This window comes from Urocitellus parryii, chromosome 14, assembly GCF_045843805.1.
Source record: "Urocitellus parryii isolate mUroPar1 chromosome 14, mUroPar1.hap1, whole genome shotgun sequence".
Taxonomy (NCBI): Eukaryota; Metazoa; Chordata; class Mammalia; order Rodentia; family Sciuridae; genus Urocitellus; species Urocitellus parryii.
Window position 1 is genome coordinate 24,199,650 of NC_135544.1, and position 127,527 is coordinate 24,327,176.

Here is a 127,527-nt window from a genome sequence, read left to right on the forward strand (position 1 = left end):
CTGTTTAGCAGCATTTCTGGCAACTGTCCACTGAATGCCACTGACATCTCCATCCCTGTCTTCCTAATTGTATCAACCAAAGATGAATGCTGGTGTTGCCAAGTGTCCCTGGGGGGTCAAAACTGCCTTCAGTTGAGGGAAAGAGAAGTTACTGGGGAATGACATTGATCGAATTACATTGATTGAATTTTTGATAAAATATGATCAAGGGCTGGGGGTTGTAGCTCAGAGGTGGAGCACTTGTCTAGCATGTGTGAGGCACTGGGTTTGATTCTCAGCACTGCATGTAAATAAATAAATAAATAAAGTCCATCAACAACTAAAAACAGTATTTTAAAAAGTATGATCTAAATGGATCTCTTTTCTCTGGTTTTTAGATTCTTAAAACATTATTTCCACATGAAATATCATCCAATTAATTAGAAAACACATGATGATACATACTGTTATGATATAATCTCAAACTATAGTGCCCAGGGTTGTTAGTCCTTCTGACAAAATTTTGGACTGTAGCTGAAAATTTTAAAATATATATTTGAACCAGGGACTATGGAATGCACCTGTAGTCCTAGTCATAAGGAGGATGAGGCAGGAGGATTGCTTGAGCCCAGGAGTTGGAGGTCAGCCTGGGCAACATAGTAAAACCCTGTCTCAAAAACTTTTTTAAAAATATGTGTGTGTGTGTGTGTGTGTGTGTGTGTGTGTTTATGAAGATAAATACACATGCATATATGTACTTTGTCAAAAAATGTATTTGCACTTTTAAATTTAAAATTTGACCTTGTTTTTCAAGATAAATTTTCTAAATAGAGAGCTGGTAATGTGGCTCAATGGAAGAGTGCTTACCTAACATGCACAAGGCCCTGAATTCAATCTCAGGGAAAGGAGGGAGGAAGGAGGAGAGAGAGAGAGGAAAGAGAGAGAGAGAGAGAGAGAGAGAGAGAGAGAGAGAGAGAGAGAAACCCTAAATATCATTTTCTTTTTTTTTTTTTTTAAATATCATTTTCGATGAAACAGTTTCTTGCTTTCACTTTGAAATAGCTGTATGTTATGTTGAGAACAAAGAAGTTTAATGTTCACAATTATATACACATTTTGATTAATTTATTGATTGTCCTACATATAGTTCATTTCAAACAACTTATTTTTCTACATGTGTATTAGAGGTAAGAACCTAGCATATTGAGCTTTTTAAATTCTCATTTAAAATTTTTATATTTGCACTAGGATGATTTTACCAATAACTAGAAATCTCTCAGGATTCAAGGCAAAGGTATTTGCTCATATGTGCATGGCAAAAATAGTCGTCAAAGTAATTGATTCCTCTAAGACTGATACATTTTTTCATGCTCTCTCTTTAGAGTCATTAAGGGAAAATTCTAGAACTTTTAGAATAGACATTTTATGCTTGCCACCAGCCATCAAAGATTTGGAAATATTGAGGTCCAATCTCACAGTTATTTATTTATATGGTGTGGGTTTTTTGTTGTTGTTGTTGCTGCTGCTGTTGTTGTTTTGTTTTGCCATCTGCAAAGAAAAAAGACAAAAATGATAGAATTTGTGAGAGGATTTTTTTATTTGTTCTAATTTGCAAGGACATGCAACTAAATCAATCAGGGTCACTCTGAATAAATTTGGGCTGACTAAATAAAGACACAGACACAGAAAGTACCTTTTTCTTTGGGTTCAGTGACTGCTCCTCAGCCACAGCTCCCATAAGCTGATCAAGGCAGGCAAGAAAGAGGAGGAGTATGCCCCGAACTCACGTTTTATTAATGGGGGGAGCTAATCCATGGAACATTCTTTCTAAAAAAGGACAAAGGGTAGGGTTACAACAAACAAGTGGGTGTAACTCAACCCCATCGGGTGACACCCATTCCTGGAGCTGCACCTTTCTTATCCAAGTGGAGGTAAGGTTCAATTACATTGCAACGGGTGCAATAACAGTTCAATACCTCTTTACTCAGCACTTAAAAGTGTGTACATAGCTCCTTCCAGAATGGCTCCAGATGCTAATTAGTTATACATGACAGCAGAATGCATTTCAATTCATGTACACAAATGGAGCACAACTTTTCATTTCTCTGATTGTGCACAATGTAGAGTCAGTCACACCATACATCTACCTAGGGTAGTGATGTTCATTTCATTCCACCATCTTTCCTACCCCCTTGACCCTCCCCTCCCTCTGCCAATCAAAGTTCCTCCGTTCTCCCCCTCCCCCATTATGGATCATCATCATCATCCACTTATCAGAAAGAACATTTAGCCTTTAGTTTTTTGGGATTGGCTTACTTTGCTTAGCATGATATTCCCCAACTCCCATCAATTTACCTGCAAATGCCACAATTTTATGCCTCTTTTAATGCTAGGTAATATTCCATTGTGTATATATACCACAGTTTCTTTATCCATTCATCTGTTGAAGGGCATCTGGGTTGGTTCCACAGTTTAGCTATTGTAAATTGAGCTGCAAAAAACATTGATGTGGCTGCATTACTATAGCATATTGATTTTATGTCTTTTGGGTATAGACCAAAGAGTGGGATAGCTGGGTCAAATGGTGGTTCCATTCCAAGTTTTCCAAGGAATATTCATACTGTTTTCCATAGTAGTTGCATCAATTTGCAGTGCCACCAGCAATATATGAGTGTACCTTTCCCCACACATCCTTGCCAACACTTATTAGTGCTTATTGTTTACATTCTTTTTTTTTTTTTTTTTTTTTTTGGTGGTGCTGGGGATTGAACCAGGACCTTGCTACATGCTAGGCAGGCACTCTACCAACTGAGCTAAAACCCCCGTCCTTTATTGCTTGTATTCTTGATAATTGCCATTCTGACTGGAGTGAGATGAAATCTTAGAGTAGTTTTGATTTGCAATTCTCTAATTACTAGAGATATTGAACATTTTTTCATATATTTATTGATCAAATGTATATCTTCTTCTGAGAAGTGCCTGCTCAGCTCCTTAGCCCATTTATTTTTTGTTGAAGGGATATTGTAGTAAGAGAATCAATGACTGAGTAGAGTATTCTCCCATGTATTTGCTTTTCCTCTATCACAAATCTCTGCAGCATGCACCGGAAAGCCTCTCCTCACTAAAGGGAGATTGGGGTCATATTGTTGTTATTTGCATATCCATAGGAAGCAGCACATACAGACTATACAATAGGAGCTAAGAGATATTTATTTTTCATTACATAATAACATTTCCTATCAGTAATAGCATTTAAGGACTCAAACTTAGTAACCTGATCCAAATTGATAATGAATGTGAACTGCTCACTACAAAGCCTGATACACAGAATAAATGTAATAAAGTTTCATTTTCTTTTCTATCGAAACAAGGTTGGGACTGTTTAACTTCATATATAGTGAGCAAGACAGCCATATATACATACAGAAAATAAAAAGAACTAGAATTATCTGTGAGATGAGAAAGCTCTGAGTCCTGATGAACATAATATAATCCTCTGAAAATCACTTTACTAACATTTTCAAATTCGTTCACATTTTGGCACAGGAATTTTACATTCCAATAAAGAAAGTTGAGAGAAATTTCTGGTTTAATCTGTAATGAAAGATCTTGTAGCAGAAAAAAGAATAGTGTTACCTTAGATTAGGTAGAGAGAAGTGATAGGAGGAGAGGAGAGGGGATGGGGAGATAGGAAGAATAGTAGAATCAAACAGACATTATTATTACTGTGTGTATATATGTGACTGCATGACCAATGTGATTCTGCAACCTGTATACTTAGAAAAATGAGAAAGTATATCCCATCTGATTCAAATGTATGATATGTCAAGGTCTTTGTACTGTCATGTGTGACTAATTAAAACAAACAAACAAACAAAAAATGGCACCAAGAAAAAGTTGAAGACTGGGTTGGGGGAAGCTGAGTGACAGAACAGGTGCTCAGTACACATGAGGCCCTTGTTTGAGCCCCAGCATAACCAATAAATGAATAAGTAAATAACTAAACAAATGAATAAAAAGGAATGAAGTACAAACCATCAATGAGTTACTAAGGAGTCAGGGTTTGAGGGACCAGGTTGTCAAGCAAAGAAAAAAGCTCATTTAGGTATTTAATAATTAAGCTGCACAAGACACTGAGGCAAATTTTAATTTGCTATAACACAGCAAATTAAAAGCAGAGTGGAGTTTCAGCAGCCCTTAGTGGTGAGGAGAAAGAAATCATCATTTCTTTCTTTCTTTGAAGAACCTTCAAGGAGGAGGAATTCTATGAGATACCTCAGGTTGTCTGGACAACTATAGGACCACATTTAGGATAAATGTTATACATCAGAAGTAAAGTCAGTATTGCAAAGACAACAAATCAGACACAATAAATTCACTATTGCCTAAATTAGCCCGTCAGTAACCAACCAAGAATTTCAACTGATATGTTGATGTTATTATTTTCCTGCTACTCTTCATCTCCCAGATTTCTCTCCTACTCTGGCCTGTATCTATTTTTTTTTTTTTTAGTCAATGACACAGATATATGTAGCTTTTGAAATGGACTTACATGTAGACAAAATGCAGCTATAATTTTAGATATAGACAAAGGAGTAGAAGTAGACATAGCAGATCTCTCTAGCCAGCTATTTGAGGAGTAGGATTCAGAAACAGTGGAAGTGAAGAACAGTGACATAACTTGACAGCTCTTCTGCTGTTTTCAAACATCTCTCTTGAAAAGATCCTTTTTTAGACTACTCAATCTAATATAGCACCAACAGGTATGGACAAAGACTTAGACATAAAAGGCACAACTTGTATCCAGAACATGGCATATACCCAGTTTGGCAAAAGGATGTAGTATATTTAGATGTAAAAATCCAAGGCCTAGCATCAGAAAGCCTTGGATAATGTCTGAACTCAACCTCATTTAAACTGGGGTTCTCCCAAAGCACATGAGATGAAGATATGGATGCAAGTAGTTTATTTGAGAGAAATTCCATGAAGCATACATCAGAGAGTAGAAAAAGTAGATGGAATGAAGAAGTAAATTTATAAAGGGTGTCAATTGAGTTGGGTGTAACTGCAGACAATGTGGCCTCACCCTCTCACCCTATTAGTACCTACAAGAGAGCCCCCATCACAATTGCCCCATGTAGTAAAAGACCTGATTATACTTATTCACCAATGCCAGCCCTTATCGCTGGAGTGTTGCTTCTATGGGTATTGATTCCTCCTGTTTTAACCTAAACAAAGTACCTGTCCTCCAAATCCCAACCCAGTTCTTCTCTAGAATTGTTCCTTTGGTTCTCATCCTCCCCACCTTTTTTGATACTGGGGATTAAACCCAGGGGGGCTTTAACACTGAGCTATATCCTTTGTCCTTTCTTACTTTTTGTTTTGAGACAGGAGCTCTCCAAATTACTGAGGCTGACCTTGAACTTTGAACTCTTCTTCTGCCTCAGCCTCCAGAGTTGTTGGGATTACAGGTAGGTGCCACCACTCCCAGTTTGTTTACTTTGTCAACATTACTTTCATTATGTCATCCTCTTTTTCTATGGTCTTGCCCTCTTTCCTTCTATTAGGCAAGTTCAACTCTTCTAAATTGTAGAAAATCAAAACCTCCCTTAATCCTGCCTCTAACTACCTTCCTATTTCTCTTTCTTTTTCAATTAATCTTTGTAAAAAGGACAATCTACACTCACTGACTCCACAGTGACTCTTCACATGAACTCCTTAACCAAAGGCAATGACTTTTGCTCTATGCACTTTACAATAACTCCTTCCAAGGAGACCTCAAGTCTAATCATGCAGTTTCTTATTAATTTCTCACATTAAGCCTTCTCATCAAAACTTATTCTAATATAAGTTTTCATAAAACTCGTCTGCATTTGTTTTCCATTCTGTTAAAAAAAAACCCAAGATTGAGTAATTTTTAACCAAGAGAGGTTTATTTTTCTAATTTTCCTCCCAGTTTGGGAGACTGATAGTCCCAAAAGCATGGCACCAGCTCTGGGGAGGGCCCTCTTTGGGCTGCGTCAGAAACAGAGAGTGGAAGAAAGAGGCAGAGTGGAAGCCCAAGGCAATGGTGACTGAGGATAACATGAACTTGGAGTGTAATATTATGAAGAATCCCTCTCTCCATGTCAACCCAATCCTGTTCAACTCCCCTACCCAAAACACGCACACATCCTCCATGAGAAGCTTTTATAGACAAGAATAAGAATCACTGCTGCAGAGGGTAATGATGGTCCCAGACCATGTGAGAATGTTTCAAATAATAACAAGAAGGTGGAATGGAAGGGAGGAAATATATCAAACAAACAAAAAATGACACCCATCTAAAGTACTGGCCACAGTCTTTAATTCCTCTCTGCTATGATTTAGACTAAAGACTGGCCCCAATAACTGAGTTAGCTGTCCCCTACTCTATTCTTGAATACCAGGTGAGGAGATGTCAGGGAAATGGAGATGTTTCTTCTCACTGTATCTGCTAATCAGGATAGTTGAGGACTTTATGCAATTAGTTTGAACATTCAAAGAGGACGTCTGTGAAGAAGCCACTATGAATTATTTGAGGGTCTTCACTTGGTATCAAAGCCAGGCAGATTTAGGTTTTTCCTTGGGAACTATCTGCAGCGGCCCTGTGCACATTAGATTGCCCAAGGCACATGACCTCAACCTCTGCTTTACTAGGAAGACCCCTCTTGTAGCTCCGAAGTTGGGCATAACCAGTTGGGAACTGAACAGCCCACCTCCTACCTTATTTGGCAAAGAATATTCCATGGAAAATCTCTGATATTCCCTGATATGAATAAAGTAAGTGAGGGCTCCATTTTGCTTTTTTCAGTGTGGAAACTCGATCCCTAAAATTGTCTAGCCCATCCCACCCCCACTTTCTAAAAATATTTCCTGTGTTCTGTGGTTTTTTCTCCACTCTATTTTTTTTTTAGCCTTTATTTTGCAGTCAGCCTATTCCACCAAGAGGAACCCCATTTTCACTGCCCACGAAGGATGTGGGTGAAAGACAACCATTTCTTCGAACTCCATCTGGGAGTCACACAAAGTGTAGCAGTGGATAAACAGTGCTCATTTTAATACTAAGTATTGGGGTCCATAGCCAGCATCTCATTGGGGGGGTTCTTTCTTCCTGTCCAGGAAAATCCAAGCCACCCTAAACTTAAAATCTCAAATAATTAGTGAATTTAAAAACACAAATATTCAGAAATATATTTACAAAGGCGAATCCCCTCTCCGCCCATAGGTCTAGTCCACATTGGTTCTGGAATTAGACAAAGAAAGAACCACCTAAGGGTGGTTTGTTTAAGGGGGTACATCAAAGGCAGAGATAAGGTTTCTTGCTTCCTGATGTCTTGCAGTGAGCAGGTTGATTGATATCTTGGCAGGTCACACCCATCTCTGGTGCTATGTGGGCCACAGCAGAGCAGGACAGAAATTCACATTGTCCCTGGGCAATTGACCAGAGAAAATGTCCACTGGTCGGTCATTCCCAGGAACCAAATGTCTCTATCCACTAGGCATTCATGCATGGTGACCCACATGCAACCCGTGGACAGCTCCTGACAAGTAGGTCTGGCTGGAAAGGGCTAAGAGCAAGCTCAAGAAAGCAAAATTTTCTGTTAAGGAAGAATGGAGTTTCTACAGGTAATACAAGAGAAAGAGGTGAAAACGGGAGGTGTGAATGAGACATGAATGGGGAATAGGGCCTGAAGAAAGAATCCCTAAAGATAACAAGGAACTGAGCAAGAGAGAGGAGCCAGTGAGAAGTTCTAGGCTATCGTCAAAGATCTTTAAAGCACAGGAATGCTGAATAGTCAGTTTTTAGATGTTTACTGAAGGTTAATTCCTCTCTCTCTTTCCTTACCTTCCACTGTTAATTTTAAATCTTCAGTGAATATGCATCCTATCAAGATGCCTTGTGTCCATGGTATTTTGAGAAAATAATGGGAAAGAGGCTTTGTTTTGCTTTGGGAATGATCTACAATGGAGAAAAAAATATAGCCAAAAAGAGACTAGATGAGAAAAATCACAGAAATTCAGTATGAAACCAGAAATGATAGAAAAACATAAACTCCAAGGATCTTAGAAGACATCAGCCAGTCAAGTTAGGTTTCTTTCTGTATATATAATGGAGATATGCATACCCTGGCAACTTTGAGGGCTTGCAAACATTCAGGTATCTGACATTTGAAATGTATCAATAAAGTAACTCTCTCTCTCCTTCCTTCCTTCCTTCCTTCCATCCTTCCTTCCTTCCTTCTTTCTTTCCTTCCTTCCTTCCTTCTTCCTTCCTTCCTTCCTAGAGTGACAAGCATGAGATTTTTTATAAGGGATATGAAAAGGGAAAGGAGACACTATCAAAGGAGGGAGTGAGAGCTAGTAGGTAGTTTCTTGTGCCATAAATTTACATGTTCCCTAAAGGCTCCATTCTACAGGCTTGGAGAAACTTAATCTCACTTACTTCAGTATTATATCCGATAATTCAGTCTCTCTCCAATCAGGGGATTGCATGTGATTTCTGAGGATGGGGTGAGGTTTGCATAGTGCCACCATGAGCATCTATGCCTGCTACAGGTAAGGAGATCTGTTTTTAATCCACACAGATCACTTCTTCCTTTTCAGAGCTGCAAGTGAAAACATCCAATTATTTTAATTTACCCCCAGTGCTTCCTCTTTCCACCCCAGCAAATCATGAGGAGGGGGATCTGCTCTGATTTTCACCTTATCTTTTTTCAACGTTTGCAATTTTATATTTTGCTTTTGGTACATCTGGATGTGACAATTCTTTGCAGAGGAAACCTATTCTTACATCTAGTCTGGAGAGGAGATAACAAAATATATAAGAAAATATATGGTACAAACTAATACCTATAAATATTGTCCAGTTACATTTATGTTCCACATCAAATAAATACTCTGCAAAGTAATTAAACTATATTTTCTTCCATTGCTAATTTCTACTTTGATCTAACATTAATTATCTAAGAACTAAAAGTGTTTAGTGTTCTATGTCATAGGTCAGCAATCTTATCTCCTGTGGGCTAAATTGTAACCACTGCCTGCTTTTATATTTTTAAATGGTTTAAAATAATAAAAAGAAGATTAATATTTGGTGATATATGAAAATCATATAAAATCTATATTTCAGTGTTTGTAAATAGAGTGGTTGGGGGACATAGACATGCACATCCTTTACATTTGCCAGTGGCTGCTCTCATTCTACAACCACAGAATTGATTATGGCCCACAATGTGGACAATATTTAACATCAGAACTTTTACAGAAAACATTTGTTAACCCTTGCCTTATACCACTCTGTTTTACCTATTGTCAGGGTTTTCCTTGTTTCCTTCTCTGGATCAGGGGTAGATCCTTCATAGTCCACCCTACCACCCATTATCCCCAGTTTTTGAGCCTGAAAAATTATTTAGTTATCTGCTGTTAAAGAGAGCACATGCTAATCTTTCTCACCTGGCTAACTGGAGTTCATGCATGCTTTGCCAATTCTTCTCTGACTTTAGAATCTTTATCATGGAAGGAGAAATGCAGCATGGGAAGCCTTTTTATGGTAAAAGAGAGGCGAGGGGGGGGGACCCCACAGCATATTCAGTTGTAGCTTCCCTAAATAGTGAGTGAATTTAATGTGCATGAGTGTAACGCCAATTGTGTTGGACCCTCATTAGCCCACACTTATTTGTAGGCGTGTATCAAAGCAGCAGATCTTATTTTTTTGAGGGGAAAAAACACTTTTCCGGGTGAAATTTAATGCTTTATAAAGTCACTTTAGATTACTCTCTTATAACCATGGCAACTGTGAGTCATTACTTCATACAATTTTGTTTTCCATAAAGGGTTTTTAAAATTTATTTTTTAGTTGTAGGTGGACACACAATTTTTATTTCATTTTTATGTAGTGCTCAGGATTGAACCCAGTGCCTCATGTGTGGTAGGTTAGCACGCTACCACTGAGCCACAACTCTAGACCCTCCATAAGGGGTTTTAAAGTAAAAGTTGTGGTTTGATTTTTATTCCTTTCTCATATTTTTCTTATGAATTAGAAAATAAAAGCCCATAATTTAATATTTTTGAAACTCTTTCATCAAATTACCTGATTTCTCTAATTAACAACCTATATCTGGTTATATTTAATAGTTTTATTCTGTAGGGATGAAAGAAGGTTAAGAAAAATATATTTTTATTGTAGACTTTTTATTTACTGTTACTCATAATGCCTCCAACTTGCTATGTCCTACAGAGGATATATAAAGACATATAAACCCCCAAGAATATATGCAAAAGAAATATAAGAAGTGTGTCATAATTATAGCTTTGTAGAATTAAAGCCATCAAGACTGGTGAAATACAAATATGGATGAAGTTACCAGAATTACAAGAATTGCATTTGTTGAGTGAATGCTTTGTGAAAGAAAAGAACATAAATTGTTTATGAAGAAAGAGACAGTTCAGATTGGTGTAGACACTAAATGCTGTATATTGAAAACAGCAATTAGGTATTTTTCTATTTAGTAATGAAGATCTGAACTAGGCAGTAATGAGAGATGTCATGGTAACCAGAGATAGGAAAATGGGGGAAAGCAATAAGAGCCTTGAAACATTACTTATACGTGTGAATTTGATATAATTAGCTGATATGATTATACAATTGATTTCATTGTGTATGTTAACTTCAAGTTTTTGAGCAAAAGAGTTATAAAAAAAATCATAATTAATGTAGTTTTCTTAATGCAAAGATCAGATCAGTGTTTCTCAAGTAGGAATGATTTTTCTCTCTTCCCTGCAACTCCAAGGAACACTTGACAACCAATGCCAGGAGACATTTCTTGGCTTTCTTAACTGGGAATGGGGGTTGCTAGAGGAATCTAGTGGGTAAAGGCCAGGGACACTGCTAAATAACTTGCAATGCACAGGACAATCCCCAAGAAGAAGAATCATCCTTCCCCAAATGCCAATATTGTCAAGGCCAGATAAAAGAAGAGAAGTAATAATGCTTAAATTTAACCAAACGATATACAAGCTAGGCTAAAGGTCTTCAACTAGTCCCTTCTTTGGCATGACCAACTCTTTTTTTCATTAAGTTACCCACTCAATTTTAAGTTAAAATCCTGTTACATTCTTTTAGATATATCTCAAAATATATAAATATGTTCCCATCCATCAACATGGATGAATCTCAGAAAGATATTTTGGACAAAAGTAGTCATATAAAAATATATCCAGTATGATACCATTTACATAAAGTTTAAAAACAAGAAAAATAAGCAATATTTTGGTGAACTTCCATAGTTATATGAGGAAAATGAGAGAATGATAACATTGAATTCAGGTTAGTACTTTTTTATGTCTACAGAGAAATGAGTTTGGAGAAAAGAATGAGAAGTCCCTTAACATATTAAATTCTATGTGTTAGGTGAGCTGATGGGTTCTTCAGTGTTATTATTATTTTACCTTATAATTTACAAATTTGTCATATATTTTGGGGGGTATCAAAAATCACATAAAAAACAATGATATAATTTAATATAGTCACTGAAAATTTTTCCTTTAAGTTCTATCACCACCTGCAGGTTGAAAACAGGAATTGCATAAAACTGTTTGTTTCAAAGCCCAAATTAATGAAAATCAAAATAAAAGAACTGTATAAGGCCTGGGGATATGAAGAAGTACGAAGGCATGGTTTCTGCTAAAGCCATGATTACAGCCTGTGAATAAAGAACATTACAAAATATAACAACATAAAAATAAACAACGTAATACAAAATGTTATAAGAACCACCTGATCAGTGTCCTACTAAATATCAACAGAAACAAATGGTATTTTATGCATGACAACAATATTGTTTATGTTAAAAAAATCCAAATTCCTTGTTTAATTTCTCCTGTTATTACCTAATGCCAAGCCTTTCTTACTTCATACCTGCTCCCTTTTGTCTCTACCTTTTCTTTTCTTTCTGGTCTGGGCTAAACGTTGCTACTAGATTGAAGTCTTAACCATTTCATTACATCATTTCCTTCTTTCCAAAATCTTTAGTGGTTTCACACTGACTGCAAAACAAAACCCAAACTCTCCAGAGCAGTAGTTCAGGTTTTCTATAGTCTGGCTCCAACCTCTTCATCAATCTTGCCTTCTCCTACATCCCCATCCTTCATTCCACACGAATGCTTTTCTTCACTTAGTCTGGTTCCTGTGTTGTCTAGTGCTCATTTTTGATGTGTTATCTGAGTTTGTGGAGTGTCATGTTTCCTTGAACCTCAATCTGTCATTTATACCCTGCATCTTAACACATGTTAAACTGTCTAAATGAGGACAATTGAAATGTGGTTTCAACATATATATATATCTCTTAGAGGCAACTCTTCTATTTCCGAGAGATATTTTCACATATTTCTGTCCCTAATTTCATCTATATAGAAATTTTGGAGCTATCATAATTTCTGAGACAATATATCCCTATTTTATTCTGAATTACTAAAGCACTTTCTGCCTATAACATTAATTTGACATAGTCATGCACAACTGATACAAAATTGATTCATTACCATAGGGTTTGCTTTTTAGATTAAACATTAAACTTTTGGAAGTTACTGTTAATTTTATAGTTTCTCTGATTTTTCTTTACTTTTTCCTCTATAAATTTCAGTAATGCCCATATTTGAGTTTAAGAACCCTTTCCTTTTTTTTTTTTTTTTTTTTTTTTGTGATACTGAGAATAGAACCTAGGGCCTTGCACATGGTAGGCAAGCAATCTATAGCTGAGCTACATCCCCAACCCTTTTTAAAATTTTTATTTGAGGCAAGCCTTGCTATATCACACCAGCTGGTCTTCAACTTGAGTTCCTCCTGCCTCAATTTCCTGAGTAGCTAGCATTGCAGATGTTTAACACTGTGCCTGCCTAAGGATCTGTTTTTTGTTTGTTTGTATTTTTAATATTTATTTTTTAGTTGTAGTTGGACACAATACATAATAAATATTCTATTTATTTTTTATGTGGTGCTGAGGATAGAACCCAGGGCCTCACATGTGCTAGGCAAGTGCTCTACCACTGAGCCACCACCGCAGCCCAAGGATTTGTTTTTAATTTAAGAAATTTCAAATTCTTCCCACCACTAACAGTATAGTATTGACAATCCATAAATTTAAAAATCTTAGTGGCAATAGTTTCTACATACATTTAAAAATTATATATATAGGTGGAAACTTAACAGGGGTGGGGTGTTGGAGGGGGTGAGGACTCTGACTCTGATTTTCCTTATCTGCCAAAGTTCCCCTGCCTGCCAAAAGTATCTGACAAACTCCTTCCCTAAGGTGGCCCTGCTAAGCCCTATAAAATTCAGACTCTTGTTGTAGTCAGTCCCCATTTTCCTCTTGAAAATATGCCCCTCTGCTGCTTAATAAAGCATTGCTGATCTCTTGAGGTCTGTCTCCATTTCTTTTTCTTTTCATTTGCTTTGGTAACATATATAACAAAATGATGATGATAGTAATGTTTGAGGGCTTTGCCATGTGTTAATACTTTTTTTAATCCGCCCTCCCTTTTTTGGTACTGGGGATTCAACCCAGGGGCATTTAACCCACAGAGCCACATTCCCAGCCCTTTTTATTTTTATTTTGAGAGGGTCTAAGTTACTAGGCCCTCACTAAGTTGCTGAGGCTGGCCTCAAATTTGCAATCCTCCTGCTTTAGCCTCCCAAGCTACTGGGATTGGAGACCTGTGCCACCACACCTAGCTGGCTGCCTTTTCTGTCTTAACAACAATAAGTTCCTCCAAGGAGTCAGTTATACCTCAGTTTAAATCTAGTTTATACTACATGGTTCTGTCAGAACTTTATTTTACTTCTTATTTGTAAAATGGGTCCTATGCAAAACCAACCTCTTCAGGGATTTTGTGAGAATTAAGAAAATCATAGTAATGAATTAAGAAAATCACTGCCTGGTATAAAATAAACACTAAGAATAAAAGTGTTTAAATCCTTCGAAATAGGCAATATTATTCCCTTTCCCTCATTTCATAGATGGAGCAATTGAGGCTTATAAAGGCTAAGTAACTTGCCCAAGATCTCAGAGCGATAAAAGTAGGATACAGCCATACTAGTGACTGTTGTATTCTGCTACCTTTCCTATCCTCTACTATCCCCCTCCCCCCCCCCATCTTCAACCGATGTGATTCTGCAATCTGTATTTGGGGTAAAAATGGGAGTTCATAACTCACTTGAAACTAATGTTTGAAATATGATATGTCAAGAGCTTTGTAAGGTTTTGAACAACCAATAAAAAAAAAAAAAAGTAGGATACAGCATTCTGCACTCCAATAAACACCTAGACAATTGATTGCTTTCTGTCCTGCGCTCTCACAGCACTTTTCTTACAACACAAATTACCTACATTATGAAAGGGTAAAGTTTCTAAGCTGCAAAGCCTGAATTAAAATGTAAAAGACTAGGTATTGTTAAGTTCCTCTGCTACCCCCAGAACCTGAAATTCCTGAGATAGTTAAGACAACGCCCTACTGGCCATTTAGCCTAGGGCCCTGTGCAGTTTGTCACAGGGCCCGAACCAATCAGTTTGAATGTGTACCCCGCTTGGGAGTGACCAATCACCCCTCCCACCTGTTCCCACCAATGAATGTGCTAATCATGTCTCAGAGTTGTTGTTCAAATTCCCCCCCCCCCCATGATGGTTTGTTCTGATGTATGCACCCTCCCCCCCCCCAAAAAAAAAGTGTACTTAAGCTCTGCTTGACCTCTGCTCTGGGCTCTGGGCTGCTCTCTCTTCCTGAGTGAACCTTGGGCCTCAGCGCGCTGAATTAGGATCCTCCTCAATAAACTCCCTCCTGCTCATTGCATGAAGCTGGTCTCTTGTGGTCTCTTCCTCCCACACTTCAACGGACCCTTACAATTAAACTCCATCATTTCCCCATCCTTCAATAAAATATTAGTTCAACACCAGTTTTTTTTTTTAATCTCTGTACTTAGCAATATTAGAAACAACAACAAAATGTTTTTAAAGTAAGATAAATGCATAGCATCAGTGATCATTCTGGCCCTGATGACTGAACTCAGATGCAGTAGCAAATCGCAGTGGCTTGGAAGAGCTTTTTTTGAATTGTGTTCTGAGATGTAGTTCTACTAATTGGTTTTGAAAAAATTTCTGTAGGTCACTGAGAACAAATTATTGTTGGAAACCGGAAGCCCATTCTTACTTTTATTTTGCATTAAAAAAAAAAGTTATCCCATAATATAAACTGTCTAAAGCTAGAATGCCTTTGCACTCAACTAAAATTGACAATTGTTTTTAACTTAAGGAGTTCTCCTCCTTTATCGAATTTGTTTTTAAAGAGATAATCCGTCAATTTGTTAATCTTAATAGAGCTGTTAACAGAAGGGTACAAATAAAAGGAATTCAAAGGCTACAGGTTATGAGAAAGTTTCCAGAGATTAAACTCTAATGATTAAAGATATCTTTTTCTTCTAAGGAAAAAGCAGGACGTGATTCTAAAATAGTATTCATTATTAACAATATTTATGATTCTCCCACCGACTAGGTATATATAAGGTGTGGCAAACTAATTTCCGAGGATTTATTTCCTCACGTTAAAATTAGGGGGTTAGATAAGATCGTCAGGGCTGTTTTGTTTCCTTCCTTCGCGACCAGTTTCTGGGTAAGAAAGAAAGTGCGACCTCAGTCTTTCTTCCTCCTTGGGGCACCACCTGGAGCTGACACCCCCACAGAAAACTAGCCCCGCCCCACGCTCTATCTCCAGGGTCCGGAGGGGCCAATCCACTTCCGCACAGGCCTCCGTCCTGGAAGCGCACAGACTGCTGGGATTTGTAGTCTCTCTCCCTAAAGCGGAAGGGAATTTATAACCCGAGACCGAGTTTGCATTCTGGGCTACGTAGTCTCTGGTTGTTCGTTTGTGTAATCCGTTCTGACTAAAAGGCAAGAGGACAGGGTAGACGCTGGCGGGTCACGTGACTCGAGTCTAGCGCTTACTGAGATCGCATTGCGGCTCCCGCCCCGGCGAGTTCTCGCCCCCGCGCGGCCGTTTCCGAGGTGACGGCGCATGTCTCGCCTCGCGTTGCCCCCTCTGCAGTCCCCCCGCCCCGCTTCTCCCACCACAATGAGGTCCTAAGATGGCGGTGGCTGCGGCGGTTGGCGCCGAGTACCTAAAGTAGAAAGGCGGCCATTGAGCTCTAGGCAGTCAGGGAACTTGTGGCCCTCCCTGCTGTGGTCTCTAAGGGAGGAACGCTGCCAGTGGCGGGTCGTGGGGGCTGACCGCCGCTGCGCCCTTGGCAGGAGCGGCTGCTTCGTTTACAGGTAAAGCCTCCGCGTTCCCGGTCCCTGGCAACCGAGGACAGCGCGCCACAGGGGCGGGAGAGCAACGGCTCTGGGACGCTTGACCCTGTTGGGCCTGACCTGGGACCCACGCCTCCTCGGTGTCTCCTGAGACTTTTTGCTGCCTCTTTTTCGTCCCCTAGGCAGACAGTCCGCCCCTCCCCCGGACCGATCGACGCGATCTCCGAGGTGAGCTTCTGGGGACGCGTTGGCGACTGCAGACTCCCCGTCTCTCTTGTCGTAGACTTGGGGAGGATGTCACCCTGCTTCTGGGGTGCTCCAGGAATGCCCCCTTACGGGTGGAGACAGAAAGAGCGAGGGCTGTCGTTTGGGTGTCGGAGTCGAGCTCTCAAAGGAAGGCCTTGGTGGCTGGAGGCCCCTTCATCGTGCTTCCTCCTACCCCACCCCCCAAATTCCATTCTGTGGGGCTATGGACGTCCAGACTCCTGGGTGGAGAAGGGCAGACGAGGAGCGTCGTGACCCTTACAGGGTTGGGTTGGCCTGTGAGCAGCCGGATTTCTGCTCTCTAGTATTCTGAAAGTAACCGAGCGAGGGTCGGCATTCCTGACTTTGGACCAGAGGTGGTTTATTACTTGCGAAGGGAATGTTGATTTAATAGCGCTCTCTCCCTCCCACTCCTCCTGTTGCCCCTGTTTTCCATCCCTTTTGCAGATCTAGTTAGGGTCAAGAATTTGGGGAAATGAAATGCTGAGTGGGATTTGGGAAACGTTGCTTACTTTGCAGAAACTGGCGTTTAGGGATTAGGTATTTGGCCCCATTGGTGGGGGGACAGTAGAGCTCACTTTTCATCCCGTGGCTCAACATCCCACAGCTCACCTTGTTAGGATTTTTTTTTTTTTTTTCCTGGACGGTTTGAGGTTTGGGTCGGTTGAACTATGGGAATCTTGTTTTGGCTTTGGAAAGCGGGCTTTCTGGGCGCCCACTTCATCTCCGCCCCTTAACTGCTTTCCAGACCCCGCCTTCTGGTATTCTCTGGTTACCCGAGTGGGTGTTGCACCTGCTCCTTTCTCTCCCTATCACCTTCCTGGTGAGGGCAACTGGATGCCGTTATAATACTGAATTTTTAAACTGAAGGTACACTTTGTGTTTACATAGAGACAGGATTACTTTGTTATGAAGGAGCTAGCCTTGCATTTTTCATCATCGTATGACCAAAGTTCTTGAATAGTGATAGAAAGTTAATGACTTGATCAATCAGAATCAACTTTCTCACGGATTTTTCAATGATAATAGGAGTTAGCTGTTTTCATTACTATTACAAAATAGATGTTAAGATATCATTTTGCAGTTTGGTAGGGTGTTAGAGGTTTGGGGAATTTTAACATTTAAATGCACCGTTTTCCAAAAGAGTTAAGGTAACTTAAGCTTAAAAATACTGATAAATTATATTTTTATTCTTTATTGATTTCCTAAATATATTTTAGACCACAAATGTAATATTTATTATTCTGTACTTCACAGTGTTAAGAATTTACTGAAGTGATTTTTTTATCATATGCAGACAACAACTTTAAAGTGTGAAGCAGAAAAGGAGCTGTTTCTGAGCTGCAAAACTTGTTTCTAAATAGGTAATTTGACATTATATTATTTTCCTTTGTATTGTAGCTGAACACTTTATGATGGAGACTGGTATCCAGTGTATGATTGAGGGCTGTACAAATATTCTGGGTCTGCTGCCTTGTTTGCTCTGCTTTTTGGCATATTATTTTGGCCAGCCTTCCATGCTATTCCTAATAACTAAATAACTAGAATGGTTTGTGAAGTATCTTTTCAAATATGCCTTCACAGAATTTCCTCAGACCATGTGAGTTCAAATTTATTGTATGACAACTATTAGTATAACCTCTTTCAAAATCCATTTAATCTGAAATGTCCTTCCACAGTCTGCTAATTGGTTTTATCTTTTATTCATAAAACTGTTTTTTAAGTTTGTTATACTTGTTATTGAAATTCTTTTAGTTGTTTAAAATTACTTTTAACATGAATTTTTTGTGCCTAGTGCATTGAAACATGTTAAGTCATTACTAGGGAAAGTTCATTCAGGGAAAGTTAAGGGCACTTTGGAATTTAAATGACTAAAGGTTGAAGATCAGAAGAAATTATGTCAAAACCACTTTAGAAATAATTGGTCTTTAAAAATATCTCAGAATATGAATTTAATTCTACTGTTAAGATTTTAAGAAAGCCTATTTTCAAAATTTGTTTACTATATTCTTGCTTTCTATGAAAGCAACAGATTTTCAGCTTCCCTATGAGGACCTGCAATGAGACTGCTGTGTAGAAATACAAATTGGTAGTTGATTTATATCTTCATTATAATTCTCAGAGTGTGTATTTGTTTTGTTTCGCTTTTTTCCTGGAAGACTATAACAGAATAGGACAAGAAAAATGGTTAGATGTGAGTGTGTCACAGGTTTTAACAGATGCTTGCTATGTAATAGGCATTTAGTGAAATAAAAAGAATTATAAAATTAATTTTCCTTTTAGCACATTAGGGAAGATAGATAAAAGAAATAAAAATAATGATAATAATCAAGTTAATTCACATTGGAAGACTTTCGTTTTCTCTTTTTTATATACCTTTAATTAATTAATTAATTTCATGTGTTGCGCTCATGTGGTAGGCGAGTGCTCTACCTCTGACCCCAACTTTCATTTTCTTAATAGGGGATGTAGCCTTTTGAAGTAAATGGTTTTCAGACTTGAAAAAATCAAAGGGTTTAGAATGATTACACTAGTGAATTTTGTGTGAATCTAAACAGGAGAAACATAGTACTACATTTATTTTATAAATCTAGTTGAATGCTCTGGTGTACTATGTAATGACCATAAAATACTGGAGATAAGACAGTGTACAAAACAGTCAAAGTGCTTTACCTCATGGTAAAGTGTATATGTATAGAATATAGTGTACCTTAATAGTGGGCACAACCAATGTCATCATTATTTCCTCACTGAGAATTTGAGGGTAGAAGCAACAAAGCAGGTAGTGGGCTTATCTAGAGTTATCAAAATGGGAAAATAGAAGAGAAAGTTGATGAAGCTAGCAAGATGTTTTTAGAATGCATTTACTTGCATTTGGGTTTGGGTAAGAAAGCCAGATTAATATATTGAGAGAGAAAAAAAGATCAAGGGACTAGAAAGCATTTGGGGGAGAGCCAAGAGCAAGGTTAACAGAAATGAGGCAGTGAGAAAAAATATAATTCGAGAATTTATGAACAGAAAGGAATTTATTCAGAATTTCTCTGAATAAATTACCAATTCAGGATGAAAAGGTGTTGGAATAGAGAAGATGAGATGGACATTGATATTGAGGCCAGAATCTAGAAAAAGTATTGCAGATGTTCAATTCATGAACACAGGAGAATAAAACTAGGAGCCAGTTGTTATTAAGAAAAGTGCCTTGGGTAAGATAATAGGAAATGGTGTCCAAGACAGGAGGAGAGGTATTTTTTATGAATAATTTTTTAAAAGGAAAAGTTAAGCATTAAATAAGAATGGTCTGCAAACAGTATCCTTCTAGGAGAATAGGAAAAATAGCATCTTTGTTTTGTCTTATTACTGGGATCAGAACAAGGGGCACTTTACCACTGAACTACATCCCCAGTACTTTTTGTTTTTTATTTATAGGCAGGGTCTCATTGAGTTGCTGAGGCTGGCCTCAAGCTTGCAATCGCCTTGCCTCAGTCTCTCAACTTACTGTGATTATTGACATGCTTCACCACACCCAGCAAGTAGCACATTTTTTAAGAAATGATTACTAAAAAATGGTGCTTTTAGGGGCTTTGGGATTTTACTGAAGCCAAAGTAGCAGGAGGAATGTTTGGGAATAGATGGAGGATGTATGGGGAATTTGTAATGGTCCAGTGGAAGAGATAATAGAGTTGTTATTAGTGAGTATAGGATGGAATGGCATTGAAAATAGGGATTTGAGATTGATGGCAGTACCAGGGCTTAGTGATTTTTTCTTAGGGAGGATATGTAATTCATGATAAGGAATTGATAGATTTTAGAGATAGTTGTAGGGAGGAAGAAGTCTTAACAATTAGAATTTTTTATATTGGGAGATTAATTGGCATCGATGGTTCACACTTGCTTTTGTAGAAGGCAAGAGTATATTATACAAATTTTGTTGGCATAAAATAGCCTATATAAATAACTATTAAAAATGTATACCATAAAGCATTGATAATGCTTGAGGAGATATATTTAACCTGATTTAAATATTATGTAATGTGTGTGTGTGTATATATATATATATATATATATAAATATCATGTCACCTTATTAATATGTACAACTTTTTTGTTTTTATGTTATCAGTTAAACTTTTTTAACTAAAAAAATAAATATAGTTATACCATTGGTATAACTATAGACTTAAGATAGACCTAATACAAAGCTTGATATATAGTAAGGTCAAATTTTGGTTGATTCAAATTAAGCAGTATATATTTTTGAAATTTATCCATCTCTTCCCAATTTATTTGCAGTGTTAGGCTTTTTTTTTTTTTTTTTTTTTTTTTTTTTTTAATTTGAAGAGGGTAATTGTAGAGGTATCTTAAGTCCTAGAAATTTATTTAAAAATTGAAAAGTCTCAAATTTAAAAAGCAATGGATGGATCTGGAGACTATCATGCTAAGAGAAATCAGTCCCCGAAAGGTCGAATGGTCTTTCTGATAATGTGGAAGAAAGCTAACCCATAGAAAGGCAATAAAGTGGTGGTGGTGGGGGGGGGGTAGAAGTTCACTAGATTAGACAGTGGGGAATGGAGGGAAAGGAGGGGGGATAGGAAAAGTAAAGACAGTGGAATGAATCTGACATAACTTTCCTATGTACATACGTGAAAACATCACAGGGAATCCCACCATCCTGTACATCCGCAAGAATGGGTTCCTAACTACAATAAGATATATTCTATACTTGTATAATTATGTCAAATGGATTCTACTGTCATGTATAACTAAAAAGTACCAGTAAAAAAATGGAAGTACAGAGAATTGAAGAAATTCCTCAAATGAAAATTTAGTTAAATTACACATAATACTAAATACTTTCACATTTTCTCTCAGTTTTCATTAAAAGTGCTTGGTTATATACTATATTAAATCTTTCAAAACAGGCTGTTTCTTTTTTATAATCAGTAGAGGAAACACCCCGAATAGTCCAACGTTTAGAATATCCATTAGATACATAAAATTCCAACAATTTTTATTTTGTGACTAATATTAAGAGAAAAAACTGTCCTTTCTACATTACTGAGAATTTCTTAAAATCTTGATTTTACCCCATTAGTTGAGAAGTAATGTATTTTCAGAGATGCTTATGAGTAATTAAAAAAAGTTTTTTTAGTTGTAGTTGGACACAATATCTTTATTTTATTTATTTATTTGTTTGTTTGTTTTTATGTGGTGCTGAGGATCAAACCCATTGCCTCATACGTGCTAGTCGAGCGCTTTACCACTGAGCCACAACCCCAGACCGCTTATGAGTAATGTAATGCCATTGAAAAAATAATACCTTAACTTTAAAAATCCAGGGGAATTTTTTAAACTTAATTGCTTGATTATTTAAATCTTTTCTTTACCTTGTGTTTGATTGATTGATTTAGGTACTGGGGATTGAACCCAGAGACACTTTAGCACTGAACCACATTCCCAGTCCTTTTTATTTTTCATATTGAGACAGGGTCTTGCTAAGTTACTTAGAGCCTCACTAAATTGCTGAGGCTAGCCTTGAGTTTGCAATCCTCCTGCCTAGGCTTCGCAAGTAGCTGGGATTATAGGTGTGCACCACCACACCCAGCTCTTTTTTTTTTTTTTTCAGTTTTTGGTGGACACAACATCTTTATTTTATTTTTATGTGGTGCTGAAGATCGAACCCAGAACTCGGCACATGCTAGCTGAGTGCGCTACTGCTTGAGCCACATCCACAGCCCACACACCCAGCTCTTTACTTCATATTCTTATTTCAAAGGCAAACTTCAGTTGTAGGTATTTTCATGGTAGTAAAACTGTGATATTCTACTTGTATATGATGCTTCTCTCTAGTAAGAATTCTGTAATAGGATTTTCCTTAAAAAAAAAAAAAATTGCTGGGCACAATGGTATGCGCCTGTAATCCCAGAGGCTATGGAGGCTGAGACAGGATCTCGAGTTCATAGCCAGCCTCAGCATATGGCAAGGCACTAAACAATTCAGTGAGACCCCATCTGTAAATAAAATACAAAAATTGGGCTGGGATGTGGCTCAGTGGCTGAGTGCCCTTGAGTTCAATCCCTGATTTAAAAAAAAAAAAGAAAAATCATGGCAAGTAGCTTAAAATTGCTATAGTGTATTTACATTTTATATTTTTATTAGCAAGATAAGGAAGCCCAGTAGGACTGTCAAAATTAGATAAGTGAAACTCACAAATTTAACTGTTTCAACTTCCTTTAGTATGAGTAAGAATGCTTCTTTAAAGTAAAAGAATTTTATTCAGATGTTCATTCTTTCATCCATTACCCATACCATTTGTTTTTTAGCAGCTTCAACTTTCTCATCTCATTGTATATTGAACCTGCCTGTCAAGGTCCCAACCTTGGATGAATTCAGTGGAGAATTTATTACAAGGCCTATAAGCATTTTTGGAGAAGAAAAAAAAATGTAATGCATGTTAACAAACTAGTGAATGGTCTCTGGTTTCACCTAAGTACTTAGTGCTGCCTTTAGTCTTTCTGTTCGCCACTCTTTCTTTTCAGATCTCGGCAGCCACTGCATCTCACCCTTTAACCTTTAACATACAGTCTTTCCTACTTCACAGGACTTGTGATCTCTCTCAGTTTCCTAGTACTGAATCTGCTAACCACTGTCCAGTTACATCCTTTCCTTTCAGTGAAAGAGATGTTCCTCTGTCTATCTAAAACTAATCATTCAACTACATGAATGGAATCCTAATTAGAATAAGTTAAGCTCCATGTATGTGTAATATGTCAAAACACATGCTACTGTCATACATAGCTGAAAAGAAATAAAAAATTAAAAGCTAATCATTTTTCTTTTGCCTTGGATCCCAGTTGCTCGTATTTTCTCAGAGACCATATCCAATCTCCTTTCTCCGCTGCATCTTCAATTTTACCCTCCTTAGGCTCTTCCTGACAAATTTTAAACATGCTTAGGATAGTTCCATTTTATTCTTCATGATCATTTCTGCTTGCTTCTCTTCATGAATTAATTTCTTAAGACTGTTGTCTAGTGATTTCCTTTATTTTTTTCTCCTTTCTCTCAATAATGCATCCTAGTTATGGAATTGAACTCATTGCTTTGCTGAAGTTGCTCTTACCAAGGTCAACAGTAACCTTGTTGCTAAATCCAGGTGGACACTTCTCAGTGCTTTTCTTATTTGACAAAGGTAACATTTGGTTTCTCATCACATGCTTGTCCTTGGTAAAACACCCTCCCCTCCTTCTTGGCACACTTCCTGTTTTCTGTCCTAAACTCTGTGCCTTCTTGCTGTCCTTTTCTTCTCTCTCTCTAAATGTGAATGTCCTTTAAGATTTAATCTTTTCTTACTCATCATCTTCTTCCTGAGCCCTCTTGCCCACTTTCAAAGTACTTTTATTTATGACTGGATGACTTACAGATCTATCTCTGTAGCTGAGATTTTTCTTGTGAGAAATGTGTATTTGCTTACTAGATGAATTTAATTGGGTGTAGCATAAGTACCTCAAACCTAATATTTCTAAAATTGAATTCATCATTCTTTTCTCTCAACAATTAAAACTTGTTTCATTTCTAATCACTTTGACATGATTATCATATACCTAGTTGCTTAAGCTAGAAACCTAGGATTCATCCTGTAACTGATTCCTCATCTCCCAATTGTAATAGTCTCCAAGTTGTATTGATTCTACCACAGAAATCTTGCTTGAATTGGTCCCCCTCCCCTGCCCCACTTTACTGGAGATTGAACCCAGAGGCACCCTATCACTGATTTATATCCACAATCCTTTTTATTGTTTTATTTCTATGATCTTGCAAAGTTGTGTAGGCTGGCCTCAAATTGGGATCCTTCTACCTCAGCTTCCCAAGTTGTTGGGGTTACAGGTTTGAGGCATTGTGCACAGCCAGATTTTTTTTTTTTTTTACATTTCTCTTTACATTCCTAGTCTTTTGATTATGGGAATCTTTTTATTATTCTAAATATTAATTTACATTAATAGGTCTATAGATTAAAATTTAGAGGGCAGAGATCCATATTTGTTTTTTAATTTTGTTTTAGTTGTGGATGGACACAATACCTGTATTTATTTTTATGTGGTGCTGAGGATCAAACCCCTTGCCTCACATGTGCTAGGCAAGTGCTGTACCACTGAGCTACGACCCCAGCTGAGATCCCATATTTTTAATGGTGGCTTTGACTTGCTACTCTTTTCTTTCTTTCTTTTAATATTTATTTTTTAGTTGTAGTAGGACACAATATCTTTATTTTATGTATTTATTTCTATGTGGCGTTGAGGATTGAACCCAGGGCCTTGCACTTACTAAGCAACTGCTCTTTTACTGCTGAGCCACTACCCCAGTCCCTTGCTACTGTTTTCTACATTGTATAGGGGAGATATTTACTATCTTTGAGAAATCTGCTGAATGTTCATGTTTTGAGAATTCATCCAAATGATACATTTGGTATCATTATTAAGTTAATATTCTATATGGCAATTGCAGTATAACAGTGGACAAAATTATTTTACTAACAGTAGATAATACTTTAGTAAATAGTCTTTTAAAAGATTTTTAAAAATTCTATAATTTTTTCCCCAAATAATTATAATGTACAATTTTTGAACTGTTTTAGAAACTTACTTAATAGTATTTAGTCATTGATATATAAATTCACCTTTAGAACAAGTTCTTCATTTTAGGTTTTTTTTTTTTTTTTTTTTTTTTTTTTTTTAAATATCATGGATTGAACCGGGGTGATTAACCACTGAGTCACATCCCAGCCCTTTTTTAATTTTTTATTTTGACACAGCATCTTGCTAAGTTGCTTAGGGCTTCACTGAGCTGCTGAGGTTGACTTCAAACTTGAGATACTCCTCCTGCCTCATCCTTTGAGTTTCTGGGATTACAGGTGTGGGCCACCACCGTAGCTGGCTATAGGAAATTTATTGTAATTCAGAAATAGAATGTAAGACCTTCTCCAAATATATTGTTAATTAATTTATCTTAAAGTGAGTTTACTTTATTGTTGTTTTGACAGAAAGTAAAACATGTAGGTTGGGGATGTAGCTCAGGGATAAAATACTTGCCTAGTATGTGTGAGGCCCTGGTTTCAACCTCCAGTACAAAACACACAAAAAAAGAAAGAACAGCATACTGTATTTGAAGAAAAAGCTAGCATATGAGAATTTTTACTTAAATATCATAATTTAATCTTCTAACCTATTTACTTATTTGTGCAGTACTAGGAATTGAACCCAGGGCTTCTTCATGCTGGGCAAGTACTTTAGCACTAAACTATATCCCTAGCTGTCTAATTTGCATTTAAAAACAGTTTCCTTTGGGGGCTGAGGTTTGTGGCTCAGTGATAGAGTGCTCGCCTAGCATGCATGAGGCACTGGGATCAATCCTCAGCATCACATAAAAATAAAGATATTGTGTCCACCTAAAACTAAAAAATAAATATTAAAAAAATACAATTTCCTTTTAATACTTTTTTTTTTTTTTTTGGTCAGACTAGGGATTGAATTTAGGACCCTATATGCCAGGCAAGAACTCTGCCACCAGATGTTTTTAGTACTTTCTAAAAAGTACACTAACACCTCTATTGCATTTGTATTTTTGGAGCTCCTTTAATATTACTGACATTAATATTAATGTCATTACTTCTAGAAAACAGTTGTTGCAGAACATTTTGTTTAAATGAGTTGTTTCAGTTCACTGGAAATAACTCTCTTAGGGTATTAACTATTTTAAAAGGCCCTAAATATACTTCTAGGTTAAAAATAATACAAATGATTGCTTAAATATATATAAATCAGAGAAAAGAGGGAAAAAGTAATCTCATTTCTACCCTGTAACCAATAATTAGTTTAATAAAAGCACTTTAGTATACTTCCTATTTTTTAAAAGTCTGTATACAATTTTCATACTGCTTTTTCCTCTTAATATTATGTGACTTTTTACACTATAAAGATGTTATGTTGTTTAGCCTTTGTAATTATATATTTTAAAGGGGGCTTAGTAGTCTACCTGTGGGTATAGGACAATTTGTCTAATAACATGCATCCTGTCATTTGACATTTAGTAAAATCTTAAATTTAAGGTTGTATTCTTAGGTTGGATATGGAGATTTATAAATTTTAGGTCAGAACTCTGTTTTAGTTCTTGATGAAGTATTGCCAAAATACTTTTCCGAAAGATTATATCAGTTTACGTTCTCATCATAGTATCTGAGTGTTCCATTTTCCCTTTACTCTCAACCAGGATTAGGTAGTATGTAATTTATATGAAATTTAACAAGTTTAATAGAGTCTTATTTTAATTTGGTGCTGTACTTTGTTAATATTTTTTATTATTTTATGTTTACTTTTTTTTGTAATATCCTTAATTCTTCATGTGCTAAAGGTATTAACTAACCTTCATATTTGTTTGATCCTTTTCCCCCAGTTTGTCATTTAGTATTTATTCTCAGAATGCTTAAGATTAACTTTTTTGTTCTTATTGTAGTGGTGCTGGGATTGAGCCAAGGAACACTATACCACTGAGCTACATCCCTACCCCTTTTTTAAATTTTGAGACAGAGTCTCACTAATTTGCCAGGGCTGTTCTTAATCTTGTGATCCTCCTGCCTCAGCCTCCTGAGTATTCAGGATTACAAACTTAGCCATCATGCTTGGCAGGATTCATTTTTATGTGAGTAAAGTCTGTTGAATTTTTTTTCTGTGTGTATGTGTGATTTCTTTTTTGTTTTGTTTTTTGTTTTGGTACCAGAGATTGAACCCAGGGGCACTTAACCACTGAGCTACATCCCAGAACTTTTATTTAGATTTTGAGACAGGATATCATTATGTTGCTTAGGGTCTTTCTGAGTTGCTTATTAGCCTGGCTTTGAACTAGTGATCCTCCTGCCTTAGAATCCTGAGTTTCTGGGATTACAGGAGTGTGCCACCATGCCTTGCTCTGTATTCTAAGTTTAGTAAAGTCTGTATTTTTAAATCCATTCTATTTTCTTATTTGTTTTTTTATCTTATGAATTTTTGTCTTGTCTGTTTTTAATTTATTTACAATATTTGTGGTTTAAGATAGCTTTTCTTAACATTAGGAGGATTAAACTTTAATGCAATAAGACATTTATTATTTACTATGAAATTAACTTCCGTGTAGAATAGTATCAGGATATGTCCATGGGAGAAATGAGAAAATAATGACTGAAGTCATTTTTCTATATTCTGTGTTTGAGATAAAGAATTCCAGTTAAGAAAGATTACCAAGGTTCTTAATAAGTCTTGAAAATTGTTAGCAAATTGTCCTATCAACTGAATAATCCTATGTTGTAGAATTGTGAGGATAAAGTGATATAATGGACGTAAAGTATTCTGTGTGGTGCTGAGTATTTTCTTTCTTGAGCTGGTACTAATTTATATATAGATATTCATGGTTGAATGTCTTAAATTAATTTAATACCCTCCTGACCTCTACTTGCTTTTATTTTCCATATACCAATATTTGTTCTGGCTTATTTATTTTTCCAGATGAATTTTAGAATCATTTTTCAAGTTTCAAGAAGGATCCCGGTGGGATTTTTATTGGAATTACATTAAGCATTTAGAAAAATGATATGATTGCAATATTTGGACTTCCCGTTTAATTACCTATTATATTGTTTTATAGCATGTAATAGTGTTTCTTCACAAGGGGAAAATTATATTATTCTTAGATAATTTGTGTATGTTACTGTAGCATCATTTCCCCTACATACGTAACTATATATTTGTATATTTTTTTGTGGTACTGGGGATTGAACCCAAGGTCCCACACAGATGCCAGGCAAGTGCTGGACCACTGAGCTATGTCTCCAAACTTTTTAAAATTTTATTTTGAAACAGGGTCTTGCTACGTTGCCCAACTTGCCTTAAACTTGGAATCTTCTTGCATTAGCCTTCCAAGTGTCTGGGATTACAGGCATGTGCCACCACGCCTGGCTTCCATTATTTTTTTTTGAGTGGGTATTGGTAATAATTTGAAGTTCTCTAAATTTTTTAATGCATGTTCTTTAAGAATCTCACCTTTTTTCAATATTAATATTCATATTTTTTCTTTCTTTTTTTCATAGAACTTTTGAAACGGTGCTTTACTAAATTGAATGTGGCATTCTTATTTTGGCTTTTGTAGGATTGTCCTTCATGTCTTATTTTATGTATAATGTTGACTGTTGGTTTTAAATATACTTCTTTTCAGCTATTTGGAGAGTTATTAATGTATGCTATTTCAAAGATTACAAACAGTTTTAATAACTAAGGAAAATCTCAGTGTATTTGTTGTTTTTAAGATTTTCAAATATTTGTTGAATTTTATCACATCACTTTATTTTGAGAAGATAAGATTTAACTTGTTATGTAATCTGTTAATGTAATATGTATTCTAATAAACATTCTAGCATTAAAATATCCATGGGATTAATCCTGTTTAGTCATGGATGATGATCTTTTTGCTTTTATGCTGCAGCAAATGGATCTTAGAATTGAAGCAGTTTGGATTTAATCTTTTTTGCCCTTTTAGCACAATGACTATAGTAAAATTATCTAACTCTTTTGAATATTATTACTTTTGTTTGTAGTCTAATGGCTCTCCCTGTCCCTTAAATTTTAGATAAAATTATCTCAACATTTCTTACTCCTACATAATTTTATAACTATTGGAAATCCAGAGTCCTCTACTAGATTATGTAGAAATTTTTTCTCATGACCATTTCTGCTTCTGAACCTTTGCTTCCACCATTGCTGCTTCTGTTTCTAGTCTCTTTAACCCAGGTATGACATTAAGTTCTTGTCCTTATTTTCACATGCCCAAGCAAAAATCTCTGGGGAGCTTGGTAGACTTCAGCAAATAAGGGAAGCTATGGTTACTACATCACTGTTCTTAAAATGTATTTTAGCCATTGCACTCTTGGATTTTATTGGCCCTTCACCCCACCTTGATCTGCTCCTGTCTCCCCACCTTCTTGTCATCTTACTTAACGTTCTGATATATCTTGTTTCTCCTTGTTCCATGCAGAGTAGTTCTAACTTTTTTGGATCTTTGGAATAAAACTAATGCCAGTTTTCTTGTGGTATCACTTTTATGCCAAGTTCATTAACAGTGCACTGGTTCTGTTAAAAAGTTCTTTCCTACCTATTTTCTTTACGTTTTAGGACTGTGTTGAGTAAGTTAAAATAATCTTAAAGCATGCAGTGCACATAATGGATATACAGAGGGTTTCTTTTCCTTCTCTACTCAAGCTACTTAACTCATGATAACATAATATATGATAGCACCTAAGATAAAGTTGATGTTGTCTGTAACATATGGTTGATAGTGCTTCTTTTTATTTTCACAAAATTAGTGTTTCAGAAATTCCTTTATATGCTGAGTTTCATGAAATGATTTAAACATTGAAACTTATTTTTATGTGTTAAAACCCTTAGTTTTTACTTGTCTTTCAGGAAATTAATTGTTAAAGCCAATATGGCCACAGGAGGAGGTCCTTTTGAAGAAGGAATGAATGATCAGGATTTACCAAACTGGAGCAATGAAAGTGTTGATGACCGACTCAACAATATGGTATGATATCTTACTATTGATGGTGTTGTTGATTTCTAATGTTAAAATGCAGCTTTCTCCACATCAAATCTAACTCACTGTTTATTAACATTGCTAGCTAATATATTAAGGTACCCTGGACTATTCATTATTAGTTGAAGACCCTTTGATTATAACTAACAAATCAATTTGACTTAGCTTAAACTAAAAAGGAGATTTGTTATAAGGATATAAAGGTGTTTTATGGAAACTATATGAAGGAATATAGGTGGATTTTAGGGAAGGGACTGGAAAAAGGAACTGGAAAGTTGTCAAGAATCCACTCTATTTCTACTGTGACTCTGCTTCTAAGTACTTTTTTTTTTTTTTTTGTTATCGGTGGGGTTGAGACCAGTGGTGGGTTAATCACTGAGCCACATCCCCAGCCCTTTTTTACTTTCTATTTTGAGATAGGGTCTAGCTAAGTTGCTAAGGCTGACCTCAAACTTGAAATCCTCCTGCCTCAGTCTCCTGAGTCACTGGGATTAAGGCATGCGCCACCATGACCAGTTCAAAGTACTTCTTAACCCAGTTTTCTCTTCACAGACTAGGATTATCTGCTTCTCTGGTCCATGAAGTTATCGTGTAATTGCCCCATCATTTTAAAGTTTTCAGTTATGGCTACAATTATATGCTGATTGGTTATCTCTTATTTCCAAATTGAAAATTTGGGATAAGATTTTCCTAATTTGGATTGCATATGTATTTCTTTTCCCTTCAGCTATGGCCAGGAGAGAGTAGGGTAAGTATAAAGGGTTGACAGGAATACCTATATATGGAAGGGACAGTTCATAGAGAGGCAAGTTTTATTATAAATGAGAAAAGTAACCCAAATGGTTTCATTATAGTAGTAACTAATATGGATAAGGTAGGAATTATAGATGTTTTTGTTGAATGAATTAGGGTATGTGGGTGTAATTAATAAAAATTTTTTATAGCAATAATGTTAAGCATATTTTAATTCTGTGTGTGGTATTATATAATACATCATTGTCTATAAAAATAATAGTTACATTTATTGCTTACTAAATGTGAAGCACTGTATTAGATGTTTATGTATTTCATTTTTAATCCCATTTTAAAGTTTAGGATTTTATGCATTAGGAAGCAGACTATAGTAAGTTAAATAAATTGCCTAGGGTCACCCAGTAGAACATTTCTTTAAAAAACAGTAATTATTTTAGAACCCAGGTTGATTTCAGATCTGTTGTCTTTTTTTATTGTGCATGCTGACTTCAATCTAAAGGAGGCCAGTAAACTTGTCTATAGTTTATTTCACTATTTAATTTATAAATAGAAAAAAAATTTAAAACGCTTTTGAAAATGTTTAGATTCTAAGGTTGAGATTTGGGGATTTGTCAGTGATGTATAATAGGAAAGTAATCTATTTTCTGAAGGATAGGCTGTGATTTAGCATAGATACAATAATGGGGGGAAATGGGTTAATTGACATAAATGTCTCTAAGGTGTATGTTTACACAAAAAGTGTTGTTGCCTTAATCTTAAGACTGATCAAAGATTTTTAAGCTTATCAAATTATTTTCCTGATTTGATAGAGGCCAGATTAACTTATGCTTTTACTTTTTTAAAGGATTGGGGTGGCCAGCAGAAGAAGGCAAATAGATCATCAGAAAAGAATAAGAAAAAGTTTGGTGTAGAAAGCGATAAAAGGGTAACTAATGAGATTTCTCCGGAGTCATCACCAGGAGTTGGAAGGCGAAGAACAAAGACTCCACATACATTTCCACATAGTAGATATATGACTCAGATGTCTGTTCCAGAGCAGGCAGAATTAGAGAAACTTAAACAACGGATAAACTTCAGTGACTTAGATCAGGTTTGTGAATTATTTTAAAAATCAAGTTTTATCTATGGGGAAATAGTTGAAATTGATTTAGTAATTTCTCTTAAGAATAAAAGATTGAGGGTTGTGGCTGTGACTCAGTGGTGGGGTGCTTGCCTAGCATATGTGAGGACCTGGATTGGATCTTCAGCACTACATAAAAATAAATTAAAAAAATAAAGATATTATATCCATATACAACTAAAAAATATTTTTTAAAAAAAGAATTGAGCCTTGTACTTTTTAAAAGGTTTCTGTGCTGTGGAAAAAGAATTTTAATACTCGATGATACTACTATGTCTTTTGGAAGAAACAGGTTTTTTTTCTTTGTTTTTAATTGGTTCTTTTAAGTTGTACATGACAACAGGTTTCATTTTGACATAATTTTAAAAGTATGGAATATAATTTGTTCTAATTCAGTCCCCAGTATGTCCCTTGCCCTCCCCTCCTCCTTCCCCCTGTTCCCTTCCCTCAATTCTACTGATCTTTCATTTACTTATTTTTTTAATTAATGTTTTATGGGTTAACATGATGGTGAGATTCACTGTAGTATTCATATATGAACATAACATAGTTAGGTCAGATTCATTTCTCTTTCCCCATCCTATCCCTCCTTCCTTCACTTCATTCTCCTTTGTCTACTCCACTAATCAATCTACTATTTTTTTTCTTTTAAGTCCCCTCCCCCCCTGCCACCGCCCAACACTTATTTTGGGTTAGCTTCTGCATATCAGAAAAAGTAGTCTGTCTATTTTTGACTTTTGGGGACTGGCTTTTTTCACTTAGCATGTTAGTCTCCAGCTCCATCTATATACCTGCAAATGCCATAATTTCTTTTTTAAGGCTGAGTAATATTCCATCATATGTATATATATATATATATATATATATACACACATTTTCTTTATGTATTCAACTGTTGAAGGGCACCTAGGTTGGCTCCATAGCTTAGCTATTTTGAATTGTGCTGCTATAAACATTGGTGTGGCTACATCACTGAAGTGTTCTGATTTTAAATCCTTTGGGTATATACTGAGGAGTGGAATTGATGGTTATATGGTGGTTCCATTCCTGTTTTTTGAGGAATCTTCATACTGCTTTCTTGAGTGGCTGCACCAATTTGCAGCCCTACCAACAATGTATGGAATGTACCCTTTTCCCCATGTCCTTGCCAGCATTTATTGTTAATTGTATTCTTGATAATTGCCATTCTGACTGGAATGAGATCAAATTTCATTGTAGTTTTCATTTGCATTTCTGTAATTGCTAGAGGTGGGTAACAGTATTATTTCTCAGCTTGCCAAAGACATCTTTCTGGAGTTTATTACTATGCTAATAACTAATTTAAATTATTTCATTATGAAATTAAATTTTGCATGATACTAACTGAACAAAAATTGTTATTAAATAAGTGGAAAGGGAAGGTGCAGTGGTGCATGCCTTTAATCACAGTGGCTTGGGAGGCTGAGGCAGGAGTATTGAGAGTTCAAAGCCAGCCTCGGCAAAAGTGAGACGTTGAGCAATTCAGTGAGACTCTGTCTCTAAATAAAATATAAAACAGGGCTGGAGATGTGGCTCAGTGGTTGAGTGTCCCTGAGTTCAATCCCTGTTGCCAAAAAAAGGAAAAAAAAGTAAGTGGAAGTATCCAGTTTAGCTTTAGCATATTTATTGGTTAAGTGTGGGATGTACAAGATTACCTAAAATACAATTATACCAGTTTGAATTGGATATGTATTTCTTTTCCAGGTCATCTGTGACCAGGAAAGGGTAAAATAAGGTTAGCACGAATATCTACCCATGGATTGAGGTGTAGAGACAATTCATAGAAATATGAGTTTTTAATTATAAAAGAGGAAAGTATCTATGAATGGCTTTGTTGCAACAGTAACTGAATCTCGCAATATGGATAAAATAAGAATTTGTGGATGTTTTTGTTAAATGAATTATGTGGATATGATTAAATAAATAAAAATATTTTATAGTTAAAACTGACTTGTATTTATATAATCACTGAAATAAAGCTTAGATGAATTTTTAATCTAAAAGCCAATAGACATGATAATGAACTCTTGACCAATGTTTTACTGTCACACGTGCTTTAAAGAGAAATGTTTCCACATTTACAGAAAAGGGAAATTATTAGTTAATACTTAATTTATACCAGATACTAAACTGAATACTTTTTTCAAAATAGTGCTGCACATAGGTCTTTATGCTGATGTTAATATTAAATAACATTGATTCGTTGGTTCCAAAGACTATAAAAATTCTGTAAGGAAGTAACAAATAGCAGTATTAATTATAAATATGGCCCACAAGTTCTGATAAGTCACCTAGACTAATTTTGTTCATATTCATCAGTTGTCGGAAGAAAATGAGAACTAGGAAGTGCTAATTAAATTTTGTAGATCTGAAGCTTTTTCATATTTTATTACAAAGCTATGTCTGCTGAATCAATACTTGATGATGAAGCTAAGAACATTTTTAAAAAGTGGTTAAAGATTACTGTTTGTGATTTGATTTCATTTTCATGTATAGAGAAGCATTGGAAGTGATTCTCAAGGTAGAGCCACTGCAGCTAACAACAAACGGCAGCTTAGTGAAAACCGAAAGCCCTTCAACTTTTTGCCTATGCAGATTAACACTAACAAGAGCAAAGATGTGGCTGCAAGTCTTCAAAAAAGAGAAGTGATTGGATCAACACAATGTAAAGAATTGTTTGCTACTGCTTTAAGTAATGACCTTTTGCAAAACTGTCAAGTCTCTGAAGAAGATGGTAGAGGAGAGCCTGCAATGGAGAGCAGCCAGGTGATAAAACTAGTTTATTTTGCTTGTTTTCACAAACCTCAAAGAATAAACATTAATATTTAAAGAACTATATTAGTTATGCACATAGGAATTTTAGTTAGGTGGAATTAAAGTATTTCCCTGACCCTCTTCCTCAATATACCAGATATACTTAAAGTAGAATAAATATTTTTTAAACTAAATGATTGGAAATATGGCATATAGGTTCACTAAGATTTCTTTTATTCACAAAATAATGAATGGCTAATTTTGGTAAAGGGAGATTAGAAACAATGTGATTAATAGATTTTCGCTAATAATTTTTTAATGGTAGTATTTTTAAAAGTACTTTTCAAAGGATAATACTTAGGCATAAAAAACATTAGAAGGAAATTTGTATAAATAATAGTTTCTTTTATAACTAGTATTTATCAAGTTAATATAAGGTAAAATAGTTTTGAAATTTATTTTTAAATTGATAGTGATTTTTAATCTTGCCAATTATATTGATTAAAATCCAAATTTGATTCAGACTTTTTGCATGTATGGATTCATATAATAAATCTAGATGTACCATTATTCTTTTTGAAGTAAAAATCTATAAAATTGTTGCTATTGAGATGGTTATGTTAAGTTTTACATGATGTGTATCATGCTATTTTTCTTTTTAATATTTCCCCTGCAGATTGTAAGTAGACTTGTTCAAATTCGTGACTATATTACTAAAGCTAGCTCCATGCGAGAAGATCTTGTGGAGAAAAATGAAAGATCTGCTAATGTTGAACGCCTTACTCATCTAATAGATCACCTTAAAGAACAAGAAAAGTCATACATGAAATTTCTCCAAAAAATTCTTGTAAGTTTTGTATCTTTTTATAACATCGAGTTATTTTTATAATATATCACTGATGACATTTTGATGCTATCCTAGAGGAGTTAACGTATTTTCAAAAAATCTTGCCACCCATTATAACATTTTACTGCCCTTTTTAATAGTTGTATGATTTATACCACTAAAATATTTCAGGCTAGAGAAAATGAGGAGGAGGATGTTCGGACTATAGACTCAGCTGTGGGATCTGGTTCTGTAGCTGAGAGCACATCGCTAAACATAGATGTGCAGTCTGAGGCTTCAGATACCACGGTAAGCGGCTTTTTGGTAATTAAAGTGCTGGAAATGAAGGTTTAAACTTCCCCCCCATTTTTCACAGTGATATTTTATAGGCGTTCTTTAATGAAAAGTGTATTCCAGGGGAAGAAACCCTCAAACTATTAATGCTGTATGTATGTTTTAATGGATGTTTAAAAATTTTAATTATATTAAAGTACTTTTTAAAAAAAATTTTAATCTTTATTTCGCTTTATTTATTTTTATGTGGTGCTGAGGATCGAACCTAGTGCCTTACATGTGTGAGGCAAGCGCTCTGCCACTGAACCACAACCCCAGCCCACATTAAAGTACTTTTGATGGCTAATTTGAAAATTTAATAATTTCTGAACTTTAGCTTTCAGAAATAGTTTTTCTAATTTGTTTAAGTATAATTTTACTAATTTTAGGAGGCATTGGATGAGTTAAAATTTATTGTGGATGTAAGGGGTATTGTAATCACTAATGATACTCATGATTACTAAGTCTATAATTTATTGGAAAAGTATTCATGTTATTTGCCATTGGGGAGCATTTTAAGAATATTAGGATTTTTAATTTCTCAAGCCCTAGTTTGGTACTGTAGCAAAACCAGATGATTGAAATATTTAGATAGAGTAGTAAATAGGACAGGACAGCATTTTCATTATTATTTTTTTCATAGTGAGAAAAATACTGTATTTTGTGTGTGGGCGTGTGTGGTACTGGGGATTGAACCTAGGGGTGCTCTACCACTGAGCTGTATCCCTAGGACTTTATGTCTTTAATTTTGAGACAGAGTCTTGGTAAGTTGCTGAGACTGTTCTTGAATTTGTGACCCTCATGCCTCAGCCTCCTAAGTTGCTGGAATTACAGGTGTGCATCACAGCTCCTGCCAATACTGTAATTTCTGACTGAAAAGTGAAATTTCTTTTGAAATTTCCAAAGCATGAAACCATGCTTTGGAAAATAATAATTTACAGAACTTTTGAGGAAAGGTTTGTAGAAAAGACTTTACTCACAGATATTAGTGTGCTTTAAAACTAGTATACTTGCAAGCATTTTTATTTTAACAGGTACGCCTATACATTAGTAAACTTTAAAACCTATTACCATAAAGATTTTCTTTTGAAAGGATAACCATATATATATATATCTCCTGTTTTTGAGATTTGTTCCAAAATACCATTCAGCATTAGGAATTTGAGAGTTTGTTTCCTTTTAGTATTCACCTGCATAGTTTCTTATCTGCCTCCTTTCTCTTCCCTGCCCTTCCTAATTTGAAGAGGGAATTTGAATGTTTTTTTTTTTTTTTTCTCTACCTTGCTTTCACCAGGAAATGCTCAGAAGGCTTGATCCAAACAGTTGTTGAAGAATGGATTCTACTATGGGGAAATAGTTTTTCTATGTACAGTGGTGCTGAAAATAATTTCTTCCTTACATACCAGCAGAAATGGAAGGGTTGGGGCAATGTGGATAAAAAAATTTATTGGAGAAGGGTGGGAAATGGTATAGTTGATTATTATAGTTTATATTCTAATTTTTGAAGTGTTCACCATGATGAGAATTTTTTGCATAATAACATAAAGCCATAACATTATGGAAATTGCTTAATAATATGTTGTAGGATAAATGTTAAAATATGCTTTAACAGCTTTGTGTAGCTAGGATATGATATTTATTAATTATAATAAGTAACAATTTAGTCTAAAAAATGTAAAGTTCTGATTGATTTTATTGCCACTTCGGGTGGGGTTGGATTACTTTTTTAAAGATGAACTGGGTAACTTTTGTGTTTATTTAAAAGACTGGCTTATATGTTAAACAGAAGTTTGTATTAAGAAATTAATATGCTACACTATTTAATAAAGGAGGCATCTTTTAGTCTGAGAATTCGGCCGTGCATTGAGGACAAACTAGGGAATTCAGCCTCACGAGAACAGGTTTCAGACATTGACGTTACTACAAGTCCAAAAGGGAAAGGTGACAGACCTCCTCAGAATGACAGGGAACTGAGGCCTAATAGGAAATATAGCCGAAAACGTGGATTTCCCTCAAAGGTATACTTCACAATATTAACTTGGGAAGTCTCTAAGTAGCACCTCTTTTGTTCATATTCCTTTTCCTTATTTGCTTTCTGTTCTTGCTATTACTCTTAAATACATAAATTATTAACATGGTTAATTATTATACTGTAACTTGCTTTGGTAAAATGCTATCCCTTAGCATTTTTATTTCTTTCTGCTTTCTTATATACCTTCCCATGGATTATATGTGGCAGCTGATTTTAATTTACATTAACAAAGTATTTAAAGTGTAATTTGATTTCCTTTTTTTTGTTATCTAGGCTCAAAATACCTAACATTCTTAAATCCAGACTATTAGTCAGTTACCTTTTGTTTCTGATATTAGTGTTTGTGCATTATGATACTTTTCATTTTGTCTTATTTTCTGTGGTAATTCATCAAAGAAAAAGAAAATTGAGGGCTGAGGATGTGGCTTAAGTGGTAACGCACTCGCCTGGTGTGCGCGGGGCATTGTAGATGTTGTGTCCACTGAAAAACTGAAAAATAAATATTAAAAAAATTCTCTCTTTCTCTCTCTCTTTTCTTCCTCCTCTTTCTTTTAAAAAAAAAGAAAAAGAAAATTGAGCAAGCTATTAGCTTTCTTCTCTTTGTAAGAATGATAAGCTTTATAGTTGTTTATATTTTTGTTTTTATTGGAAACCTTTTTTTTAGGAAAAGTAATTATGTAGTAGACTTGTTTATTAATGTTTTTGCTGGGTTTCTTTCAGTGTTTGATTTAAATGTTCTTTCTTTTAATTTTCTATGATTTGCATAAAGGTATTGAACATAAGTTTATGTAGTTCCACCTGAAAGTTTGGATAAAAATAGCATTCATAAAAGTATTTATATCCTTTTGCAAGAGCAAAGTGTTTTAATAATTGAGTATATACAATATTAATTTCATGTTTTATTAATAGCTTATTATCTCCAACTGGATCTTTCTTCTCTATTTTGTAGATATTTATATTTTCTTTTTATGACTGTTGAAAAATCACAAAACTTAATTCTAGATTTTTGGCAGTTTGTGTTTTTTGTTTGGTTTTGTAGAGTTCGAGGACACAGTTTGAAATCAGTTATGGGGATCTTGCAATTTAAAGTGTTAATTAAGTAAATGGTGCCCCAACAGAGGAGTAAAGTGGGTGATTATTTTAAAAACTAGTAGCAGTGAAGAGGAGAAAGTGAACATGAACCACAATAATATCCTTTGGAATTTTTGTCTCCTTTTATCCTGAATAGTAACAAAATTTGAGAGTTGACAGTACAGTCTAGTTTATCTTAGCTCTATTTTTATCCCCATAATGTGTTATTGAAAACTCTTTTCTATTCTTAAGTTTCTTTGAAAATTATTTTTATAAGTGAATTTGGAGTTTATTACAATTTGTCTTTAATCTTGATTCTTAAGGTCATCCTAGTGTGGTTTTATTAGTACTCAGTTCCTGAAATGATTTTAATTTCCTAGGATAAAATTTATTCCCAACATTTGACTTTATTTTTTCCTCTGCTAAACAGAATCTATTATTCTCACCATTCCTTCCCTATTTCCTCCTTTTTAGAATCCTTTCAAAATGTGTTATGTTAGGAAAAAAAGGTTGAAGTCTGAGATTCAGAGTGGAAAACAACCTTATGAGTTGCAGCTTGATATGAAATGAGTAATATTCTGGTAATATTCACCTACAGAAGCAGATTCCATTTTATGAAATATTTTATAGACATGATATTTTGCATAATTTTACAAAAGAAGCCTTCCACAAATACCCATACCCTCATTGTTTTCTTTTGCTATTATTTTTACCGTTTCTAATTATTTTACATGAGGTAGCCTTCTCTCTCCAACCAGCTCTGCCTCTTTAGAAATTGTATTTTATACTTTGTGTTTAGAACCCAAGCATAGTATTTAGGAGCAGACACTATGATGTAAAGAACAGTAAAAAAGAAAGTAGGAACCTGACTTAGCTTAATTGTGCCCTTGGACAAATTACAGCTTTGTCTTCTCTGGGTTCACAGTTCCTCACTTTTCACATGAAAAAATTATAGTAAAAATTGTCTGAAACTGTAAAAATATATTTGGATCTATGAATAATTACCAGAGGTATGCCAGATTAGTGGAAGAAAGGAAGACCTTGGACTTAATGAAATTTGACTCATATATATGCAGTTTGGGATTTTATGACTAAGTTATTTGTTTTTATAATTTATCTGTTAAGTAAAAATGTAGTTTTATTTAAACTCTTTTGAGTTTAAATAAAAGTGGTACATACCTCTAATCCTAGCTACTGAGGCAGGAGGATCTAGGCCAGCCTGTACAACTTAGAGACACCCTTCTCAATGTAAAAAATAAAAATAAGAAAAGGCTGGGGATGTAGCTCAATGGTGGAGTATTTGCCTAGCATGTTCAGGGCCCTCTGTTCAATCCCCAGTACTGCCAAAAAAAAAAGTATACATTTGAAGGATAGATAGATATAATCTTGACTTCCTTTTTGTATTTCTATTCCAAGTACCTTCTGGGCATGTTTTTATTCCGAGGTAATTTTATTTTCATTCTGCCATCCTCACTTTCTTTGCATTTGTTCATAGTCTACACCTCTTCCTTTTACTCAGCTTTTGTAAATATCTGTCTGAAATGTTATTTACATGGGTACAAAAGTTATTAAGTGGTGATAGAACTCCACAAACTTAAAAAATTGTTGGAAGTTCATTTTTGGATTAATGAAAAATATGAAAATCGTTGTAGTTCTCTCATATCTCATTCCAATGAGATAATGTACCTGTTTTGTTCTTTTTTTTTTTACATTTTACCAATGACTTTGTTGAAATTATTGTGAAATGATCTTTTACCAAATCTGAGAGGACTATTGACAATTATTCCTAGTGTTCCAGGTTTTTTCCTAAGACGTAAAGTCTTGAAATATGCCAGAACTAAGAAGATGATTTTTTTAATAGGGATGAATATAAATAACAAATATATATTAAATAAATATATAAATATAAATAACATCCTTCCTCTTGTGTAGGATGGCAGAAAACTGAGTAAACAGTAGTTACTTTGAAAAGGGTTGTAGTTTATTAGGAATTCACAATAGAAAAGCCTTCAGTAAGTAGCAGGCTAACCAAAATTATAGATTACTTCTGTCCTATGTACATAAAGTTTAGAAATTGTCCAGAATAAGTAGATATGGCACTGATCAGGCTCTTCTGATGTGGACATTAAATATTTTTATCATAAGTCTATTTCCTATTTTATTTCTTAGTCACATATGTAAAATGTTTTCACAGTTACGCATTCTTAGTTACAATACTGATGCATTCTATTTGGGGAGTTAAAGAAAAGAGGCATTTACATAGTACTGGGAAGGGATGTCAGCCAGAAAGAAACTTACTTTGAGCCATCTGTTGTTCTCCATTATTTGTCCAGAATTCAGGTGTACATATGGAAAGTAGATCAGTATGTTTTTTCTTGAAATTATTGAGCTTTTTTACTCCCCTTAGTAATTTTATAAAGGGGGCGAGGATCACTTATTTAAAATATACAAAACCTCCAACAAAAATTTGTTAGCAAGACAAATTTAAAATTGCCTAAATAAAACAAAGGTGAATATTTTATGTAAATGTTAGGTAAAATCATAGAATTTTTAAATTAAAAAAATTATGGTAAATCACTGACGAAAAAATACTGATATATATATATATATATTTTTTTTTTAAAGAGAGAGTGAGAGAGGAGAGAGAGAGAGAGAGAGAGAGAGAGAGAATTTTTAATATTTATTTTTTAGTTTTCGGCGGACACAACATCTTTGTTGGTATGTGGTGCTGAGGATCGAACCCGGGCCTCACGCATGCCAGGCGAGCGCGCTACCGCTTGAGCCACATCCCCAGCCCAACTGATATATATTTACTGCATAATTTATGTTAAAAATTATTGTTTTGGGGTTATATTTAAATTCATATCTTTGACTTTTCTTTTTTCTTGTTGGATTACATTTTGTATGATTTTAAAATTAATGTCTAAAAGTTGATTGTTTCTTATCAGTGCTGCTTGTTTAATCTCTTACTTTACTTTTAGGCAGAATGATAACTTCCTAACTATCATTTTGGGGGAATTTGTAAGTATTTACTTCTATTTTATGTCCTCAGACTCAGCTGAATGGGCATAATTTAAAAGTAAAAAAATGTAATAGTATGATATGAAATACACAATTTTCTGCGTTTTATATGCCTAATGTGATGCAGTTACATTCAAGCCTTTTTACATAAAATTATCAAGTAACTTTATTTTTAAAGTTTTGTCCTTGGTTAGAAAGAAATTAGTGGGTTTGTTGTCTGAGTCTTTTTTTTTTTTTTTTTTTTTTTTGTATTGTGTTATTTTGTATGCTTTGGTACTAGGGATGGAAATTGAACCCAGGGGCACTTTACCCCTTTGCTATATCCCCATTCCTTTTATCTTGAGACAGGATCATCTTGCTAAGGTGCTGAGGCTTGCATTGTGTTTCTCATTCTCATTCTCTTGCCAGAGCCTCTGAGTCTTGCATTGTGTTTGTAGCATCACTTCCAAGAGTGGGGCGAAAAGTTTCTTAGTTTGGCCTTTTTACAGAGACTTTTTGGGCATTAACCTAGTCTAAACTGTTCTCAATTTTTTATTGGCTGTGGTTCCCCTCATTCTTCTGTGTGTGTGTGTGCGTATGTAGGTAACTCCTTGCCCTTGTCAATTTTTCTGTTTTATGTTTTGTATGTCTTTTTCCTTTCTTTCCTTTTGTTAATTCCTCTTCATGATAAGCTATTGCTTCTGATCTTATACTATGAAATTACCTAACTCTTTAACATGGCAGGCTATCTGTATGTTATCATTCTATTCTGATTCTTTTTTATTTAGGTCTACTAAAATTGTATATAGGGTTGCATATTTAATACTAATGTATTATTTATGTACATATATTGCCATTTTTGTAGTCAAAAGGGGAAAATGGATTTTAATATAGATATAAGTATTGTTGGTCTTATTTTCCAGGCCAGAGATCCTGAACAGGAGCCTATGGAAGAGATAGAAAATTTGAAGAAACAACATGATTTATTAAAAAGGATGTTACAACAGCAGGAGCAACTGCGAGCTCTGCAGGGACGACAAGCTGCTCTTCTAGCTCTGCAGCATAAAGCAGAGCAAGCTATCGCTGTGATGGACGATTCTGGTATGACAATCTTCAAATGTTTTTATAAGCAAGGCTCAATAAACACTTATATTGCAAGGTTGATGATGTTATTATATAGTCAGGTTGTGATTGTTGACTAGTTTAGAAACCTGCATACGAGGCTTACCCTATCCTGTGCTTTTCTCTGGTTATGCAGAAAAGGTTGCAGGGACAACTCCTGGCCATCATACTGTACGATGCAGACAGACAGCTCGCTCTCCTTTTCATCAGAGAGTACCCTTAAGAGGTAAAAGGGACAGGCTGTAGTTCTGTTTTTGTGCTTCAGATTGATAGGGCTCTTGATGCTTTTATTTCCAGTTTTTGTACTTTATTCAACTAGGATTGCCATTCTTTGTTTGCCTCCTAAGGAAGTATTAAAAACCTTAAGTGAGGTAATAAATAAATTTATAGAGCACTTTACCATTCAATGTTAGTAGTAGCTCAGTTATTTCAATTAGATCTCCAATTTTGTATACTAGTTTTTTTTGAGTATAATTTCATATTAGTTTTCTTGAGACTCAGAAATGTTCATTTCTTCTTTTTCTCATCATAGCTATGTATCATTTAGTTGAAAGTTTTATTGAATTGTTTAGTATTTAGTATTGTAGTTTGTCTCATTACCTTCACCTGAATGTTTTAATTTTTTTTGTTGTTAAATTAAGATAATTACTTAATTAAGTTCAGTTAGGCTATTTTTTTAGTTTTATTTTTAATTGACAAATAATAATTGTGTGTATTTAGGGGGTAAAAAGTGATAGGAGTTTATGACACACTCTTCTAGTGGCTAAATTATGTTTCCTAATAGAGTATTCTATCATTACATTCTAATATTTTTTTTCCTTTGAGCATCTCATTTTTGCTAGTGAACTTACGTCCCGAGACTACTTGTTTTGTGAGTTATTTTATACTGCTCTCCAGATCTAGCCTACCAACTCAGCTGTCTGATCACTGTTGTTATATCTTATTTAATATATGTTGTGTGTATTAATAATTATACTAATTTTTCCTCATAAAATGCAGGGTACCGTTGTATTTATATTTATACTTAGAAAGTACATAATTTTGGAAAATAAATTATTTCAATATGAAGACAATCCTAGTTAAGAAGTAACTCTTTAAATATTTTCAAATTTGAACTATCAGACTTTAAAGATTTCCCGTGATAGTTACATTAATCTTGAATATTTACATCATCTCATTTGATTATGATAGAATTGTAGATTAGTACCTGTTTTAGTTAGCTTTCTTTGCTACTGTTACAAAAGATTTGACAACAGCAATATAGAGAAGGAAAAGTTTGTTTGGGTCTCAGGGTTTCAGAGGTCTCAGTCCATAGATGACTGGCTGATTCCATTTCCTCTGGGCTCAAGGTGAGGCAGGTCATCATGGTGAAAGGGCATGGCAAAGGAAGACAGCTAGGAAAAATGGAACCAAGAAGCAAAAAAAGACTTCTCTACCCACTGAGGAGAAGAAATATATACCCCAAGGGCATATTCACAATTACCCACGTCCTCCACCCAGTTATGACCCAGTTAATCTCTATCAGGGAAATAAGTGCACTGATTAGGTTAAGCTTTTCACAACCCAATTATTCCACCTCCAAAACTTTTTTGAGCTTTTCGGAACACCTCATCCAAACTATAACCATACCTAAAACTTTTATTCTTATTCTTGTTTTATATCAAAGTTTCTTTTTTCCCTAGGCTTATACAGAAAGAGTCAGATTTTTTTGAATTTTAGGCCAGAGGTCTTCTTCATATTTCTAAATATGAACCTTTTTAAGTAAACACACAGTATCTTTTAAAAAATAAACTATCACAAGGCAAGGAACAAGAATAGAATGAATAGGAATTTGGATTTGAATTTATTTTATACAATACTACAAAAAGAATTTTAGTGTAGTATTTTTAAATAGATTTGCTCCCGTATGTATGAGATTTTTCAGAGGGATACTCATCAGAGTTACACTATTTAATCTTCTGGTGTTTAAGAGAAGCAGCACAGTTGTCATGGGAAAGAGTATTTCGCAAGGTATATACTAGTTACGGACCGTAACTTCTTTATTTCTCATATAGAGTTTGGAGTATATATGTGGAATTGTCAGCCCTGAAATTCTTATTTTTCAGGAGACAAAGAAAGTTAGAAGTGGAGATAAGGATGGGTTGTTTGGATAAACCTGCTCCACCCCTAATGCATTGAGTCACAGGTTTTTAATTGGGTTATAACACCATTACTCCTTGTATGTTGGGTCAGAAAAAAAATGAGGCACTATACTATAGTTTTGCAGTTGTCCTTTATTTTTAGAATAGACAGACACTTATAATAAAAGGATTATTTGGCAGATAAATAAGAAGGTTCATTAATTCACATTATTTTAGGTGAATTTTCCCTCACTTTATATTTAGCTTCTCAGAACTTAAAAAATGATTTATTTATATTAATGAATAGTTATTCATTTTTTTTTTTCAGTTGGAGAAACTACAGGTAGCTTATCTGGAGTCAGTATAACATCTGAACTAAATGAAGAATTAAATGATTTAATTCAGCGTTTTCATAATCAGCTTCGTGATTCTCAGGTAACAATTTTTTGCATGGTTGATTTTAAAATCACATTCATTAGAACAGTGGTTTTCTGACTTTAATAAACATAAACATCACATTTGGAGTCCCTTTATCTCCAAAATTATGAATTCATAAGGTTTGAGTGGGCTTTTCTCCACATGATTTTATTGCTGCTGTTCTGGGAGACTATACTTTCAAAAACACCAAATTAGAGCAAAATGTACTTTGAATGAAGTGCTAAGTGAAATTTTCTTTTTCTCTCTTATTAGATAATACTTCCTTCCCCACCCCCTGCCCCAGAAGACTATTGGTCATAACCAATAAGATTTCTGTTAGATTCAAGTCAATGTCCTTGGAGCATTTTAAAATTGCTAACAATTTTGCCACGCCTGGTGACACACACCTATGATCCCAAGGGCTCAGAAGGCTGAGACAGGAGAATCTCAAGTAAAAGTTGCTAACAATTTTAAGAAAGTTCTTAAATTTAATTTGAGAATTAATAGTGTTATAATATGAGAACTTTGTAAATAATGATATAAATGCATATTTTCAATATGTGGGCTTTGGTAATTAGGGTAAATTAATACCTTTCCACTGGAAATATGTGTAATTGAAGGTGCATTGTCTCTTCGGTCTTTTTGCTGATTAATCAAGTGAAAATAAAAGAATATGATTCAACTACTTTGGAGAGTTGCTTAGCAATATTTAGTAATTTTTTTCTAATGACCCTGCCATGATCTACCCTAAAGAATCAGATGTTTACAAGGATGTAAATACAGGAAATGTTTATGGTAGTATTGTACTAATAGCAAAAAACCAGAACCAAAAGAAATGTCTAGGAAAATGAGTTAATAAATAATATATATGTATATATATATAATATATACATTTCATGAAATTCTGCATAGTAATTTGAATAAATGAAATAGAGCTAATGAATGAAAACTGATAAATTTAAGAAGGATACTGCTTATTTAATATTTTAAAATGTGTAAGTTTTTATGGATACATACATAGCTGTTACAAATTTCAGATTGTGGTTACATCTGGAGTGGGTAGTGGGATTGGGGAAGAGTACTTAGAGCTTTAGCTTAGTGTCTTTGATGTTATATTTCTCTTAAAAAGTAAAAAGAATGAGGCTGGATGCAGCGGCCCATGCTTGTAATCCCAGTATCTTGGGAGGCTGAGGCTGGAGGATCTCAAGTTCAAAGCCAGCCTCAGCAACTTAGCAAGGCACTAATGCAATTCAGTGAGACCCTGTCTCTAAATAAAATACAAAATAGGAGTGGAGATGTGATTCCATGTTTGAGTGCCCTTGAGCTCCATCTCTGGTGTGCCCCCCCACCCCAATAAAAAATAAAAAGAATGGATACAAATGTGGGGAAATTTGATGAGGCTCACTGGTAGGTATCTACTGTATGATTCCCTAAGCCTTAGTACATTCTTGATATGTTTCATAATTAAATAAAAAAGTTGGCCAGGCACACGACTGGGCATACCTCTTAGATACTCTGGAGGCTGAGGCAGGAGGATCTCAAGTTCAAGGCCTGTCTCATATTCAAGACCTTATTTCAAATTAAAATTTTTAAAAACAGGGATATGGCTCAGAGGTAGAACACTCCAGGATTCAATTCCCTTTACCACCACCACCACCCCAAAAAAAGTGTAGGAAAATTTGATAGTTAGGAAATTAAAAGCTTGTAATGGTGGTTCTAAGCAGAAATAAGAAAAAGATATTTGAAGGTTTATTCGATGTAAAATATGGCATTGTTAGCAGCATCTATTTAGATATAGACAATAATGATAACCAGTGAACCCAGGACCACCGTATGGTTACATATGTATATGAAATCATTTATGTGTTGTGGTGGCATATCAGAAAATAGTATTTAATTTGGGAGTAGAAATGGAAACCCACTGATACCTCTTATAAAGAATATTTTTTAAGATGAGAATGCAACTTTTAATTGCCTTAATTCTATTTTTTTTTTAATAAGCCTCCAGCTGTTCCAGATAATAGAAGACAGGCAGAAAGTCTTTCTTTAACTAGGGAGGTTTCCCAGAGCAGGAATCCATCAATTTCAGATCATTTGCCTGATGAGAAAGTTCAACTTTTTAGCAAAATGAGAGTGCTGCAGGAAAAGAAACAAAAAATGGACAAGTTACTTGGAGAACTTCATACACTTCGAGATCAGCATCTGAACAATTCATCATGTAAGTAAATCTGGTTTAGCATTACTATATAGAGAACATGTATCTGCTGACACTTAATAGTGTTTGATGAGTAAATGAATACAGTTTCTCAGAAATTTACAATTTTGCTAGGAAGATAAAACTGGAGTGTGAAAAAAAGTTTTTAAGTAATAAGTCAATATATGATAAAAGCCAAATATATGGTGAATCTTCAGAAAAGAAAAAGAAAAAAGTTGGGCCTTGAAAAATAGGTAGAATTTTAATAAGGGAAAGGTAGAAGAAAAGGTAACTATTTGATACTTCAACATGGTACTGCATTTTTTAGCATATACAAGAGTTTTTGTAAGGAATTACTAATCCAATTTGTGCCTTGATTTAAAAATCTTAAAACTATAGGTTGTGGTGTAGCTGTAGAGTGCCTGTGTTACATGGTATGCTTGAAACCCTGGGTTGATCTACAGAACTGCAAAGAATAAAAGTTTGAATTAAATAAAAACTTTGAAACTATTAAGCAGATTTAGTTTTTAAGACACACAAACACACACACAAAGATATGAAAAATTTCTGTAGTATATGATTTAGAGCAGAAAGTCTCCAATTTATAACTACTGTACTTAAGTTCATTTTTTAAAAATATTATAAATAGCCATATCAAAGAGCTGTGACTATAGAAACCATCTTCTCTAATTTTTTTTTCTTTTGGTATTGGAGATTGAATCCAGGGCTTTGTGCATGTAAAGTGCACACTCTACCTATTCTAATTCCAACCTAGTTACTAGTCTTCAGTTGCTGTCCTTAGACCTTTTTAAACCTGGATCCTGCCTCTGGAGACACAGCTAGTAATAAGGGGCAAAGCATTGGAAATTGAAGTCAGTAGGGGACAATCTAACTTGCTCTATTCTTTAATATTCCAGTATATCTAATTAAAGATAAGCAATAAAAACATCTCATCTCTGAAGTCCTTTTCTTTATTCTCCACACGTCTTCTGTTTCTCTGCCACCTCCAAATGAACCTTACTAATTCTGCCCTGAAACATACTCCTTTTCCCTGATCTCTCCTAATCCCCTCTTCCTCTAAGTAGAGTATAATCCCAATCCCTTTCTTATACAAGAAAAGGTGAAAACAGCTAAGAAAAACTTAAAATTTGAAAGTTGTGCTCATGTCATTGTGGTCACTTTTATATATATAAAGAAAGTAGTACTGTGCTTTCTAATGATTTTAAAGGGTCATTTTTTCCCATTGGAAAATAGTGTGAGGGCAGCACCAACAGTTAGAAAGGTTAAGGAATAGAGTAAAAAGACTACTAGAACCCAGCTATAGTAATTGTGTTATTTAAGTGAGTAGTAAACAATGATGGTCCTTTTAAGAGAATTGACAGTAGTTTTGAAGTGATAGAAGTAGAAGCGCAAAGATTATGTCTTCATTAATTGTCCATGGAGGCATAAAATATCTTTGATGTATGTGGACAGAAAATTAATTAGATTAGTTCAAAGACTTTAGAGGATTGATTTTTATCTAGTTAAAAAATGGTGTTTCCAGGTAGCATTTCATGGTATAGATGTATCACAGTCATGTTAGCACTTTTACTTTGTCTCCTGGAATAAAGCTCAATCTTGGTATTCATAAGACCTAATTAGTTAGGGCTACCCTATGATTTGCAGATTATGAATCCACATCATACATAGGGGACCTGTTAACTTAGTCCAGAACCAAGTTTGGCAGAGTACTCTTCTAGTTATTTTCCCAGAATACAACATCATGATTCTTATCAGTGTCTATCTTGTCCACCCCCCCAACCCCAGTTGCCCAGTAACTATAATGTAAAAGACATAAAAATGCATTTTCTTTGTGTATTTTGATGTGTTTGGTTGTGGAGTATATTAATAAGCAAATTACTTGAATATATACTCAAGTTTCAAAAATTTAACTATAAAATTTAAAGTGTTAATGATGTTTACTTTTTGATCTATCTCTAAGCATATTATTAATAAGGGTTGCTTGGTGCCTTGTTTGTTTATGGTAACTGGTAATTTTTTCTTTTTTATAGTTGTGCCTTCTTCAGCCTCTCCACAGAGGAGTGGAGATCAGAGAAGTACAGTTTCAGCCCCCTCTGTTCCTGTAGGCTTGGTACCAGTTGTCAATGGAGAGTCCAACAGCAGCCTTGTATCATCTGTTCCTTATCCTGCCGCTTCTCTAGGTCCTCAGAATGAGAATGAAAATGAAGGCCATCTGAACCCAACTGAAAAACTACAGTAAAATATTTTTTATAATCCTTATTCACATAAATTAGAATTAAATAATGGGGATAAACTTGGCATTTTTTCCCCTTTGTGTTAAAAAATTTTGGAGAAACTAAAGTTATTTAATAAGCATACTAAAGTGTGATGGTAAAAAGGGATTTATTATATGTGCATTTTATGAATAATTGAAGAGAACTATGACATTATAAAATAAGTAACTTCGGTGAGCTGATGTTTTTCTTGTTTTTTAAGAAAGGATCAGAAATAGCTAGGACTGTAGTTAAAATATTTCTATATTCAAATGATCGAGCTCAGGTCTGAAATTATATCATACAAGGTATGTCACTGGACAAATTACTTATCATTACTAAGGCTATTTTCGCATCTGCAAAATAGGGTTAATATTTAATAACACTAAACTTTTTAAAATACAGTTTTTAATTGACACATAGTAATTGTATTTATGGCATACAATATGACATTTCAATTTATAAAGATTTTTAAAAATTAAGAAACCTTGGCATAGTTCCTGGCACTTTGTAAAATTCAACAAATTTAATTTTGGTAAAAATAGCTGCATTTTATAGATCTCTACGTATAGACTAGTTGATAATCTTTTGTAAATGCTCAATAATATCTCTATAGCTGATTTGTCTGAGAAGTAGTATTTAAATTGAGTACTTAATATAATACTTCATCCTTTTGACTCTTATAAAGAAACCTAGTATTTTTGACAATGAGTTTTTGGCTGTCAACATTTATACCTGCTTAAAAGTGAACAATTAAATTGAAATGGATTTTTTATGCATTTGTTCCTAACACAAGAAAATAAAGTCATGAGATTTTTGAGGGAACCATACTTGAGATTAAACTTATTGCTTTATTAAACTCATGAGATTCCCAAGGTATTTGATTAGGTATAAAATGTTTTTGTGCTGACTGCTGTTATATGAAAATAATGTGAGGGCTTTTTGTTTTGTTTTGTTCTGTTAAGATGGGTGTTAATATTATATATTTTTATCAGGAAGTTAAATGAAGTTCGAAAGAGATTGAATGAATTAAGAGAATTAGTCCATTATTATGAACAAACATCAGATATGATGACAGATGCTGTAAATGAAAACACAAAAGATGAAGAAACTGAAGAGTCAGAATACGATTCTGAGCATGAAAATTCTGAACCTGTTACTAACATTCGGTAAGAACTTTATTTAGGTTTGGTTTTCAAACCTAATATTTTCAGTGTGGGGAGAAAATACCTTAATAAATTGCTATTTACCTTTTATTTAAGCTTTTTTTCTTGCAAATCTACTGTTTTGATTAGTATAATCATCCCTGCTCTATAAAGAAAAATAGGGAATTATTTAATAATTTAGTAAATTTGCTGTTAGGTCAAATGCAAGTAATCATAAGAAGTATTTAACTTAGCATTTTCCTACTTTTATATTTTTAGGTGTATTTTGATTTTCGATGTTTTTCTTCACAAATTTCCTAATAACATAGGTGCAAAAAGTTAATGGGAAAGAGAAGCACATTATTTAGTTTGAACTTAAATAAAATAGTTAATTGTGTTCTTAGTTTGCAGCTGTTTTACTAAAAACTTAAATAACTTAAGGTTGTTTTCTTTCTTGCAGAAATCCACAAGTAGCTGCTACCTGGAATGAAGTAAATAGTAATAGTAATACACAGTGTGTTTCTAATAATAGAGATGGGAGATCAGTGAATTCTAATTGTGAAATTAACAACAGATCTGCTGCCAATATTAGAGCTCTAAACATGCCTCCTTTAGGTATGATTGACTGCATTTACAGATAATTTTGCCATATTATTCTGTGAAGAGGATTTTTTTTTAATACTCAAGTTTATTTTAAAATTATTGATTTGAATGATACATGTTTTTAATAGATTGTCGATACAATAGAGAAGAACAGGGAATGCATGTAACACAAGGTGAAGATGATGAGGAAGAGGAGGAGGAAGCAGAAGAGGAGGGGGTCAGTGGAGCTTCATTGTCTAGTCATAGAAGCAGTCTGGTTGATGAGGCTCCAGAAGATGCAGAATTTGAACAGAAGATTAATAGACTTATGGCTGCAAAACAGAAACTTAGACAGCTACAAGATCTTGTTGCTATGGTGCAGGTAAATACTGCATGTTTGCTAAATAGTGCAGTCTTTATAAAGTTTGTGTATGTGTTTAATAATTATGTTGGTATAATTGTACTGGTATGCATTTTTTTCCTCTTTTCTTGTGCTAGAGATCTAACCCAGGGCCTCACAGATGCTAGAAAGCACTGTACCCCTGAGTTATATCCCCCACTGTAATTTTGTTTCTTATATGCAAGGCTTAGTATTTTACCTGATATACCTCAGACATCTGTGAGGGGTATTAGTAGGTATTTCAGTCTTTATAGTGTATACAATCTCTTTCATAACTTTTCAGTGCAAAAGCAGCCTTATGTAAACAAAGAAGCATTGTTGTCTTCTAGTATAGCTTTATTTACAAACCAGACTATTTTGTTTTTGTTTTTGCCTATGACACTAGCCTTATGTAGATTTTATAACATCCAAATGAGATAGGTATTAAAGAGATTGAAGAGGTTTTTTTTCCACAGTTAAAAAGTAATAATAAATTTTATTTAGTCTGGTATATTATCACTTTAACTGTAGTCAGTATTAAAAATTATTAATGAAATATTCCACATTGTTTTTGTGATAAGCCTTCAAAATTGGGCGTGTATATTACATGTGTTACAGCACAATTTGGACTAGCTAAACTCAGTCACCATATGTAAGAGTTCAGGTCAAGACAACCCATGTTGTTTCTGTTCCCACCTAGCATGGGAGACAGAAGCTGTCCTGAATCTTAGTATCTTCCTGGGTATTTTGATCCTCTATGGTCTTGAATTACCTAAATTTTGAGTTTTTAAGTCACTACTGGCAATCACTCCCAAATCCAGCCTACCATTTTCAGGGCATGGGGTCTTTTCCCAAAGACCTTTTGACATACTTTTTTGTTATATGCTATAATTCATTTTCTGAGACATGCTATATATATAACCAAGTGAAAAGAGGATGAGATAAAGGAAGAGCAAAACTCCTCAGTTTTGGAAGATATTTTTTAAGTTCCTACTCTAGACTAGAATTCACATAAATCTATTATAGCCTCTATACCAAAGAAAATTATATTAACTATAACTGGATATTCTAGCTTGCCTGAGAAAACCCCAATTTATCTCTTTTCTGGCATAATTATTATCAAGTTTCTCCTTTCATTTTCAAAACTATCTTGGTTTGGATAGTAAAGGATTAAATCAAGCAATTATAGTCTACACATCATTACATTATTCTTCATATAATTCTATGAAATAAATCGTCTACATTCGTAATAAGGAAATTGAGCATCAGGAAGAATTAAGAACCTAAGCTGAGTGTGGTGGCACATGTATGTAATCCCAGTGGCTCCGGAGACCACAGGAGGATTGTGAACTCAAAGCCAGCCTCAGCAACTTAGCGAGACCCTGGCTCTAATAAAATACAGAAAAGGGCTGGGGATGTGGCTCAGTGGTTAAGTGTCCCTGGGTTCAATTCCCAGTTACCACCACCCCCACAAAAAAGTACTGGCCCATAGTCACAAGTCAATCCAGAGTTAGAGTCCTTGTGAAGAGGTTTTAATTGCACAATGTTGTACAAATTTCAGGACCAGAATTTAGACTTCCTGATACCAGAGCCTGAGATTTCAACACATTTGAGGTAAAGAAGAAAAACCCTTTTATCCTAGTAAGGCCAACTAAAGTTGGATTTTTATTTTTCCCACAGTCAATGCTGGTGGTTGAACCCAGGAATTTTCTGTTAGGAAAGTGCTCTACCACTGAGCTACACCCCCAGCCTATTTTTGTTTTGTTTTGTTTTGTTGGCTTTTTTAGTTTTTGAGACAGGGTTTTGCCTAAGCTATCTTCAAACCACTGACCCCCAATCTCGGCCTCCTGAGTAGGTGGGATTACAGGTGTGCACCACCATGCCGACCACAAAGTTGGAATTACTAATCATAGATTGTAAAAGGTAGTCCATATATACGAATGTGTAATTGTGTAAGTAATAATACTTCTTTATTAAAAAATATGGTCCAAAGATTTATTTGCCTTTTGTAGTTTACTAGAATGGATATAATCTATCTAGAGTGACCAAAATGAGTTGACTTTTAAAATCATTCCTTTTTATCTTTTCCATCTGTTATGTATTGTTAAACTTTTTCTAGTAATCTAATCACTATAGAAATATTTTAGAGACTCTAAAGTGTTATGATTTTTGGCCAAAAAACTTGTTTGTAATATCTATAACTTAGGGTAATATCAGCAGTTTTCACATCTCTGGTAAAATACTGAATGATTTATTTTCATTGAGTTTTAGCTTGAAAGTTATGGAGGATACAACATTAACATTAACCACATTAATAAAGGTATAGAAAAATGGTTTTCATCATGAGTGAAAAACTCATGTTTTATTCTTTTGAAATGCTTCTTTCTTTGAATTTTCAAGTAAAAAGTGGGTATGCTGTCATCATTAAAAGAAAATATACATTATTAGTAAACTCTCTCTTGACTTTCATTCACAAATTCTTTACACAGATTTACAAATTATATATTATGAGGTCTTTTCTTTGCATTTGTATACTTTGGTATGCATCATTCAAAAAAATGCACATCATTTTCTTTTGTTTCTTTGTTACAAATCATAATACACTTAAGCCCGATCCCACAGCGTGTAGATCATAACCAACTTTTTCTTCTATCAGATGCCGTGTCTCTGATTTAATATCAAGCTCCTTGATCCATTTTGAGTTAACTTTTGTGCACGGCGAGAGATAGGGATTCAGATTCATTTTGGTGCAAATGGATTTCCAGTTTTCCCAGCACCATTTGTTGAAGATGCTATCCTTCCTCCATTGCATGCTTTTAGCCCCTTTATCAAAAATAAGATAGTTGTAGTTTTGTGGATTGGTTACTGTGTCCTCTATTCTGTACCATTGGTCCACCCGCCTGTTTTGGTACCAGTACCATGCTGTTTTTGTTACTATTGCTCTGTAGTATAGTTTGAAGTCTGGTATCGCTATACCGCCTGATTCACACTTCCTGCTTAGTATTGTTTTTGCTATTCTGGGTCTTTTATTATTCCATATGAATTTCATGATTCTTTTATCGATTTCTACAAGATATGCTGTTGGGATTTTGATTGGCATTGCATTGAACTTATATAGGACTTTTGGTAATATCGCCATTTTGATGATGTTAGTTCTGCTTATCCATGAGCAGGGTATATTTTTCCATCTTCTAAGGTCTTCTTCTATGTCTTTCTTTAGGGTTCTGTAATTTTCATTGTATAAATCTTTCACCTCTTTTGTTAGGTTAATTCCCAAGTATTTTATTTTTTGGGGGGATATTGTGAATGGAGTAGTTGTCCTCATTTCCGTTTCAGAGGATTTGTCGCTGATATACAGGAATGCCTTTGATTTATGCGTGTTGATCTTATATCCTGCCACTTTGCTGAATTCATTTATTAGCTCTAATAGCTTCTTTGTAGACCCTTTTGGGTCTGCTAGGTATAGAATCATATCATCTGCAAATAGTGATAATTTAAGTTCTTCTTTTCCTATTTTTATGCCTTTAATTTCTTTCGTCTGCCTAATTGCTCTGGCCAGTGTTTCGAGGACTATGTTGAACAGAAGTGGTGAGAGAGGGCATCCCTGTCTTGTACCAGATCTTAGAGGGAATGCCTTCAATTTTTCTCCATTCAGAATGATGCTGGCCTGTGGCTTATCATAGATTGCTTTTACAATGTTGAGGTATGATCCAGTTATCCCTAATTTTTCTAGAGTTTTGAGCATAAAGGGATGCTGTACTTTGTCGAAAGCTTTTTCTGCATCAATCGAGATGATCATATGGTTCTTATTTTTAAGTCTATTGATGTGGTGGATAACATTTATTGATTTCCGTATATTGAACCAACCTTGCATACCAGGGATGAATCCTACTTGATCATGGTGTATAATTTTTTTGATATGTATTTGAATCCGATTCGCCAGAATTTTATTGAGGATTTTTGCATCAAGGTTCATTAGAGATATTGGTCTGTAGTTTTCTTTCTTTGAAGTGTCTTTGTCTGGTTTCGGAATCAGGGTGATGTTGGCCTCGTAGAACGAATTTGGAAGTTCTCCCTCTTTTTCTATTTCCTGAAATAGTTTGAAAAGTATTGGTGTTAGTTCCTCTTTAAAGGTTTTGTAAAACTCTGCTGTATACCCATCCGGTTCTGGGCTTTTCTTAGTTGGTAGTCTTTTGATGGTTTCTTCTATTTCCTCTATTGTTATTGGTCTGTTTAGGTTGTCTATATCCTCCTGGCTCAATCTGGGCAGATCATAAGACTCAAGGAATTTATCTATGCCTTCACTATCTTCTATTTTATTGGAGTATAAGGATTCAAAGTAATTTCTGATTATCTTCTATATTTCTGAAGTGTCTGTTGTGATATTGCCTTTTTCATCCCGTATGCTAGTAATTTGGGTTCTCTCTCTTCTTCTCTTCGTTAGCATGGCTAAGGGTCTGTCAATTTTATTTATTTTTTCAAAGAACCAGCTTTTAGTTTTGTCAACTTTTTCAATTGTTTCTTTTGTTTCAATTTCATTAATTTCAGCTCTGATTTTAATTATTTCTTGCCTTCTACTTCTTTTGCTGTTGTTTTGCTCTTCTTTTTCTAGGATTTTGAGATGAAGTATGAGATCATTTATTTGTTGGTTTTTTCTTTTTTTGAGGAATGAACTCCAAGCAATGAATTTTCCTCTTAGAACTGCTTTCAATGTGTCCCATAGATTCCGATATGTTGTGTCTGTGTTTTCATTTAACTCTAGGAATTTTTTAATTTCCTCCTTGATGTCTTCTAAAACCCATTGATCACTCAGCAACCTATTGTTCATTCTCCAGGTGATGTTTGATTTTTCCTTTCTTCTTTTATCATTGATTTTCAGTTTCATTCCATTATGATCTGACAAGATGCATGGTATTATCTCTACCTCTTTGTATTGTCTAAGAGTTGCCCTGTGACATAGTATATGGTCTATTTTTGAGAAGGTTCCATGTGCTGCTGAGAAAAAAGTGTAGCTACTTGATGTTGGGTGGTATAGTCTATATATGTCAATTAAGTCTAGGTTGTTAATTGTGTTATTGAGTTCTATAGTTTCCTTATTCAACTTTTGTTTGGAAGATCTGTCCAGTGGTGAGAGAGGTGTGTTGAAGTCTCCCATGATTACTGTATGGTGGTCTATTAGACTCTTGAACTTGAGAAGAGTTTGCTTGATGAACACGGCTGCACCATTATTTGGGGCATATATATTTATGATTGTTATGTCTTGTTGGTGTATGGTTCCCTTGAGCAGTATGAAGTGTCCTTCTTTATCCCTTTTGATTAGCTTTGGCTTGAAATCTATTTTATTAGATATGAGTATGGACACTCCTGCTTGTTTCCGTGGTCCATATGAGTGATATGATTTTTCCCAACCTTTCACCTTCAGTCTATGTACATCTTTTCCTATCAAATGCGTCTCCTGTAGACAGCATATTGTTGGGTCTTGTTTTGTGATCCATTCTACTAGCCTGTGTCTCTTAATTGGTGAGTTTAAGCCATTAACATTTAGGGTTATTATTGAGATATGGTTTGTTCTTCTATCCATATTTGTTTATTGATGTTACTAAACCTGATTTGTTATCCTCTTTGACTACTTTCCCCCCTTTACTGTCCTACCTCCCATTGTTGGTTATCAATGTTATTTTCCATTTCCTCTTCCTGTAATGTTTTGCCAAGGATTTTTTGAAGAGATGGTTTTCTAGCTGCGAATTCTTTTAACTTTTGTTTATCGTGGAAGGTTTTAATTTCATCTTCTAACCTGAAGCTTAATTTCGCCGGATACAAGATTCTTGGTTGGAATCCATTTTCTTTAAGCGTTTGAAATATGTTATTCCAGGATCTTCTAGCTTTTAGAGTCTGTGTTGAGAGATCAGCTGTTATTCTGATTGGTTTACCCCTAAATGTAATCTGCTTCCTTTCCCTTGTAGCTTTTAAAATTCTCTCCTTATTCTGTATGTTGGACATCTTCATTATAATGTGTCTAGGTGTGGATCTCTTATGATTTTGCACATTCGGCGTCCTGTAGGCTTCTAGGATTTGGGATTCTGTCTCATTCTTCAAGTCTGGGAAGTTTTCTTGTATTATTTCACTGAATAGATTGCTTAATCCTTTGGTTTGGAGCTCTGTGCCTTCCTGTATCCCAATGACTCTTAAGTTTGGTCTTTTGATATTATCCCATAGCTCTTGAATGTTCTGCTCATGGTTTCTTAGTAGACTTGCTGAGCTATCTATGTTCTTTTCAAGTTGAAATACTCTGTCTTCATTGTCTGATGTTCTATCTTCTAAGTGATCCACTCTGCTGGTAGTATTCTCAATTGAGTTTTTAAGTTGGTTTATTGTTTCCTGCATTTCTAGTATTTCTATTTGTTTGTTTTTTATTACCTCTATCTCCCTGTGAAATTGATCTTTTACTTCCTGGATTTGTTTGTCAATGTGATCTTTCATTGTCTGATTTTGCTGTCTCATGTCTTCCTTGAGACTCCAGATCATCTGAAGCATGTATGTCCTGAGCTCTCTATCTGACATTCCATCTGTTGCAGCTATTACCTCTTCTAAAGTTGGGTTGACCTGCATTGCCTGTGGTCCTTTCTTTCCTTGTCGTTTCATACTGCTGGCGTTTCTTTCTGCTTGGTGAAATTGTTGTGTCTTTGATATTTTCCCCCTCTATTTATTTATATTGCTCTTGTATAGTTGAAAAATCACCCTTGCAGGGCAGGTAGTGGCTGTGATCCTCCTCCACTTAGTGTGATCCGTCTACCATGCTGGCAGGCCCTAGGTCTGCTTTGCTGGTCGGTCAAAGGTCCACCTACCCAGCAGGCGCCAGGGGCACCTGTGTCACTCCATAGGTTGCTGGGCCTAACCTCCCGATGGGTTGCAGGTTCGCCTAGCTTGCAGGCACTGGGGGAGGGGCCGGTTCCGCCCCTCAGCAGGCTTTGGGCCCTATCTGCTGGTGTTCACAGTCCCGCGTACCTGCAGACACTGGGGGAGGGGACGGGCCTAGCCCTCAGCCGACCACCGGACCTGTCCTAGTGGGTCCGGTCCACGTTCCCCGCCGGCGCGTGTAGCTGGAGTCACTTGGCTGGTTGCTGGGCCTGACCCACCCGCCCGTGGCTTGCAACGCCTAGCTTGCAGGCACTGGGGGAGGGGCCGGTTCCGCCCCTCAGCAGGCTTTGGGCCCGCTCTGCTGGTGTTCACAGTCCCGCCTACCTGCAGACACTGGGGGAGGGGACGGGCCTAGCCCTCAGCCGTCCGCCGGACCTGTCCTAGTGGGTCTGGTCCGCGTTCCCCGCCGGCGCGTGTAGCTGCAGTCACTTGGCTGGTTGCTGGGCCTGACTAGTACTCTTTTCTTATACCTGTATTTATATCCTGGTTCTCAGGGACACAGGAGAAGGTTTAAACATACGTAGTTATTATGTTTATATAAACTGTTAGTCTTTCTGATTTAAAATCCTGGACAACTTAGAGTAAGTCCTTAATGAAGCCTAATGTATCAATAAGCCTCCAGAGATTGTTATCTTTTGTTTTTCAGTCTATGATGCATTGTATATTAAAATGTGTGTTACTTTTTCAGCTTTATTTTAATGCTGTAGTTCATATCATTTCAGTTGTTTAGGCACCCTCATACTACCATCTGAAATTTCAGGAAGCTCTGTTTTGCATTATTTCTCATGCTTTAGTTTGTCTACTTTTTATTCTGTAAAAATACTTTGTGATCCAGCTTCTCCTTTTCTGAAGTTACAATACAGTTTCTTTCCATCTTCCTATCAATATCACTAATAGGTTATGTTAGTGTTTAGATTGATGCAAAGTTGCTGAGGTATCAAAGATTAGCTTTCTGCAGAACATGAAGAGGAGAAAAAAATTATCAGTGGAGTTGGGAACTCTTGATAATAGATAAATTTTTATAGTAACAATTTCAAACAATCAAAATCCATTGTCACTGACCCTCTTTAAAAATTATCCCATTTCCTCTCTTTCCTCTTCAGTAAATACAAATATAGTGAGAATATCCTATCTCAAACATCATAATTACTGGAAAAAAACAAAAAGTTCATATCTTCCTAGTAATAGTAGAATTGTACCTTTTGTTGGTCAAGATGAGAAAAGACAATTTGTTGGCGCACACCTGTAATCTCAGCAGCTCAAGAGGCTGAGGCCGGAGGATTGCAAGTTCAAAGCCAGCCTCAGCAACTTAGTGAGGTCCTAAGCAACTCAATGAAACCTTGTCTCTAAATTTAAAAGATATTTAAAAAGGCCTGGGAATGTGGCTCAGTGCTTAAGTGCCCCTGGGTTAAATCCCTGGTACAAAAAAAAAAATAGAATTTTGGTTATTACTAGGTTGTCTTACACTTGTGTTACTATATAGATATACCTGAGGCTGGGTAACTTTATAGAAAAAAAATAGATTTATTTCGCTCATAGTTCTGAAGGTTTAAGAGCCCATATCTGACAGTCTGTAGGCAATTCAGAGGGTTACATAGCAAGTGACAGGGAACACATATGTGTGTCTTTTGGTCTTTCCACCTTTCCTATAAACCCACCAATATTTAGTTATTGGGATTTTACCTGGCAACTCTATCTAATTCTAATCACTTCTCAACACTAAAGTGAGATTAGTATTCACTCTCACATACTTCATAGTGGGGATTAAATTTCAGTACTTGAACCCTTGGGGGAGACACTTAAACTGTAGCAACTGAGTAGTTGGTAACACATATTTTGAATGTGTTCGTTTTAGTCTTAGAATTCATTCCTCACCATTGGTTGAGAATGAACTTCAGTTTTCTATAAAAATTATTGTGTTTTCTCTATTGCATTAATTTGTGTTATGTAAAATTTTATGATCTAGTGCATTTGGTAAGGTGTGAATCTGATAATGTCTCTAGATATCAAGATATATCTAAGATATGTTTTAATATAATTGTGCTATTTAAAAGGATGATGATGCAGCTCAAGGGGTTACTTCTGCCAATACATCAAATTTGGATGACTTCTACCCAGCAGAAGAAGACACCAAACAAAATTCAAATAATACTAGAGGAAATGCTAACAAAACACAGAAAGATACTGGTGGAAATGAAAAGGCAAGGTATGCAAAACTTTTGGCTTTTACTTAGTAAAAATATAGTGCTTGTTACAGAGAAAGTTCTTGGCTAGGTATTTTGTTTTATTTTGCTTAATGTTGTCATCAACTTTTATTGGGAGTCTACAAATTAATTGTCAATTTAATTATAGAGAGAAATTTTATGAGGCTAAACTACAGCAACAACAGCGAGAGCTAAAACAATTGCAGGAAGAAAGAAAGAAACTGATTGAGATTCAAGAGAAAATTCAAGCTTTGCAAAAGGCATGTCCTGACCTGCAGGTAATTAAGAATTATTTCTTTCAGTTTACTTAGGCAAAGGGGTGTTCAAAACCTAAAGTTTAGGGATGGAATGTAGCTCAGTGGTGGAATGCTTGCCTACCAAGCGCTAGGCCCTGGGCTCAATCCCCAGTATTGGAAAAATAAAACCGAACAAAACAACAACCAAAAAAACCTAATGTCAGTTGATAATATTCTTTGCCTTTTTTTAGTACTGATGTGTCAGATTTATATCTACTAATTTGAGAATTAATGAAATTGATGAAATAATGGGCTGGGATATACTATGAAATCATGGGAATTAATCATTTTTACTGGGCTAATAAGCCATTGATTCAGAACATAACTACTTCTAAGTGTTTATTATATTAAAATATTCTGGTTTGAACTTTGCAGTTATAAACCAGTATTTTCATATTTTATTGGCCTAGAATTACATAATAAAGGTTTTAAATCATCATAAGTTTTCTTTTCCAGTACCAGGGATTGAACTTAGGAGCACTTAACCACTGACCTACATCTTCAGTCCTTTTTTATATTTTATTTTGAAATAGGGTCTTGCTAAGTTGCTTAGGGCCTTGTTAAGTTGCTGAGAGGCTAGGTTTGAACTTGTAATTCTCCTGCCTCAGCCTCTTTAGCTGCTGAGATTTTATAGGCATGTGCCACTGCATCTGTCCTTATTATAAGTTTTCTGTAAAAATAAAATATATATGCTTTTGTTTATTAAATAGTACTGAATATGGCTCTTTCAGTTTGAACAGAAAATAAGCTATATTTGGTCATGTCAGATAATCAGGTATAGGATTGATATGGGAATGGTATAATAATTCTTTTCTGAGATTTTCATAAAATTTATTGGTTAGCTTTATTTTTAGCTATATATATATTTTTAAAAAAAAAAAACATTTATTTTTTAGTTGTAGGTTGACACAATACCTTTATTTTATTTTTTATGTGGTGCTTAGGATCGAACCAAGTTCCTCCACACATGCTAGGCAAGTGCTCTACCTTAGAGCCACCATCCCAGCCCCTATATTTTGTTTTTGAAGAAAGGGAAACATACCAAAGGATATATGTTTCTGATAAAATCGTTTATTTTCAAAACTCTTACCTTTTCTACATTATCTAATCCTTTTGTCCTTTATCCCCAATCTAAATAATATCCAGAGGAATATGTGACAGTGTTAGGTTAAGAATACAGAATTTTGATTTCTATTGCTTTTGTTGTTCCTGAGTATTACTTTTCAACTTTAACCTATGTTTTCATATGTTATTTTCAGATGATGATGGCATTTGGGGTCTAGTAATAACAGATTAAATATGTCACTAAAGATCTAGAGAAGAAGTATACTAACTACTTTTATGAAAATAATATTATTACTTTAATACCTCATAATAGTTTTGCCAATTCTTTTTTAGCTGTCAGCCACTACTGTGGGTAATTGTCCCACAAAAAAATACATACCAGCTGTTACTTCAACCCCAACTACTAATGAAAATGAGACCAATACAAACAAATCTGTTTTTGAACCTGAAGATTCTTCAGTAGTAGATAATGAGGTATGGTAAACTTATTTCCTGAGTTGGTCTTAAGACACATCATAAGATGGAGAACAGTATCTGTGAAACATAGGGTGTTTTGTTTTTGCAGTTGTTGGATTGAATGTAAGGCTTTACACATGCTGGCAGTATTCTACTTGAAACATGTTTTGTGTTTTGTGTCTTCTACTTGGAATAAACCTCTTTTATTTTTTATTTATTTTTTTAATCAATGGACTTTTATCTATTTATTATTTATTTATTTTTAGTTGTAGTTGAATACAGTACCTTTATTTCATTTATTTTTATGTGGTACTGAGGATCGAACCTAGGGCATTGCATGTGCTAGGTGAGCATTCTACTGCTGAGCCACAACCCCAGCCCCTCTTTATTTTATTATATGCAGTGTTGAGAATTGAACCCAGTGCCTCACACATGCTAGGCAAGCCCTCTACCACTGAGCTACAACCCCAGCCCTGGAGTAAAACATTTTTTTACAAAAAATAATTATGCTGGCATTGTTTCAAAATAATCATGCTCTTTATTAGCAAATACTTAGCAGAATTACACATAAGAGTGTAGTTACAGCAGACACTAATTGTTTCAATTAGACTTAATCACTTAGCAATATATATATATATATATATATATATATACATACACACACACACACACACACACACACACACACAATTTGTAGGTAATATTGTGTCTTTTCTCAAATAATTCCTGAAGTTTGAGTGCTGCTTATTTTCATTAACAATTAAAGATTACCTAGTATTTTCTTAATCATCACTAAAATATTATTTTAACCTTCAAAGAAATCTTATCATCAAAAGGATAGAGTGAAAATAGAAAGTTCTGTAGTACCAACAATATTCTTTAAGGCTACAGCAAATCCAAATATTTACTTAACTCTGATTTTTAAAATAATAGTTGTGGTCAGACATGCGAAGACATGAAATATTAAGGGAAGAGCTTCGACAGAGAAGAAAGCAGCTTGAAGCTCTAATGGCTGAACATCAGAGGAGGCAAGGTCTAGCTGAAACTACATCTCCAGTGGCCATGTCATTGAGAAGTGATGGATCTGAGAACCTGTGTACTCCTCAACAAAGTAGAACAGAAAAGTAAGAGAGTAGTTTAAATCACTTTTTAAATAATGTCAAACTTTAGGCAAAGCAGTTTGTTTTTCCCTCTTGATACGACAGCATAAATCTGCTGTTTCATTGAGGCTAGTGTTTTAGGTATCACCTTTGTGACTCAATTTGACTGAATCCAGCCATTTGCTCTTTTAAAATCAGCTTTCTCAAATTATTATGGCATGTGATAAATGGTGATAACAGATTTTCTAATGTCTATAAGTCTTATTTTCTTAAAGTTTTAAGCCTATAAAAAGAAAATGCTTGATGTCTTGTTTTTCTAATAGACCAGGGGAAAAAATCAGTTTTTTACTTAAATTGAACATCTGCTATTTGTAAGAATCTTGAGGATTTTAAAACATTTTATTATACAAAACATTTTAGATTTTAGGATTTAAGTTCAACATTTCCATATTTAGAATATTTCACAAAGAGTTGGTTATCTATAAGTTGCTATATAGTAATATTTATATCTTAAGTTTAGAAATCCAGATTTTTTGCAGCTTTACATTTTCCTATCCTTAGAAAACATTTCTACCACATTGTACTGTCTTCCTCTTAGAACTTATCCTATTTTGGGAGTTTTATTGATCAAACTATTTTATCAGTATTCTTTTCTGGTTATTACACATTTGTTCTTTTACAGCTTTCTTCAGATAGTTTTTATGAGCAGAACCATTGGTCTAGAGTTGTATGTTGTTTTTTTGTTGTTGTTGTGGTGGTGCTGGGTGTTAAATCCAAGGCCCTATGCCTGCAGAGCACAAGCTTTACTACTGTGCTACATTCCTGGACTAAAGTTGTACATCCTAAAACAGCAGCCCATAGATATTGGTGGCTCTTTAAATTAAAATGAAGTGAAAATTTTTGTTTCCTATCAACCACATTTTAAGTGCCCAGTAGCTATATGTACCTAGCATCCACTGTGTATTGCAGCACAGATATCAATCATTATCACTATTGCAAAAAGTTGTTTTGATTGTTTGTTTGTTTATTTGTTTTTGTGGTTCTGGGATTAAACCCAGGGCCTTCTGCATGGGAGGCAAGCATTCTACCAACTGAGCTGTATCCCCAGCACACAGAAAATTCTTTTGAATAGCACTGAAGTAGAGAATTGTCAGTCAAGGAAAAGTTGAGGGAGGTTTAGTTAAGGAAAAAAGTCCTAAGGGCCAGGTGCAGTGGTGCATGCCAGTAATCCCATATACTCTGGAGGCTGAAGCAGGAGAATTACAAGTGCTAGGGCTGGTTTTAGCAATTTAGCATGATCTTTTCTCAAAAAATAAAAAGGGTTAGGATTATAGCTCAGTGGTAGAGTGCCTCGGGGTTTAATCCCCAGTACTGCAAAAAAAAAGTTCCTGGGGTTGTAATTAATTACTATTTCAATTCAATTAAAGAATTGTTTGATGGAAAGCAAACTAATCTGTATAGCAGTAATTAGGAGAGTACCATTTATCTTATAGAGTTACGATTAAATGTGTGTGTGTTAATATATATGTATGCTTGATATTAAGTCTGGTGCATAAAGTATTTAGCTTACTTTCAGAATGGTAACTGTTTTATGTCTCTTAATCACTAGAACAATGGCAACTTGGGGAGGCTCTACTCAGTGTGCCTTAGATGAAGAAGGAGATGAAGATGGTTACCTTTCTGAAGGAATTGTTGGGACAGATGAAGAAGAGGAAGAAGAGCAAGATGCCAGTTCTAATGATAATTTTTCTATGTATCCTCCTAATAGTGTGAATCACAATTCCTATAATGCAAAGGAATCTAAAAATAGGTTTGTTTGTTTGTTTTAGTTTTTTGCTTGATTTTAAATATCTCGGGTCTTTTGACACAACGGAATTCTACAATTCTCCAAACTAGCTCAGTATCTTAAAATTCATTTATAGCACATTTATAGCACTCTATACAAGAGTTAGTATAGACTCCATAAGTAAAGGAGCTCATTTCCATAAGAGTATCCTCATTTCAGATGTAAATGCTTGGTCCCTAGGATAATTGTACTTCTGTCCAATGTGGCTACAAATTTGAGAGTTCCCACAACCCTTCTTTCAGTAGATAATTTGTAAGAACAACTCACAGAACGCAGGAAAACACTTACTTATATTTACCAATTGTAAGTACGATTCAAGTACCATCAAGTGAAAGAAATGCATAAAGCGGTGTGTGGGGTGAGGAGGTGTGCAGATCTTCTGTGTCCTCTTGCTATACCACTTTCCTACACCTTGATGTGCTCACCAACCTAGAAGCTTTCTGAACTACATTGTTCAGGGGTTTTATGGGCATTTCATTGCATAGGTATGATCAATCAAACCATTGTTGATTAAACGCAAGCTCTGACTTCTTTGTCTCCTCTGGAGGTCAGGGGATGAGTCTGAAAATTATAACCCTCTAAATGGTTATAATTTTCAGTGTTGGTTTTTCTAGTGACCACTCCCTTCTCCATCATGAAGATATATAGGGCCTTCCAATAGTTACTTCATTAGTATAAACTCAGGTATGGTTGCAGTGGGCTTATTATGAATAACAAAAGACATTCTACCACTCAGGAAATGTCAAGGGTTTTTAGAGTGTTATGCTAAAAACCAGGGACAAAGACTGCTTTTATTAATATATCACAGGTTTTGCTGGTCCCAGCTAGACTGTGTCAAGATTCATACATAAGTTTTCATTTTTGCTACTGTTTGGGGGAATTAAGCAAAAATGAAAAGTGGTGGATAGTGAAAAGATGTGTCAACAAAGATATTAATTGCATTGTGGACTTGGGGGCACACTGTCTGTAATCTTTAACTATTCAGGAGCCTAAGGAGAGAGGATCACTTGAGCCCAGTTCAGGACCAACCTGGGCTCAAGACTCCATCTCAAAGAAATTTTTTTTTAAATATTAACTGCATTTTGATTTATAGCAGTGAAAACATTTTTTTCATGAATAAAAGATGGTTAGATAGAATAGTTCCACTTAATGGAATGTTGTGTGATTAAACTTAAAGCATGAGGAATGGAAGATTGTAGTATAATCAGTGTTTTCATTTGACAGAAGAATACAGAAATAAACTGGCTCTTCTGTGTAAAGACATAAAGGAAAAAGGACAGGGAAGCAGTTTTTAAAAATGGTTTAAAACTAGAAAATTGCAGGTTTTCCCCTCTATTTTTTGTATTTTATAAGTCCTTTGAACTTCACAAGAATACTTGCTTAGAGACTAGGATATCAGGTTTATGGCTGTATTTTAAAAACCGAATTATTATATGTGATAACTTAAGGCTTTAAATTCTATGTTAGGTGGAAGAACAATCGCCCTTTTTCGGCAGATGGAAATTATCGCCCATTAGCCAAGACAAGACAACAACAGAATATCAGCATGCAACGGCAAGAAAACCTTCGGTGGGTATCAGAGCTCTCTTATGTAGAAGAGAAAGAACAATGGCAAGAACAAATTAACCAGCTTAAGAAACAACTTGACTTCAGTGTCAATATTTGTCAGACTTTGATGCAAGACCAGCAGGTAAAATTTACTACAAAAATAAGTATCTTATTTGTATTATTTTCGAAGTAATACAAATTTTCCTCAACTCATCAGTAACTGTTACCAAATTTTTTTTTCAATAGACTCTGTCTTGTCTGCTGCAAACTCTTCTCACAGGTCCTTACAGTGTTATGCCAAGCAATGTTGCATCTCCTCAGGTACACCTCATAATGCACCAGTTGAACCAGTGCTACACACAGCTAACATGGCAACAGAATAATGTTCAGAGGTAATTGATTACTTAAAAATTTGGACACTTTTGAGTGCCAAAATTGAGTGAGAGTGTTATAGTTATCTGCTAGGAAGAAAGGGTATGAACCAAATATATATTAACACATTCTCAACCACCTGAGAAATGGATAAGCAGTGATGCATCTATTGTTCCATATTGATATTGTGGACTTTTGTTTGTAAAATTCTGAATTATTGAATTGTATACTTAACATTGGGTGAATTGTAGTGTGTAAGTTATGCCAGTAATGAAGCTATAAACAAAAAAATTTACTTGTACCTGCTGTCTGACAGGAGACACTGCCTTCAGTTCTTGTTCCAAAGGCTAGCAAAACAAGCATTTATTTGTTGTAGGACCAGAACAGTCCTGCATGCTGTTGAATTATTTCTTACATATAATCTTCCTGAATATACTTTATAGATTATAATATAACTCGTTTTAAAATTACTGACTTCTTAAATTTTTGTAGGTTGAAACAAATGCTGAATGAACTTATGCGCCAACAAAATCAGCATCCAGAAAAATCTGGAAGCAAGGAAAGAGGAAGTAGTGCATCACACCCTTCATCTCCCAGTTTATTTTGTCCTTTCAGCTTTCCAACACAACCTGTAAATCTATTTAATCTGCCTGGATTTACTAATTTTTCATCATTTGCACCAGGTAGGTGACTGAAATTGAAAGAAAAAAATTTTTTTGATATTATAATTTGTTGCATGGATTTTTAAAAATTCGTTCTAATTAGTTATACATGACAGTAGAATGTATTTTGATACATCATACATAAATGAAGTATGACTTCTCATTCTTCTGGTTATACGTGTTGTAGAATCACACCAGTCATATACATAGGGTAATGCTATCTGATTCGTTCTACTGTCTTTTCTAGCCCCATACCTCCTCCCCTCCCTTCACTCCCCTCTACCTAATCCAAAGTACCTCTATTTTTTGTTAGCCCCCTCTTATTATGAATTAGCATCCACATATCAGAGAAAATATCCAGCCTTTGGTTTCTTGGGATTGGCTTGTTTTGCTTAGCATGATATTCTCCAGCTCCATCCATTCACCTGCAAATGCCATAAAGTCATTCTTCTTTAAGGTATATATATACTACATTTTATTTATCCATTTTCTTGAAGGGCATCTAGGTTGCTTGCATGCTTGTGGATTGAGCTGCTATAAACATTGATGTGGCTGTGTGTCTGTAATATGCTGATTTTAAGTCATTTGAGTACAAACCGAGGAATGAGATAGCTGGGTCAAATGGTGGTTCCATTCCAAGTTTTCTGAGGAATCTCCATACTGCTTTCCAGAGTAGGTGCACCAATTTGCAGTCCCACCGGTGATGAATGAGTGTACCTTTTCCCCTACATCCTTGCCAACACTTATTATTGTTTGTATTCTTTTTTTAAAAATATATTTTTAGTTGTATGTGAACACAATACCTGTATTTTATTTTTAATGTGGTGCTGAGGATCGAATACAGTGCCTCACATGTGCTAGGCAAGTGATCTACCACTGATCCACAACTTCAACCCCTTGTTTATATTCTTGATAATTGCCATTCTGACTAGAGTGGGATGAAATCTTAGAGTAGTTTTGATTTGCATTTCTCTGATTGCTAGAGATGCTGAACATTTTTTCATATATTTGTTGTTTGATTGTATTTCTTCTTCTGCGAAGTGTCTCTTCAGTTCCTTAGCCCATTTATTGATTAGGTTATTTGTGGTTTTGGTATTGAGATTTTTGCGTTCTTTATATACCCTGAAGGTTAATGCTCTATCTGAGGTGTGTGTGGTAAAGATTTTCTCCCATTCTGTAGGCTCTCTCTTTATGATTCTTTCCTTTGCTGAGAAGAAGCTTTTTAGTTTGAATCTATCCTATTTATTGATTTTTGATTTTACTTCTTGCACTTTAGAACTCTTGTTAAGGAAATCAGTTTCTAAGCCAAAATGGTACAGAATTTGGGCCTGTTTTTTCTTCTGTTAGGTATAGGGTCTCTGTTCTAATGCCTCTGTCTTTGATCCACTTTAAGTTTTGTGTAGAGTGAGAGATAGGGGTTTAATTTCATTTTGTTACATATGGATTTCCAGTTTTCCCAGCACCATTTTCTGAAGAGGCTATCTTTTCTCCAATTAATGTTTTTGGTGCCATGGTCCAGGATGCAATAACTGTGTTTATGTGGGTTTGTCTCTGTGTCTTCTACTCTGTACCATTGGTATATGTATATCTCTTAGTGCTAGTATCATGCTGTTTTTGTTACTATGGCTCTGTAGTATAGTTTAAGGTCTGGTATTGTGATATTGCGTAGATTTTTAACATTCTATTTTGAAATGGTAGGAAATGTTTGCAAGGCAAGTTAGAAACTTTTTTCTACTTTGTTTCTTATAATGAAAACTAAAGCTTAATAATATAGTTGCTAACAAAATTAAGTAAATTACTTATGAATGATTGCTTTAGCTATTTAGAAAAGAGAGAATCTATTTAGTGGCTGTTCTATAGCAAGCACTATGTAAAGCATTAGGAGAGTAAAGATGATTAACATAGTATACTTCTATAGAAGCACCATATCTTGTTGGTAAGTGCATTTCTCTTAGGCTTTCATTCAGTTATTGGGAGTCAAAGGACTGAGATAAATCCTTTTAGGAATTAAGAATCTATTGAGGAAGAATGTTAACAAATGCTTATAATACAGTGCCATGAGTGATGTAGCTATTGTGCGAATGCTTGGGCAAATTAGTTTTTGAATAAAATTTATAACCAGAGAGATTAGAAAGGAAAGGACTTTCTAATCAATGGAGCCACTTAAGTAACAAAGCAATGAAATAACATATCACTTAGGAAATTTAGAGGTTGTTAAGTGTGACTAGTAGGTAGGACAGAAGCCTTTTGTAATTGGCAAAAAACACTTCGACTACACTGCAGAGAAGAGGAGGCCATTGAAGGACTCTGAGCAGATGTGAGATTTATATTTTAGAAATATTATACTGGTGATAGTGTGGGAGGATTGAAAAGGAAGGAGGAGCTTGTAAATAAAAGACTTTAGCAGTAATATTAGGGAAAGAATGACAACCTGATCTAAGGCATTGCTAGTAGTGGTAAAGAAAAATGAGTAATTGAAAAGACATTTTAGAAATACAATGAATAAGTTAAGTGACCAGTTAAATGAAATGAATCATAAAGGAGAGTTGTTGTTTACAAGTGAATGTAGGAGGAGGAAGAAAGTTGGGAGAGCTTTGTGAACATAAATATTCATGTACCACAGTATATATTCTTAACAGGATTTTCAAGATGGTGGCATTAAAAAATTGAACAAGCTTTTTTAGTTCTAGATTGTATTGACAGCAAACATTGAGTAGACTTTTAAGTGATAAATGAGAAGTTACCCATTCTATTCCTTTTCACTGTAATACTCTTTATACCTATGCCAACACCATGTACAATAATTGTTCATTCTGTATAAACGGGTTCAGTTTTGTGAAGCCCTCCTCTCCAGGTTATTAAATAGCCCTATGCAGGGACCTGGAAGCACTGTTTGGTAAGTGGTAAGTATGTAATGATATTTTGCTTGCCTGATTAGGGTGGAAAAAAATATAAACTTTAGATTCTTGCATACCTGAGATCTAACCAGCTCTTCTTATTAGACGTTTGATCTCTATGCCTTTTTTTCTCATGGTAAAATGAGTATAGTATCAATTTTATAGTGTTATTTTGGACAGTAAATGAAATAATATGTAAAGTGCCTATAGTTAAGTCTGGTATCCTGTAATAATTTGATAAATATCATTTACTAATATTTATAACTTTAGTCCTTTAAGGAGTAAGGATTATTAATCATCTTTGTATGCCAATGGCTGAGTATAAATAGTGATTGAATAAATAAACATTAATTTATTAAATGAATAATTTTCTGTTTGAGTGGGTTTGAGTAGCACTTTAATTAAAAGCTGTCTTTAATTTCATTTAAAGCTAAAGATATTTCTTTATTGTTCTTTTACCCATTGCTTTTATTTATTAGGTATGAATTTCAGCCCTTTATTTCCTTCTAATTTTGGAGATTTTTCTCAGAATATTTCTACATCCACTGAACAGCAGCAGCCTTTAGCCCAGAATTCTTCAGGGAAAACAGAATATATGGCTTTCCCAAAACCTTTTGAAAGCAGTTCCTCTATTGGAGCAGAAAAGCAGAGGTACTTGATTGTGAACATGACTTGTTATTTGCTGAAGCATTCACTTTTGTAATTATGTAGTTATGTGTAATTTGAAAACACAATGAAGGAGGATGTTTGTGATGGTTTGGCTTGATAGTATTGGAAATATGAAACTTTTATACCTTACTAGATATCTCTTAGGCATATTATATCTGCTGGTAACCCTGGTCTAAGAGTAGTTCAGAATTTTGGTCCAGGATATTCTGTGAGATTTAATTTGGAAGGATATAACTTGACCCATATAGTGTTTTGTCCTTGATTTGTTTGTCTGTAATGTTAAAAAAGTTCACTGTTCATTGACTTAGGACTAGAAAGTAATGTTAACTACTGGAAGATATTTGTTAAGTGATGGTCCATTTATTTGACTCATAGCCTTTGATTAGAATCAGTTTCTAAAGATCATTCAGACATAATATTGACTACTAATAGAATCAGTCACTAGTTAGGATTTCATTTTCTCTTTCTCATATTTATTTTTTAATGTGATACTTTTCCCATGTACAATTTCTGACACACATAGTGTGAGAGATTAGTTAGATTGGCTCAAGATAGTCATTTTCTTTAGGCATTTTTATAGCTACATAAATAATATTTTAACAATAATATTGATCCCCCAAATTTATTTTCATAATCAGCTGGTGAAAATCTTACAGTGTTTTTATTATTAGTTTCAGGAAAAACTTTATATTCTGTCAGAAACATCTCTTAAGATTTGCTGTCCAAGTCCTTTAAAAAAATTCACATTGCCAGTTGCAGTGGTGTAGCTGGGCAAGGTATGATGCACTCCTGTAATCCCAGTGATTCTAGAGGCAGGGACAGGAGGTTTACAAGTTGGAGGGCAGCCTTACCTGTTTAGTGAGATTGTCCTGAAATAAAAAATTTAGGAAAAGGGCTAGGGATGTAGCTCAATTGTAAAGTGCCCCTGAATTCAATTTCTAGTATTCCTGTTCCCCCCAAATTCACATTCCATTTACTTTTAGCTATATTTTTGGACATGTCTCAGCCTTTTAATTTAGCATTTGATACTAATTGTTATGAACTTTTAGGGATTTTATTTTAACTTGATTAACCAAAAAAATTAGAATCCCGACTTTGTAATCACCTCTAGGAACCCTACAATTAATCTCTTGGACTTTGTGGACTCTTTTTTCCTATTAACTTTGATGTTGTTCTATGAAACAATTTTTTTTTTTTCATCAAAACTGAATATGCGGGGAGGCTGGGGTTGTGGCTCAGCGGTAGGCGCTCGCCTAGCACGTGCGAGACACTAGGTTCGATCCTCAGCATCACATAACAAACAAAAAATAAATAAATGAATAAAATAAAGGTATTGTGTCCAACTACAACTTAAAAAAAATGAATATGGTGTTTAATGCACTGTTGCCATGAATCTTCATCGCAGTGAATGGGACTTCATTCTAATGCATTTCCCTACTTCATTATTATCAATGTTTTCTAAAGTTGATAATAATTTCTAAAATTATTTTAGTTTTGCATTAAGTATTTATATTTTTAGGGCAGATTTGGATATCTTATTTTAGATATTTTTACCATCTAAAATAGATAGAACTTATCTCTTAAAATCTCAACTATCATAGGTTCCCTGAATAACTATAGAGATAACAAGTCAGATAAAATTTTTAGTTTTGAGCTAAGGTCAGAGAACTTTTCCTGTAAAGTTGCTAGGTTAGTAAACATATTAGACGTATTACCCTGTGGACAGTGTCTCCCAAACTGTTCTTTGGAACGCTGTTGTCCATGCAAGTTCTATGATAAAAAGTTGTAGAATTATTGCTCACTATTACTCTTAAGACATTTATAAAGCACACTGACATATTAAAACTTCTAAGAAATTCTACATACCTATATTAAATTTGTTTTGCCTTTTTCCCCCAACTTAGATGAATAGTGAATTTCTTTTAAATATTACGGGATGCCAGCATTCAGCAAATAAAATTTGGGAAATGATACTAGACCAACAGATGCAGGCTATACTTAATGAACAGAGTTTGTTATGTTAGAAATTCTTTAGATAAAAAGAGATCCATGTATGTTCCCCAACCCTCTGCTACAGCTCTTTTTTAGTTCCCTGAACTTTTTTTTTCCTTCTGTGTCCCATCTTGCCTTAATTTTGCTTTCCTTCTATTATAAATGCTAGATCTTTGATTTTGAGTTTTTGCCAGTAAAAATGGTTTAGTGAGAAGAGTCCAAAATTAAAGTTTCAAGTAATCCATAATATATAGTATTTGCCCATTTAATGAAAACATTTTATAGCCTGTTGAAGATTTTATTCACCAAAATCTCCTTAGTAAACTAGTTTTTGAAGTTTTCGGTTAATAAATCTACAGTGTGATTTCTAAATACTTGTTTTCATTGGTAAGGAATCAGAAACAGCCTGAAGAGGAGGTAGAAAACATTAGGACGCCATGGTCATATGACCAAGAAGGAGAAATAGGAAAACCATTTATCAAGACTGGATTTGCAGTGTCTGTAGAGAAAACTACAAATAGTAACCGCAAAAATCACTTAGATACAAGCAGGAGAAGACGCCAGTTTGATGAAGAATCATTAGAAAGCTTTAGCAGTATGCCTGACCCAGTAGATCCAACAACAGTAACTAAAACATTTAAGACAAGAAAAGCATCTGCACAAGCCAGCCTGGCATCTAAAGACAAAACACCCAAATCGAAGAGTAAAAAGAGGAATTCTACTCAGTTGAAAAGCAGAGTTAAAAATATTGGTAAGTATTGAAATTTGTTGAATGTTGATTGGCATTAGTGTTGGTAACCTAACAGTCAGTTTTAGTTACCTTTATTATTTTTCTCCAAGAGTTTAATGTAAATATTTTATAACATATCATACATTGTTTTTTTGTGCTTCATAAACATTAGTATGTTTTCTGCATATATGGTTTCTGTGAGCTCACTCAGAAAGGTGTTCTCCAAATTTTCTAGGTTACTGAAAAATTCCCAAAATGTCTTTGTTTTTACTCTTTTCTGTCTTTTGTTACATCTGGTCCAGCATTCCACTTTTTGTAACTTGTTAGATTTTTGATGGTTTCATTTAAAGAAATGAGGGCTTATAATTACGTTGTAATTTTTGAATATCACACAAATGAAGCCACTGTTAAAACAGCCACTGTTAGTCCTTCAAGAACAAACAAACAAAAAAAGAACCAAACTGATATTTTATTGAATCTTGCTTTTGAGTATCATACTAAAGTTTTCTTCATAGTGCTACTACCTATACCTTTTTTTAAAAAAAAAAAAATAGGTTTTCTTTGATTTTTTTAGAGAATTTTCTGAAGTCAAGTACTAGGTTAAAAATAGTTTTTATTCACTAAAATCTGGAATATTATAGCTAAGGGACACTTCCTCACATTTGCAAGGGATTCTTTTTGTTTATGGTTTTGAGGTTGTTGAGTTTAAGGAGATAATATTTGGTACTTCAGAATAAAGTATTCTAAGCTTATAATAAGGAAAGTTTGAAAAAAATTATGTATAACTGCTGACTCCCTCTCTTGGAAGTTCTTAAAACATACAGATATACTAAAATCCCTGGGAAATCCTGTAGTAAAAAAAAATATACTCATTAACTTTGGTAGCATTCTTCTTAACCATTTTTAGGTGATGGGAACCCTTAAAAAAGCCAGCAAAACCTATGGATGTAACATAAGAGGATGATTGCACTTTTTTTTTGGGGGGGGGTGTCTTAGTAATTCATGCATCCTTGAAATCCTTGGCTCCTACCCCTTCCCTCATTGAAGAATCTATCTAATGGTCAAACAAGCAAATTTGATCAGGGATGGCATTTTTCTTAGTGTACACATCATATTCTTGAAATAATTTTCTAGTAATTAAATGTTCAAGAGCAGTGGATTTATTTTGTATATTAATCAGTGCTGAAACCATTCAGACAACTACTGTGCTTTCTTCAAGATTACTTTTGGTGCCACCAGATAAAGGCATTTTGAGAGAGGCCCTTCGAATAGTCATATAACTTTATTCCCCAAATGCCTTGCCCCCATAAAAATGGTTTATTCTAGCTTTCTCTCATTCAGCCAGGGGATTCGGGAGTGCCGGGGCAATGATTTATTTCTTTTGGTAACAGGGATTAAACTCAGGGGTACTTTACCATAGAGCTGCATCCCCAGCTGTTTTTTATTTTTTATTTGTTTGAGACAGTGTCTCACTAAGATGCTCTGGGCCTTGCTAAATTTTGGGCATTGATTCTTAGGCTTTAATGTTTCACACAAGACTCCTTCAGAATCTATTTTAATTGCAAATTCTAGTTCATGTAGCCTGGAAGGATCCTGGGGGTCTGCCTTTCTAACAGACTTGGATATTACCAATATTGATCTGTGGAGCATACCTTGAGTAGCAGAGTTTTAGAGAACCCTTGCCAATTTAGGGCCATGTCTCCCTAAGCCTAGAAATATTGATGTGTTTGGAGTTTTTGTAAACAGCTTTATTTTGAGAAGTTACAATTCCATATATATATAACATAATCTTTAACTTTAAGGCAGGGGTTGACGTTGTCATCTTTATGCTTTCTTCCTTCATATTTAAGTTTACAAATGCCTGCCAAAACAAACTTTTGTATTTGTTCAACAGGCATTCAAGACCCTCTGTTAGTAAGAGTACTACTTTAATCTCACATACAAAAATAAAAGATTCAATAACAGAATCAAATAGTATCTAGTAGCAAAATCAGATTAATATGTAGCAGAATCACATTAGTCAGCTAAATACTTGCTATTCAAAATGTGAGATATGGACAAGCAAATCAGCATCATCTGGGAACATAAATCAAAATGGAGATTTTGGGCACTCATATACTAAAAAAATCATACATTTTGTAAAATTATGCATTTTACCAAGATTCTATGTATTCTGTGTGAAGATACACACATGAAAGTCTAGAAGTAGAGCTGGAGTTGTGGTTCAGTGGTAGAGTGCTTGCCTAGCATGTGTGAGGCACTGGGTTCTATCCTCAGTACCACATTAAAAAAAAAAAACCTAAATAAACAAAATAAAGATATTGTGTCCATCTACAACTAAAATTATTTTTAAAAAACAAAGTCTTGAGAAGTGCTGAAATAGGTCATTGATTGATGTTTTTATTCTGTTTGGAAAGGAAATGGCCAACAGTAGTTACAAGAAAAGGATGCTTTTTGCATCTTAAAAAAAAGTAGTAATGGGGTCAGAGGAGAGAAGATTTAGAAACTTTCCAAATCAGAGTAACAATAAGAATGTAGAATATAGAATTGGGATGAAGCATGCTAACAGGAATTCAGAAAGGAAAAAGCATATTACAAATAGACCAGCACAGTGGTACTTAAGTTGGTATCTTGAGACAATTGAGACAGCTAGTTTACTGTCCCAAACTTACTAGACTTAACTGTTTATATATATTTTTTGCACTTATTGATATTATTTCATTGAGTGGAATGCTAAATCTTCACTTATTCAGATGGTGGCAATTATTTTAACTATTTGTGAGGCAAGAATTTATAAATTATATAAAATTCATTTTCTCTGCTTCAGTTCAGATTTAAACCTTATGAGCTGAAAGTGATTTCCTACTTTGCTGAGTTTTTCAGTTATCGGATATTTGGTGACACTCTACCAGGCCAGTTTCTTGTTTTGATATTCTTGAGGGGAAATAGGTCCATAATCTATATCTTCGCCTCTTCCTTCTTTTCTTGGAAAATTGAACAGACTTGTTAATGTACTGACTTCAGGGTTCTATTTATGTTTTTATGTCTTTCCTCCACCCTCTCTTATTACTCACATTAAACAGATGTAAAGAATTAGGCAAGCCAGGCACAGTAGTGCCTGCCTGTAATCCCAGCAGTTTAGGAGTCTGAGGCAGGAGGATCCAGAGTTCAAAGCCAGCCTCAGCAAAAGCGAGGTGCTCATCGAAACCCTGTCTCTAAATAAAAATACAAAATAGGGCTGGGGATGTGGCTCAGTGGTTGAGTGCCCCTGAGTTCAATCCCCAGTACCCCATTCCAATAAACAAATAGATAAATAAATAAGAATTAGGCAAGGGAGCCTTTTGTGGTGGTGCACGCCTATAATTTCAGTGGCTCAGGAGGCTGAAGTAGGAGGATCACAAGTTCAACTTAGTGAGACCGAATCTCAAAAAAAAAAAAAAAAAAAAGGTAAGGTAAGGCCTGAGAAACGAAGAGTAGTCAGAGATGCCAGCTCCCTTGTCTCACACTTAAAAGAGGAAAACTGAAACAAGAGGTGCCAAATGGCAGTTGTAACCTCAGTGGTAGGACACCCTATTGCTGAGAATCAGAGCTGTACTGCAGTTAAGGCATTTAATAGTCTGCAGATGTCCCCTCAGGAGTGAGGTGGAAAGATTTCATGTTTCATCAGAACCTGAGTGGCAATGCAAAACTATCTACTAATAGCCTCCCAGGGAGAGAAGACAGCAAGTAGGGAATGATCACATAGAAGCTCTGTATTCCAAGAGGGTCACATGATTTTCTGCCATGAATTAGATTCAGCAGTGTGTTTAGTCCTTACATCTGGTATCCTCTTTTGAAACATGTAAGGTCTTTAAGGGGCCATGGCTAAGCCATTTCCCTTCAAAGGAGGGCCATATAGAAGTACTATTTCTTCTAATTATATGAGCCACTCATACTGAGAAAAAAATGGAGATAAAGGAAAGAGTAATGAAGTGGTGTAGAAGATCACACCCTTAAAGTAATGAATCTCATGTATTATTCTTGCTGCTGTTACACTAGCTGACCTAGCCAGTGTTATTCTGTACTGTTAACATTCATTAAATTCTTCTGCTGCTCCTGGAGGATTACTATAAACTGTCCTCCAGTTCAATCACATGTTAGTAGCTCAACTTCAGAAATCTAGCCTTTGATGTTTTAAATTTGGGTCTCATATAAAACAATAGTTTTTTCTTCTTCTGTTTTTATAGCATCTTAATTGTGGTATGTTTCATGTCACATTTTTGGTTGTTTGGGAGTGAGGGTTGGCTGTATATATGTATGTATTTTTCTTTCTTTCTTTCTTTATTTTTTTCTTGGTTCTTGTATGTATATCTTTTTTAAAGTACATACTGGGGTTCCCCCAGAGATAATTTTATATATGCTAAGTAACCTGCATTGTAATTTAAATTTATTTAGCATTTTTTCATGTGATTCAGTATTAGCAATCAAAAGCTTATTTTCATTTATAAAAACATTCTTGTTAGAATAATGTGCTTAAATGGTTTTTTCTTCAGAGCATTGTATGCTGTTAAATGACACCACCAACAATACTTTCAATTATGTCATTCTATATAATAATGTGGCAATAGTACACTTATTTCTGATGTGTTTTATGTGAAGATCATGGTAAGGCAGCCTCAGCAAAGGCGAGGCGGTAGGCAACTCAGTGAGGCCCTGTTTGGGCTCATGCAAAATGAGTCTGGGGATGTGACTCAGTGACAGAGTGCCCTTGAGTTCAATCCCTAGCACCAAAATAAATAAATAAATAAAATCTAGTAAATATGAGGGTTTAATATATTGGCCAATACACATTTTAATTCAGTGAAGAGAGGGTTGGTATAATCAATTACCTATGTAAAACCACAACAACAAAAAAATTGAATTCTTACCTTGTACCATATAGCAAAATGAATGTGGGAGGGGAAAAAATACATAGAAGGAAAATGTAGTAGAATATATGTATAACCTGTGGGGGGTAAGTCTTTTTAAACCAAGTCATTTGCATAAAATATATAATAAATAAGAAAGGCAGACATTTGACTAATGCCCAGTACACTTTATTATGGATATTTATATAGATTGAATATGATTCTTGTTTTTCCTAATACTGAAAACTTGTTAACTTGGAGTCCGGTAGAGCATTTGGTGGTATAAGGTCTGCCTTGTACTATATTTTGAAATGGGATAAAGTCTTTAATGCAAGTGTCAAAAGCTAGTGAAGTGTGTAATACTATTACCCTATGCTTCCAAAGGTTTCTGCAAAGATAGCTCCAAGATAATATTATTTAGTGTATTATGTTCAATTGATACCAGGCCTTCATAGAAACTATAAATTAAGTTACTTGAACTATTTCACTATGGAAATCAATTTCTCTTTCACTCTGAGTTGCTGCAATTGGTAACAGCTATAACTTTTTTTTTTTTTTAAACTAAAGGATATGAAAGTGCCAGTATGTCTAGCACATGTGAACCTTGCAAAAGTAGGAACAGACATTCAGCTCAGACTGAAGAGCCTGTTCAAGCAAAAGTATTCTGCAGAAAGAATCATGAACAGCTGGAAAAAATAATAAAATATAATAGGTCTACAGAAATATCTTCAGGTATGTTCTCTTCTTAAATTTGCTTTAATTTAAAGAGTTCTTCATCTTGGATTTGAAAAGCCTTATTAGAGCAAGTTTTAAAATTACCCTATCGCATTTTTATCATGCATGAGATGTTATGTAGTAGAGATTATGGTACACATTTCTTGATATTAAGAAATATAAGCTGGAAATGCTTTTGTGTTGTGTAATGATACTTTTTGACACATTTTAATAAATTTATTCCTAAGCATTTCATGAATAGTTGACATTAACATAGAACTCCCAATTTGAAATTCCAAAATCTTATATAATTGAAAGCTTAATACAGGGCTGGGATTGTGGCTCAGTGGTAGAGTGCTCGCCTAGCACGGGTGGGACCCAGGTTCAATCCTCAGCACCACATAAAAATAAAGGCATTGTGTTGTGTCCGTCTACACCTAAAAAATAAAATATTTTTTTTTAAAAAAGCTTAATACAAAATCCTGTTATTCCTCTGCTTACAACTTTGTCTTTACCATGTTTATTGGATAAAGTATGAATGCCTTAATTTAACATATATGTCCATTGGGGACTTGGTTCCATCTTGCCTTTCCAGACTCATTTCTCACCACCTTGAACTTTATTCTTTTAGTGACAGGGATCTGAAGTTTTCTCATGGCTGTTAACACTGTTTCTTACCTTACCAGTTGTACTTTCTGCCTCAAGTCCTTTTTTGCCCTTTATAAGCCCTTTTTAAAAAAATATTTATTTTTTAGTAGTAGATGGACACAATACCTTTATTTTATTTTTATGTGGTGCTGAGGATTGAACCCAGGCCCTCACACATGTTAGGCGAGCACTCTACTGCTGAGCTACAACCCTAACCCTATAAGCCCTTTTTAATGCTAGACTCCTACCTAAAATTTTTATTTGGGACCCTGAAATTATATTTGAATTCAAGCCAGAATAACTTCCATTTCTCCTTTTTGTTTCCATTGGAGCCTGTATAAATCTACTTTGTTGCCTATATAAAACTATTTTGTTGCCTGTATCATGTAATATGTACCTACTTAAATATCTTTATCACCTTTCCAAGTTCCTTGGCAATGGATAATTTATGTCTTAAATTCCAGCATAATACCAGATACGTGGTTCAGTGGAGTCATATATGTTTACCACCATCTTAGTTTAAATAAGTACTAGTACTTTTCTGATTTATAAAGACATCTCAAACAAATATGGAAAGGGAGTCAGGAATTATAGACTAATATGTTAATAAGGTCTAGGTAAAATTATATATATTATGCTTTATTCTTAAAATTTTTCAAAATTGATTTATTTTGTTGTTTTCAGAATTTTTTACATACCATTTGAGACTTATGATGCTAAGTTGGCTTTGTTTCCATTTTTTGATGAGGAATCAGGGTACTGTCTTTTCTATCACTTATAAAGAACTAGTAATATAAATTGGTACAACTTTTGCAGAAGATTTCAAAAGTTATATCCTTAACCCAGTAATTGTTCTTATTGGTACCTATCTTAAGGAAACAGAATGAAAAAAAAAATCAACATTTAGTGTTGTTTGAACAGTGTATGATTCCTTCTATATGTAAACAGAAACATGAATTTAAAAAGACTGGAAGAAAATGCATCAAAATGTTAATAGTTTTCCAGGTGCGGTGGTGGTGCATGCCTGTAATCCCAGCAGTTTAAGAAGCTGAGGCTGGAAGATTGTGAGTTCAAAGCCAGCCTCAGCAAAAGTGAGACACTAAGCAACTCAGTGAGACCCTCTCTCTAAATAAAATACAAAATAGGGCTGGGGATGTGGCTCAGTGGTCAAGTGCCCCTGAGTTCATTCCCCAGTATCAAAAAAAAAAAAAGTTAACAGTTTAATCATCTTCTGTAAGTTCTAAGACTTTTAATAATGAGTACTTATTACACAGGTTTAAAAAAAAAACACACACATTTGCTTGTATTTTGAAATGACTTTCTGTAGCTCATATTGTTAGGAGATGATAGTGCTGAATTTTGAAGCATTAAGTTCAGGTTCCTATTAGCAAAAATAATAGTTCTATTGTTCATGACCCAGAATTTTATCAAAACTTTACAATTTTCATCTCCTTTTATTTTCTTTATCAAATAGTGACATCTTTAAAGAGTAAACAGTGAGTAGAAGTTGGGAAGGGTACTAAATTGAAAGGCATTACTTAAATAATTGATAGTCATAGTGGTACTTTAGACCTTATTGTCATTTGAAAAAAACGTAATGCTTGAATTTTGGTGAATTTAACAATGTTTTGAGTAGTATAAATTAGTACTCCCTTACATTCCCCAAAGAGATTTTTTTTCATTTTAACCATTCTCTAAAATATTTTGTACATTGTATACTACCACTTGTTATTCTACCCATATTATGTGATTATTAGAGTGTAATAACTGCTAGTATTGGATTATGCAGTTTTTTTCTCTTATAGGAGTTATATAGGAGGTTCATCTTAATGTGTATGCTTCATAAAAATGAATGATAAAAGTTTATTAGGATAGTCATCATCAGTCACAGTAATGTAAGTTTATAGTAAACCTTTTGAGATTTTCCCTAATGAGATTATTTTTAAATAGAACAATAAACCATACCTTGTGATAACATTTCACTTAGGCAAATTTTTAAAAATTTCGATTAATTTTTTTTTTCATTCACTTATTCATATTATAGACCCTGTCTTTACTACTCATACACATTTTATGTTCATCCTTATGTCTACCCTTTCCTACAGCACATGCTAGGAGAATACTACAGCAATCTAACAGAAATGCATGCAATGAAGCGCCAGGTAACAATCTGCTTAGTTTCGGTGTCCACTTTTGTGAATTTTTTCCCATTGGCCCTAAAATTCTTAGTTATGTTGTTCTGATATATTTTTTTTTACAATTTAGCTTAGTGTATAAAGTTATTTGACTATATTATAAAAATGAAAAAGTTCGTATTCATAAAATTCTGAAGTCTTTTATTTTAAATTCTTGATTGGTAAAATTGGCTGCTTTTCTTGTTTTACAGTTAGTGTATGAAACCTAACCAACATATTTATAAGGGTAATAGAAACTATTTTTGAGATTTTAATATTTTAAAGTTACTTATTTTATATTTCTTGAATATTTGAAAGCATTAATATTTTTGAAACAGATATTTTTATATTATGCTTATTTTTTTTATCACCAGTTAATATCTATTGAAAAATAAGAAGCCATCAAACAAAAACAACCATGATAGACTGTGATAAATACAAGATGGAAATTAGAAAAATTCAAGAACACTATCTTGCTCTGTAAACTATTTTGATTAAATATGGTTCTTTGTGATTTAGCATTGTTAATATTCTTCAACTCCTGCTACAAGAGTGAAAAATGAAACACTTTTTGAACCTTTAGGAAACTGTAAAGGACCCAGAACTGACAAAAAATATCAGTGGTAATTCCAAAGAAAAGAACTCTCAAAATAGTATAAAATCAAAATAGGATAGAGAAACTTCACCAAGATCAGGGACTTTCCTAGCAAAAGCTAATTAATAATAATCTAGGAGGAGAAATTGGCATACACTTTTCATCACTGTAGAAGGGAAGGAAAGATAATGCATTATGTAGACATAATTTTTAAAATTTAGAGTGACAATTTTATCACATATTGATATTAAAGATGTCATCAAACCCTTTGTTCTTCTACCTTTGAAAGAAACATTTTCAAGATCAAACAACTATGATTAAAGAACAGGATAGTATATCAAATCATATTTGGAATTTTACTATAAGTAGAGGTTTATTAAAGGAAGTTTTGGTTTCTGCTTATAGTAAATGTCACTTTTATAATAATATGTCACATTTGAACATTTTAAAACTACTAAGAAAACTTCAGCATTTCATTTCATTTTATATTCATGACTATCTGAGGCAAGATAGGAAAATTGCATTTTTGTATTACTATTATTTTATGCTTTCAGAAATTGAGACCTGAAGTTGTTCAATTACTTAATTAGCAGAAAGTTCTTCCATTAGAGCACATTCCTTTTGCATTTCCTTATCTCTCTCTCTCAGAAATCAATTAAATTTATGCTCTTTGCATGCGTTTTGAAAGCATGGTTCTCTGAGGTATTCCTGATTTTTGCAGAACTTGAGACTGGCTTCTTGAAGTTCTACTATTGCTCTATAAAGTTTACAGAATTTGCTAGCTAGGAAAACCACTTGGAGATTGTTTGTTTTTTTTTTTCCCTCCAGAGAGAACTCAGTGGGAATAGTTCCTAGTTAAGAACTGTTAAAATTAAGAGTATGACTGTGTACATTTGAGAGTTATCATTTCATGTTGGCAATAAATACATATAGTAGAATTGTAGCTTAATAATAGAGATGCTGAAATTCGGGGAAACCAAAAACTTCAGTTAGGTCACTGCCTGCTTCAATTAATACTGAGAATGTAAATAAAATACTGTAGTAAAATTGATCTGTTATGTTATAAATTTAGTAATTTATCAGTATACCACTTTTCGGAATTGTAGATGAAATTTGAAAATTAGTAAACCTAATAACCATATAGACCTAAAAATAGTAGCTTTTGTTAGCAGTTCTCAACATTAAAAATAAACGGATTTTCTTTTCTGTTATGAAGTTCATATTAGCAAAAAACAAGGCAGATTATTTGAACTTATTTCATTCCAGTGCTGAAAAATTTTTACTGATTTTTTTCCCCATGAAGTATATAAAATTTTCCAAATGTTTTTTATTGAGAAATAAATGTGGTTTTATATAATGATTCATGTTATCCATGAATTTCAGTATTTCTTTAATGTCTAGTGTTGATTTTTATATTTTCAGATTGTTTTTGATAATTTTAATCTTATTTTTCTACTTGAAATGTCCTGCAACAGAAATATATTCTAATTTTTAAGAAATCTAAAGCTTAAAGTAAGGACATAAATGAAAAGAATTGTTATGAAGATATTTTATCAGTATTAACTTTCCTGTTTTTCTTTTTAACTTCCTGATTTTTTGTATCTTCCAGAAACTGGGAGTGATTTTTCTATGTTTGAAGCTTTGCGGGATACTATTTATTCTGAAGTAGCTACTTTAATATCTCAAAATGAATCTCGCCCACATTTTCTTATTGAACTCTTCCATGAGCTTCAACTACTTAATACAGACTACTTAAGGCAGAGGGCTTTATATGCATTGCAGGTATCATTCTTTTTCCAACCCTATCTATTATCACCTTACTTCATGATAATGTCTGGTTACTTTTTTAGACTGAAGCATGTCCTAATTCTACATGTATTTTGATTTGTTTTTCTTGACATTTTATTTAAAAATTATTGTATAGCATAAGTGGATTATAGATAGTCTTTGTAATTTTGCCATGTTTCATCTTTAATGTTATTTCTTACATTTAACCTGTGAGATAAGAAGTACTATATTTGTTTTTCCATTTGTAAGATAAATTTGGAATTAAGCATTATGTTTTTTCATAAATATTTTATTTCTTTATTTAGGATATAGTATCGAGACATATTTCTGAAAACCATGAAAAAGAAGGGGAAAATGTAAAGTCAGTGAACTCTGGTACTTGGATAGCTTCAAACTCAGAGCTTACTCCCAGTGAAAGCCTTGGTACTACTGATGATGTAAGCTGATAATAATTAGAAAAACATGGACATATTTCAATATGCAGTGAACAAAAGTTAAATAGGTTATTGTCAAACTGTGAATATGTGTAATATATTCAATTTTTAGCTTTTTAAATTTTGTTTGTTTGTTTGTTTATTGGTTGGTTGGTTTGTACTGGGGATTAAACCCAGGGACTCTTAGCCACTGAACCATATCCGTATCCCTTTTTATTTTTTATTTTGAGACAGGTTTTCGTTAAATTGTTTAAGGCCTAGCTAAATTGCTGAGGCTGGCTTTGTACTTGCTATCCTCTTTCCTCAGCTTCCCACGTCACTGGGATTACGGGCTTGTATCACTGATTCTGGCTTAATTTTTAGCTTTAAAAAAAAAGATGAGTGTAATCTATTACTTTATATTGAGGATGAAATAGAAAATACAATCAAAATATGTTGGGAAATACCAAAAAATTCTGCATAAATGATAGATAATTACATAGGGGCTGATTCCTAACAGTCATCTAATAAATGTAGCTCGTGTGCCTTCAAACATTGAATAAACCAATCACAGTAAAAACTCTTGCTTAGTACAGGATAAATCAGGTCTTTTGGTGAAAAAGAGCCTGGAAAAACGAAAATCATCAAGGGAAAATGTAATTTAATGTATTACATTTGTTAAAAAAAAATTTTTTTACCTTCATTTAATTTATTTATTTATCTATAAGCAGTGCTGAGAATCAGACCCAGTGCCTAACGTGCTAGGCAAGTGCTCTACCACTGAATCACAACCCCAGCCCAACTTGGAGAAATTTTTGAATGAAGTAAAAAGGCCCTGGAAATGTAGAAGAGTGTGGGGAGCATGATAGAAAATAGTACTTAGTGTGCATAATTTTGATGGAATGACTTAAGTAACAAAATCACTACCTAGGGGCTAAGGCTGTAGCTCGGTGATAGAGCACTTGCCTAGCATGGGTGAGCCACTGGGTTTGATCCTCAGCACCACATTAAATTAATTAATTAAAGTTATAAAAAAATTCTTCAAAAATTGCTACCATACTAAGGAGATAATGTACTAAGTATTTTTGGAAATCACCTATTTAAAGTGTCTTGATTCTATTATAAAAGATGTATATGGTCGTGGGATAGCAAATACACTTTTTTTTTTCTTTCTTTCTTTTTAAGGACAACTCTTAACATATGAAGATTTGATTCTCAAATGTTTGCTCTAGGTAGAAAGTTGGAATCATACTATGGTGTTGAAATATTAACACAAAGGTTTTTTAAAATTTTTTTTTAGTTTTAGATGGACATAATACCTTTATTTAGTTTATTTATGTTTATGTGGTGCTTAGGATCAAACCCAATGCCTCACACATGCAAGGCAAGTGCTCTACTACTGAGCCCCTAACACATAGTTTTTTGAGAAGATCTTGATTTTTTTCCTTAAGATTATTTTATCTCTTCTTCAGATAGACTAAGTTCCTTAGAACTATTGTGGACTTTTTCTAATGTTTCTCTTTAGCTTAAACTCCTATTGAAAACAATACTTCTTTATGTATTTTTTTTTCTTCTTAAAATCTTTCTCCACTAGGATCTAACTTCTAAGCTATTGTTAACAGAAACCTGTGTCTAAAACTACATGGTTTTCATTGACTATACAATTCACATATAAATTAAGAAGTACTCCTTTGGGTAAATCATTATTATAGTTAGCGGAAAATGTGCGCTCCTTTTTGTGAATTATATGCATAAAAATAGATTAGATTATATTAAAGTTTATTGGACATTGTAATAAATAGTTTGGAAGAGAATGCAAAGTCTATTCTTAAAGATCTTTTTCAGTAATTTTGTATCCCTAACTCTGGTACCCCTCCTTATTATCCAAGTTTCATATTGTCATATAGGCAGCATTATTTTCATTTATTTTGAAAGATCTGAGCACATTGGTCTGCACCATCAATAGCAAATTTTGAAAATTGGACTAAATTTAAGATAAAGTTAAGTTGACAGGATTTTAAATCTATAGTAAAATGTAAACAGTGTTCTACTTGAATTAGGAACTTGAAACAAAAAGCTTACAATTTAAAAAAAATAATTGAATACAGTTTATTTACTTTTTCTTTCAAAACTTAAATTCAGCATTAATGTCAACATCTTTCTACCAAAGTCATTTTACCAGCAGCAACACATCATTCAGTGTTTACAGCAGTTTCCTGTAGGGACTTTTCTGCTATGATGGTAACTTAAAATAAAAGATCAATAGCTAGTTATTTTTAAGAACATGGAAAAAACATACTTTTTGAATGTTTCAGTCAGAATATAAATGAGACATAAATAACCCCTCTATCACACTGTATACAAAATTAATTTAAAATGACAGAGTCCTATAAAAACTAAAACCTATAAAAACTCCCTAAGAGGAAATGGGGGAGAATCCTCCCAATGATATCATTGGGGGAGAAACCCCAATAATAGTAGGCATTGGGGTTTGGGGGGGATTTTTTGTCATTGTGTGTTTGCTTTTTTTTTTTTTTAAATATTGAGGATTGAACCTAGGAGTACTTTACCCCTGAGTTTCATGCCCAGCCCATTTTATTTTTTATTTTGAGACAAGGTCTTGCTGTGTTGCTAAGGCTGGCCTCTAACTTGAAATCCTCTTGCCTCAGCCTTCCAAGTTACTGGGATTATAGTAAATTGCCAGCATGTCCAGTAACACAAAAAGGACTAACTATAGAAGAAAAAAATGAAAATTAGGTTTTATAAAAATAAAACTTTGTGCTTTTCAAAAGGTAGTGTTAGGAGAGGCTGGCCTACATAGTAACTCTACAACTTCATTATAAGACAACTTAGTAAAAAAATTGGCAGGAAGTTTGAACAGATGCTTCAAATTACTAGCATGCAAATTATAACTATATGAGATACTACCTCACACCCACTAAAATAGTTAAAATTTAAAAGATTGACCATAAGAAGTGTTGGTTAGAACATGTAACAACTGAAACTCTTTATATTGCTTGTGGGGAATGTAAAATTGCATAACCACTTTAGAAAGATGTTTGGAGGTTTCTTTTAAAGATGAACATAAATTTGACATATGAACCAGCAATTTTTCTTCTAGGTATTCATTCAAGAGAAGTGAAAACATATCCACAAAAATATTTATACACTAATATTCATAGCATCTTTTTAGTTATTATAGCCTCAAACTGGAGATGAATGGATAAACTGATATATCCACACAAGGGAATACTGTGGATAAAAAATACAGCAGTTAAAAAATGAGGAACTTCTGGAACACACAACAATTGGGGATTAATTTCAGAAACACACTGAGCAAAAGAAGTACACTAAAGAGAATTCACTGTATGTTCCATTTGTATGAAATTCTAGAACAAGCAAAGCACATCTGCAGTGAAAGAAATCATATAATTGGGGTATAATGGGATTGATTGCAAAGAGGTACAAAGGAAATTTCTGGGCTGGTGGAAGTGATCTTTATTTTCAGAAAACTGTTTATAGAAGTGTATCTTTTGTCATTATTCCTCAAACGGTACACTTAAAGTGGGTGCATTATTGTATGTAAATTATATTTAAATAAAATACTACTTTTAAAAAATATTAATTATACTTTTTTGTTTCTTGTAGAATGAGACAATGTTAAAGTAAGGTACTACATATTGTTAGGGTTTGGAGATAAGATTATGTCCATAAAGATGTAGGAATAATTTAAATTTTAATTAAAAGTTAATTTTGTCATTTTAGAATTTTTAATCAGCTGACTTCTTAGCTACATGAAAAGTGTTCTGTAAGGTTCCTTAATATTTTAATATTTTCTGTGACTTTGCATTTATCCTTTAGTAATGTTGGTTGTCACAGTTTTGCTTGGATGGAATATCTCTTTAAGATGTATAATGTTATGCAAATATTGTTTCCTTGTTAGATCTTTAATATTTATAAAATGTTTTAAGGAAATATTAGTGATTTTTGTTTATTTTATTATAACTTAGGAAACTTTTGAGAAGAATTTTGAAAGAGAAACACATAAAATAAGTGAACAAAATGAAGCTGATAATGTTAGTGTCATGTCTGTATCTTCAAATTTTGAACCTTTTGCAACAGATGATCTTGGTAAGTGCATTTTTTTTTTTTATCATCTCAACATGACTTTAAGTTGATCTCATGCAGTCTTTGAATTGCATTAATAAGGAAACAACTGGATCGGCTAGGGCTGTAGCTCAATGGTAAAGTGCTTGCCTCACATGTGTGAGGCACTGGGTTCAATCCTCAGCTCCACATAAAAATAAAGATATTGGGGCTGGGGCTGGAGCTCAGTGGTAGAGCACTTGCCTAGCATGTGTGATGCCCTGGGTTCGATTCTCAGCACCACATACAAACAAATAAATAAATAAAGGTCCATCAATAACTAATAAAAATATTTTTTTAAAAATAAATGAATAAAGATACTGTGTGTACATTTACAACTCAAAAAAAAAAAAAGAAGAAGAAAGAAAGAAACAACTGGAAAGGCAATATGCGTTTTAAAGAATATGGACCTCAAAGTCTCAAGTCTAATTTCAGTATTCTTAACTCTTTGACCTTGAGCAGATTTTCTAATCTTTATGATTCTGCAAATACTAAGGAAGCAGTGATCCTGTATACTTTGCTGTATTGTTGGGGGAAATGTATGTAACTTTCTAGCATGAATAATAAGTGTTCAAAATGTTAATTTCCTTCTCCTTAAAGTAAAGTTTTCTTAAAGGAAGCCTAGTAAATTAATGGGAGAACTTCAGGCCTATTCAAACACATTTTCACTAAAAATATTAACTTCATAGTGTGAGGTAAGAACTCACATTTCTTGGCATAAATAACCTATATAAAAATTTCAGGTAATGCTAAAGCATGGCACATTGTGTTTTTCCCCCATGAGTAGTAAAAAATTTACATAACTTTAAAAAACAAAACAAAACTTCAGTGCTAAACTTGGAAAGGAAATCAGAGAAAAGAAAATATACCTGATAACACTTTTCTATGCTGCAGCCTATTAAAGGATATCAAAATCGTCAGTAATTCAGATCTCCAGGGCACTTTGTTGATAAAATAATCTCATGTGCCATTATTCTAGTTGTTCATATGAGGAGAAGATGATTGATATGATTTCAAAGGCAGTTTTCCACCTGAACTCTTTCCCTCTTTGCTTATCCTTCCCTTTCTGAATTACTAACTTTTAAAGTGTTGGCTATATTCTTTCTTTTACTGATTTTTTTTTTCTTTTTCAACAACCCTTCACTGCTAGCATTGTTTGAAGTGGACATAGGAGAATTAGGAACTCTCATTGATAGGCTTTTTCCTTACCTTATTTGTTTGTGTTAGTTTGGATCATTTTCTGTAGAATTTTTGTGATGTTTTGGAATTTATTTTCTTTTTTACTATTTAAATGAAACATAATATAGTGAACAAAATGGACTTCATAGTCAACGTGAGTTTAAATCACTACTTTTATGCTCGACTATGAAATCTTTTTGACAGGTTACTTAAGTTCTCTGAAAATGAACACACTGTTGCCTACTTTATAGGGTTACTTACTGTAAAGATTAGGTAAATAAATGTGATGATGTAAAGAAAGTTTCCCATTAATATAGAACTGGTTTAAAGCTAATTTTCTTTACTTAGGTTCAAACATTATTTTTTTAGAAGTACGTGAAAAGTTTGCTTTTATGAATACTAAAAATATTTCTGTTCCAAATGCAGGTAACACAGTGATTCACTTAGATCAGGCATTAGCCAGAATGAGAGAATATGAGCGTATGAAGACTGAGGCCGAAAGTAACTCAAATATGAGATGCACCTGCAGAGTTATTGAGGATACAGATGCTGCTTCCGCCACCACTGTAATTAATAATTCAGAAGGTGTGTTTTAGATTGATTAGGATATTTGAAACAATTAAATAATGGCCCTACCTGGCATATTAATAATTTTCTTTTTATTGCTTTTTCTTAATTGTTTGGACTGTTAAAAACTGCATATATTTCCTTTTTTAGCATAAAATTATCATAATTTAAACATTCTTTAAAATGTGGCTTAAATATATATGTATAGTGACATAGGCTTCATTTTGTTAATGTATCATTTTTCTTAAAAAATAGAAACTCCCATTATTGAAAATCATAGTTCACAACAACCTGTAAGTGAAGTTTCTAGCATCCCGTGTCCTAGAATTGATACTCAGCAGCTGGATCGACAGATCAAAGCAATTATGAAAGAAGTCATTCCTTTTTTGAAGGTAAACTTATTGTTTCTAGAAGATAAACTAACTTTCTGTATTTTGATTTTTGATTCATTTAAAAGACTCCATTATAGTAAATCCTGAAAATACAAGTAAACAAAAGAAAAAAGCCAAAAAGGACCCATTAGTTTTCACCCAGAGATAGCCCCAGCAACATTTTGTGAGCCTTTTTGTACTATTTTGTACACATGCATAGTGCTTTTTTCATTTGTTAAAACATCTTTGAAGATTATTATTTTTATTTTTCTATTACATGTTTTTAATGATTACACAGTATTTATTATTCATTCAAAAATATTTGTAGAATGTCTACTTTGTGTCTTGTTTTGTGAACATAGCAGTAAACAAATCAAGCCCTTTGCTGTCATGGAGATTACTTGATAATAGATGTTCTTTAGACTTATCTCAGAAAGTTAACGGTAGGGGCTGGGGTTGTGGCTCATTGGTAGAGCACTTGCCCAGCATGTGAGGCACTGGGTTCTATTCTCAGTACCACATTAAAAATAAATAAATATAAAGGTTCATTCACAACTAAGTATATATATATATATGTGTGTGTGTGTGTGTGTGTGTGTGTGTGTGTGTGTGTGTTAAAAAATTAATGGTAATTCAGATTATTTTGTAGTTCACACATAATTTTAAAGGACCGTTAAAAAGAAACATGCCTGGGGCTGGGGTTGTGGCTCAGTGGTAAAGCGCTTGCCTGGCATGTGTGAGGCACTGGGTTCGATTCTCAGCACCGCATATAAAGAAATAAAGGTCCATTGACATTTTTAAAATATATAAAAAAGAAAAGAAACATACCTAAAGTGGCTTGTTAAGAAAGTTAGAGGGTATTGTTGATCCAAGACATTTCATAACATCTAGAGACAGTTTTCATTGTTAGGATGAGGCCAGGGTTGTGGGTATTTTGGAGAGTAGTATAACTAACTAGCATTTAATGGATAGAGAAGCCAGTGTGCTTCAAAACATCTGTGATATACAGGATGTCTATCATATGAAGTTTGAGAAACCCTGAATTAGAAGATAATAAGAATGGGTTGTAAAAGTAGTTGAAATTAATTGAACTATAAACAGAAAGACATGCAAATGGGAACTATAGCATGGATAGTTCTCTTTAATACAGAAAGAAAATGATAAAAGGTGTTAGATCACATAATATTTTACTAGCTTTTAACTGGTATGTTGGTCAAAATTGCAAAACTCAATGTGTGTAGGATGGGAGTTTGCTCTCATGAGTGAATCTTTCTAAAAATGTGTATGAAAATTATTTGTGCAAGAGAAATGAAATTTCATAATGTATGGATTAAACGTTTTTAAATAGTAGATAAGTGTATATCCTAACCAACTAGGATTTTTCTTAGGAGCACATGGATGAAATATGCTCTTCTCAGCTTCTCACTTCAGTAAGACGCATGGTATTGACCCTTACCCAGCAAAATGATGAGAGCAAGGAGTTTGTGAAGTTCTTTCATAAGCAACTTGGAAGTATATTGCAAGTATGAGTTTATACTTCTATGTCTTACCACCTAGTTAGTTTGTTTTGGTTTGGTTTTTTTGGGGGGGGAGGTGTGTTTTGGTTTTGGTGGGGGTTTTTTTTGTTTTGTTTTGTTCTTTTCTATTTTCTAACATTACATGATTTATTTAAGTAGTCATTCATTCTAGCAGCCTTTTAAATACTTTTTAGTTTATTTCTTAAAAAAATATTAGGAATTGCATGTATCCAACTTAAAAATCTATTGGTTTGATTTTCTTTTTCTCTACCCAGTAAGAATATTTTAAGTTTAAAATGTTCTGTGACTTTTTCTAAGATAGTTTTTGACTAACTTAGGAAATTTTAGAAGCTGGAAACCAGTTATCAATTGTAAAAACTTTTTAGCACTAATCAGATCAAAGTAATTAGCATTTCTGTTTTCTTATCATGTCTTTATGTTTAGATACTTTGAACTCCTGTCTTCTAGATCTTCATAAAGTATATAATAGGTTATTGTGAACTGCAGTTATCTCACTGTGCTTCTAACACAAGTACTTCTATTGAACTTCCTTTTGGTACCCATCAGCTGACCTCCTGTATCCCCCTTCCCTCCAACCTTTCCCAGCTTTTAGTAATCCATATTCTATATTCATATGTACAGTAACTTTATATCAAGGCAGTGGTTCTCAACTAGGGGAGAGTTTTGCCTTCCAGGAGACATTTGATAATGTCTAAAGACATTTTACGAGTACCATACAGCAAGTATGATAGAGGGAGATAGGGGGAAGAGAAGTACTAGATAAAGGTCAAACATGTTGCTAAATGTCCTACAATGTACAGGGCAGTCTCTCATAACAGAATTATATAACTCTAAATATCATTAATGTCCAGTTTGAGGTCTAAAGGTGTGCTCAGTGGTAGAGTGCTTGCCCAGCATACTTAAGACCCTGCGTTCAGTCTCCAGCACCATAAAAAAAGGGGGACAGGTTGAAAAATCCTGTGTTAAATAAGAAAACTTTATTTCTCCTTATGTCAGACACTTTTATTGTTACATTTTACCTAACATTTTCCCATTGAGATGGCTCAGTAAGATGTTGTTACTCCAAATTAGACAATGCATTTTAATTTCATTTTATTGCATAATTTTCCTATGAAATTTTGCCTTCCGTTTTTTGTGTTTATACTGGTTGTGGATATAGTATTATCACTTTGCTAGAACTTAAATTATTGTTGTCTAGTTTTCCTTTTGAAATATAGTATTATCACTTGGTTAATTTTTTAAATCCTGGATTAGATGCAAATTTCCATCATGTCATTATTAAAACTAAACTATAAATTCAGTAATAGACTCAAACTGTCCAGACTCTACTTAATAATGCCAGTGCATAATTTATAAGGAATATAAGACATCAATGGTGGTGACATTGTAGGAATACTTTAAATAGTATTCTCTGGCAAAATTTACTGGCAGAAAACTAAAAAACTATGGAAATGTTCTTGCAGAAATATCTGAAGTATTAAAAATGTTTAAGATAGCTTGTATATAAATGAATTTTAGTAAACTTAATCAGGTTATTTCTACAGGAAGAAATAACTTTTAGAATCTAGCTGAAAGAGAAATAATTTATTTGTAATTAACATATTTTCTTTATCAAGATCCACACAGCTCTCCCTTATTTTTACGCAGAATCCAAAGCATTAATTTGGAAATAAGATTTTTATCTAAATCTAAGAAAATTCGAATGTGTTTTTTGCATCCCATTCCTGTTTTTTTTTGTAGGGCCACATATGTGAAAATACAAGTTAATTTACGTGAAATGCCACCTAGAATATTAAAATTTTTTTCATGAGCTGGAATTTAAATTATTGTTGTCTAGTTTTCCTTTTGAAATCTGTTCAAGAATTTTTTCACAAAGCACTCAGCCTTGTTGAGTACTTTTTTTTTTTTTGAGTACTTCTTTCTATGATTGAACTAGATACTATTTGTTTGGGGTAATGGGACATTGCTTGTATTTGCTTGTCTATTTCTAAATAGCATTCTATATTTTTTAGAGAAAGAAAAGGGAAGTAGTTTTAACTAGAATATAGAATAAAATAATATTGTCCCTTTCATTTGATGATGCTAAAATTCAACTTGAACTAAAGTTTACATTTAAACTTATTCTGAAGAAAATTCTAATTACAATGACTGGTTGGTTAATATAAAGGGGAAACTAAATTAATGATACCATTTAGATGTGGAGGACTTTCTATTTTTCTCTCACAGTATTTAATGACTCATTACTATAGTATAAAGGTATTGCATAGGTATATGCCTAGTATGTACTATCTGAAAACTTTTTTGGGATTAGGAATCCCCTGTTTTGTTTGTGCCCAGGAATTATATTAATAAGGATTAAAATTATGGATGACCATAATTATTTGCTTTCCCTTGTATAATCTTTAAGCAGGACTAGCAAAATTCCTAGTAACTTAGTAATATTAACTATCTTTCCTTAGTTTTAAGTTTTTCAGTACTTAAAAGTAATACTACTGATTTTTTCCAAGTCAGTATTATAATTTAATCTTTTAATAATGTATATTGCTGTGCCCACAAGTGAAGTTTTCTCTGATCTTAAAATCATTTGGTTTATCTATGCATAGGATTCACTGGCAAAATTTGCGGGCAGAAAACTGAAGGACTGTGGAGAAGACCTTCTTGTGGAGATATCTGAAGTGTTGTTTAATGAATTGGCTTTCTTTAAACTCATGCAAGATTTGGATAATAATAGTATAACTGTTAAACAGAGATGCAAAAGGAAAATAGAAGCAGCTGGAGTGATACAGTCTTATGCCAAGGAGGTAAATAACATTGATTTTGATTTTAGGAATAGTTATAATTAGCCTATAAATATAGTGGGTTGTGTGTGTGTGTGCACGTGCACGTGCACATGCGTGCTAGGGCTCTAACCCAGGGCTTCATGCATGCAAGGCAAGCACTCTATTATTGAGCCAGCTCCCCAGCCCTAAGTATGGTTCATGATCAGTATTAATACCTAAATTTGTTTGATATCAGCCAAAGTAGTTATTTTTAGTAAAATCATTTAATCAGATTATAGTTCCATACATATACTACATATTAAATCTCAGAAGTAAAAACAGTAAATATTAGAAATGCAGGGGTTGGAGAGTGTAACTTAGTGGTACAGTACTTGCCTAGTAAGTGTGAAGCCCTGGGTTGGATCCCAAGCAAGCACTGCAAAAAAAAAAAAGAAATCACGAATGCAGAATACAGATAGGAATTGATGCTAAATGCACATTGTCACACATCTATTTAACTTCATTGTGACTTATTTAGGTCTCCAAAGAGGAGAGGAGGACTGGGTATCTAGTTTTTTGGTCAACTACCTGCCCTGGCTGTTACCAGTCCCCAAAGAGTCTCCAAGACTATATATCAACCAGAGGTCATTCCAACAACAGACAGCCTTGTTTGTTGGTTAGGGCTTTAGTTTCATATCCTCCTGTAGTTTCTTTCCCTTGTCAAACTAATTTTGACCATGTGAATTTGGATGAATTGGTTCCGCCTGTATCTTAGGCTTACCAGGAAGCTTTCCCCCTGGATCTTAACCCTTTTCTTGGCCCTCTGATCATGAGAATGGAAGCAGGCCAAGACCCAGATAAAAAGAAATAACCTCTCTTTCTTAGAATCTAAAGTAGACAAAGTCAAACTATGTACTTCATACTTTTTTTAAAAAAAAAATTTTTTAGTAGTTGTGGATGGACAGAATGCCTTTATTTTATTTGTTTATTTTTATGTGGTGCTGAGGATTGAACCCAGTGCCTCACACATGCTAGGCAAGCACTCTGCTGCTAAGCTACAGCCCCAGCCCATGTACTTCATATTTTTATAATATTTATATTCCAGACATAAATTCATTTTAGCCATTGCTTTAGAGTTTAAGGAAAATAAAACAGTGTAATACCATATTAAATTATTAGAAGGAAGTCTCCTTTCAGTTTGCTTTAGCTAGGTAGTCTTCACCTTTGACTGAGTGAAATACAAGCTAAACCATGAAAAATAAGGAGTTCATAATGAAAATGAAAGGAAATAGCTTTCCATGCAAAGATAACTTAAGTGTAACAACTCTAAGGAAGGCTTGATCATTTGGAGAACAGAAAAGGTAATTGAGGGAAGTGGTAAGAATATAGGTGATGTATCTTCTTATAGAGATGGACTAGGCTGCAGAAATATTGGTAGCAGGGAAGAGGCTAGGCTTTTTACTGCTCCAGAAACATTCAGAGGCAATTTGGTAGAAAAATAGGTTTTATAGCTTTGAAGAAAGATAGAAGCAACTTCATTTTCAAAAATTCTGGGTGTGAGGACAGCTTTTTTAAAGAGAAAAAGCAACAAAGTGAGACAAATATATGCAGATTTAGTTGTTCTGTTTTTGACAGGCAGGGGCAGGGGGCAAAAGTCATTTTCAGTGCTCTTGGAACCTGTCAGGCATGGAAGTTGTCAACCTTACTGTCAGCATGGAGATGTTGTTCTCAATTTTATAGGGGCCCTTCATTTCATTCTCTTTTAAGGTCAAGTTGTTGAGCATTTTAAGCCACATAAAAACTTACTTTATTTATTTATATTTTACTTTATATGATGGAAACTCATGGGGAAGTTTGAAAAGAGCAGTGACATAATTTCACATTCAATTTTAAAGAATTTCTGAATACCACATTAAACATGTACTGGAGGAGAGTAGAGAGAGAAGTGGGGGGACCACTTATAAAACTGTTCAAATTGTCCAGGTAAGAAATTATAAGCTAATGTCTTAGATGGGTGTGCAACAACAAATGTATGATAATCATTAAGTCAGTGAGGTGTTCATTGGTTTAGAGATGAATAATGAACGTAAGCAAAGGCTGGTTCCCAGTTTTCTAGTTTATGTATCAGGATGAATGAAGTGCCATTTAGAGGTTGGGAAGATTGAGGAAGGATGGGGTTTGGAGGAAGAAAATGATGGTTTTTATTTTTTACTTAATAAATTTGAGATGCCTTTTTATATGTCCAAGGAGTAGTGAGTTAAGTACTGCTACTTTTAGTTTTGTTAATTTAAAAGACAAACAAAAGAACTGACTTTACATTTCTAAGAAAGTATTCTTTTCTTTATACATGATGAAAAATGCAATATTTGTTTACTGAATTACCAACGTGTTTTGCTTAATGGATTTGCTAATAGGCCAAAAGGATTCTTGAAGGAGGAGATTATGGCTCACCTGCTGGAGAGATTGATGATGAAGACAAAGTATGTGCTAATTAATTTGTGCCTATAAATAATGCTTTTGGAACAAAATATGAAATAATTTTAACAGCATCTACCTTAATATTTGAGAGCAGAGTATATCATCAAATGCTGTTTCTTCTGAAAAACCTTTTTTTCTTTTGAAAATCAAATTAGATTGTCAGAAATGATCTTTGTATTTCTTAACTACATACCTTTTACAGTATCTAAAGGAATTAATTATTTAAATTACTTGTTGCTAGGACAAGGATGAGACTGAAACAGTTAAGCAGATTCAGACACCTGAGGTATATGGTGCCGAAGGTCCCAAAAATGTAAGATCTGATGTTTCTGATCAAGAGGAAGATGAAGAAAGTGAAGGATGTCCAGTATCTATTAGTAAGTTTAAAAATCTGAACTGTGGTTCTTTATTGGTCACTTATTTAAACAGTTTAGAGAAATATAATGAGAATAGTAGTAAGTGTCAAACTCTTGAATTTGAATTCTAATTTGGTCTTGACTAAATTACCTATGTGGTCTTGATTAAATTACCTGGCCTTTTTATGCCACAATTTCTAGTATTTAAGGTTTGAAGATTTTATATACTCTATTTTAAGCACCTGGACCATAAGATTCAATGATGTGAGCCTGGTGGCAGGTGCCTGCAGTCCTGGCTACTCAGAGGCTGAAGTCATTGTACATTTGAGTCCAGGAGTTTGCAATCAGTTTCCTAAAAAATCTCCCCCCAAACCAAAAAAGATTAAATGATGAAATTTATTAAAAATTGTGTATTAATCAACTTAGATTTATCTAAAGCGGAAACTCAAGCTTTAACTAATTATGGAAGTGGAGAAGATGAGAATGAGGATGAAGAAATAGAAGAATTTGAAGAGAGCCCTGTAGATGTCCAGACTTCACTTCAGGCTAACACTGAAACTAATGAAGAAATTGAACAGGACAGTCAGGTATTTCAGTGTAGATGGGCAAACTTTTATTTCAGTTATTGAAAACAAGCGCCTTCTGAAAAATGTCAAAATATTTAGCTTTTCTCAATCCCATTTTCATGGATATAAGCATCTTTAGTATACTTATTAGAATCTGAAACACTTGTTTTTATATTTAGTAATGTTTAACCTTGTTTTTTTTTTTTGGGGGGGGGGTGGTACTGGGGATCAAACCCAGGCCTTGTGTGTGCATGCAAGGCAAACATTCTACCAACTGAGCTATCTCCCCAGCCCAAACTATTTAAAACATTTTAATACTTAATTTTTTGGTAACATCTTAAAAAACAATGAAATGCTTTAGAAGATCTTTATATTTTTCTCCTAGTTATACATGAAAAAGTTTTCATGTATTTCTTTTGCTCTTTAATCTCAATATTTCTGAATATATGTGTCTGTCTATATTTAACCATCTATTTAGACTTGATTAAACTGTTAATTTTACTATTGAGCAAGTAAATATTGCTTATTTCTTAGCCTTGTATATCTTTCTCCTGAATTTAATAAGTTACTCACTTTTTTTTATTAATTTTCTTGTAACATTTAAAGTTTTCTGCTGTACTCCCCAGTATAAAAAATTTTCTGTATAAACTAAATTTGTCCTTTTTATTGGCTTCCTTTTTTCTTCTGGAGCATTTCGACTTTTGCTACATTCTAAATTTGGCTCTTCTTTAGATCTACAAAATAGCTACCAATATAGAAATTACATTTATTTATTTATCTTCTTTCTCAGATCTCTGTTTCTAGAATCCAGTCTTTCTTTGTTTCTTTCTTTCGGCTAACCACCTTATTTGGGGGTACCATATCTTCATTTTTTTTTTTTTAGTTGTAATGGACACAATATCTTTATTTAAAATATTTTTTAGTTGTAGTTAGACACGATATTTATTACACGGTATTATTTACTTATTTTTATGTAGTGCTGGGGATCGAACCCAAAGTCTCGCACATGCTAGGTGAGCACTCTACTGCTAAGCCACAACCCCACCCTATTTATTTATTTATTTTTATGTGGTGCTGAGGATTGAACCCAGTGCCTCACACACACTAGGCAAGTACTCTACAACCCCAGCCCTGGTGTAGCATATTTTTTAGTAACTTTGAAAAAAAAGTGTCTTTTTGTTTTTTTTTGTTGTTGTTTGTTTGTTGTGTGTGTGTGTGTGTGTGTGTGAGTGTGTGTGTGTTATGGGAATTGAACTCAGGGGCACTCTACCACTGACCGCCTTCCCAGGAGCTAGAATTACAGGGGCTTACTACCATGCCTGACAAAGTACATGATATTTTTATACATTATGTATCTATGCAAGTCTTAATTATTTGGTGTTGAAAATATTTTCCTTAAAATCTTTGAAGGTGCTGCTTCCTTGTCTAGTTTCCTGTGTTGCTGTAGAGATAAACCATGGTTTTCTTAGTTCTCATCCTTTATCTCTTTTTTCCCCCTGCCTATTCTAAAAGATCTTTTTTCCTGAAGTTCTGAAATACTGTAATAGTATACCTTGTTGCAAGTCTCCTTTTATTTATGTCACAAGCATACTTGTAGGTCTTTTGAATTTATATCCTATTGTTCAATTTGGTAGTCGACGTCGTTGTCTTTTCTTTTTTTTTTTTAATTCTACACCATTTTTCCTTTTCTCTCCCTCTGGAATTAATATTATCAGATATTGTTAGCCCTAGTGGGTTGATCAACAACTAGTTTTCTCCTTTTTCCCTTTTATTCCATTGCTTTATTTTTTTGTTGTACTTTCTGGAAGATTTCCTTGGCCTTAACACTGGTATAAAGATAATTTTACTTTCCCACTCATCTTTTGTATTTCTAGACACTTTTTTTTTAATTGCTGTTTTTTTTGTAGTGGTGTTATTTCATGGAAGCATTATTTTTTTTCTATCCCACCTGGAGGCTTGCTTCAAATAATCTCCTAAACTTTAGGTATTTATATTAAAGGATGTATAGCAGGAAACTGGTTTGGTTCCTTTTGGTTCCTCTGTGGGGCATTTCAGTAGACAGCCAGCTTTCTAATATTAACTCTGAAATGTCAGTATCTCTTGGTCTTTTCTTCAGAGTAGTGTGGTTTCTTAAAAAGAAGGGTATATAATTTTGACTACTGGTATTCTGAAGCTAAATGTGGGAACGAGGCCGAGTGTCCACTGTTAACAGACTTGCATTAAATCCTTTGGTTTTCAGTGTGACATTTTACTGTGTCCTAATTTGTGCCTTCTTTACCCCACCTTTTCCCCCAAGGTGTGCAGGCTCACTAGTTCAATTTCTGTAAAATAAAATCTTTTATTTTCTGTTGAGGTTGGGATGGGAACCTAGAATTCCATATTTTTCTTACACAGTTTTAAAATTACCACCACCACTTCTTTTTCATCACCAGCTCTACCATCATATACCTTCCACCCTAGAATCTGATAACTTCCAATTGTAATTGAACCTCAGTTTTTGTTCCCTTCTCTGGCTGAAAGCAACTGGCTTTGTTCATCTTCCTCTTCTCCTCGTCAGCTCCTCTCCCATTCACTTAATGTCTATGTATATAGGTGTCTTTTAGTTTTATTAAAGATAAGTCTAAGGAAAAAAAAGTAATGGCATCTATTTTTATTTCAGTTTTCTGAATTGGTGTTTTTATTTTTTAGGTGGGGAGTGATATAGTGCTGGTTGAACCCAGGGAGCTTAACCACTGAGTCACATACCTAGCCTCTTTTGTATATTTTATTAGAGACAGAGTTTGCTGAGTTGCTAAGTGCTTTGCCAAGTTGCTGGAACTGGCTTTGAACTCGTGATCCTCCTGCCTCAGCCTCCTGAGCTGCTTGGATTACAGGCGTGCTCCACTGCGCCTGGCTTCTGAGTAGTTGTTTGAGGGATTTATTTATTTATTTATCTATCTGTCTGCTTGTCTGATTGTTTGTTTGTTTATTTTTTGGGGTATTCTAAGGATTGAACCACCCAGGGCACTAATATTTATCACTGAGCTGCATCCCTACATTATTTTCAGATAGAGTCTTGCTTAATTACTGAGGCTGACCTGGAACTTCGTCTCAGCCTCATGGGTTGTTGGGATTATACGTGTACGCCACAGCACCCAACTTTTTTTGAGTTTTGTCTAAGGAAAGTAAACTTTTTTACTTAGCCATCTTGTCATTGCATCCAAAGCTTACTCAAAACATTTTTAGGAACTCTTTTTAATTTCCTTGTTTGACAAAAACCACACACATAGTAGTAACTATCTCCTTTATAGTGACCACATATTTTAAAGCCCTGTTATTAAAATATCTTTTTCTGTCTAGGTTCAACAACATGACCTTGAAGAAACAGCTGAAAGCACAAATGTTTCATCAGAACAAGAACCCACTAGTAAAGGTAAGAAATCTAAATAATTGTTCAATTTAAAGTTCACCTAAAATGCTTTTTATGGGTTTAAAACTAAAACAAATATAAATTTTTAGCTAATGTAGGCACTTGGGACTTGATGTATATCTTTTTTTTCCCCAATAAATCTTTTGTAGAAAAACATAAGAGAGCTTTGTTTCTGCAAAAGCAGTTACAAATATTTGACAGATATTTACCCACAACAAAAAATTCTGCCGGGAACATCTTTAGATAAAATGAGACCTTTTTTTTAAACCCATACTTTGGAATGTTAGCTTTTTGTTACTGTGGTCAAAATATCTGACAAGAACAACTTAGAGAAGTAAAAGTTTATTTTGGGCTCATGGTGTCAGAGGTTTAGTCCATAGTTGGCAAACTGTATTGCTCAGGGTCCACAATAAGGCACACAACATGGCAGAAGGGTGTGGTGGATTGTGCTTGGCTCATGGCACCTGGGAAGCAGGGAGAGATCAAGGATTCAGAGACAAGATATACTAAGTCTAGGACTGGGATTATGGCTCAGTGGTAGAGCACTTGCCTAGCATGTGTGAGGCACTGGATTGGATTCTCAGCACCACATATAAATAAATAAAGCCCATTGACAACTAAAAAAATATTTTAAAAAAAAGATACACAGTCTAATGCCATACCCCAAGTGACCTACTTCCTCCAGCCATGCCCCACATGCCTACAATTACCACCCAGTAGTCTATTTAAATTATTAACCCATCAAATAGATTAATCTACTGGTGGGATTACAGCTCACATAATCTAATTGTTTCACTGTTGAATATTCCTGTTGCCCAACACATGAGTTTTTTGCAGGACACCTTTTATAAAACCATACAAATGAGCCTTAACTCTGGAAAATTCGAATTCACTAGAAATCAGGTGACCAGGAATCTAATTTATTTAATGTTTCCAGATTAGATCTTATGGACTAAATTTGTAAATCACAGCTAAGAAGAGATTTTAATTGCCCTTTTTGGGGGATTATAAGTGCCTTTTGATTACTCTCTTTCATGCCTATTGTATTTATTTGGTATTTTATTTATTGTATTTATTTACTATTGTAAATTTAACAGCTGTTGGTATTGCACTGATGTAAAATTAAGACTTTGTTTTGATGCAGATGACCAAGATAGCTCTCCTGTGAAACCTTGTTACCTCAATATCTTGGAAAATGAACAACCTTTAAATAGTGCTGCCCATAAGGACTCGCTTACCACTATTGATTCATCTAAACAACCTAACCCTTTGCCATTACCTTTAACTGAAATTGAAACCTTAGTGCCTAGAGTCAAAGAAGTTAAATCTGCTCAGGAAACTCCTGAAAGCTCTCTCGCTGGAAGTCCTGATACGGAATCTCCAGTGTTAGTGAATGACTATGTATGTATCATTTACATTTCCAGTTATTTTTTATTTTCATTTTTGTGCATTTTTTTTATATTCAGGTTAACATTTTAAGTGTATAAACCAAGCTCCGCTTCAGGTTTAGGATTAGGTCTCTTGAGAGCATTTTTATTTCATATTCACACTTATTTTGAACTTTAGCCAAAGAGTGATAATTAATTAAGATGACCATCCCCAAACCTTAAGGCTATTCTTTTTATAGTTTTGATTATAGGTGGCAACTTTGGAAGAGTTCATTTTCAGTTCAGATCTGAAGTAATAATGATACATGAGTCATCATTAATCATTAATCTCTCATACTATCCTTTTTTGGGGGTGGGATACTGGAGATCAAAACCAGAGGCACTTTACCAGTGAGCTATATTCCAGCTCTTTCTCTCTCTTTTTTTTTTAAATTTTTTTATTTTTTAGACAGGGTCTGGCTTGGAACTTGTGGATCTCCTGCCTCAGCCTCCCGAATCGAGATTACCGGCATGCACCACCATGCCTAGCAATACACTACTCATTTTTAACTTCTCAGCTACTTAAGAAATTCTATAAGTCTTTGCTAAACCTAAAAGTTTATATTTGGTATGTGAAATAAAACAATTTCACAGAAATAGAGTCCTTTTTCTATACAGTGAATGGCGTAAAAATATACTAGGAAATCTGTACTTATGATAGTAAGTAGTAAGTTTAATTTTACTCTAGACAGTTGTTTCAATTAAGTTTACAGTAGCAAGTTATGTTTTGGATCTTGGGTGTATATGTTTTATATACTTTACTCTCTCCTTAGCAAAATTGAAAAGATTTATAACAGTATTTGAACCTCAATAAGTACTTCTAGATATAAGAAAGGTACTTCATTTTTTAAAAATTAAAATTGATTTACTTTTTAAAGATAAATTCCTGAGAAAAGGTGCTTATAATGTTTTAAAAACATTAGAAGAAAGTAACCCTCTTAAACTGTTTTGTTTACATCACCAACAGTAAATGTATGCATATAAAACATGGTGGTACACGCCGGTAATCCCAGCAGCTCAGGAGGCTGAGGCAGGAGGATCACAAGTTCAAAGCCAGCCTCAACAATTTAGCACTTAGCAACTCAGTGAGACCCTGTCTCTAAATAAAATTTAAAAAAGGATTGGGGATGTGACTCAGTGGTTAAGCACCCCTGGGTTCAATCCCCTGTACAAAAAACTGAAAGTTAGATGAATTACCTAGTTGAAATTAATTTGAAGTGAGATTTTAGAGACTTATGAAAATTTTTGTGCAAGAAAGTAAATGGTTAAATTCATGGTCTATAAAGAATAATCTAATGAATATCAAATAAATTGTAAAGGGTCAGGAGTGGTGAAGCATGCCTGTAATCCCAGTGACTTAGGAGGCTGAGGTGGGAGGATCACAAGTTCAAGGCCAGATAACAAGGGTTAGAAATGTAGTTATTTGTACCCCTGGGTTCAATCTCTGGTACCAAAAGAAAAAAAAGAAGGAAGGTATATTAGGTTGCTCTGCTATCATATAAGTACAAAATGAATCTGAAAAAGAGTCGGTGGGTAGACTTGCAGGAAAAGGAAAAGCATATGGTTTCTATTTAGTTACTAGTTCATAGAAAATTATGCTATTAAAATTAGAAGGGAAAGGCAAAAGCAGTTTGAGATGATCACAAAGGTAAATTATTAAATTCATACTTTCATCAAACCTTGATGGAGTCAATGTATTGAAAACTTTATAAGTATTTACTCATATTCTGCTTGATATACTACTGATGCATTCTGTAGACATATTAAGAAACAAGTCATTTTTCTAATTAGTTTAGCCTGCTCTATAATTACTAATACATCTTTCTTCAGTCTATGTAAATCAGCTCTTGAACAAACATATCTCAACAGTATGCTCACAGCTACAGATGTGTAAACCTTCTGATGAACTCTAGGTTTCTGATATATTCATACAAGTATGGATACAGGAGAAAATCATAGAATTCCTGATATGTATTTCCATATAAGAATGCATTTATTTCTTAGGATGGATGACAGATGTAGATTAAGTGATAAAATGCTTTCGTTTTCAAGATAAATATAATTTATCTTACAGGAAGCAGAATCTGGTAACATAAGTCAAAAGTCTGATGAAGAAGATTTTGTGAAAGTTGAGGATTTACCGCTTAAACTGACAATATATTCAGAGGTATTTTCTTGTCTTTAATCAAATTTGTCTTTATATGATACAGATATTGTTGAGATGAAAAAATTGTATTTTAAATCTTCATTCTAAAGGCAGATCTAAGGAAGAAAATGGTAGAAGAAGAACAGAAGAATCATTTATCTGATGAAATATGTGAAATGCAAACTGAAGAATTAGTTGGAAATTCTCAGACACTAAAAGAACCTGGTAAGATTCATCAATTTTATTTATTTATTTGTTTGGTGCGAGAGATCAAACCCCAGGGCTTTGTGCATGTAAGGAAACCAACTGAGCTATATATCCACTCATCAGTTTTAATTTTATATTGAAAATTTTTTGATCATGATACTACCATTTGGATTTTTTATTTTTTAATGTGGTACTAGCTTCTGGGAGATTTAAGTCTAATGTTAAAGAGGAGGTATTCTGTAAAAACTTTAGTTTAGCTACTTAATTTATAAAACAGTACTCTTCTTTAATTATCAGATCATTTTTTCATCTTTCAAATTTTCAGTTTTAGCAAATTTATGCAAGCACATGGTTCAAAGAAAGGTGTAAAAAGTTAATGATAAATAGCAAACACCCACCTCTTTTCATTATTGGTTTTCTTCCCTATAATAAATGTGTATTTAGACATTTTCCCTCCCCTCGGTGTTTGTAGTTTTTTTTTCTTCTGTTTTTCATCTTTGTTATTTTAAATATATATATGTATGTGTGTGTGTGTGTGTGTGTGTGTGTGTATATTTGCCAGACATGGAGACACAACACTTGTAATCCCAGAAACTTTAGTGGCTGAGGCAGAAAAATTGCAGGTTCAAGGCTAGCCTAAGCAATCTAATAAGACCCTATCTCGAAATTAAAAAAAAAAAAGAAAAAGAAAGGACTGGGAATGTATCTTAGTTTAAAGTACTTATGGGTTTAGTACCAAAATAAATAAGCCAACAACTTTCCTTGTTTTATCAACTTGGGTGATTTTCATTCTTTTTTCTTTACCTTTTTGATTAAGTATTCTTACATTATTAAGGTTATTAAAATAAATACACATTTTGTTTTTGTAACTGTAATAAATTTTATATACTTTAACTGAAGTTGATTTTATATAACTCATTGTAGAGGCAAGTGATGGTCCCAGATTTACTCTTTTGTTATTCTCCATCAATTCATCAATTGGTTCAAATCACATGACTTTTTTTTTAAAAAAATCTGCAAATGGGGAAGAGAAGGGAGACCATTCAGATATGAAACCTTCAGTTAACGTCCTAGTTTTTGGCTGAGTTTTCTCTGCCTGGTGTTACATGGCAACTATCCCAGCTGCACAATTCGGGAACAATTGGACAGTATGCCCATCTGCTTTGGGCATTCTGATAATTTGTTGGTGTGTCCTAGTCTCTGATTTCTTTTTGGCGGGGGAGGTGTGAGGGGGATGTGTGCCAGGAATTGAAATCAGGAGCACTTGACCATTGAGCCACATCCTGTTTTGTATTTTATTTAGAGACAGGGTTTCACTGAGTTACTTAACTTAGCATCTCACTTTTGCTGAGGCTGGATTAGAACTCTTGATCCTCCTGCCTCAGCCTCCCAAACCACTGAGATTACAAGCAAGCACCACTGTACCCAGCTTCTGATTTCTTACTATCAGCTTTGTTGTTGTTGTTGTTGGCCTAAATTTAATTCTTTTTATATAGTTATTTTCTTTTCTTCTGTTAGTTTATCTGCTCAGTATGCCATCATAAAATAGAAATCCTCGCCTATTCTTTTTTACTGTGTGTGTTATCAGGGAACTGGAGCTAAATTAGGATTCCCTTTATAATATTTTATTCTAAAAGCTGTAATGGAAGAAAACTATTAAAAATAAATTTTAGTAACTAATGTGTTAATTCACTAAATAATTTATAAGGCATTAATTATTGTTCTGTTTTTCAGAAATAGTGGGAGCCCAGAGTGTATGAGATGTCTTCAGAGACTCATCTAACTCTGTTTATAAAGTCATCGCATATATGAAAATGACCCTAAATAAACATTGTTATGATCTGTATAAAATGTAAATTAGTTTGACACTGCATTTTTGGTAGGTGTGCTAATTTCTGCCCATGGCAGTTTAAAACATCAGAAACTGAATTTTGGACAGATTTAAGCCTTGGTATATACTGTGGCTGTTCTTTGTTTTTTGTTTTTTCTCTTTTATGGTCTTGATTTTCTTCTCATTGTGATGTTTGGTAACGTTAAATTTAAAATGTAGTTTTAAATAAAGTTTGAACTTATCTGTAAAATATTTTTTGGAAATTATGTTGAATTCTCTACAGCAAATTGCTGTTCTAGGTAGTAGTAGGCAATTGAGAGAGAGCAATGGCTCAGAATTAGAGAAATATATTATTTATAAAGCCCAGCTATTGGGCCAGTCTTCCACATATGCCAGTGTTTCTGCTATTGGATATAGTTAATATTCTTTAAATACCTGCAGGTCCCATTCCTCTATATAAACAAAGCAGGACTAGGGCAGCAGGTCAGTCATAATATGGTTCCCTATCATTCACAGATCCTAGGTTTGATCCCCAGCAACACACTCACACACACAAAGAAAAGGAAGGAAGAATAGGACAGATTATAAATGTATCCAGGATATCTGTGAAATTATCATAGAATATATGTTAGTAATCTATTCAAGTTGCAGAAGTTTAGAATATATGTGCTTACTACCTAGAACTTAAATACTTATCTATTAGATGAATATTTTCCAGAATTGCAACTCCTATCTATATTGCCTCAGTCTGGAATTTAAAGTTAGTATTTCTGCACAGTCAGTAATCTTCTGGTTAATTTTAAATGAAAAACCAAATATTTTCAAGTAGGGATAAATAAAACTAAATTTATGTAATACAACATTAAGATTCTTGTCTTTTGAGATAATAATTTAAGACAAAAATCTAGTGGTTGATTCTGTGTGTAGTAAGAAACAGGTTCACAGGTGAAGTATTAAGAAAATCTATGTGACTTCTTTATCACTAAGTAAGCCAAGTTTTAAATGGTGATTTATTGTTTTATCCCATACTTTCCATAGACAGAAATGTCAAAAGATCCAGTTGATCTTATAGATTCTTCCTTGAGTAAAATATGAAGAATATGAGGAATTAATTCTTTGTTCCAAGTAGTCTTTAAATCATTACCAGTGGTCTAAAATACTCCATAATAAAAGAATTAGCTTGGTATTCCTTTAAAGTTCTTACTTGCTTGATATCTTAGTATCAAATTAATCTGTAACATCTAACAAAGGAACACTAATTGAGAATTTCCCTCTAAGGAAATGTACTGTTTATGTTTAATTTGAATTGTGTAAGACATATCTCCAATTTTATAAGACCTATATGGAAAACTATCAGTTCAGAGTCAGGATTCTTATCCAGTTGTACTGACTTAAGGGCAATTGGAACAATAAATTACTTTATATGTATATTCAGATTCTGTATTTTCTTGACTCTAATCAGGAAAGGAGAAAAACTTTATTTTGGTTCTCAAGCCAAGCCTTACATATTGCCGCTGTCTTTCTATGTCTGCATGCATATTAAGGACAGAGAGAGCAGAACTTTCTGCTATCACCGTGGTACCTGTGAACCTTATCAAACTATCTTTTGTTATAACTCCTAATCGTTTTTTTTTTTTTTTCCTATTTTAGTAGGTATTTTAGTTTTTAAATACCCAGGCTTGAGAGCAGATAAGTTGTTTATTGTTTTCCCTAGCATACTATTGGTAAAGGTTTAGGCATTTAATATTCCTCTTTGTCTGAAAATTTAAATTAAAACTTTGGTTGGAGATAAAGGGGGGAAATGTCAAATGAGTGTGAGAGAACCCTGTGCAGGTTGAAAATAATGCCTAAAATGATGAGCTAGCCAGTCTGTGGAGATACTCTTTGTATTTTGTAACCTTCACTTTGGGTAAATGCTTTTTCACTGTTAATAAATGTAAATCCTACATACAACCCTGAATTGCATTTTTATTTAAATTGACACACTCATGAATTTATTGCAGAACCGGCTTATTTGACAGTGTTTAATGTAGAAAAAGAAACAAAAATCAGGACATAAAAAATGACACACTGACTAGCCAGAAAGATTTATTCAGCTTGAGACCACTGGTTTCACAATGAGCATATGCTTTATTTCTTAGTTAACATTTATTTTACATACTATTTTAAGAATGTAAATGTCGGATATGACATATAAATAATTCAGTGTGGCCAAAGGAGGAAATGAGTATGAGATTTAGAAGGAAGAAGCTTTTTATGCTCATAGGTCCCAGTGAGGGTGTTGGCACATGCCAGTCAGGAGGCAGAAGACAGGAGCCAAGGGAAAGCCTAGCTTAATTACCTTTCTGGGGAGAAACATAGCAAGGAAGAGAAGCCAAGAAAGAAATAATTGGTTAATCTGAACTTGGTGAATAACAGTTTAGAACTGGCTAATTCCATAATTCCCTTGGAGTTATTGCATATTGCAGCTATCTTTCTCAGAATGCATATTAAAGATGAGGCAATGTATGAACTATATTTCCCTTCTATGTAGAATTTAGAGTTCAGGCTATAGGAATATACTCATTTTCTGGTACCTTGATCAGGGATCATATTAAACAGGGAAAATACTGGCTTGTGTGTGGGAGTTCCATAAGATGGTTGAGGCTGGGCTGGGGATATATCTAAGTTGGTAGTGTACTTGCCTCACATGCACAAGGCCCTGGGTTCAATCCCCAGCAGCACCACCAAAAAACTAAAATAAAGATGGTTGAGGCTATAGACCATCAGATTGCTTGGTTTGCATATCAAAGATGTGCTCCTGGCCTAGAGGAGAGCTTGACCCTTTGGGCCTGGTCTCTCTCTGATCAGCAAGCTTTTAAAGGTGTCAAAACAATAAAATCAGGAAATAACACAATCAATACATAACACTTTGTGAACTTTCTCATATTTACTCAAAAATTGACTTATTTCTTGTCCAGCTTACTTTACTATATAAACACCTCATCTGTCAAGAAGATAGGGAGTCTGGATTTCACTATATATTTCACAAATAAGATTGCACAGTCAGCTTGACTGGAAGAGCAAGCATTTCCTGTTGTGGTTCTTATGCAACTCTGACTGTTAAATTCCCTGTCTTTACATGTCTGGTTTCCACCTCAAACTCATTTCATGTTTAGGTTTATTTTTCATTTCAAGTAATTTTTTTTTTGGGGGGGGAGTATTTTGTATGGTATTAATATAAGGATAATTTTATTTCCCTCTTACATAAAAGTTCAGATAGCACCATTTGTTGAAAAAAAACTGTCCTTTCCCTATTATCATTTTTGTGGAAATTGATTATATATATGTGACTATCTGGAGTCTTTATGTTCCATTGAATTATATATCTAAAATCATTATCTTGACTACTATAGCTTTGTAGTAAATCTGGAAATTAAGGTGTCTAAGTATTTGTTCTCAAAAATATTTGGCTATTCTATGTCCTTTGCAATTTTGAATTTCCAATTTTAGGACCAGCTTGCTAATTTTCACAAACCAGAAACCTGTGGGATTTTTATTGGAATTGCATTGAATATTTAGATCGGTTTGAAGGAAATGGAATTGTAAAAAGTATTGAGTTTTCCAGTTCGTGAACATTGTATGTGTTCATTTAGGTCTTCTTTTGAGTCTATAGAAATTTAGTTGGACAGTATTTTTTTCTCTTAGCAATGGATAATGTCCATTCATTATTTTTTGGCCTGCATATATTTTTTTTCATGGAAACTAGATACTCTTTACTAGTTAATTGAAATAAAAAATTGAAGATCCTGCATTTTTAAGAAGCCCTTTACATAAAGTAGAACTTCTAATTGAGTGATATGAATTGGACACACTATGGTTGCAACACAGATGAGATTTCCTCACACCACTTCCTGGATATTGATTTGATACCCTCCTTCAAAAAAAATCCTATAAAGTGCTTCAAAGCTCCTTTGAAACTGCAGTAGTGCAGTAAAACCACAAGTGTATGTTATCTCAAATATAGACTAAAAAGCCAACAGGCATTTTTTGTGTGCAATTTTTTAAAACAAATCATAAGTTGAAATATCAAATCTGCACAAGGCTGTCCCTTCATAGAAGCCAAGAAACTGTCCACGCATCAGGTTGGAGGGCGTCCTGGGTGCTGCAGGCTGTGAAAGTGGGCTTCATTCAGGGTCTGGCTGATGTGGAAATAAGGACCTTGCCACAGCGCAGACTGCTGGCCATGGGCTGAGGGGTTTTAGGGCTGCATCCGGGCATGACCTGGTTTAAGCTGCTCTCTGGCCCCTTGGCCCTGTGAGGAATGTTGGTGCTGCTGCTGCTGCTCCCGCTACTGTCACTGCTGGGACTCTGTGTGTCCTAGGAATCCTGAAAGACAGGGTTTCTACTACTCCTTTTGGTCTGTGGGGGCAGAGGGGAGGTGGTTATCTGCTTCATCGCCATTCCTTCTTTTCCTGGGGTAGAGGCTCATGGCAGCTGGTGGAGGGGAGCCAAGCGCTATAGAGGGGGTTGTGTTCTGGCGGCCGCCACGCCCATCTCCTCTGCTGCCCTGCCTTTGGGTGGACGCTGCAAGCTGTGAGAACCCTTCCTACCCTTCCATCCGGCAGTACCCTGGCCTACATTTTTTTTTTTTTTTTTGTAAGCGAGAAGTCTGCTGGCATTATTATTCTCTGTGCAATGTATCTGACTGCTTTTAAGCTTGGCTCTTTTTTAAAAAAGAAGATTTATATGTTGATCGACTTTTATTTATTTATGTGCAGTGCTGGGAATTGAACCCACTGCCTCACACATGCCAAGCAAGCGCTCTACCACTGAGCCACAACACCAGCCCTAAGCTTGGCTCTTGAGCTATGGGTTTCTAGTTTCCATCAAATTTGCTTCACACACTCTGGTAATTCTTTATCTCATTCTTTTTCTTTTCTCCTTATATTTACCATCTAAAACTATTATTCACACCTGTGTCCCCTCATTAACAATTAAAATCCATGTCTGACTTGTTCAGCATGGTATCCCCAGCAACCAAACAGGACCTGTTATAGGGTTGGTGCTTGGTATTTGTCACCTTTGTGACATTGCCTGCCTACAACATTCATTCACCACTTGAGTAATAACTGTGCTGACCTAATATTTTTACTTTGACTATTCACAACAGTCTAGCATTACTGATTCCAGTGTCAGATACTGATAGGTTAAAATGGGAAAAAATTAGGTAGATTTTTCCAAATGTTGTAGAAGACAGGTATAATTGCGAAATCACCACCACTATTAACATCTAGCTTAAGGAAAACAAAAACAACTTGATGTCAACTCTATAGAGCAATAGGAATTCCTCTCTACCTACTACCTCTAACCTTAGCAACAGCTTTTGACCTGGAAAATAAGATTCCTTGCCCTTGGTATTTTCCTATTATTAAGGAGTTTGGTTGAGTAGGACAGAGATAAAGAAGAGCAGTATCAGTGTGTGCCTATGTTCTCTTCTATCTGTAGACAACATAAAATGGGTACTCATTTGATCAATATGATAAATAAAATGCCTGCAATATTATCAAAATATTAAACCACAAATGTTTGCCTATATTTTTGAACAAACATTTACTTTCAGTGCTATTTCTTACTCGCTGCTTTTCACCATTTCTTTAGGGTTTTTTGGCGGTTGGGAGTGTAGTCAGAAATTTTACACCAAATTTCCAGTGACATTTTGTCTATTTGCAACAAGATTTAAGTAGAACATTAGTTATCTATTAAGCCCTTGGAAAGTTGTCTCTGTCTTTGTCAGTTATGAAGCCATTTTTTAGAAAAACACTATTCAATCAGAAAGTAAGGCCTGTCCAGGAGAAATTCTACAAAGAAGTTTGGGTAGAGGAAAACATTAATTAAAAGTCTTATCTTTGTATATAGTTACTGAAGGCTTGTAAGATACTAGCTGCCAGTACAGCTGCTTTCCAACAGGCTGTTTTAGAACTACATCTGTTACTGGAAAGTATGTCAAGTCATACAATATCAAGTTTATTTGTAAAAATAAAGGTAGTACAGAAGGATGATGATAGAGAAAACTAAAAACAAAATCACATCATAATTTAGAACAAAAATGAAATGAAAAGTATCAATATTATATCCCTATATGATGTACCCTTCATTGGTTTAAGAACTCCAATTTTAAAAATAGCACTCATTTAATCAAGTAGGAGAACCAAGAAAAATGTGGAGCCTGGAAAGCAAGGTTGAAAGTATTTCAAGGAAAAGGATCAAATGTACTAATTGGATAATTAAGAACTGAGAATTGACTGAGAGTTTAGAATTATGATGGTCACTGATAATCTTGACAAGTGTAATTGTCTCACAGTGGTAGGGTGAAAATATGATCAGAGTAGCCTTAACTGGTTTTAAGAGAATGGGAGTCAGGCATTGTGGCACACGCCTGTAATCCCAGAAACTCGGGAGGCTGAGGCAGGAGGATTGCAAGTTCAAATCCAGCCTCAGCAACTCAGCGAGACCCTGTCTCTAATAAGATACTTTAAAAAGGGCTGGGAGGGGCTTGGGCTGTAGCTCAGCAATAGAGTGCTTGCCTCACACTTGTGAAGCACTGGTTTGATCCTCAGCACCACATAAAAATAAAGATATTGTATACATCTTTAAAAAAGGAGGGGCTGGGAATGTGGCTCGGTGGTTAAGTGCCCCTGGGTTCAATCCCTCGTATAATAATAATAACATAATAATAATAGTAATCGGGGCCTGGTGGTACATGACTGTAATCCCAGCAGCTCTGGAGGCTGAGGCAGGATCGCAAGTTCAAAGCCAGCCTCAACAACTTACACTCCAAGCAAGATAGTGAGAACCCTGTCTCAGAATAAAAAGTAAAAACGACTGGGATGTGGCTCAGTGGTTAAAGTGTCCCTGGGCTTAATCCAGATACCAATAAATAAATGAATGAATAAATAAATAAATAAGAGAGGTATTGGAGATAATTCAAAGTGAATGAAAAAAGATGAGTGCTTTTAGATCGATCATGCTTATAAAGCCTTGTCAAAGCTAGATAGGAGCGATATGAAAAGAGAAATGTCCTTTGGTACTGTTTTGTAATTTTTATTATAGAGGTCTTTTACCTCCTCGGTTAGATTTATTCATAGGTCATTCCATTCATTCATTTGTACTGGGTCAAGTTTATTCATTAGCAAAATGAATTCTCCAGTGTGTTTAGATTTATCCTATTTGGAGATAGGTTAGTATTAGAATCATCTATTAATGAGATACATTTACACATTGAAAGAGAAAAAACATATGATCATGTCAATTAAAAAAGCTAAAAGAACTAAAGGGGAACTCTTAATTTGAGAAATGATTTCTTTTGAAACTTGCTACCAACATTTGTAATGATGAATAATGAGGTATATCCCTTTTTTTTTTTTTTTTTTTTTTTTGGTACCAGGGATTGAACCCTGGGGCACTCAACCCCTGAGCCACAGCAACAGCCTTTTTTTTGTACTTTATTTAGAGACAGGGTCTTACTGAGTTGCTTAGGGCCTCACTAAATCTCTGAGGCTGACTTTGAACTCTCGATCCTCCTGTCTCAGCTTCCCAAACCACTGGTATTACAGATGTGAACCACCGCACCTGGCTATATCCCTTTTAGAATGAAGAGAAAGAAGTTCATGATCATAATCATAATTATAACTTCTAATTCATATTGTACTATAGATTTTACCCAGTATTCTAAGACAAAAATGTAAGGAAAGAAGCCAAAACTACAAATAGAATACCTTGCAATTCACCTACAACCAAGGAACACTTAATTGAGGCTTTATTAGTCAACCAGTGCTGGCTCTTCTGGGGGAAAACCAATACTTTTCTAGGAACACAAAAATGATTTTAACAGCCTCTATAAATAGAGACAAGAGAATTCTTTCCTGTTTCAAATAGCTATAGACTATCTTCAAACTTTGGGGATCTACCAATTCTACCAGCCCTTGCCTGAGACAATGATCTAGTTGATTGATTTATTTAATTTTTTTTTTTTTTGTAGTGCTAGCAATTGGAACCAAGGCCAAGCACACTGAGCTACATCCCAGCCCTTTTCACTTTTTGATTTTGAAGCAGCGTCTCACTTAGTTGCTGAGGCTGGCCTCAAACTTGTGATCCTTCTGCCTTAGCCTCCTGAGTTGCTGGGATTATAGGCATGTGCCACCTGAAATTTTAATGATATTAATTCTTCTCATCCAAGAATATGTGAGGTCTTTCTGTCTTCCAGCGTCTTTTCCAATGTCCTTTTGTACTGTTTTGTAATCTTTAATATAGAGGTCTTTTACCTCCTTGGTTAGATTTATTCCTAGGTCATTCCATTCATTCATTTGTACTGGAGAATTAATCCAGGGGTGCTCTGCCACTGAGCTACAGCCCCAATCCTTTTAAAAATTTATATTATTATATTGAGACAGGGTTTAAGTTGCTGAGATTGGCCTTGAATTTGTGATTCTCCTGCCTCACGCTCCTGGGTTGGTGGAATGACAATTGTGCACTACGGAGCCTAGCTATTTATTTATTTTTGAGGCTATTATGAATGGAATTGTTTTACTGATTTACTTTTCAGTGAGTATATTAGTATATAGAGAAGTTATTGATTTTTGCTGACTTTGTATCCTACTATTTTGCTGAATTTTTTCAGTTCTAGAAGTCTTCTAGTGAAGGTTTTTGGATCTTCTAATCACTAGATTATCTGCAAACAGTCTCTTCTTCCTTATTTATATCCCTTTTATTTCCTTCTCTTGCCTAATTTACCTGTCTAAAAATTTCTGTGAAAGTACTGTATTGAATAGGAGTGGTGGATGACCTTGTCTTATTCCTGATTTTAGAAGAAATCCTTTCAGTTTTTCTGATATACATGGCTGATCATTTTTTTTTTATTGGATGCTAGACATTGTGTAATTGGATACTGGATATTTTTAAAATTCCTATAAATATACTTTTGTTTTTGTATCTAAATTATTTGGAAATACACTGATCCTTTCAGGTCTTATTTTTATATTTTGTTATGCAGGAGCAGAGCAGTGTAGCCTATATCTAATAATTTCCCCATTATCAAGACTAAATTTTTTTTGAGTTCTCTACCTAATGCTTCTATGAAATGTGAAGTTTTCCACTCAGGCTGGCAGAAAGAGGAACTGTTCCCAAGTCCTTATTAGTTAAAAGAAAGATTGCTTCCTCTAATTTTAGGAGTAGTTCCTTCCCCAGGTTTAGGCAATTCTCTTGGATGCACAAACTAATCAGTAATAGGATTGAAGAGTCCTCTGAAGATCACAGTTCTCTCTCTGTGAAGTTCTCTCCTCTCTAGTACTCTGCTCTGTGATTTTTGCTACTCAGACTCCAAGCCCCATCTCTTCAACTCAGGGATACGACATGCTTGATGTTCCCTTCTGCTCAAAAGCATGCAAATTCTGCAGGCAGTAATCTGGGTCAATAGTCTGCTCACCTTTCCATCTTCCAGACGTCTCATATCCAATGTCTCGAAAATTTTTCATATATTTTGTCTAGTTTTCCTATTATCAGGTGGAGGGGTGAACCTGGGTTTTTGCTTGTTCATTTTGCCTGGGAGCATATGTAGTGATGACAGTGATGACATTTTGTTGCCAGTATATATTTTGTTGAATTGTTGTAGGGACAGACAAGGCAGGGCACCGAAGATAATAGGAAACAGTTTTATTTGGCTGCAGCCAGGTTCAAAGGGCAGAGGTTTTGCTGTTATCGATCAATCCCCCAAACCCCGAGTTCAGGTAGTTTCAGGACTTTACAAACACAGCATGTAAGGGGAGGGGCTCAGAAGTTCACAGTCTGCTGAAGTTCACATAAAAGCAGCTTTTTCTTTCACTATTTGGGCAGGTTAACCCTTCAGTGTGAAGCGTCATAGTTGCAGGCAACTGATTGCAGCGTAGAGGGACTTCTTCTGCCCTTTCTTTTCTCCCACTGTTTCACCAAGCCAAATTGGTAACTTCTCTTATCTTAGAAATGTAGACATCTCTGTGAAGCCCAGCTCAAGGCCAGAGGCCTTGTTTACACATTTCTACAAACTACTATACTGGATACATGTTTGTGAAAATAGTAAGGGGGTGTCCAGCTCCTGGAGTGTTGATTTCTTCCTGGCCAGTGACCAAGTAAAACAGGGCAACAAGAAAATGGGAAGTTTATCCACATTGAACTCTTTTGTAGACTCTCTTGTTGACAGTCCTAAAATCAGTCATGGTGAAGATTTCTGGAGAAGCCCAGTTAAGACTTTTCTGTGGAGAAGGGGGGGGTGCCACTTCAGAATGAATAAATGAGAGTTTATGGAGTTAATCTTTTCATTGAATTGCAGAAATACAAAAGGATGTCTGACCAGTTTGTACTCACGATAACCCTATAATCATCATAAAAGTCCTCCCTTGATACTGTCAGGAGAGCATTCAAGTCAGAACATCACGGGAAGAATCATTGACAGAACCATCTTGCCCTTATGAATAAAACCACTGGGTCACTTCAGTGGTTTTGTCTCTGGTAACATGAGAGAAGGTGTTATAAAAGGACAGAGGAGAATCCTTTTCTTACTCCTATGCTAGAGTAAGTTGTCCCCAAAGACTTCTGGAATTCAGTGACTCAGCAACTGGGAGAGGGGGGTGAATATTAAGTAAGATTATTTCCAAAATGATTCACAAAATGCTAATTACAGATCTCTGGATACATCTGCTGATCTCGAGCCTTGAGTCACTGTAGGCCCCTGCACTGATCTTACTGTTTCATGTTTCCACGCTTCATATGCACTGTCACGTCATCTTTCCCCTCTTTATCAAACCCTCCTTGTTCTTTCAGACTACATTCTTTTTCAACCTTCCTTAAAGGAAGTTTCTCATTTCTGTGTTTATCTTCCACAAACTCCTGGGTGATTTACTCTCCTAGCTCCACTTGGGCTGAAAGATCCTTGAGGGAAGAGGTTGTGTCTAAGCCAACCCGGTGCAGCACTTGGCACTCTGCAGGTTTTCACTCAAGTGTTGAACTTGCTGAATTCAGTGTGAAGCGTCATAGTTGCAGGCAACTGATTCCAGCTTAGGTGGACTCTAGTGGTTTGGACCATAGAACAACTGCCATGAGATTTTTCCGGTTAATATGGGAGTCACAATCCCTTTTTTTTTCTTTTTGGTGGCAATGGAGATTGAACCCAGGTGCACTCTACTATTGAGTCTCTTCCCCAGACTTTTCTGTTTTGAAATGGGGTCTTGCTAAGTTTCCCAGGGTGACCTCAAACTTTGAATCTTTCTACAATACAGGGGTACATTACTGTGCCCTGCTCATAATCCTTTTTTGCTACTCTTTCTGATTTTCCAGATGTAGTTTCTTCTCCTTCAGTTGCCTTGACCCAGGCACCTGTGCATTAGTACTTGTAATGGACCCTTTGCCAAATTAGAGTTGTCAGTCCCATCTCCCCAGTAATGTCTTTGCAGAAGGCTCCAGAGATTCCATGAGAATAAATCTAGCAATGGGTATAGAGCAATTGTACTCTCTTGCTCTCACAAATATATTTATTGATATCCTTCCTTCATCAGGTTTGATAATATTTATCTTTTCTGAGTATCTAGAGGGGAAGGCACTATCCCCTGTATCTGGGAGCTTACAATGATTCAGACATTTGGAAGGTACTTCAGGAGTACCCTACAAAGTAAACGTGGACCTAACCACATCTATTCTTTATATCTGCTGTCTAGTCTATACTCTCACAAGTATACACAAAGGACATTCACTGTGCACTAATTGTAGCTGCAAAACTACCCATCAGTGTACTTTAGAATCCTTCAAAGCATTTCAAAAGGGTGTGGTACGTGCTTGTGGTCTCAGCTACTTGGAAGGCTGACACAGAAAGATCACTTGAGCCCATGAGTTCAAAACCAGATTGGGGAACATAGCAAGACCCCAGCCAAAAAAAAAAAAAAAAAAAAAGTGATGAAAATATATAAATAGTGACATGGAAAGAGTTTCCTACTATTATGTGAAAAACAAAAATGAGCACAGAACAGGACATGGATTTCTGACAGGGTTCATCTTTGGAGAGGAGTATCAGGGAGGGTGAAATAAAGGGAGAGGTTTTTATTTTTTTTAATTTAAACAAAATTTTAGCAAGAGGCTTAAATTAATGTATTGTTTATATACTATGTATATTTCTTTAAAAATTTTAAGATAACCTAGACCATTGGTTCCTGAGTGATTTCACCTGACAGGTAGCTCAGAAGTATAACTGACCTAACTAGACGGATCTGATGCAGACTTAAAGTCAAGTCAAACAAACAAAATCCCTTATTTTGTAGCACATGGCTCACAACACGACTTTATTAGTGAAATTTAAAAATCAGTATTAAATAATATTTGTAGCTATATCTAAAACAAACTTAAAAAAGAAAACACAACTTGTAAATAAATAAATTTGTCTTAACATTACTTGGTTAAAAACTTGCAATTTCCCGTTTTTCACTTGCTCGAGTGCTCTATGTTGATGAGTCTATAAAATATTGTCCACTGTGCTACCTGAGTTTTAAATTCATTTTAATTTGAAGGAGAAAAAAAAGGTGGTTTTGTAGAAAAACTAATTGTCAAAAATAAAAATATAAAGAATCATTTCAGAAAAACATAAACTTGTATTTTATAATTTGCCAAGTACCTTGGCAAATCTGCAAATTTTAAAATGTTACTTTAAAATTTTACTTTATAGTACTTTACACAAAATGATGCACCAAATAACAGTTCCTTTGGTCATGGTTCTAATGAACCACTTCAAAATGTTATCAGCTATTCTGTATAGTTTTAATGCTAGATTTGTCATTGTAAGTAGCCGAGTCAAAAAATTAAAAGCAAAGAATTTACTAAGCATCTGTATTTAGCCCCAGGTAGTCCATCAGTTATATGATTATATTAATAAACAATAAGAACTGCAGTCTCAGGGGACCTGGGGTTGTGGCTCAGTTGTAGAGCGCTTGCCTAGCATGTGTGAGGCACTGGTTCAATTCTCAGCACCACATATAAATAAATAAAATAAAAATCCATCAATATCTAAAACAAAAAAAAATGTTAACGAACCACAGTCTCCTTTCCTAAACAACCAATTATGAAAACGAAAAAATAATCCATCATATTAGCTCTTAGCATGGCTGAGAGCTTAAGGAGATGATACAAAAACATTTTTAGTACTATTCGATTATTTGGGGGAATGGCCGAATTTCCAAATGGAGGAGAATAAGTCAACATATAAAATTTTGTTTGGCTTATAAGAGTAGCATTCAGTACATATTAATATGATTTAGATTCTCAAGTTCATTTAGTTGAACAGCCAGACATCATAGGCTATCAATTTGTACATTCCTTTGTCTTTGGCAGCCCTAAAAATTTTGCAGACATCTAAGATTTTTCATTGTGCCTCAGTTTCTTTGCATATTAAATACAGGAAAGCTAAATGGCCGAGCTCATACCAGGACAAGTCTCTTAACTTCATCTCCCCATAAAGGACATCATCATTCATTGGCAATGAGCTTTATAACTTAAAAATTACTCTATAAAATGTTAAGTTAATTTTAACTTAGTTTTTGTTTTGTTTTGGTACCTGGGATTGAACTCAGGGGCACTTAAACACTGAGCCACATCCCCAGCCCTATTTTGTATTTTATTTAGAGGCAGGCTCTCACTGAGTTGCTTCACTAAGTTGCTGAGGCTGGCTTTGAACTCTCGATCCTCCTGTCTCAGCCTCCAGAGCTGCTAGTATTATAAGCTGGTATTAAATAGGCACCACCTATTTATATAGGCACCATTACACCCAGCCTTAGTTTTAATAAAATTTAAAACTGCCAATTAATATTCAGAAACAAATATAATACTGAAATTGATTTTCTATTTTTAATATGTAATAAACTTAATTCTCCAATGACAGAGCCAATCAATGAGTGAGGCTTGCAAGTTTATACTTTTTCTCAGTAAGATGAAAAGCCTTATTCCATTCAGCAATAAGGTCCATTGTACCTGAGGACACATGTGATAAACAGAAGTTGTTATTGGTGCCAGGTTATCTTTCCTTGGTCATTGCCCTCTGACACAATGAGATTTCACTCACCTTCACACCTGGGGCATGCATGGCCTTGCAGTTGACTCCTATCTCTCATCACTATATTTTGAAATAGTGCTACCAACGCTGTCTCATTATTTTTTCACGTGGGAAGATTTGGAATTATTTAGCCCACTGGACTACTGTACAGCACAACCGGAAATTATCATTGCTTTCCTGGGATTCAAATAGGGTTGACACTCAAATCGGGTACTCCATGTTTTTAAAATCTATGTGTGTGTATACATTATATATGTAAACAAATTTTATGTATATTATACATATATAAAAATAACATCATTTTTAGTCAACAGGACATTTTTGGAAACATCCAAATTAGCTCCTTCTGACTGCTCTAGCAATGCATTTGCCTTCTGCCAAGCAGAGTGATATCCATGTTAAGTACTAGCAATGGAAATTTTGATCAGATTTACCCATGCAACTGTGCGAATGATAAAACACTACGACAGTTCTGGCACGTCCAACCACACCTGGGTGTTGACTGCTACTGAACTGCCTACAAACTTGAGATGAGGTGGAGTTTGAATCTAGATCCCTAAAGCTAGAAGCAGGCACACATAGAAAAGAACAGTGTTCATCAGACATGCTGAGGTAAACTGGAGGGGATATGGGGCTTGATGGACACCTCATTACATTCCTTTATAATAAATAATTATGAAATTATAAATTATAAACAAAAATAGAGGGAATACGTATCCCATATCAGATATTTAAGGGTACAGAACTTTTAAAAATATTTCAATTGGTGCATTATAATAGTGGGATTCATTATGCCACATTCATACATATATATAATTTGATCAATCTTATTCCCCAGGACCTCCCCTCCCCTCTTACCATCCACCTACTCTACTCTTTTGATCTAAAAGTACAGAACTTTCAACAATTTTTTTTTTAGATGGACACAATACCTTTGTTTTATTTATTTAGGTTTACATGGTGCTGAGGATCAAACTCAGTGCCTTACACATGCTAGACAATCTCTCTACCACTGAGCCACAACCCCAGCCCAAGTCATTTGTCTTTTAAACTATTTTTTAATTTTTTTATTTGTTCTACTTAGTTGTACATGACAGCAGAATGCATTTCAATTCATCGTACACAGAGTGCAACATTTCAATTCTCTGGTTGTACATGGTATAGAGATGCACTATTTGTGCAATCATACATGTACCTAGGGTAATGATGTCCATTTCATTCCACCATCTTTCCTATTTTCATAACTCCTTCCCACCCTCCCCTTTGCCCAATCCAAAGTTCCTCCATTCTCCCCATGCACCCCCCATCATAGATCAGCATCCACTAATCAGAGAAAACATTTGGCCTAACTTTGAACACATTTTAATAGCCTATTTTATATTTGAAATTGCTGCAAATTCTTGACCAAAACTTTATGATGATCTCATCAAATTTTTAAAAATCATTCAGGATCAATTTTGTATGCATAATTGGGTGATGGAATTTATAGAAGTTGAATTTATATTTAAAGACTAATAGCTCTTTTTATTCTTTCACTGATAAATGTAATATTAAAAACCCATCCCAAATATTCTTATAAATATTCCAAAATAATCACATTGTACTTTGCAAAAAGCACATTAGGACAGTCACGGCTGCCAGCTTAGGTGCCTCAAATTGGCCTGTCAGCCACAAAGGTCCAGAGTGCTGCCTGGAGCTGAATCCACCAGGAACCCACACTGCCTCTGTGCCTCCCCAGCATCTGCATGGTGCTGTGTGCTGGGCTCCAGGTCCCTGGAACATGAACTTCTCCAGCTAGAGCATGGGCCTCGTGTCCATTAGACAATGAGATCTGCAGAAAGCCGGGTGCTACGTACCATACATTGGTCTCACTCTGCCTTTCTAGCAGAGCAGCAGTATCTGGATGTTATTGCTATCAGTGAAGACCAGGGACACCAAGACAGGTTTGGGTCCTGGTGGAAAAAAAATGGGGTCTAAGTGGCTAGATATCTTTATGGGGATTTGAAATAGGTAAAACCCAGGTGGCCCAGGCTGCTCCTGGTCTGCAAGGCTGGTGATCTGCACCAACTTGCTTCATGCCTTCCCCCCTTCTCCAGTCTGGTGATACCCCAGAGAGATGCAGTCTATCCCACTATGCTTGTGCCTCTACACCAAGGAGCTCTGGAGGAGATAGATGCCATGAAAAGACCCTGGATGAAGGTATCATAGGACACACTGGTAGCTCAATAGGGCAGCACTACCAAGAATGGAGGATCTGAGATCTTACCCTGCTTGTAAACTAACCAGCTGGCCTGCCACAGCTTCATGGATGCTGGCAGGCTCCTGGGACTTTACTACTATGGGAACACCAGGCAGCATGGGCTTGAGATCATATCAGCTCCACTCGCCCTGCAGGTCCCCCAAGGAGGTAACATGGAAGAACAGGAAAAGTGGATGTTGCACATTGAATGATCTACGCCATAGCTAAGAAAACTCCCGAAATATAAGAGGAGCTGCTCTACTAGCTGGCCTGTCCCACCTATGCCCTGCAGGAAGACAATGGTCTTAATTATCCTAGTAAGAAAACCAATCTGTTCTCTGCCTAGACAAACATCTTGAAAAGATCGTCTGGGATAAAAGCTGCCACAAGATAGGCAGAAATGCCATGGAAAATTGCTCAACACACAGCGATCTCCCCTGTGGCACTTGGGTGGGAAACTGCTTTCCCAATGTAAGAGGGAGGGAGTCCCTTAGGCAAAAGAGCTGATTTCATGTGGGCTAACAACTCTTCAGAAGATGCAGCCACTAGTCCTGTTGGGTTAATGTAGCTGTACTTAACAGCTACACCTCCGTAGGCCTGTTGACAGGATCAGTGCCCAGTATGTAGTAGTCCAGGGCCTGCTGGCCACATCTGACACATAATGCTAAGCTGGCAAGTATTTTGTAAATTTACACCAATTAACAAAATTTATCCCTCACACTCTGGAGGATTAACTTCAGTAACCACCTGAGCTTTTCCACTCAGCAATTAAAAAAATTCAGAACTGCCCTTTTTTAAAAAATACTTTTTTAGTTGTAGATGGACACAATATCTTTATATATATATTTTTTTTAACGTGGTGCTGAGGATCGAACCTAGTGCCTCACACAAGAAAGGCGCGCCCTTTACCACTGAGCCACAACCCCAGCCCAGAACTGCTCTTTTTCATGTAATGTTGGCTCATAATCACAAAAAGGTGAGGTTCTTTGACTTCCCACAAGCTGAACACAATTTAGACTTGGGGTAGTGAAAAAACAAATAACCTGTTATATGGATACACTAGAACCAATTCTTAGCCCCAAAGGTTTCTAATCCCTATGGAATAGTTTTGAAGAGAACCCAAGTGATGCACACTCAGCACCATGGCTTGGGGCACTCCACTCCAGTGGGGGTCTCCCACGGCACAACTACTTGTGATCAGGTTCTGCATGAGAGTGTCAATGTAACAGCCAAGAGCTGGACAGACCTGGCTCAGTTCTAGCCCTCACCCTGATATTAATGCAGCTTTGAGCAACCCATTTTACTTCATCACTAGCAAGTCGGACTTCAAATACTTTGGGGGTTTGTTGAGAAAACTAAAGAAGCTAAAGCTCATGTAAAGCTGTCCCTAGGAGAAGCCCTGGTACACACACAGTTCTGGGCAAGTAGTAGCTATTAGTAAGGCGAGTTGTCCTGGAGCTACATGTATGAAGGAATGTAGTATGAGTCACCCCTGTTTTAAATCATACTCCTAAAACTAGGCTGGTAAATTCTAGGTTTGGCTCCAACCTGAACCTTAATTTTATCCAGTTTTTCTAATGCATATGCTTAATGTCCATGGCTACTAAGTTCTGTCCTCTGAAAATTAAAATTGCACTGACTACTGTCCAGGGGAAACTGTGGTGAGCATCCACATCCTCCCAGGTATCCTTTTGTACTCCACATGTGTAGTTAGTTATGCATAAGTACCTATAGAAAGCATAACACAGACAGGCTTATAGTGTAGAGAGTATTCTGTAAACACTGTACCACTGAACAATACTACTAAAATTTTTAATGCCAGGTATTTCCTCTAAACTCTTGGACTTGTTCCCAAAGAATCAGTCTGAAATGATTGGTTTAAAATGCATATCAAAGGCTACTACATTAAAAACAGACATCAAGTTTCCC

The 127,527-nt window shown here is 34.7% G+C and overlaps 1 protein-coding gene and 1 pseudogene across 10 annotated transcripts; one reads left to right on the forward strand and one right to left on the reverse strand.

Moving 5' to 3' along the window:
- Positions 1-15,975: 15,975 nt before the first annotated feature.
- Pcm1 (pericentriolar material 1) lies at positions 15,976-111,193 on the forward strand. Of its 10 annotated transcripts, XM_026389422.2 has the most exons (43): positions 15,976-16,316; positions 16,478-16,523; positions 17,857-17,923; positions 30,037-30,154; positions 31,764-32,009; positions 34,554-34,823; positions 35,488-35,658; positions 35,830-35,946; positions 42,997-43,174; positions 43,332-43,421; positions 45,644-45,750; positions 47,734-47,950; positions 49,978-50,182; positions 51,195-51,368; positions 51,805-51,959; positions 52,076-52,308; positions 61,278-61,429; positions 61,576-61,705; positions 63,122-63,262; positions 64,178-64,368; positions 65,954-66,154; positions 67,658-67,880; positions 67,985-68,130; positions 68,603-68,793; positions 72,149-72,320; positions 74,723-75,081; positions 80,514-80,678; positions 83,414-83,470; positions 85,687-85,859; positions 86,171-86,302; positions 90,289-90,409; positions 92,030-92,188; positions 92,426-92,562; positions 93,930-94,064; positions 96,683-96,880; positions 99,253-99,318; positions 99,558-99,693; positions 100,099-100,259; positions 103,578-103,650; positions 104,792-105,048; positions 107,149-107,241; positions 107,331-107,445; positions 109,162-111,193. In XM_026389422.2, the coding sequence occupies exons 4-43, from the start codon at positions 30,059-30,061 to the stop codon at positions 109,185-109,187; spliced, it is 6,369 nt and encodes a 2,122-aa protein (XP_026245207.2). In that variant the 5' UTR covers positions 15,976-16,316; positions 16,478-16,523; positions 17,857-17,923; positions 30,037-30,058; the 3' UTR covers positions 109,188-111,193. The 10 variants fall into 10 exon arrangements, with proteins under 10 accessions (XP_026245207.2, XP_026245206.2, XP_026245208.2 ...); XM_026389421.2 differs by having other exon boundaries at positions 15,976-16,523; XM_026389423.2 differs by lacking the exon at positions 16,478-16,523.
- A 2,185-nt stretch (positions 111,194-113,378) lies between these two features.
- On the reverse strand, positions 113,379-118,745 carry LOC113183210 (protein VCF1 pseudogene; annotated as a pseudogene).
- Between the last annotated feature and the right edge of the window lie 8,782 nt (positions 118,746-127,527).

What these genes read in the sequence shown, in the direction of transcription:
- Pcm1 (XM_026389421.2), top strand. Translation starts at nt 30,059, where the DNA reads ATGGCCACAGGAGGAGGTCCTTTTGAAGAAGGAATGAATGATCAGGAT. An exon ending in TCTAAACATGCCTCCTTTAG is followed by an intron (nt 51,960 to 52,075) that starts GTATGATTGACT and finishes TGTTTTTAATAG; the next exon opens with ATTGTCGATACAATAGAGAA. An exon ending in AGGATGTCCAGTATCTATTA is followed by an intron (nt 99,694 to 100,098) that starts GTAAGTTTAAAA and finishes TAATCAACTTAG; the next exon opens with ATTTATCTAAAGCGGAAACT.